Source organism: Pleurodeles waltl, chromosome 10, assembly GCF_031143425.1.
Source record: "Pleurodeles waltl isolate 20211129_DDA chromosome 10, aPleWal1.hap1.20221129, whole genome shotgun sequence".
NCBI lineage: Eukaryota > Metazoa > Chordata > Amphibia > Caudata > Salamandridae > Pleurodeles > Pleurodeles waltl.
The window spans coordinates 772,902,636-773,046,814 of record NC_090449.1 but is presented as its reverse complement, the minus strand read 5'-3'; positions in this window follow the sequence as shown (position 1 = coordinate 773,046,814).

The window sequence follows — 144,179 nt, the reverse complement described above, 5'->3', positions numbered from 1 at the left end:
AATTCCAGCTGGGCTGATTCCATGGGCAGCAGGGTCAAGACTGATTTGCATATGGCTGAGTCGAAACTGGAATGGTGTGACGAGCAAAGAAAATGATGGCTTTAGGCCCAGATCTGTGACTGGGGGTGAATGTTTGACATTGTTCAGCATTGTTCAGCATTCTGTCCATCATCTCTTTTTTGTTGTTGTAATGTTTACTAATCCTACTCCAGTCCTTGCAGCAGTAGGGAACGTACTTCACTTCAAACACATCACATATTTTCATAGCCCTATTAGTTGTCCAGAAATATAAAACTCTTAATAGGAAAATTATATATATAAATATATATATAATTTAAAAAACAATTAATTTATATGATTATTAAAAATGTTAATAATTATGAATTGAAAAATGTTATTAACTTGTTATGTAGGTTCAAATAAATGAGTATAACACAATTAACATATTTAATATTCAATTAGTCATTAATAAATGAATAATTAATTGTTAAATAATTACTGAAATAACTTCCCACCCTCTGCCCCTACAAACACAACAGACCACACCCAATATATAACTTAAAAAACATAATTACACATTGTTAACTAATTAACTTCCCACTCCATGACCTCATAAACCCAACATTCTGCACCTAATAGAATGTAAAAACAAACCTCACAACCAGCTACAACACTATTCATTACTATTAACAATTCAATTAAAAATTATCAATCACTTAAAATTACAAAGTATATTTAAAAATATTGTCAATAAGTATACAAACAATATTTAACATACAAAATTAATATATGAACTAAAACACAAAGAATTAAAAAATTATATTTTTTTACAACTATATTATTGAAAATAATATTAAAACAGATTTTCTTGAAAATGATTACTTACCTTAAAAAAAAATCAATACTCTTGTCAACATTATTCTTGCATCTCAATATTTTTGTATCACAATATCTTTCTTTCCGATATTTCTGTATCTCAACATTTAAAACTCTAGATTTTGTCCGAACACCATACTAAATCCCTAATACTTGATGAAGATCTGGCGTAACGTACTGTAGCCGAGCAGGTCCTGATGGACCTTCAACATAATGCATTTGAGGACGGGGAGCGCGGGGAGTCCTTATAGAAGGTGCAGCGACAGGTTGCGGCCATATGGGGCAGGCTGGATGGTCTGACCAGCTGTGAGTACCGACAGAAACTACATTAGGAGGAGGGAATAAGTCAGTGAGAATGCTAGCCTGGCTACAGAAAAGAGAATGCCCGACCCCGCCCATACACTCACTAAAAAGCCCCGACCGTGAACCTGCAGAGACTCTCCCTCGTGATGCAGGAAACTAGAGGCTCAGAGATGCGGGCTGCTCTAGTAGCCTCAGACATTGAAAAGGCGTTTGACACCCTGTCGTGGGATTATTTATGGGAGGTGATGAAACGAATAGGGATTGGACCGAGGTTCCTGTCATGGGTGTGCCAGCTGTACATGGCACCATGAGCAAGGGTGCGCACTGGTGCGACGGGGTCTGACCGCCTGCAAATAGAGAGGGGTACAACACAGGTTTGCCCATTGTCCCCGCTCCTATTTGTGCTAGCCATGGAGCTGTTGGCGGTGCAGCTAAGGGCAAAGCTCCAAGAGTAGGGTATGAAGGTGGGGGCTAGAGTGCATACTATGGGCCAGATGTAGCAAATAAAAAATTTGCGAGTTGCAAAGTGCGAGTCCATGCGACTCGCAATTTGCAACTCGCAAATTGGTATGCAGTACGGTGTCTCAGACACCGACTGCAACTCGCTATGGGGTCGCAATGACCCACCTCATCAATATTCATGAGGTGGGTCGCAAATTACGGCCCCATAGCGAGTATAGGCACTCGCAAACATGGAGGCCTGCTGTCGTCAGCAGACCTTCATGTTCGTGACTGCTTTCAATAAAGCAGTTTTTTTTTTTTTTAAGTGTAGCCCGTTTTCCTTAAAGGAAAACGAGCTGCACTTTAAAAAAAAAACGAAACCTTTCGTTACGTTTTTTTTTCAGGGCAGGTAGTGGTCCCTTGGACCACTACCTACCCTGAAAAAATATTTTTGGGTCCATTCACAAAGTGGAAGGGGTCCCATGGGGACCCCTTCCTATTTGCGAGTGGGTTACCATCCACTTGAAATGGATGGTAACTGCGACACCATTTGCGACCGCGTACGCGGTCGCAAATGGTATTGCATACCACTCAGACTCGCAAATAGGAAGGGAACACCCCTTCCTATTTGCGATTCTGAAATGCATATTGCGAGTCGGTACCGACTCGCAATATGCATTTCTGCATTGGGAAACGCGTTTAGCGACTCGCAAACGGCAATTTTTGCCGTTTGCGAGTCGCTAAACGTTTCCTACATCTGGCCCTATATCCTTTATGCAGAGGATGCTATGGTGTATGTAATGCATCCAGAGCGCTCAGTCCCTCTTCTATTGAGCCTTATGGACGACTTTGGAGCGGTTTCGGGCCTCTGTGTCAACAGGCTTAAGACAGTACTCTAACTGATGGCATCTCTAGTTGACCTAGTGGTGCTGGAACTCCTGCATGTGGGTCTGGCATGGGAGACAGATACATTTCAATATCTAGGTATGCGGGTGACACACTCTCCTCGGCTGCAATATAGTTTGAACATAGGCAGAGTGATGGATGGACTCCGCACCTCTGTTTAATTCTGGACCACACTCCCATTGTCAGTCATGGGTAGGGTCGCTCTTCATAAAATGGTATTCTTCTCTTGCTGCCTATATGTTATGCAGAATTCTTTTGTGAGCTGCCGCTGGCACTGTTTCACCAAATAGATAGGTTGCTGGTGTCCCTCATCTGGGCAGGTAAGAGGTGCAAGGTCCGTCTCAAGGTACTGAAACTAGATCTGCTGGACGGTGGGCTGGGAGTGTCGGATCTCCATTTATATAATATGGCAGGTTTGTTACAATATGAGGCCCTCTGGTGCGACGACGGACCTAATTGGGAGAAAACCCTACTTGTCGGGGCAGTGGGTATAGCGGAGCTCCCGACACTTCTTATGAGTGGTACTGTGCTCCATTTGTGGTCTTGCAGGTGACCCGATATGGGAGCGGGTGGTCACCTGGGTGATTCGACGAGCGTCTTGTGCATGCCTGCTTCCAATTTGGTGGCTGCTCCCTTTTGTGTGCATCACAGATGCAATGGACTTCATGAGCTGGCGAATAGGTTGCTGCAACAATGCAGGGGATTCATATCGAAATGGCACTTTTGTCTCCTTGGAGGAGGCAGTGACACACTTCGGAGTTGGACAGGGACATCGAGTACAGCTCGAGAGATTTGGAACTCCTTTCCGGACAAACCCTCAGAGTCCCATTAAATGAAGACGTTGCTAGATCCGGGGTCTGCTCGAGGTCTCCTCTCCCGAGTGCATACAGCCCTAAAAGAGATAGACAAATAGATATGTTGGCGGTGCATGTGATGTGGGATGCAGATCTGGAGCTACTGCTGGAGAATGGGGAATGGAACAGGGTAAACGCACTGGTGCAGTAAGGGTCCAGCAATGCCAGACTTAAACTGTCGCAATTCTATTATTTGAATAGGGTGTATTTGGCGCCGCAGAATTTGCATAGAATATTCCCAGTGCGCACTGACCACTGTGTGCGCTGCAGTGCCTCCCCTGCCACTTTTGGACATGTCACACAGCTCTGCAGGTCATTGCAATCGTTTTGGTGTGAGATAATGAGAGTGCTAAAAGTTATCACAACATTTAAAATAGAGATGACGATGCAGCACTGTTTGCTGGGATTATTGTCTCTCCCCAAAAAGGTTGCAAAATGACATGCCGGTTTGCGCAACTGGGGCTGATACTGGCGAAGCGGCGCATTGCTATTCACTGGGTCAGCCCAACTTCTCCGAACTGTGACAAATGGATGGTGGATCTAGTGGAATGGGCAACGGCTGAGGGGTACAGACTCTGTAGGGTCTGGACAGATGAACATGCTGAGTGGGATTTGGAAGCTTGGAACAGTATGATTGAGTGTCTGGGAGTTGAGCATGTGGAGGGAGACATTGATTGGCAATCTACTGGGAGCTCGTGTGACTCTGACGATCAGGAAGGGCTGCTGGGTGTTGCAGCACATGGGTCTGAGTGAATGGAATTCTCGGGGAGGATGGTATAAGGGGAGCGATGAGCAGAGTAAGGGGGGGTGGGGCATCCCGGGGTGTGAAGAGGGGCACGGACTAGTGATAGATTGGGGGGATCAGTGGGATGTAGCTGGTGTACATGGACCAGTTGGACCTCCCTCCTGCCTACATGGAAACAAGGTGTTATATGTGGGAGGCTATTGAGCTTATCTTCTGGATGCCCTGGTGCTCTCCTCTCTCTACCCCCCATGATTTTTCCAGTATTTTCTTATTTGCTATTCTGCCTTTAGGTAATTAAGGAATTGAGGGATTCTGGATATCACTCTGAAGATGTGGCTATGTGATGGTGCACTTCTAACCTGCCATGTTGTTGATATTGTTTACTGTATTACGCAACGCTGCTGTGCTGTTTTTCTGTAAAAGCTGAATAAATACATTTAAAAAAAAAAAAAGAAGCCCCGACCATGTGGTGGTGGTCACACAGGCCGGCATTAATTCATTTTTGAGAAACCACCTGGCCACTGTTTACAGTGTGGGCCCTAGGTGCCCCTCTGGAGGACGGGCTGTCCTTCCACGCCTCAAGGAGGTGCAGAGGCAAGGTATTGAGGAGGACCTTCGGGTTGAAGAGTTACAAGAAGCAGTCAGCGCCATAGTGCGCTGTAGGGCCTCAGGCCTGGATGGACTCCTGATTGATAATTATCAGACGTTCGAAAGACTGTTGCTGCCCCACCTGTTGGAGACCCTTTGGGAGTCTAGACTCAAGGGTTTCCTGCCTCAATCCATGCGGGAGGCCCCGACTGTCATACTCCTAAAGCCTATTAAAACCGGTTGAACCCCAGCTCCTACAGCCCCCTGTCCATGCTGGGGGTTGACACAAAGATTTTAGCCAAAACCCTGGCAAAGTGTTTGAGCAGGGTGGTAACCCATTTAGTGAACAAGGAGCAGTGCGATGTTACCCGGGAGGGGGATACAGATGAACCTGCGGAGGCTGTCTCATGTCGTCCATTCGGTGGCAGCCACCAATCATAGAGCTGCAGTGGTGGCATTAGACACTGAAAAAGCCTTTGATACTCCTGGCTGGGATTATCTTTGGGAAGTGCTGCTGGGACTGGAACCAGTGTTTCTCTCGAGGGTGAGGCTCTTTTATGCCCAACCTGTGGCGCGGCTCCTAAATGGGAAGGTGATCTCTGAGTGCTTTTCTATTGAGAGGGGCACAAGGCAGGACTGTCCCCTCTCCTGTTCACCCCGGCGACTGAGCCTCTAGCAGTCCGGCTGCACCACAACATGAACCAATGGGGCGTTGTGGCGAGTGGACACACCCACATCGTTTACCTGTACGCAGATGAAGCGCTAATATATATCACCCTCCAGAGTGCTATGTGACTGCACAGCTGGAGATCATAGATGCATTTGGAGACATCTCCGGATTGTGGGTCAACCACCTAAAGTCAGTGTTTTTCCCCGTGGGCGGATTAGTGGGCGTGGGCCCTGCTGCTCTTCCTGTGACGGGGTTCCACTAGGAATGCGAACACTTCTGATAGCGGGGCATCTAGGTGGCCCATTCTGAGGAAGTCTATTATAGTCTAAACATAGGTAGGGTTCCTGGCCACTTGGAGAATTGCTACCCCTCTCCATTTTGGGAAGAGTGGCTTTAAGTTGAATGGTATCGCTTCCGTGATGGCTCTATGTCCTACAAAACTCCCTTTGCTGTATGCCTCAAACTGCCTTTACCAGGCTGAATAGCCTCCTGGTGTCTCTGGTGTGGTCCGGTAAGGTGAGTACAGTGAAGTAGGAGGTGTTAAAGTTAGAGGTGGAGCTTGGAGAGCTGGGCCTTCTGGAGCTGCGGATGTATTATTTAGCCAATATGCAGTTCAGTGGTGTGCGGAGGGCCCAAATGGAGAAGAGAAGCTGGCGGAGTGGGTCGCTGGGGCTGACGTTCCTGGGTATCTGATAAGGGGCTTGCGATATTCATAGTCCAACAGGTTGCGGAGGTCTGGGAATAGGCGGTCACACTTGTACTGCGGAGACCTCCGTACGCCAGGGTACTGCCTCTTAAATGGTTTCCCTGTTTCAAGCAGATACAATCTGTGATTTATCAAACACAGTGGTTTGATGAAAGATTTACCACAGCCGAGGAATTATATTCCAACGGCACCTTCCTCACTTTTGAGGAGGACCCCTTTCACTTATATCATGGCCAATTTATACAATACTCTAAGGTCTCCTGCACGGTGCAAGAGGTTTTGGCTGGTTTACCCGGCGGAGCCAAAGGATTTGCAAACACTACGGATGTTGATACATCCAAGCTCCTGCACGAGTTTGATCTGTCGCATACATAAAGCACTGAAGGCTGACCATAGAATCGATATGTCAAGAGTCTGTAACTGGTGGTCGGCTGTTCTACCAGAACTCCTCACAGATGGCCAATGGAGACAGGCTTTTACACAGATCAAGGGGGATGCCAGCAATGCCTGCTTCAAACTCACCCAATTCTACTACCTGCACCACATCTAACTGACTCTTCATCAACTACATGATTTGATGCAGCATGACCCCCCGCTGTTCCCAGATGCAGGGTGGTGCCGGTGGCATTCCTCCACATGACAAGGGACTGTGATAAATTGCAGAAGTACTGGAATGAGACAGTGCAGATGCTGTGGGAGGTCACTTGGGTCGCCATAGAGGCTTCGATCAAACACTGCTTACTGGGAGTGCTACCGACCCCCAAGCCAGGCTCGGATGAACAACAGGTGCACCCTTTTGGGGCTGGTTTTGGCTAAGCCACAAATAGCTATCCACTAGACATGCGTTGAACAGTTGGCAGGCAGATCTGCGTGAATGGGGAATTGCAGAGGAACAGCGATTACTTCTGGTGCCCACAGATGAGAATGTGGAGCAGGACCTGGCGCTATGAGTGATATGTTGGAATTCTTGTCTCTGCTGCCGTTGCTGTTGATGTATTCTCTGTTAACTAAATTATGCATTTTGATTATCATTAAGCTGCTTAGGTAAAATATATTTAAAACACAGCGCAGGTACAGTTTTACGAGTTACCCGTCAGATTTGATTTGGGGCTGGGTGGTTGTGTGTAAGTTCTGCAGTGGCTACTGTGGTGGGTCCATGGTCCTCTTATAATTGATTCTTTTTGTTACAATTGATCATAACTAGGGAATGATGTATAGGAAGGCTGTGTCTGACCTATGGGACAACGATCTCTGTATTGTTCATGTGTATTCTGCAACTGCTAAATAAAAACAAGTTAAAAAAACAAAAAACATTTGGGATACAGTTTTTAATAGGAGATGTGTCGGAACGCTGGGTGGTAGGAATTTTATGGACCTCACAGATTCTGAAACTTTCCTTCATAGAATATGAGGAACATCTGTGATTTAGCGGAGGTTTGGTGTTTTCAGGGCATTCTGGGTAAGAAAGATATTAGGATCTACGCAAAACACACCACTCCAGACTACCCAGATACCTTGTTTTCAGAATTGTCTGGGCCTGGCAGGTTTCCCTAGGTGCCGACCATTCCCTGGCCTAAATATCACAGCTACCCCCATTGCCAGAATGGGTCAATTTACAAGGCAAAATCGTGATGTCTCCTTGTGTCTTTGGAGACTTAGTGAGCCTTTCCTTTCACAGGTGACAGCCCAGTCAAAGAAGTGAGGTAGTATTGTTATCAGGAGAAGTATAGGAATGCTGTTTGGTAGGACATCTTGGATCCCCGCAGATTCCATTATTATGGTCTCATTGCACTTTTGTTTTGATGTGTAATATCAGCACCTCCAGAGTGCATGTTGTTACATGATTGTAGGGGACTTCTGCAGTACCAGAAGGCCCCCAGGATGGTAGGGTTCTGGTACTGAGGAACAGTTAAAAGCACAGTAGTCAAAGAAAGGTGGCAGGTGCAGTGAATGGCCATGCACAGCCAAGAAAAAGTTTCAGTTGGCATACATGGTCTATGAAAACGAGGACTAGAAAGAGAATAAAAATATTGAGAAGTGCAGACAAGCTAGAAGAAAAGATTGAGAGAAGAGATTCAAAAAAGAGAGAAAATTAAGAGAAACAAAGGGGAGTAAATAGAAAACATGAGAGAGAGAGAGAGAGAGAGAGAGAGAGAGAGAGAGCAGGAGAGACAGAGGGGGTCATTCTGACCTCGGCGGTAAAAGGCCCTTACCGCCGGTCAGAAGACCGCCATAACACCACCGCGGCCGCGGTTAACTGCCACGGTCATTCTGACCCACAATGGCCAAACCTCCAAAATTCCATCCTCCACTGCAGGCCGCCACATCAGCGGGCAGCGATAAACTGGAGATGACCAAACCTCCACCGTCACGCCAACAGAAATACGCCCATGCCATTACGACCCACGAATCCACACGGCGGTCATTCAAACGCGGTATTCCATTGGCGCTACACACCGCCGCGGTCAGAATACACACACATCACCAAAACACAGCCACATTGGACAATTTGAAATACACACACCTGATACAAATACACACACCACTCCCACACAATCAACCATCTATAAAACACACACCCACATCACCCACAAATCCCTGCGACCATAATTACTGAGAGAAGGAGAGAGAGACACAGCAGACAATCCAAAGCAAGACACACTGAGGCACACTACACCATCACACACACCACATAGTAGCACAAAGCACCACTCACCAACATACTTACCATCACATACACCACCCCACACCTCACCCACACCACCCCATGGCACCCCAAAGGCACCCACGCTTTTCGGACCAAGAACTCCGGGTCATGGTGGAGGAAATCCTAAGAGTGGAACCCCAGCTCTTCGGCTCGCAGGTGCAGCACACCAGTATAGCTAGGAAGGCGGAGCTATGGCAGCCGATCGTGGACAGGGTCAACGCGGTGGGACAGCATCCCAGGAATAGGGAGGACATACGCAAAAGATGGAACGACCTACGGGGGAAGGTCCGATCGATGGTCTCCAGGCACAACATCGCGGTCCAGAAGACTGGCGGCGGACCCCCACCCACCCCTCCCGAATTCACATCGTGGGAGCAAGACGTCTTGAACATCCTGCATCCTCAGGGCCTCGCAGGAGTAGCCGGAGGAATGGACTCTGGTAAGTCCAATCTCAACTACTATATCCCCCCCACCCCACCAGCATGCCAACCCACACCCCCACCCTCACCCCCAACCCCCCAGCACACATCCTCCCTGACAATGTCTCACCAGCACAACCCACCCATCCCAACACCAACTCCTGCATGCCAACACAAATCATGGGCACCCATCACCTAAGCATGACCACTGCACTAACCCCCCCCCCCCCTAACTACCCTCACAACACCTCCCTCAAGGGAATGCCTGCACTGGGGGACAAGGGCACCCATAACACGCACGCTATTGCACACACAGAAACAATAACCAAACTCTCTTACCCCATGCAGGACCCGAACGACAACACACCAGCCAGGAGGGTCCAGAAGTGTCCATCCCACCACCGGAACAGGCCCACACTGAGGATAGCAGCTCTGTCGACAGTGAACCTGATGACCAGCCCGGACCATTGGGGACCTCTGGGCAGTCGGTTCCCCTCAGGCAGCCACAGGCCACACCAGACCCGACCCCCTCTGCCAACACCAGCACAGCTCCCACCCAGCGGGCCCATGCCTCTGTCTCTAGGACAGCTCAATCAGCGGTGTGTCTGCCACTACAGGGCACCCAGGCTAACCCAACACCCCAACACCAACAGGGACCTGGGGGCAGTGGTAGCGGGCACACCGTCCAGGGGACAGAGGCCGGGGGAAACCGGGCAGCTCGGAGGGCTGCTGTGCGACAGGGGGGGGGGAGGAGAGGCCCAGGGAACCCACTCTCCAAGAGGCCCTCACCACCATCATGGGGGCATACCACCACTCCCAAGAAACGATGGCGACGGTACTGGCCAGGTTCACTGAGATCCAGGCACAGCAGGAGGAACGCTACATGGGGTTCAGGGAGGAGCTGAGAATCATCGGGACCGCAATGGGGACCATCGTCCTGGCCCTCAACAGGATAGAGGACGCGTTGCGGGACCATGGTGCACCACACAGGGCCCCTGTCACTAGCCCGGACCAGGAACAGCCTACCACCTCCGCCGGCGCTAGTGGACAGGAGGTCCCAACACCTCGACAGCCCCCCAGAACCCCACCTCCTGCTGAAGAACAACCACCACGTAAGAGGAGCCTGAGACCAAAAAAAAAGACAGAGTAGGATGTCAAGACCCCCGCCAGCAGGACATACCCCCTCAAGTCTTCCCACTGTCCCACATTGCCACCCTGTCCAACCATGAACTGCCTATGCTCCATCCTTCCACAGGCAAAAGGACAATGCACCTGTGAGACTGAGAACTGGACTCTGCCATGGATATTCCTCCACCCCCACCCATCACCCTTAGAATCACATGTACCGATATCTAGCACTGTAAATAAATCAAATTTTGCACACAAATCTGTTTTGAGTCATGCTGTATTATTAACAAATGTATTACATATTACTGTTCAATTTCTGTTCTGTCAATTAGTCATGACAACATACCAATGTCAATACGCTGTATTTCATGGGCGAACGAAGCAGAAGTCAGGTACTGAGTCAGACAGCACTGAGAAGGGAAGGGAAAGGCAAAAATTAATGACAAACATCTGTGGGGAACTACAGAAAGTACAGATGCAGGAGGCTATAAGCAATTGTGAAATGGCGTGGGTGATTCTTACCTGTGTGTTACTGGAAATACTGTTGTATCACTCTGTCCCTATTGTCTGTGTCGTCCTCAGAGTCTTCCTCCTCTTCACTCTCCACAGGCTCCACGGCTTCTACAACACCACCATCTGGACCATCCTCCTGCAGGAAAGGCACCTGGCGTCGCAAAGCCAGGTTGTGGAGCATACAGAATACGATGATATGGCACACCTTCTTTGGTGAGTACATTAGGGATCCACCTGTCATATGCAGGCACCTAAACCTGGCCTTCAGGAGCCCAAAGGTTCGCTCAATCACCCTCCTAGTACGCCCATGGGCCTCATTGTACCGTTCCTCTGCCCTGGTCCTGGGATTCCTCACTGGGGTCAATAGCCACGGCAGGTTGGGGTAACCAGAGTCACCTATTAGCCACACACGTTGTCTCTGTAGCTGTTCCATCACATAGGGAATGCTGCTATTTCGCATAACATACGCGTCATGCACTGACCCTGGGAACTTGGCATTTACATGGGAGATGTACTGGTCAGCCAAACAGACCACCTGGATATTCATTGAATGGTAATTCTTCCTGTTCCTGTACACCTGTTCATCGTCATTTGGGGGGACTAAAGCCACATGGGTCCCATCAATTGCACCAATGATGTTGGGGATGTGTCCAAGGGCATAGAAATCAGCTTTCACTGTAGGCAAATCACCCTCCTCTGGGAAAATGATGTAGCTCCGCATGAGTTTCATCAGGGCAGACAACACTCTGGATAAGATCTTGGAAAACATAGGCTGAGACATCCCAGATGACATGGCCACTGTTGTCTGGAATGAGCCAGTTGCAAAGAAATGGAGGACAGACAGAACCTGCACTATAGGGGGAATTCCTGTGGGTTGGCGGATGGGGGACATCAGGGCTGGCTCCAGCTGGGCACACAGTTCATGGACGGAGGCTTGGTCAAGTCGGTATCGTAGTATTATGTTGCGTTCTTCCATTGTCGACAGGTCCACCAGCGGCCGGTACACGCGAGGATTCCTCCTTCTCATCGCTAGTCCCAGCGGACGGTGCCTAGGAAGGAGAATATGGAGTACAGAGTCAATCCACTCACAGGTACGTACAACACAGCTTGCACAAGACAGGTAAATGTATGGTTTGATATGTTTGTATGTGTGCCATTGCAAGGCCTAGGCCTGTGTGATGCATTAGAAATTAAGCCATGTGGGCCCTTGAAATGGCCGATGCCTGACCTGTGAAGTGGGACAATGGGATGTGAGGTCACTGCGCTGGCGGGGCACACCGTGGCGGTAGGCGGTCGAAGACCGCTGTGCGAAGACGCATTGGTTAACATTGAAGCCTATGGGTTTCAGGAGCCAATGACGATGTGCGCCGGCGGTCGCGGGACGCACCGCCGCGGTACGCACCGCCGCGGGCTTGACCGCCATTTTCTATCTGCTCAATCATTCGAGACCTGATCATCCACAGGAGAGGACCTATACTGCAAGTGCTGCTGTGAACTCGGTCTGGAAGTGACAATGGCTGCTGCTACTGGTGAAAGGGCCCCCGCCTTCAGTTCAGAAGAGTTGGAGAAGCTCGTGGATGGGGTCCTCCCCCAGTATGCGCAACTCTACGGTCCTGCAGACCAACAGGTGAGTACACTCAGTGCACATTGAATGGGTTATGCCTGTGTGGAGGGGGGGGGATGTAAGTTGGTGGGGTGTGGAGGGAATGGGGAGTGCAACGCACGACAGATGAGAGAATGGGAACCATGAACAGGTTGGGGAGGGGGGGGCATGTACTCCAAACATGCAGATATGTGACGGTTTCTCTTTCCCACCCTGTACATGTCAAACAGGTGAGCGCCCACCAGAAAATCGATATTTGGCGTGCCATCGCCGAGGAAGTCTGGAACTTGGGGGTCCACAACAGACAGGGCACCCACTGCCGCAAGAGGTGGGAGGACATCTGCCGCGGAACGAGGAAGACCGCAGAAACACTGCTGGGGATGGCCTCCCGACCTAGGAGGGGTGCCAGTCGCACCATGACCCCCCTGATGTCCCGGATCCTGGCGGTGGCCTACCCTAATTTGGATGGGCGCTTGAGGACAGCACAGCAGACACAAGGGGGTGAGTATCCGCACATTCTCCTATCTGTATGCGCATTGGAGGCGTCTGGGTGGGGGAGGAGGGCTGTGGGTGACATTAGGCCAGGGCGCTCTCTGTAGTGTAGTCCGCTCCCTTAGGCATGGCCCTGTGCCCCCGCCCCCCACCTCTGTAGGGTGCCAAGTGCAGCTACCCATGCTCCAGCATCACACATGTGCGCATGTGTTGTCCCTAGACCTGTTTGCCTAGTCAGAAGTACTGAGTAGTGTACCCCAAGTTCGCGACTTAGTGCACGAGGCACCTGTGTCTGTCCTCTCCGCAAAGGGTATTGCTAAGGCATGCACTCAACTTTGTTTAATTTCTCCCCCCACCCTAAATCTTTGTCTACTTGTGTTTTAGCATCATCAGGCGGAGGAGATTTGGCGTCGGAGCAGGAGGGAGCTGCAGGTCACCAGGCCCCGGTGGGCACTGACACAGACACCGAGGGCACCAGTGATCCGGAGGGCGAGGGGAGCACCACAACGGGGGCCGGTGGAGACACCAGCGACACGGACACGTCCTCGTTTGGGAGCTCCCTAGCGGGGGCGGCACCATCTGTGCCCCCCGCAACAACAGGTACAGCCGCCACCCAGCGCACCAGCACCGCCCTCCCAGCAGCCCCTCAGTCTTCGCTCCGTGGCCGCTCGGCCAGGAAGGCGCGCGTCTCCTTCGCCCCAGGCACCTCAGCCCCTGCCTCTGTTACCCCTGCTTCCCTCAGTGCGGAGCTCATTGACCTGGTGAGGACGGTCATTGTTGGGCAGACTACCCTTCTGAATGCCATCCAGGGGGTGGAAAGGGAGGTGCATCGGAGCAATGCCTACCTGGAGGGCATTCATTCGGGTCAGGCTGCCCATCAACGAGCGTTCACTGCTCTGGCCTCAGCACTGACGGCAGCCATTGTCCCTGTCTCCAGTCTCCCTCTTCTATCTGCCTCCACCCTTTCTCTGTCTCCTGTACCTCAACCTATCCCATCCACACCATCAGACCAGCCTGCACACACCTCAACACCCAAGGCCAGCTCATCCAAACATAAGCACCACAGAAAACACAAGCATTCACCCAAGCAACACACAGATGCAGACATATCAACAGTCACTACCACCTCTGTGTCCCCGTCCTCCTCGTCTCCCTCCTCCCTCCCTGTGACGTCTACACTCACACCTGCATGCACCCCAACATCAGCCAGTTCTTCCACCACCAGCAAACCCTCCACTACAGTCCGCACACCTGCAGTCACCACCCCCACTGGCATTTACACGTCCCCTGTGTCCTCTCCCACTGTGTCTGTCACCCCCTCTTCCAAGACACATAAACGCAGGCAGACACCCAAACAACAGCCAACCACCTCCCCACAGCCTACGTCCCAGTCACCTGCACCCAAGGACAGCACACCTGGCTCTCATACAACCACATCCTCTTCCTCCACTTCTCTCACCACTACTCCTACCCCTTACCTTGGTCCCAAGAAAAATTACCTCTCCAGTTTTGACCTCTTTCCCTCCCCCGACCCACCCCCTCCAACTGGGAAAAGTCCCAAGGGCACCTCAGCCACCACCAGCCCAACTACTACAGTGCAAGTGGTGCATGGCATGTGGAGTCCACCCTTTGGCGGCAGTAACACTTCGGTGAGCAGCAAGGGGACAGCCAGCCCCCCCCCAGGCAAGAGGACCCGGAAATTGAAGGGCCGCCGTGAGCGGACAGAGACGGCTGCCCCCAAGGAGGTGACTCCGGCCACTTCACCGGCCACAGCAGCCAGGGGAGGCAAGGGCCCGAGAGCCCCATCTAAGGAGCGGAAGGACAGCAGGGCGGAGAGGACAACCACCAGGAGCGCGGAGCAGGAGGGCCCCACAAGCCCCATCCCGGCTGCAAGGGACGACACCAAAGGGCCCAGGACTCACTCCCCGAAGGGGCCTGACACAGCACGGTCGGAGGGCGAGTGAGCAGGGTGTCCAGGCCAGGTATGACTCCCTTGACATACTGCAAGAGCACCGCTGAACAGGGCCCCGCCGTGAAGACAGGTACCGCTGAACAGGGCCCCGCCGTGAAGACAGGTACCGCTGAACAGGGCCCCGCCGTGAAGACAGGTACCGCTGAACAGGGCCCCGCCGTGAAGACAGGTACCGCTGAACAGGGCCCCGCCGTGCAGAAGAGCACCGCTGAACAGGGCCCCACCGTGAAGACAGGTACCGCTGAAGAGGGCCCCGCCGTGAAGACAGGTACCGCTGAACAGGGCCCCGCCGTGAAGACAGGTACCGCTGAACAGGGCCCCGCCGTCTCAAGCACCGCTCCGCTGGGCCCTTCCAGTCAAGCACCGCTCCGCTGGGCCCCGCTGTCTCAAGCACCGCTCCGCTGGGCCCCGCCGTCTCAAGCACCGCTCCGCTGGGCCCCGCCGTCTCAAGCCCCGCCGTCTCAAGCACCGCTCCGCTGGGCCCTTCCTGTCAAGCACCGCTCCGCTGGGCCCCGCCGTCTCAAGCACCGCTCCGCTGGGCCCTTCATGTCAAGCACCGCTCCGCTGGGCCCCGCCGTCTCAAGCACCGCTCCGCTGGGCCCCGCCATCTCAAGCACCGCTCCGCTGGGCCCTTCCTGTCAAGCACCGCTCCGCTGGGCCCCGCCGTCTCAAGCACCGCTCCGCTGGGCCCCGCCGTCTCAAGCACCGCTCCGCTGGGCCCTTCCTGTCAAGCACCGCTCCGCTGGACATCGCCATGTCATGCACCGCTGCGCTGGGTCCCGCCGTCTCAGGCACTGTTTATGGTTCCCTGTGCCCACCATGCCTCCTCCTTGACCAGTGGACTCTGTAATCCACCTGAGAGACTGTGGCTTTGCACTCCCCAGGATGGCACAGTGGGCAATCCACCCACTGTAGAGACATTGAGAGACTGTGGCTTTGCACTCCCCAGGATGGTCCAGTGGACAACCCACCCACTGCAGAGACTTGAGAGACTGTGGCTTTGCACTCCCCAGGATGGTACAGTGGGCAACCCACCCACTGTAGAGACATTGAGAGACTGTGGCTTTGCACTCCCCAGGATGGTCCAGTGGGCAGCCCACCCACTGTAGGGACATTGAGAGACTGTGGCTTTGCACTCCCCAGGATGGTACAGTGGGCATGGTGGCTCCTCGTGGATCTGGCGTCGTGGACTCATGTGGCTGTGGTGGCCCCCCCTTCCCTTCCCCCTGAGGTGCCTGTAGTTTTGACATCGGATGCCCCTGCAGTGTTCTCTCCAAAGGACTCAGGTCTCGTGTGTGGGCTTTGCCCTTGTTTCGCAGAACCTTGGCCCACGGACATGTTAGATTCGTAGGATGTGCAGGACTTGTTACTTCAGTGATACACTGATGTGTATATCTTTTTGGTTTTTGTAAATATTTTTCACGGTTGCCTAATTATTTCCAGGGGCTTTTTTTGTACATGAAAATTTATTCCAAATTTGGTTGTGTCATTGTATTTTTAAAGGGTCTTTGTGTGGTGTCACTGTGACTTCCTGCTCTGCATTGGTGTGTACATATTGGGGGGGTGGGGGGGTCGCATATGTGTATGCCCATAACCTTTCTTCCTCCCCCCTCCCGTGTGTCGTAGGTGCAGTACTCACCGTTGACGTCTGCGCCGGAGTTCGTACTCGTGGTAGATGAGCAGGTAGACGAGAGCAGATATGATGTTCAATTCGGGTTCCATGCTGTCCGGATTCCGCGTGGAGTGTCTCGAGGTGAGCGTTTTCCATTGGAAATGTCTGTTTCCGCCGTGTTTTTATCGGCGGTGCTCCCGCCCCGGAAAAGGTGGCGGATTGGTGGGTCGTGATAGGGTGGGCGGTACATTGTCTGCCGCCTGGCTGTTGGCGGTGACCGCCGCGCTGTTTGTTTGTTCCGCCGTGGCGGTCGGAGTGTTAATGCGGCGGGCTGTGTTGGCGGTTCCCGCCAGGGTCAGAATTGCATTTTTTTGACCGCCGGCCTGTTGGCGGGTTGGCCGCCGCTTTATCACCGACCGCCAGGGTCAGAATGACCCCCAGAGTAGCAAACAGAAAGGGGTGGTGGGGAAAATGTTGCGAGAGGCAGTTGGGACAGAGATTTGGGGGTGGGGAGAGAAAACATAAAGTGAGAGAGAGTCTTAAGGAGCAAAATGAGAACTAGATACAGAAGAAAAGGTGATTGGAGATTTTGAGTGGAATTTATAGATTATCATGTTTTGGCCTTTACACTTGGCCCAAGGTGACGTCAATGTATAATTTGTCACTTTATTTTCTGAAAGGTATCTTACTGCAAGATCCAAAAATCATGTTGCATAGTGGTCTTCAAAGTCCAAATACGATCTAACCATTGTTACATGATTCACATTGCATTTTTCAAGTTGCTTTACAATGGCACCACCTTGTTATTTGTGACTATATGCTCTTGGCGAGAAGTGTCCATGCCTTCGTTTTTAATGCATATCAGCCACGTCTACATTTAGTGGTATAGTAGCTGGAAAGTACAATCTACTTGCTGCGAATTTCAAGTTCTATTAAAGAGGTGATTTGGCTTTCTATTACACATTTAATTATGGCAGTAGTATAACTATTTCATAATATGAAGCTTGCATTTAATCTGCACTTGTAGTAATGTTGAACAATCCCACTGCAAGTACATGTTTTCCATTTGTAGTACAGCTGACAGGCCTCCATGCTTCTACAGTCACCACTGTAACTATGAGCGGTGTATGCCAGTGTCGGACCCTGATTCAAGTTCATGCAGGTTTGACTGGTGTTTTTGATCAAATGTAAATAAACTATTCATCTTTTGTCATAGCCTTATAGTGAAATTCATTGTGGGAATTTCGAAACTTCCCCTGTAAAATGACATCTACATTCTATTTTGTTTTCCACATTGTTTCACCCCTAACATATTTAAAATACATTGTTCACCACTAATTTCCCCAAATGTTCTTGATGCATATGCTCCAACCCCTCTGTAGATTTATTTTACGTTAATGGCGAGTTAAATTAAAACTTCACTTACGGAGTTCGGCGGAATTATGAAAGTCCACGCTTTACCGGGCACATGTAGAATCCTAACTTTACGTGAGATAAGGTTTATACCTTTGGGCCTTCCCAGTTGATGAACGCTTGATGCAGAATATCCCAGGTAGAACATCATCCAGCAAACAAATATTGACTGTGGAAGCAGTTCCTTCTCCAAAGTGAGGGAGTGAGAAGTATTTGAGACGGTCCGCCTACCTTCTCAACGTCAAGCAAAATACTCAACAGAATGGAACCCCTTTGTGCTTTTTCTCTCTACGCCCATCCAACAAAACCACTCTAGGGTTTTAATAGGACTGGCTGGACATCCATCATGTGAGGTACAAAGTGTAGAGGAAGAGCTCTGAGTTGAGGCCAACTTATTTTTATTTAAAGAACTTCATAACATTTGCATTACACAATTCTTGAACAGTTTAGAAAATACACAAAGGTGCAGGTCAGCCTACTTAACAATTGTACACCCCTTTGCTTAAAATCCCACTTAACTGATAATATTTAAAGTTGGATTGTGGAAAGTTGACTGAGCTTTTTATATGTACCTTAAAAAACATGTATTCATCACATAGAATCACACGGTGTGCACCCTGAATATCAAAACGAGTGTATCGATGGCACAGAATATTGAATTCAAAATATTGGCTAGGGAAGTAAGTATAGATTTTCTATACCTTGATCCACATTGATATACCTACAAGATATATATATATGTCTTCAAGATATGTAGATGAGGGGTAGGAATAGTAAGTCAGTACCGTCTTCAATATTATGTCCTCGATATTCCTGTACCATGATATTCTGGGAGTGGTCGATATTCAGTAGTACAACCAGTATTTGGAAAGGAATGCACTTATAGAGCCAAGCCTTAATGTTTGGGTGTTTTAGTGTTTGGTCATACCTGAGGGCAATGCCCCCCTAAAAATATACTTCTTGCCAGCAAGCATCCACTTGGACTGAAAAGCTGTTTCTTGTTGCTTCGTTATAGAAATTACCAGGGCAGCAGGCAGAAAAACACCTTGCCTAGTTTTTAGAGAACACTTTATAATAAAAAATCTTTGAATTTTTATTACAAGGCAGGAGGCTTTCATTTATGGTGATGGTCTGTTCTCCGTCATCTAATTCCTTCCGAATGAAAAACCTGCCCACACCTTATGATGCTTCTGTGTCCATTCATTTGCATCTTTACTTGCATAGTGGTATTTATTTAGCCAGAAGGGCAAGTGATCAGGTAGATAACTTGGTCAGAGTTGCGTCTAGTGGGTGTTTTTTAAACAAAACGTGGCTAAATCAAGATAATTTTCCTTTGGTGGTTTTGTCAAATAACATGCACTCCAGTCGCCACAAGGGAAGCGTCTCTGTAGCGGCAGCAGACCCCAAAGTGTGGTGTTAAAGGAGGTGCTCTGTGTCCCTGGTCTACTGTGTATTAAGATGCCTCTTAAACTGCCACTTTTCGTATACAAGAACAAAGGCCTTTCAAATCTGAGATTTGATGACAAAATCGACAGATTTTATTAATGATTTCCTGCATACGGTTAGACGCTGCACTGTTTATTTTGACGCATCCTTCTGTCTTGCTTGTCCCTGTTGTGAGATTCTAAATGGGCCTCCATGTTACTGTGGGCTAGTTTTCTAGCTTTGTCAATAATCTTTTGGTGGTACCGACAATCTTGCCATCTGGTAAACAGCATATCAGCTTGTTTATAAAGTTCTGAGACCATGAACACTTCTGGTGGAGTCGCAGGATCTGTTCAGAGAGTAGGTTTACCCTAAGGTGACAAAGGTGAAAGGGTCAAACAGCAGGAGGCTGTTCTTGTCTGTCTCAAGGTTACCATTACTAAGACAGATATGCGGGGCTGGAAAGCCCAATTCTTAGTTTGAAATAATGTGTGTACATTTCAGGTAATGGTTCTGATTGGTAATTCAAACAAGTAATGCGTGTGGTGCTACTACAGAGTGTGCAGTGTGACCCCAAACAGTTTTGCATGTAGAAACAAAGTATAACTTTATATGTATCTGAAAAAGTATTTAAAGTAATGTGTGTTTGTGCTTACTGGAACTCAAAAATTACTGACAGTGACACGTAAACAACTAGCAATCGCACAGTCCTGATTGAATCCTTATGACTTATAACATCCTGAAGCATGTCTAGATCAGATCAGGATACAATATGTTATTGAGGGGTTTTAGCCAAGGCAACTTTAATCCCATAAAAATCACTCTAGATCCTGCAAAAAAAGTTAACAAAGTTAATGTTAAGGGTTCCCCCAACTGTGGTAGAGCAAATCCTTAAAGTAACAATGTTGTTTGTTATCTGTAGCCATAGGATGAAGCGTGCTACTAAATGTTAGTGAAAGCTGTTCTCTTTAAACAAAAATGATCTTACTTGGTGTATAAAAACATACACTATTTAAAAAAGTTCATAGATTACTATACGGCTGATGTGGTAATTATTTTAAGGGAAGATGTATTAGTAAGTTTCTCCCCTCTCTCCTTCCTCTTCTGTGTGTATGTAAGAGTTAAACTATCTACTTGCTTGTCATCATCTTCATCATGAGGAATGTTTTGAAGGGCCTGGACATAATTTGAATCCAATCTAAACAGAGTCTTCAACCTCTAGTAGTAATGGGTCAAGGTAGTTGCACTGCCAGGGAGTCCTCCCATACCACAGGTTGTGCCTTAGTTAACATGACAGTGGCGGGGCTCTGGCCGGAGTTGGCTCCCCTGGATCTGAAGCTGTCAGAGCGGTATGAACCTATTTATCCTTTGGTGAAGGTGTGGAGGTATGAACTGGCACCAAAACGGGGCCATGCAGAAGTCCAACAAGGTCAGTCAGAACCAGGGCAGGCCTCACTAGTGGAAGTCCAACTGGAATCCTCAGTAAATGCATGAGGCCCTAAGGTGCTCCTAAGGGAGCCAGAATTATGAGAAACAGTTGCAATATGGCCTCCTTGTAGGCCTCTAACTGCTGAGGGTCAATGATAGCCTGAAAATATTGGGGCATGTTCGACCAGCATAGAGATAGTCTCCTAAGCAGACGATGCATGCAGAGTTGGATTCTATGGGTGCTAACTGCATTTCTTCTTCCCAGAGTGGGGTTGGCAGGAGGCAGAATATTCCAACTTGGACTACTTATGCTTATGGTCAGACCTGCCTTTTTACTTTGTCTTCAACTTACCTCAGGGTGGCAACTTGGAGCGGGACCAGGACCCCCACTGGGATTGGCACCAGGACATGAAATGGGCTTGGGCATAGATTGTGACCTGCCTTTCTTCTTGTCCTTGGCTATGTAGAGCTCTCATTGTGGAACACTTGTCGCAAGTCTGAGTAAAGCATGGACCCTAGACAGAACAACCAGATTGTGGGCCTGATTATGACTTCGTCGGAGGGGATTACTCCGTCCCAAATGTGACTGATATCCTGCCCGTCGTATTACGAGTTCCATAGGATATAATGGACTCGTAATTCGGCGGGCAGGATAAACGTCACATTTGGGATGGAGTAATCCCCTCCGCTGAAGTCGTAATCAGGCCCCGTGTGTCTGCACGCTTTTCATCTTGGTGAACAGATCAAGTATATGCCTTGTTGAAATTCTCTCCCACCATATGCTTTCCTGACCCATGTATTCTAGCATCTCTGCCTCACTATTTTTAAACCCCCTGCACTGAATATTGTTACTGCTCATTCTTCATACTTAACCTGCACCACGGGTATGCCACTCCCCTGATCGTAAGGGCTATTCCTTCTTCACCAACCCTTACAATTGCTACAGTCACACATACTTCACCACCAATATTTTGCTGCTCTAACCCCAATCATCCCGTAGCCACCTTCTTTACCTTAACCCATCATACAATTTCTGCCACATCAGTACAATGTACTATACCTAGTATATGTGTCACAAAAACCTTATTTTTCGCATTATATTTTCACTGTTCAGCCACAACAACATCAATGTGTAAAAGCTTTAGATAACCACCAAAATAATACTGTTCCTATAAGGAAACATGAAAGAAGTGACCAGGTTTAGGGAAGGAAAGGGAAATAATACGATGTTTAAAGAAAACCATGAAACTGTTGTAATCAAAAAAGAGTAAAACACCATGAGTTCGGAAACAAATCTCTAACTCCTCATCGAAATGAAGAGATGGGGACAGATTTTAGCAGCAGCTGTGATGTGAAAATTCAAGCAGCAGATGTAATGTGGACTCGTTCAATAGCTGAGTAGCCTAAAACTCCATTGGATTAACATCCCTTCCTCTACACGCCAATAGGCAAAGAAGATCAAACCAAGCACCAAAATATCCAGTTAGCAGTATTAGAAGCTTTTTAAGTTTATAATTTTGGGTGACAATTAATATTGAGAGTTAATGTTTTTTATGATGGGTTCGGTACAGAATGCCGAATTATAATATTTGAGTTCAAACTAGTTTAATATGATTTATAGAAGTATGATTATTAATGTGATTTAGTTGTGCCACTTTTTCACAAAACGCCATAATAGTTAACATGGATGCCGTTCTGATGTTGCTCATTCCACTCCTGCTTATCCCCCTGTCATCTTGTCCCCCTGTGCATCTTTTCTCTCCCCACAGGATCTACAGAGCGAAGACAAGCTGCTGCATAGACATTTTCCTAATCTGCATGTATTGTAAATTAAATTCCCAATGTAACTTATTTTCAAGGTCCACTGTAGTTTATTGCTGGGCTTAGCAATATTCACTTGTGTATCCGTTATTGTTTGTAATGTTTAATAGTACGGTACATATCTCTGGATAGCAATAGCAAAGAAGCTGATTGATGTTTTTCTAAAGTGTGTTGGTGTCATGAGCCTTACAATTACACCTCAAACTCTGATTTGTCCAATACTTGTTACTTTTGATCATGCCACTATGAGACTGTGTTTTCTTCTGATTTGTTATGCAAGAATTATATATAAGAACACCTTGGTTTTGAGAGTGTGCCAGAAGGCTTTCCCATTCCATTTGAGTCTTTCTGATTTCTTACTGATTTGCTGTTCAATTGAGATGTTTATTTTTTGCTTTCTATTAACTTTGCATTAGAGCCTTTATGGCACTTTTATATTTTATTATGTACTGCCAGATTTTAAGATTTTGTAATAAAAACCTTTAACATTTTCCTGATCTAAAACTCACTTATTGAGTGGTCCCAGTTAATTGTTACTCTGCTAAACTAATGTTTGGTCTAATGTTGAGGGGGGTGGGTTTCAGTGCAAGATCAACCCCGGAGCAGAGTCAACTATGGTACATTTTCGGTGAATTTAATTTTGAGGTGTCCTTAATTTTGGAGTTCTGTTCCCGCCGCTGCAAGAGATAACACCACATGAGGAAATGGAAGTATAACATCACAATCATTCGGGAAGCCAGGGCATGCGCAACTAGACACACTGGGCACCACTGAATGAATCCTTGCAACAGAAACTACTGCAGCACCACAGGGCCACAGGCCATCTGTAGAGGTGTCACAAGCCCTAGACAAATCCTGCAGAAAACTAGTTGGCAGTGTAGCAAGGTGGCACTATTATGTGGTATGACCAGGGGTCTTACCATGTAATACTAGCACATTACCTAGAAGTGGAACTCGGATTCAAACTATTAAATCTTAGCTCAGTCCTGGTAGAGTGGCATAGAGCAGCCAGGCTACTTCGATGAACATGTGTTTAGAATTTCACAACATCAACATGGAGGATAAGTAATTGGCACAACTTGAAAGAAATCCTGACTACTTACTTTCAGGCGGCCACACTTCAGGGCCTGGTGGACAGATGCTCAGTGATTGTGGAAGTGCAGTATAGTCCTGCCATCATTAGGGGACTAGTTCCTCTAGTCCTAGGGAGTTCTGGTAAATGGGTTTGATTGCAGTGGGATTCACCTTTTATTTTGGAACCGGTCTCTGGTCTGGGATGAGTCTAAATCCAGCTGTGTGCAGAGTGGCTACCACAGGTGCAGATAATGCACCTCTTCTTTGTGGAGTCCTGCCTTGTCCTGGAGTCGGGTCTCTTCTTGCTTCACAGCAGATCTGAGGTTCCAGTGCCAGGGGTGCCCCTTAAATCCTAGATTTATGGGTGTTTAGGGGTATGTGAGGACAAGTGGCCATTGGGCACCTAGTCCTGCAGCTAACCCGCACTTAGGTGACCACATCCAGTTGGAGTGTGTCACTAAACTACCCAGAACCGACTATCCTTAAGCCTTTTCAAGATGGCATAGGCCGTCTGCCACTGTACACTCCAGCTGGTCCACACTAGAGGTGTGGTCAGCCTTAGGGGAGTGTCAACCTCCTGAAAAGCTAACTTTCCTGCCTGCCTGCCTTACAAGGTGCCTGGGGCAGGGGGAGGCTAGCCCAGGGACTGTCAGAAGGTTCAATCACCCCAAGCTCTATCATCTTCTTGACTTCAGTCTTGATGCACTCCTTGACTTAATCACAGTCTGTATACTTTGTTCTTGACAGGGAGGCTGTCACCGGTGTCCACATCATCGGTACACCAAGTTGTCTAACCAGGGTTCAAAGAAAAGAGTTCTGCAAACTGGCTGAGAACTTGTCTTCAGTCAGCTTGCTGTTGTACAGTGAATGTGTAAGACAGCTCTACACCCTCCACTGTACCATCCTTTGGAGCAGTTGACAGCAGATAAGGGAGAGGTTCACTCTCTTCCTCCTGATCCCCATCTGTCACCATGAACATTTTCATGTCAGCCCTGTCTTGGTGTGGCTTTAGGCAATTTACATTAATCACTCTGCAATAATTCCTGGGAGTGCCTAGGTCAACCAAATAGGTGGATTCCCCTCTCTTTTCCACAATGAGTAGGGCCAGACCACTTGTCTTGGGGAACCCTAGGAGCCACATGCTCCAACACCCACACCAACTGTCCAGGTTGATACTCTGCCAGGGCTGCCTTCTGGTCATACCAGTCCTTGACAATCTTCTGGCTGGCCTGCAAATGTTTGCTTGCTTTCTTCATGTACTCAGCCATGTGTGAGCATAGGCCAAGCACATAGTCTACTATGTTCCGTTTGGGTTGTTTGAGAGGTTTCTCCCAACCTTCCATCATTAGGCTAAGAGGGCCCCTTACAGGGTGTCTAAACAGAAGTTAAAAGGAGCTGAATCCAAACCCCTTCTAAAGAACCTCCCTGTATGCAAACAGGAGGCATGGCAGTAGGACCCATGATCATGCCCTTAATGGTCTTGTTGAAACTCTCCACCAAGCATTAGTCTGGGGGTGATAGTGGGTGGTGAATTTGTAACTAACACCATATTCATCCCACATAGCCTTTAGGTATACTACTGACATGACATTTGTCCCTCTATCAGAGACAACTTACTTAGGAAACCCAACTCTGGTAAAGATACCAATGAGGGGCTTTGATGTTGTAGGAACACTTGTAGTCCTAATAGGGATTGCCAATGGATACCTAGGAGCACGGTCCACTACTACGAGGATAAATCTGTTTGCAGATGCAGTGGGTCGGTCAAGAGGACCAGCCATGTCGATCCCTACCCTCTCAAAGAGAGTAGCAACCACAAGAAGCGGGATTAAAGGAGCCTTTGATTGGTAACCTGTCTTGCCACTGGCCTGACAAGTTGTACAGGAGAGACAAAACTCCTTTACCTTCTCAGACATCTCGAGCCAATAGAAATGGGCCACCAAACAGTCCCAAGTCTTTGACCCAAATGTCCAGCAAGGGGAATGTGATAGGCTAAAGTTATGTTTAACTCTCTGTATGCTTGGGGGACGACCACTCTCCTGGCTGCCCCTGGTTTGGGGTCCCTGGCTTCAGAATACAGCAAGCCATCTTCCCAACGGACCCTGTGAGCGCCACTGACATCACCAACCTTCTTGCTTGGCAGCTTGCTGCCTAAGGCTCTCAAGAATTGGGCACCTTCTTTGCTCTTGCCAAAGCTCCTCTCTGGAGGGTCCCCCTGCACCGAGAAGCTCTACAAGATCAGGCCAGGACTCTCTAGTTGCCGCTCCCTCCTCATGTATCAGGGCCCCACCCTGGGATGAGTTCTACCCCTGGTCCTGTTTTGGCGCAGAAGCTGGGTCAGCATATTTCTTGCCCTTCCTCTTGCTCTTGACATGCTTGGCTGTAGTTTCAGGCTCTAGCTCTTTACCTTTCCCCTGTTGTGCAGCCTGTGTGCTAGTTGTCACACACACCCACACAGGGAGACTCAGCTTTTCTGCATGAGCCTTTCTTTCTACTTCTGCCCATGTAGACGTCTCTAGATCATTGTCTAGCAGACACTCTACTGGTATGGCAGGAGACACAACCACATTCTTCGGGCCAGTAACTCCTCTACACTCTAAGTTCACCAAAGCCATTGGTTGAAGCTTAGCCTCATTATCAGCATTGGTAATCAGGTGACTGGCATCAGGGATCATTTGGTCTAGGGAAAACAGTTTTGCTGTCACCATAGTGACACCAGCTCCTGTATATCTCAGAGCCTCTACTTCAGTCCTATTGATTCTTGGCCTTTGTCTGTACTTCTCTGGGCTTGGAGGTAAGACTGCCAAGCCTTGAATGTCCACCCCTCCTAGGAAACCAAAGTGGTTTCAGTGGGAACTCTAGCCTCTCCAGAGTACACTTCTACTTCCATCCCAACACTAACAAGAAACTTGCATTGTCCCTCTGTGGGGGACATCTTGGTGCAAACTGCTACAACTCTCTTGTGCCTTGCCTGCTGACAGTCAAACAAATCCCAGCCTTCTTGTGATCCCATTTTTTACTCTGATACCCCTATCCTGTGGACTGGGAAGAGTCTTGGGCCCACCCTCCTTAGAAGTCTTTTAGGGGCCTGAAGAGGACTCTGTTTTTTTACTGTTGTTAGTGCTACCCCCTTTTCCCTGCTGGGAAGTATGAGCATCCTTCTTGGAGTCACCTACACTATGGGTCTTCTTCTGGGTAACCCTGGATCTGATCTATTTGCTATCATCCCCAGCTCTCTGGGAGAGGACAACTCTGAATCTAAAAGATCCTATCACAATTTCTCTGTGGAACAATTTGTCAGAATGTGCTCTTTCATCAATAGATTCAACATTATTGCCCTTTATCCAGCCTTCCAGTGTCTTGACTGAGGAGTCAACAAAGTCTAACCAAGTGTGGGTTTGGCCTTTATGGGTATCCCTAAACTTGACTTTGTACTTCTTTGTGGTGAGTCCAAACCCTTCTATGAGAGTTTCTTTCATGTGCTGGTAGGAGTCAGCCACATCCTCGTTAAGGTTCAGAAATCTATCTCTGCCCTTCACTGAGAATAACTCCCAAAGTAGGGACCCCTTATGTTGGAGACCTATCTTCCTAATTGTGCAGGCCCTCTCAAAGGCTGCAAGCCATTTATCAATGTGATCACCATCACTGTACTTGAGGACCCAAAACACTCCTCTCGTGTCCTATTTACATTGCTGCCTTGCTGCCACCATCTTTGGGAACGAGTCCCAATCTAAACCTTCTCTCCTTCAGGGCTAGTCTCTTCCCTTCAAGTTCAAGTTTCCTAGCTTCCTCTTCTCAAGGGAGATTTGCTGCAGCTTGGCCTCAAGAGTCTTAGCCACCCTGCCAGCAGGGGGCTACTAGAGTGACTCCTGTCACTTCCCATTGTTGAAGGGGCCTGGGGAAGGGGTGAGTATCATGGGCCTCACCTACTTCCCCCTCAATGTTTGGGGCAAGGTACATTCTTCTACCTTTATAGGTTCTCCTTCTAAGGAAGAAGCCTCTTCCCTATGCTTGCTTTCCTCAAATGAGGGACAGCCTTTTAAAGGTCCTCTCTTGTAGCAGTAGCTCTGCAGCTAATGCCTCAAGCTTTGCACAGGACTCTAAGGTCACTCATCCTTTAAGCTGGCAGGATGAACAAATCGAGGATCTGTCCATTCTCCAATGTGCTTGTTTTATCTGAGAATTTGGGTACTTTTTAACTTTTTTAAATACTTTTAACTTAACCTCCTAGATACTTTTAACCACTTTTTGACTTTTGACAACTATTGGAATAGGGATGTAACATAAGGCCCTAGCAATTCCAATTAAACTCCATTAAAACAAAAAATCTGAAAAATAATTTTGTGCCTAAAACAATTGAGGATTTCTTGTGTACCAAAAAAAAATACTTATGTTCAGTGGTGAAGTGAAACAAAAGTTCAAGATTCCACAGCTGAAACACCAATGTTGCAAGGTGGCTGTATTATGTGGTATGATTTCAGGTCTTACCATGCAGTACTAGCACATTACCCAGAAGTGGACCTTAGATTCACACCAGAAAACCTTAGCTCAGTGATGGTACCGTGGCAAAGAGCAGTCAGGCTACTTAGAGGAACATGTGCTCACAACACCAACATGGACGATAAGTAATTGACACGACTCAAAAGAAATCCAACACCAATTTTAAAAATAAAGCACATTTTAATTTTAATTTAGACACCAAAATGAAGTCGATACGTTGCGGGTCAGCCTGACTACTTCCTACTTTACTCAGCGCTCCTGGCCCAAGGAACCATCGTCACCAGGTAACCACCCACCTCAGCAGCTCCATTCTCCTGTCTTTGCATCTCCTTTCAGCTCGCGCTGGCATGCCTAGTAAAGCCAGCACCTACGGATCCTGTTCATCACTCCAGATAGTCAGGAGCACTTCTGGATCCAAGTCACCCAAGTATCATGGAACTGCTCTGCCTGGTGATTCCTGATCTGAGGCCAAGTCCCAACTCAGAACCAAAGGGGTTCACTGAACTGGACCTGCAGGACACCTTTTGCTAAGGTGTCACTCGTAGGACCACGACTCCCATTCAGCACCAGGGACAGCCAACACCGCTCTGCATCCCATCCCCCAAGCCAGGTAAAATTGTACTGACTGTCGTTGCTTGGTTTGTGGGCCCACAAGACCTTAACCCCAGGTGGGCTCCACGGAACTCACTCCACAAGTGACTGATTGCATACTGTGTTTTCTCCCATTTACCGCAATGATAGAGTTTGACAGCTTTACGAAGTACTGATTTATTTAATACTCTTAAATCGGTAACTCTGGTTATCTGCAGCGTATCGACTTGGTTTTGGTGTCAGATATAATATAAAAATGAGCTTTATTTTTATAAATTGGTGTCGGATGTCTTTCGAGTTGTGTCAATTACTTATCGTCCATGTTGGTGTTGTGAAATGCTTAACACATGTTCCTCTAAGTAGCTTGACTGCTCTTTGCCACTCTGCCAGGACTGAGCTAAAATGTACTAGTGTGAGTCCAAGGTCCACTTCTGGGTTACGTGCTAGTATTACATGGTAAAACCCCCAGTCATACAATAAAATACTGCCACCGTGCTACAGGCGGATTAGGGAAGACCGGAAACGAATGGGCTTCAGTGTCCATTGCTATAATAATAAAGTATCACAGCTGAATGCGAGTCAGAAAGGCTTTCAGGCAGTTTTTCACTTTTCATCAAGCTTACATACAAGCATGCCAGGTTGCCACCCCATCACCCACTCCTCGCTGTCACATTTGCTACATGTCATACTGACTGCACACCACACAACGGTGACATGAGGTGAAGCACCCTTAACAAAATGTTTGGACAATCCTTACGATACCATCAGTCTGCTAATACCTATCATATTAATATTTTTCTACTAGAATATTAATTCTACTATCCTCTGTCATTGATGGGAGGAAGGACAGCATATTTTCTATAAAGTTGAAACTTTAGAAAACAGATGATGGTGTTAGTTAGCAAATTTAAGGTTTCTTACTTAGATAAACTAATTAGCTCGGATCATTTTTCTTTAAAAACAATTCACATTTATTGGTGGAGAGAGAAGTATAAACTTAATGATTATAAACTGATGTAAATAAGTACCACTTGGAAGATCAGTAGTAAACACTAAAATGACTAAACTGCATTAACACCAAAGTTCTGTGATGTCTACATAGACTGGAGGAAAAAAGTAATTTGAAAAGTATCTATGCCATACATAACAAAATGCATACATATTCTCTGTATAAAATTAGCAAGAAACAGGATAATATTGCAAAATTATGATAAAATGCATTGGTTTATGTTCCAAAACAATGTTATTTACCACCTTTTTGTGAACTGTTTCAAGATCACGCACTGTGTCGTTCATTCTCAAATAGAGGTGCAAACCCTGTTCTTTGATTTCTTCTTCATAGTATCCTTGAAGTGCAGTTTTGTGAAAAAGCATATCTCTCTTAAGTAGGTCAATCGACTAGAAATAAAAAATATGAGAACATCATAACAGGCCCGAAAGCAAGTTACAATTCTTCAAGTTTCGGTGCCCAGTAGACATATTTTGATTTTCATTTTCATTCAGGACGGTGAATTTAGTAATGGACTCAATTAACAAAAGTTATTCAATTCTTTAAACTAGTGTCTTGTGTGGTTGTAAGCACATCTTGTGAGAAGATACTTAGCAAAAATCATACCTCAAATGGAATGGAGAATATTAAATCAAGGGAAACCTAAAGAGCCAGGAGTTTGGCTTTATACAATTGCACAGATCACTGTAAATGTCTCTTATTTATTGACAGTCATTCGTGTACGTGGTTGCATAAATGTGTGGAAAGTGGATTGCTGCACATTTAACACAAGTTTTCTATTTCAAGGTATATTATATCATTGCTTATGAAATGTCATTATTACCCCAAAATTCTGGTGCTAAACTCATAAATTTAAATGTCGAAACTTGTGGAAATAGTTTACACATGCTGTTCACAAATTAAAACTAAATTCACAGTAATACATTGAATGCAAGACAGATTGCTGATTTGTAGTATTACCAGATTTGTTTTGGCCATCTCAAAATTAGGGCCTATGTGTAATACTTGGAGTAACAAAATGGTTTACGGAAAATTATTAACAATCAGACACAATGAGGATTTTTTTTGCACAGGGCACACTATGTACAATTTCTATAATCAAGAAGGTTTAGATAAGTGAGGTACCTCTTTTATCAGGAGAAACGTAGAAAAATTGGCTGGTAGCAATTCTGTGGAGCCCTGTATCTTCCAGAAGTTTGCCTCCTACAAGTGCAAGGAATATGTGCAATTTTAGACAAAGTTTGAGGTTTGCATAGTATTCTGGGTAAGAAGAAATAGTTGGATCCACGCAGTCCAGCACCCTGGATTTTTCTGTGTCTCTAGGTTTCAGAAAGGCCAGGTTGCAGGTTTCCCTGGATGGCGCTGAACCCAGACCAAAATATCGCAACTATTTACGTTGCCAAAAAGGGTAATTTCTCATGTCAACTATTTGATCTCTCAACTTCACGAGTTCAGCCATAGTTTGAGGATTGTAGGGTATTGTGGCCAAGATGGGATCCACGTAAGTCAGACTACCATTGACTCCCACAGGCAGCTAGTTCACACAAATATCTCGTTCTGGTAGGGTTCCCTGAGTGGCGGCTGAGCCATGGCCCAAATTCTGCAGCTACCCACATTGCCAAAAAGGACAGTTGTCGATGCCAAAAATCGGATGTTTCCATGTCACATTTAGGGTATTTCTTTTCACAAGTGCTAGACCCAGCCACACAAACAGGGCACTGTCTTGACAGGGAGAGGTGTGGGAACAATGGGTGGTAAGAGCTTTATCAGTCCCTCAGATTCCAATACCTTTCCTCAAATAAATGAGAGTAAAATGTGTTATTTGAGCCTAAGTTTGAGGTCAAGTCATACCACCCGGGGCTCCCCTGGGTGTCTAGTTTTCAGAAATGTCTTAGTTTGGTAGGCTTTCCTGGGTGGTGGCCCAGCATCTTCCTCTCAACTGTGATAGGAGAACCCACACAAGAGGGGTGATGTTTTTATCAATAAAAGGGTGTGAATATCGCACTGAAGTAAAAAGGTAAAGTTCGCACTTAAGTATGCCTTATACTTATTTGATTACTGTAACTTACCAGTGTTCGTGTGCAGGAAATGGCCTATGTGTCCTTTGTTCAATTGCAAAAATCAATAAAAATTGGTTATAAAAAAAGTGTGTGAAAAAAGAATAGTAGACCATTTGTTCTTACCAACTGGATTTGTCTCCATTTGTGCCTTCCAAATGTAAGCTAATGTGCTAGAAAGAACTCATTTAGCAAAATGCCCACTGAACTACAGGATAGTATGGGTAACTCCAAATTCAAAGGGGTACAAATACCCACTATTCCTAAAGTCAGTATTGTGTGCACATTTCAAAAACACATAGATTTTCTTCATATCAATTTTTCATTCTTTTAATTTTACCATATGGACTGCTACATCTGCTGTAAACAATGAAAAATCATTATCAGCTGCAGCTCAATTGGGAGCCCTGGGGATTGTGTTTTCGGACAAATGCTACATATTCCCAGAAGTGTCTTATAAATGTAACAGTATTTCACTTATGTAAGCTGGATATTGGGGCAATAAAAATTAAAGATGTAAACAGCACTAATTGTTTGTTAGGGTTTCTTCTAGCATGCTAAACACTGAAGGGGCCTTAGGAAAAGTATCATGGATGGTTTGCAGAGCTTCACACAGCTGGTAGTAGGTAAGGGTGTCCAGAAGCAAGATTGCAGGACCCTGAAGTGCCTGCTGCGGGGTGACAAGTGTTCCCTCTGGGTACACCGCCCCAAAGGACATAGTAGTCGGAGATGCCTGCTGTGGGTGCCTGCATCTATAGTTATGGGTATTGATGGGTGGGCAACAATCGGCACCAACAGTGCAAATATATAACCCAGTCCCACCTTCCGTCTCAGTTCGCCCCACCCAACACCGTGCACGCCACTGTGTCTACCTGATCCGCGAGCACCTATGCAGGAGATATAGGGCCGTCTCAGCAGGCAAGAAGCAGCATGGTCATGTTCAGGAGCTGTATGTGGCTGAAACTGCGTAGGGTAGAGCCAGTAATGGGTAAACTGCACCGGCACACTGAAAAAGTGTAATTCCATATTTGGGGCTCCCAGTTCACCCTGCTACTTCAAAGGGAATTCGGACTCAAAACACTGGGTCGCTGCCATTAGGGGGAATATAATAGATTTAACCCAATTTTAGCCCAATTGATGTTCATCCCACCGAAAAGAGCAAACTCCCTAACAAGCAGATTCAGATTGTCCTGGGGTATTTAATGTACAAAGTAACATCATTGGCATACATGGAAACCATAACTTTACAGGGAGTAAACTCTAACCAACGGTGAGAGTGATGCTGCTGCAGTCTAGCTGCTAGCGGTTCCATCAAGATCTCAAATAGTATCAACTATAGAAGGCAACCCTACAAGGTACCCCTTGATATCATGAATGGGTGGGGGGTGATCGTTCCATTGACCTGCAGTCTAGCAATTCACTGGGCACAGAGTAGGCCAATCAGTCTTGTGAAATTGGCTCCCACACCAAGACGTACCAGTAGCTTGAACAGGTAGGGCCATTCGAGCGAGTCAAACCCTTTCAAAGCGTCTAACAACACTGCAACTGGGCTAAGGGTAGGGCAGATCATGTGCAAGAGAGCAAAGAAAGTGCACAGGTTGTGGGCCTTGGATCGGCTGGGTACAAATCCAGACTGGCCGGGGTGGACTTTGGTTAGAAGCAGCGGGAGGAGCTGTGAGGCGATCAATTTTGCCCATATTTTATTATCTGTGTTTATCATGGACAGGGTCAGTAGGATTCACATCTCTGGGGATCCTTACTTGGTTTTGATATAGTGACAATATGGGCCTCCCAGAAGGAAGGGTAGGTGAGTACACCATTTGGTAAGGATTCCTCATACATAACAAGGAAATGTGGGGCAAGAATCTGGGCATACTCCTTATAAAAGGTGAACATGAGTCCATCTAGGCCTTATCTCTGGGTAAATCAGTAATAACCTGGACTATTTCCTCCACTGTGAAAGGTTCTTCAAAGAAGCGCCTTTGGCCCTCTTCCAGCCAAAGTAGCTGCAGGGAGTCCAAGTATGACACAAGGTTGGGGGCGGTGTTACAAGGGCTGAGACAACATACATAAGTCAGAGAGGAAGGAAGCCATCTCACGCTGTATGAAGTCCAACTATATAATCACTTGCCCAGGATTTTCACAGCATGACAACCAATTCTTATCCACTCCATTTCCCTCTTCATATCGCTGTGCTTCGGCCTCCTCTCCAGATAATGCTCATCTCTGTGAGCTGCTTCCTTAAACTCAGAGTTTGCTGCAGAGGTACACCAAGTTGGATTTGCTACATGTGTCAAAGTATTGAAGTTCAAACAAGCTGATTTCTGTCTCTAGTCTTGTCAGCTCCCCCTGTAGCACCCTTAATACTCCGGCTTGCTTAGCTATACAGACCCCATGGAATAACTACCTTTAAGGCCTCCTAAATGATGGACAGGGAGGAGACACTGCTCATTGTGGTCACAATACTCAAGAATGGCCGCCTGCACCTCGCTTCAGCACACCTGGTCCTGGAGGGCACCCGCTGGTAATCGCCATGAAAAAGCATGCAATGTGCAGTCAGAGGGGGGCCATTTCAATCAGAACTAGGGCATGACCTGACAGGCGCCATGGAAGGTGGGAAACATTGAATACCCAGCCAGTAGTTGATTCTGGACCTTCTGTTATGTGAGGAGGCAATACATGTGCCCTCTGTGCTGCCAGCTTGCTGGGCTCTCCAGATGTCAGTGAGGTAATTGCCTACCATTATGATTCGCAATTGTGCAGCAGTGTTCGGGTGTGGGTGTCGGGAGTCACTCAATCTGTTGGCTACTGCATCAAGGACCACACTGAAATCTTCACCCCATAGAATATTCTCTGAGCCCACCATCCCAGCTAATCTCCAAAACTATGCAAAGAAGAGGGAGTCATTATCTTTGGGGCCATACACTCATATAATTAGCATGGGATGACCTTGTAATGTGCCCGCTAGTATAATATATGAAACCTGCTTGTCGTATAGCGTGTGACACGTGTGCCATGGAATGTCCCTAAATATCAACACTGCAACCCCTGCACATACTTAGAGTAATATGCCACATGTCGCTCCGGGATCCAGCTTGCTCGTAGGCGTATCTGGGTCACATCCATCAACTGCAGCTCCTGCAGCAAGCAGATATCCACATTACATCCCTGCAAATACACCAGCACATTTCTCGCCTTACGCCTGTTGTTGAGCCCTCTTACGTTCCAAGTCACACATTTAACTGACGACATCTAGGGATTAGGGAGGAGGTGAGACATCCCAATAATCGGGCAGTGGCACCCAGTATGAAGGGTAAAAAACACAAATCTGAGAGGCTGCAATAGAAGAATTCAAACAATAACCAAGCATCAACAACAGTGACCCTGAATCCAACCCTCCTCTCACTTTGACACTACCCATCATTAGGCCAAATAGCACCCTCCGCCCACCTAACCAAATTCCACAGTCAGCCAAAGAAATCAGGAAGGGAATAATCACAGGGGCATCCAGGAAACCCAGCACACTCCGAACCGGCGGAAAGCCATTGGCCAAGGAGGAAACATCATGGGGGCGGCCAGTATTCCACTAGATGTCATCCTAGCCATACCATAGTGAAGAAAGTAGGATCAAGAGGAGAGTCACCAGCGACCTAAACCAGAACCTCTTGCTGGTTACGTCTTGCCAGGTAGTTTCACCGGGCCAACAATCCTGCCTTCCAATACCTCGAAGTGTCAGTCCCATGCAGCAGTCCATCAATCATTGTCACTGAAGCAGTCACGGGATTTGGTATCAGCTGCGTGGAGTCCTCTGGCAAACTTCACAGCACCCTTGGGACCGGTGAAATTATGAGTTTTACCTGAGGGGAAATACGAAGCTTAGCTGGGTAAAGCAATGAATCCCTGGCACTAGATTTCTGTAGTGTGCTCTTCATCAGGAGGAATTCTCGTCAGGCTGCCTGAACGGTCAGTGTGAAGTCAGGGAAGAAGGAGATCTCATTGCCCTGTTACTAAAGGGGCCGACGATCCCTGGCCAGGTGCAATGCTGTGTACCCATCACAGTAGTTTATTAGACTAGCAATGATCGGGCGTGCAGGGGGCCCAGGGGCAGCGGCTGTCCCAGAGACCTTTGGACCCTCTCTACTATCAACATGGGTGATAGTTCTACTCCGAATAGTGTCCGGAGCATCGCCTCTACAAAGTCTTCCATGCGTTCCATTGCCGTCAACTTGGTGACCTCTATGATTTGCAGATTATTGCATCTTGAAAGCGCTTCCAGTTCCTCATTCTTGTTTCATATGACCTCCAATACTTTTTCCATCTGAAGCAGACGCTTCCAGCTGAGGAGTATGCATCTTCTACTTCTGATGTCCGATGTTCTTATAGGTCAATGCGTTTGTCGTGCTTTTCAACCTTCTCCTTCAAGCGATCAAACCTACCGGTGAGCAGATCTATTTTTGTATCTATCACGTTAAGGCTGCGTTGAAATTCCAAGAACATGGAGCGGATGTCTGCCTGTGGTGCGGTTTCCCCTCAGATCTGGGGGCCCGGGTTCTAGTCCACCATGCTTGGCTCAGTAGTGCATGTAACCCTGTGTGTCTCAAACGGGAGCTTGGTCTGCTTACTGTTAGATGCCTCCATAGTGATCAGTGGGGGTGTGGTCCAGACCCAGTGGGGGCCCACTGCTCTCAACAGGCCTCCCCAAATGCAAGGAGAGAGACACCAGCTCAAACCAGATTCAACCGCTCCCCCTTGTCTCCAGCCGGGCGAGAAGAGCCATGAGCAATGAGCAGACCCAGCAGGCCTGTCCCACTCAGGAACTCATAAGCAAAAAGGAGCTCACAGCAAAAGCCAGAGCTGCAGTGCCAACGGGTGCTTGGGTGTTGATCCTCACTCCAACCGCCCCAGCCCCTGCCTCATCCCTAGGTCCAGGCACAGGGGGCACAAGCAGACCCAGGGGCCCACAGTAGGTTCAGTCACCCAGGGTCTGCGCGCCAGGTGTAGGCTGAAGATTCCACAGGCTCTCTAGTGCCCCAAGTTATGAAGGCTTAAGTGGCCAAACATCAATTGAACAGCTCAGCACTGGGGTAGGAAAAGGGTCAGCAGCTAAGGTGATTAATTAAAAAGATACATATTTAATATAAATAACATCACAGAAAACAGAAACAGATCAGCAGCTTAAAAATTATAAGGCAAAGACAACATACCTTTTGTGAGCAATAAGAAAAGTTATGAATGTTTATGGTAAACCAGGAAAATTCTGAAAAATGTAAACGTTTCTTCACTGAAACCTAACCAAGAACTAGGGATCCTGTAAAGATGTCCTAAGCGCACCCTTTGTAAGATACAATGAGGTGACTCAATTTAAAGAAGTAATACTACGACTACCTGGATGAAACTGAAGACTATGGGGGTTATTACAACTTTGGAGGAGGTGTTACTCCGTCCCAAAAGTGACGGTAAAGTGACGGATATACCACCAGCCGTATTACGAGTCCATTATATCCTATGGAACTCGTAATACGGCTGGTGGTATATCCGTCACATTTGGGACGGATTAACACCTCCTCCAAAGTTGTAATAACCCCCTATATCTAATTTGGGCTTTAGTATACTGGATACACTGAGCCAGAGCCGTTGGTAACCAGGCATTTAGCATAAAAACCTCCAAATAAGACCAATAGAATTCCAATGGCCATAACGTGATTTGAGGACACTGGGTGCAAGATAAACCTTAATTGGTTTTCTTTTGTTGCTATTTTCCTGGAGCTTGATTTGAGAAAATGGGTCAAGCTTCTGGACACGATCTGCCAATATTAACTTGAAGCTGCATACCTTTCATTTGATGCTGCACTAAGTGGCCTTTGAGGGGTTCAAGTAGCTCAGAGCAGGAAAATATAGACAACGTTGCACCTTGTTCCAAAAGAAGCTCCTGGTTGCTCTCAGTCTTCTGAAACCCACATAGAATGTTCTCTTATCCCACAGAAAGGTAAAATTCCAGCAAAATAGATACAGAGCAGTTTCCTGGGGTAGCTTTTTTCAGAAATGGTTGCAGTGGATCAATTTATTTTGGAAAAGGATAAGGTGACCTCATCTCGCAAATGAAACAGATCTTCACAAGTCTTCAAATGGAAAGTCCCCAACTGGTCAGTGGTTGCATTTGGTATGAACTTTTAGCTGGGGCTATACTAGGCCTCAGGGAACAAGTTCCCCACAAACAAGCAAGATGTACATTGGGGACTTACGGCCTGATAGTGTAGTCCATTGCGTAAGTGGTTCACTGGTGCAGGTGACTCCTATGCTGGCTAACAGTACTCAGTAGCTGTCAGGGTGGTCGGATTGCGCCGCCGATATGTAGATTTGATTGTTGTGCTGGCACTGTTCTAGTGGTGGATTCCTGACAGCAGGAGTCTGATGCGGGACCAGGTCAACATTGTACTATTACCCTCATTACAAGTTTGGTGGTCCGAGGACCGCGCGGTGGAGGTGGCGGTTGCACCGTCGCGGGCCTGTCGGAGAAGACCACCATGCCAGCATTGCGACTGGAACACAGCCAATTCATCGCCAGTACCGCCAGTGGGCTGGACCACCACAGCCGAAGGTAGGCATCTCCAGGCTGGCAGGGAGTTTGTTTCACCCACTATATGATGACCCAGCACTCTGCCACGATTTCCGGGGAGGTCTCAATGCCACAATAACCCTGGCAGAAACAAGCAGCATAAAAAGGGTGCATTCACCTTCAGGAACACACCCACATCCGCAGCCACCATGGAACTCGAACTGGAATTCATCCCAATGCTCCTGCTGGCCATACAACTCGAGGACCAGCGGAGGTGGCGACGAAGACAACACGTGTAAGTACAGCCGCTTAGCACACACTGAAGGGAAGGACATTAGAACACACCCACACACAACCCCGCCACTGCTAGCCATGCCCATACAAGAACAGTAACAAACACCCCTACCAACACACATACACACACAAGCCACACACAACAAATCGCACAATCACAACACACATATGTGAAATGAAACCTAGGACAAGTATGTAACCATCAGCACCAATGGAGAAGTGGTGCAGGTGTATTAATGGGAAATATAAGTGCAGTTAAACATATTTTCAAAATGGGCCTAATGGCCAGTCCACATGAAATCACTGCCCCAGGCACACGGGGCAATGACCAAAGCCCCAACTTGACTCCTGACTGCAAAGTGGCCTCCACATGGCAGGGGCATGCAGGCACCTCAGGGGTAGGGGTTGAAGGGGGGAACCGAGGTGGGGTTTGGGTTTAGAAGAGGGGTCCTGGGTTTTGAGGGGAGGGGTCCTTTGGTTTGGGTGGTTACCTCTTGACTTGGTTTTTGGGGGAGGATGAACCTTGGCCTTGGTGGGGGTAGAAGCCCTACGTGGGGGAGCGGCATGGCTCTTCCCAGGGGGACCATGAGAGGTGGAAGGCTGGGGTCTGGGGAGGGTAACAGGGTGCTTGGGGGGACAGGGACAGGATCAGTGGGAGGGAAAAGGAAAAAAACTCTTTAAGGAAACTTTTTTTAAGGGCGCAAGGTTGGCCATGGGATACACGTTTGGGACTGGAGGGGGAGGCAATAGTTGAGAGGTGTGTATGCTGAGGTGCCATTGGTGCAGGCGCAGTCCTGAAACGTCCGTATCGCAGCGTGGGATTTACCCCAGGACTCAGTTTTTCTTTTTGACCCTTTCGCCTATGAATGGTCTGAATACAATGATCTACCAATAAGTGTTCCTAAGTATTGAAGTTACTATGCTAACATCTACTAGTCTTGAAAAAGCCCCAGGTGGACCCTCCATAGGGGGCGAAACACATGTGGGGTCTTAGTCTTTTCATCTTAAACATCTACAACCTTTGTTTGTAATGAACATTAATAAATCATTTTGGACCTTCAGACCTTTGGATCATATGTTCAAAGAACCATATTTGAACTGAAATAACTTGAATACACTCAGTGGGTTTTCAAACCTTCATAACTTCAAGACTCATGATGTCGTGACTGCAGGGATGAATGGTGTTGTGTCTGTGAGGGGGAAATGGTGGGGGAGTCCGTGTAGGGAGTGGATGTTGTTGTGTCTGCATTTGTCTGTTGTGTGTGTGCATGGCGGTGGTGGCGTTTGTGATGCTTGTGTTTCTCCATGTGAACCGTGTCTGTAGATGTGGATGCATGTTGGTAGGAGGGTGTGCCCTGGATGGGTGAGGGGATAGGGCTGTGGACTGGGAACAGGTAGTTGGAGGGGGGACAGAAGAAATAGTAGGAACACTGGCTGCTGGCAGGGCAGCCAGGGCACTGTGAATGTCTTCCAGGTAGATATTGGACTGTTGTATCTGGGATGCCAGTCCCTGTATGGCATTCATGATGGTTGACTGCCCCACAGAGAGGGAACTCAGGAGTTCAATAGCTTCCTCACTGAGGGCAGCAGGGATGACTGGGCAGGGGCAGAGGTGCCTGCGGCGAAGGAGATGCCCACCCTCCTGGGTGAGTGGGCACCGGCAACTGGGTTGGGAGCTACAGGGAGGGAGGTGCTGGCAAGGAGGGTGGCGTACAAGGATGGTGCTGGTATGGTCCTAGATGGGTCCACCAGGGAGTGTCCATCGGAGGAGGGAGCTGAAGATGTGGTCGTTGATCCTGTCTCCCCCGTGACACTCCCCTCGCCCTCTGTTCTACTGGTACCCTCAGCTCCGCTGGTATCAGCCTCCTGGGTCGCGTGGACTGCAGCATCCCCACTCACCAATGCCCCTTCTCCTTCGCCTGATCATGCTGATGCACACAAAGACAGAGGAGGAAAGGGAGAGAAGGTGGCAGAGAAAGACAGGGTGCAATGGGTCAATACCAACCCAACATTCACACAGAGTAACAATATCATTACCTGCTTCTATGCCATGGCAGGCCATGCCCTCACCTATACATGCGACAACAGCAGAACACCATGGGGGACATTACAGCAATGCAGATGCACACTGCTGATGGTGGTACAATAGCACCCATATACGTGATGAGGGTCATACTAGTCACACTTGCCCAGTGCTTGGCACATTATCATAGTCATTGATGGAAACATGTCCTGTACTCCTGACTCAACAGAATCCTGCATGGGTAAGCAGCATGCCCACTACACCATGGACAAATAGTAGTGTGACATCTGGGTCCACTGTGCCTACCTACACATACCGTAGACGACAGCTGATTGAGGACCCACTACTTAGCCCTACCACAGTGGTAGGCTGATACTGATGGCAGCATCCTGACACCTCAGGAGTAATGATGCTGATGGCAGGAGCTGGACTCCCAAACTATGATGAGGGCAACCACACAAATCCCAAATTGGAAGTAATTGCCTTCAAAAGTCACCGTATGCATGGTATGGCCACACATCACGGATACCAAACCTGCCAGGGTGGCACATAGCCATAGTCGATGTGCACCTACTAATGACCTAAGCTACATCTCCCACTAGTAGTCAACCCAATGCCATAAATACATTACAATATTGAGGTGTGAGTGTGTACTTACACCCTTGTGACTGCTGTGATGCCCTCAAGTGCCGATCCACCTCAAGATAGGCCATCACCAAAATTTGGGCCATTGGGGGGTCAGGGTCCGACAAACACCCCTCCCTCGTTGGGAGGACGTCCCCAGCTGGGCCTCTGCGATCTTACATGCCCAGCATCTCAGGTCCTCCCACCGCTTTCTGAAGTTGGTGCTCTGCCGGGTATGGACCCCTAGGGCACGCACTTGTTTGGTGATGACACGCCAAATCCCCTTCTTCTGATGGGCGCTGACCTGCATGTGTGACACAAAAAGTCAGAGAAAGTCATGTAGAGTGGCAACACACGTCAGACACTATCATTACTACACTCAAGTATCTGCACGCCACTAACGTTCAGACCCCTGACCCATCTCCATTCATCCACTCCGTCTGCCTCGGAACAACACCTTTCAACCTCCCACACATCCCTTTGAGACAAGACAGTTACATGAGACTCACCTGCTGCTCCGGTGCCCTATACAACTGTTCATACGGGGGTAGGACCCCAACCTCAAGCTTCTCCAGTTCTTCCTTGGTGAAGGCTGGGGCCCTAGCTCCTGCAGGACATGGCATCTTGGCTACCAGAGTCAGAACACAGCAGTACACGCAGTGCAGGTCTTGCTTGCACGAGTGTCAGGAGTCAAGTGAGCTATGCCACAGTAAATGGCACTCATGGCCGCCGCGCACATGACCTTCACCACCGGCAGTGATCACCATTGGCCCCAGTCTCCCATAGGCAACAATGTTATCCAATGAGGAGTTGCACAGCACCTGAGCCTGCCTCCCGCCATGACGATTAACACTGGTCACTTCCAACTGTTCTGTGCATGCAGGACAGGCGACTGCCATTTACATCTGAATGGTGACAGTACATGATTTGTAGGTGCGTCATGGATTAAATATGATTGCTCCATCGATTGACTATGTCCACACATTCAACACATGTACTATTGACTTCTCCACCCTCTTATTCCCAGATAAGGTGCCATGGTGAGGATGAGACATGCTCCTGTGTACCGGGCTCCTAGTCGACCTTGCTACAAGGAAGAGAGACACGTCATTCCGACATTTCGTCTGAACCGCCAGACCGTCATGGAGCTGGTGACCCAGTTGGAGCCGGATCTGAAGCCTGCCATCCATAATCCCTAGGTTCCATCCCATGCCACAGTACAGGTGTTATCAATTCTCTACTACCGTGGCTCATGGTCATTCCAGGGGACAGTAGGCTTGGCAGAAGGAATGTCACAGCCGATGTTCAATAATGTGCTGAAGGATGTACTGTATGCTTTGCACAAACATCTGTCCTGCTACAGCAGGTTCGCCCAACATGCTGATTTGCCCATAGTTAAAGCTGCCTTCTACGATTTAGCACATGTCCCTCATGTGATAGGGGCCATAGGTGGCACCCACGTTGCCTTGGTTCCACCAAGGAGAATGGAACAAGTGTTCAGGAACTGCAAAAACTTCCATTCTATAAAGGTCCAGGTGGTGTATCTTGCTGACCCAGGGCCAAATTCCCTGGGTCTGAGCATGACTCCTTCATTCTGCGGAACAGCAACATCCCACACATGATTGCACAAATACAGAGGGAGCGGGCCTGGCTCATCGGTATTTAACCAATAGTTTGTGTGCCCCTGTAATCTCACATCTCTTCACTATCTGCCTTGTGTCTCTACCGGTATTGAAATAGTTCCTACCTTTGTGCCCACAGGTGACTCTGGCTATCCCAACCTACCGTACCTACTGACACCTGTGAGATATCCCACTACAAATGGTGAAAACCATTAAATAAAGCCCACGGCAGGACGAGGGCGTGTGATCGAGAGGACCTTTGGCCTCCTGAAGGTTAGATTATGGTGTCTACATATCTCCGGAGGTGCCCTACTCTACAAACCACTGAAAGTCTGCCAGATCATTGTTGCCTGCTCATGCTACACAATCTGGCCCTGAGGTGTCACATCCCATTGCTGGATGAAGAGGAGGTAGCAGCTGGACCAGTGGCTGATGAAGGGGACATAGAGAGTGATAAGGAGGAAGATGATGAAGATGCAGCTGACTCAAGAACACAGGTGGTTCAACAATACTTCCAATGATTAACAGGTATGTGTTAACTGTTTTGTATGTGCCCTGTACTCCTGCCTGCCTCGTGACATAGATGCTCTTGGAGTCTGTTCTCATAGTAGGTGTTGGGTACAGGCCTCCCTCTGGGTGGTTTTGGGGTTGTCACATTAGCCTATCAGAGGAAGTGTGACAGTTCATATGTCAGTACTATTTTTACTCTGCTGTTTTGCTTTACTCATGCTATTGTAGTCGCCATGTTCTTACCTGCCTATACAGCTATTTCAACTGCAATGGTTGTGCCTAACATAGTGGTGTCATCAGTATTGCTACTAAGCCAGCTGGGAGGGAAGGACCACTGGGTATGTCTGTCTACAGCATGTGGACATGACATAGGCATCTGGTATGAGATTCGACTTGCCAATTAACACTAGAGAGATAGACTTTGTACTGCATGTGTGTTGGGAAGGCAACATTGACTCATATTGTGACAGTTGTCCCTCTCGTGTTCGATTTGCAGGGAATTCTTTTGGTGCAACTCTGGTTCCTACCTTGCCTCGTGTCTCCCTTGACTAATGAATCCAGCATATGTGTGCTCAACAATCACCCTTGCAGCATATTGCTCCTCATTCTGTCATTCTCACAGACCTTTGCAGGACAATGGGTTGACTGTAATGACATGTTATACAACAGTAAATCGTACTGATAATAATGAAGACACGTAGGCAGTAGTTGTGCTCAATGGTGTTTACTGTGAATTACAAGTGCAATGGGTGATGAGTAGGGTCATGGTGGGTGAAATCAGCCCAGCTGTTGGCAGTCCAGGTCCCGTTTGGAAGGGGCCATGGGAAAACGGAGAGATAACAGTGGACAGACAACAGGGTGTCTCAGAGGCACACAAGGGAGAATGTTCAGGAGAGAGTCACTTCCTGGCAGTGGTCTTGGCATCAGGTCTTGCAGGATGTCTGGTTGGTCGGCCTCGCTTGTGTGGGGGTTTCTACAGGGGGAGAGGGGCTGGTGGTCTGCGGGTCCTCTGGCAGGGCCTCCATTCCACTAGCTGCCGCAGGAGTTGAGGGCTCTGTTGGGATGTGGCTAGTGGAAAGGGCGTGCTGGTGGGCGGGGGACTCACGCAGGATGCTGGTAAGTTCCTTCAGCAGCCCTGCTATGGAGGCCACGGTGGCTTTGGGGGTCTGCCACTGCTGCATGGCCTCCTGTTGGTGTTCCCGCTGCAGCCTCCGATGCACCTGCATGGTAGCGAGGATCTGGCCCATCTTGTCCTGAGATTGGTGGTATGCTTCCAGTACTTGGGAGATGGCATCCTGGCCAGTCGTTACCCTTGCGGGCCCCATCCATTTCCCCACAGGTGCCATCCCACTGTCCCTGACCCTCTGTGCCTGTGCCCCTGGCATGGTGTGCCCACTCCTAGTTGCACCAGGACCTTCAACGTCTTGGGTTTGTGGCCCTGACTCTGGTCCCTGTACTGTGGGGCACACGTCTGATTGTCCTGCCCTTGGGACACTGGTTTGGGGCCAGAGGATTGGCTCAGGTGTACTTGCCACATTGGTGGGGGACTCCGCTGTGTCCAGGTTGGGGCTGCTGGGAGTGGACTGACAAGTCGTACCAGATGGGCCGGAGTAGTTGTCAATTTCCAGACATCCAATGGTGCTGTCATCCTGGGGAGGGCTGTCTGTCTCTGGCATCCTCTGCTGGGTGGCAGTGGCAGCGGGACCTGTGGATGGAAAGGGAGAGAGATACATTGTGGAGATGTACTTGTTGGTATCATCACGTAATGCTTGAAGTAACTTGACTAGCTTCCCAGTGATGGCAATGACAGATGCAGCACTGCAAACATTGTTTATCGGTGACGGTATGTGCCACTGTATGCATGTGCCATTGAGGCTTGTGGATAGTGGTTAGCATTGCTGTCATTGCCATGTGTTGGGACCCAGGTGAAGCATCGAGTTGGTGTGGCACGTGCTCTTGTTTTCTGTGCAGGTGTTCCAGTGTGAAGTGGGACTGTGCTCTATTGATGTGCAGGGAGTGATGCACTGTGGGAGCTGTGATTCTTAGCAATGTGATTGGTATCCGTGCATTGGGACGGACTGTGTGACAGTGGCATTGGGGTGGGGTGGCATGCAGGGGAGAGTTGTGAGGAGAGTTGGGGATGCAGACATGCAAGATGGGGTGGTTGGGGTGTGATGGGTGGAGGGGACGTATGCATCTTCTGGAGGCCCGGAGGCCCGGTGGTGAATCTCCCAGCGCCCCTTACAATGTTTTCCCTGGGAGGAGAAGGTTTTGCAGATCCTACAACCTGAAGACTTGACAGGAATCCCTGGTAGAGTGGAGACTCGTAAGTTACAATTTTGAATGACTCACTAAACATAAATGTAGTTTTACCTCAAAGTTAGTTGTTGATAATGTATTTGCACCTTTTGTAAAACATAAACCCAATTATAATTTTTGAAAATCTATAGTTATCATCAAATTAGTGGCATTATGGTACTATCTCTCATTTTAGTACTGGACAATATGTGTTGTCAATACGTATGTTGTTTTTCATTGATCATTTTTTGCATTTGCTTGATTGTCTGTTTGTTTAAATGTATTTTGTTGTACTTAAGATAATAGGTTAGAAACTCCATCTATTATACCATGAAGGTATGGTGCTTGCAAGTGTTCTATCACCTATTACCATATTTCACATATGTAAATATTTAGTAAATGTGTGTACATCTTCACTATATATATATTGTACTAGGAATGTTCAACTTGCAATTTTGCAAGTGCTGTTATTGTTAAATTGAAATGACTACAACTCCCATGATGCCTTTTTTTCTAGCTGGAAAATAATCTTGCAATGTAATGTTGGTCACTCTCTCTTTTCGTTCATAAGCTCACATACGTTACAGTGTTATTCATTTGTCATTCTCCACTTAATGGTATGTTTTAAAATGTCATTATTTTATTTTGTATGTTTGTATGTTGTCACTTTCATGTTATTTCATTGACTTGATGTAATTGGTTTCGGAAATCAAAGTATGTTGACAAAGAATTCCATCTATGTTATGCTTTATGCTGAATATAAGTTGTAATGATAATAAATGTACTTAGCAATGTTTGTATGATGACTAATGCTATACTTTCTACAAAGTTGTATAATAGTCTGACTCTTTTCCTTTTCAAGACATCTCGTCACTTGTTTTTTTTAAAGTTTGCATGTGTGTAATTTAAAATGTTTGTGCAATTACCAAGAAACCACTGAAAGGGCTAATCATACAATTTATTATCGGTTTACTCTTAGGTTGCTTCATATGTAGCTCAAACCTCATATGATGTATAATCCAGACTTTTACATTTTGGTTTTCATGCAACCCATATTAAGTCCAACACCCAGAGTACGTGGCCAACCATCTGCCACTGAGGATACCTCCACTCCAGGCCAGGATCAAGCCTTCACCAACAACTCCACTCCTACAAGCCCAGATAATGAGGAGCTGCCTGGTCCAACTGGTCTGTCTAGGAAGACAGCTCAAGACAGTTCCACTCAGCCAACACCTACACCTCATACACCAGCTGTTACCACTCCTCAGCCTATGGATACCGCCACTTCCTGGGTCAAAAGGAACATCAGTCGAATCTTGTGCCCCCCAGTCCTGGCTGCTTTTGAGCCAACGCCACCACTACCTCCAGTTCAGCCAGATCCCAATGGGATGAGGCACACTGGCTCAAGGGCACAGGGAAGTGGGGGTAGGGTTTGTTGGAGGGAATCTGTGGGCCAGCAAAGTGAGGCCACTGGGTTCACTGTCACCCAGGCCACCATTGACCAGTCTTGGGATCCTTACATCAGTCCCAAGACATGATGAACCAGGTCCTTACAGAACTCTGGGATATGAAGCAGGTACAGAGGAAGCACACTGTAGAGATGTAGAATCTATACTCTAATTCGAGCTCCCTGATTGGGGTGCTGTATGACATTTACTACCATACGTGCAGGTCTTTCTCAGCAATATCTACCCATTTCTGTAGGCCCTACAACATCTGGGCCCATTACACCTACCTCAGCTACAGAAAGGGAGGTCTTGCCACAAGGATAAACACCTGCAACCAACTCAGTGCCTGCAAATGTGGAGTCCCCTCCCCTCAGGAGGGGACATTCATCCACACCACCAGAACAGGAAGGGAACCTATTTTCCTCCAGTGTGTGTGACTACCATTCACCCTGTGAAAACATTTCTGGAAACATTTACCTTTATTTGATGTTAGTTGTATTTTGCACCTTGGATTTTAAACAACTCTGCCTCTACAATAATAGTTTGATTAACCATGACTGACTGTTTTCTTTGTTTTTTTTTTCTTTGATTATTTTGTTATCATCCTGTTGTTCAGTTTGTGTCTGTAGAATAATTTCAAAACCAACAAAATCAAAGACTGGTGTATTTCCCCTTTACTAATTTTCTACTTTTTTCCTTCAATCATCAATTTTTAAAGGCAAATAATAAAAAAGATTATTTTGAAAATAACAATATTCCATGTAGGTAATGTTTCTCACATTTTCAAAAATGTAAAAGTATAACAAACACAACAAATCTAAAAGTCACATTTTAAAAAAATTACAACCCATGCATAACCCAAATGCCATTTTTATTTTTACAGTTCCAGACCTTGACACCATAGAAGAACGGGATCTAATCCCAGAAATCAGAATGTAGAAAGAACGTTTTGTGGCACACCACTGAAAATTGGTTGTGATATTCCACCAGATACTGCCCAGTGCATCTGAATGATCATGCAGCCACAAAATGAAGTACTGCCTTGATTTTCATTATTGGTGTTATTGCTGTTGGATTCCATTGTGGGGCAGAAGATCTGGCTCAAGCTGATGACATAAATCAAGAATAGTTTGCCTATTTAATCTGAAATTTTTGGTGATATCCATTCTTCAATGGTGGCAAGGCCTGAAAATGGTCTTCAAACTTGAGGCTGTCGTCTTCTACCTCTCCCTGGGTTCATTTGTCTGCATTTAAGAAAAATAAATATTTCTCTGAATGTGCAAACACTTCTTTGATATTCAACACGAATCTCATGGGTTTGTAAAATTCTATATGTTTTTGTAACATATCTGTATACAGCATTTTTAGTGATACTGTAAATGAAAATAATTGTTTACATGACTGATAATTTGTAAAAAATAATGTGTAAATAGTACTTTTTAAAGGCATTATTTTCACATTAAAAAGAATTATAGAATTCCGTCAACAGAAGTATGAACAAAATCGCCCCACTAATGCATTTAACCACAGTAAAGCACTACATGATACTGTTTTAATTTTACAAAAATGAATAACGTTCACATTTTGTATATGTAAACAAAATAGCCACCATTTTGAGAGATGGTGATGCACTTAACCTTCACAACTACACTGTTTCACAATCTAAAATGGTGGTCACCTGACACTGCCATCAGGACATTTGCAAACATACGAACGTTGGTGGATGTTGACCCCGTAGTTGGTGTAAACTCTGCAACAGACACAGCCATAGGCTAACGAGTGTGACAACAATGTATGTCAGCCAATGGAAGTGTCCGTCTCCGTTGACAATCTTGTATGTCGTGTACATGTACAGGGCACTTGTAAAAAAGCTCACTTTCCTCCTAACACTGTAGCCAACAATACCTCCTCAACTTTTGCTGCTGCTTCTGGACTCTGGAAGCCACAATGCCAGATTCTCATCCCCACCCTCCCTCTTGCTCCTCCTCAGTTGGCCAAACCCACTCCCCTAAAAGGGCTATGGTCTCCTTTGCTGCAGGCACCCCCTCTTTGCCCCTACCCCCCTGGCTGCGCTCAGTGAAGAGACTATTGACCTCTTAAACAGCATCTTTGTAGGCCAGACTGCGATTGAGAATGGCATCCAGGGCTTTAATTGCAAAATCCAACAAATGATTGCATTTCCAAATGCCATTCATAGTTCAATGTCTGGCATGCAGAGATCACTTGAAAAAATAACCTCTGCACTGACTGCAGCCCCCCAACCAGCCCAACTGTTTGCCCTGAACTGCCCCTTCCACATCCCAAATTCCACCCCAATCCCAAACACAAACTTCTTTGCATGCACCCACTCCAACAAACACAGACTCAAGCAACACACCCACACATAAACACAAACACACAAAGAAACACCCATCCAACATACATACACTGCTGACACTACACCCCCAGGTACCACAACCACCACTACAACAACCACCACCACACCCACAAGCACCACCACCACACCCACAACCACAACACCCACCACCAGACACAAGCACCACCACCACCACACAAAAAACACCAGCACACCCACAACCACTACAATGACCTGCACACCCACAACTACCAAAACAGCCAGATCTACCTCAATAGCACACTCATCCAAACAGACTCACACAAATGTACACTTACACACAAAACTGCAACCACCAAACCCAAATGCACACTCACTCGAACACCAAACACCTGCTAAACCATCCACATACAAGCATACAATAGACACATATGCATCTGCAAAACATGTACACACACACACCCAGCCACATCAACAGCACACTCATCCAGATACAGTCCCACAAAAGCACACACACCATCAAAATAGAGCACACACACTCACCCGAACACCAAACACCTTCCAAGAAACACACACCAAACATACACCACATACACCAGACCCACATGCACCTACCAGACACATTTCACCCACTCCAGCTCCCTCTCGTTCCAAACAAAATCTTCTCCCATCCATACTCTTACACCAGAATTAATATCATATTCGTCCCTGACCCGTGTGAAGCCCAAACCCACCCCTCCCAAAAATAATCTGTGAAGTGCTGGTTCTGTGCACACTAAATGCCCCTTCCTGAGGAGGTTGTCCTTTGGCAGTGTAATTAGGAGGGAGATTCTTGGTCAAAAACCCAACACTTGATGCTGTGCATCCTTTTATTGGGCATTTATGATTTATTCAGTAATAAAGTGATTGAGAGATGGATCTCATGTCAAAATAAAAATGTTCTTTTTACAAAGCTTGTCCTGACTTTATTTGTTCTTAACAAACCATCATTTAATAACAATGTTAAATATGAAAATGTGAGTGACAAAAATAATTTCATTTATGACAGTGAACAATAAAGATTTTTAATTACATATTTGTACAGTGCATACATTACTGATGCAAATTTGTAGTGGGCATGGTAATTTTGGTGCAAACATTCATCATGATATTTGACACTTACACCAAAATTAAACATGTTTAAATGTTTTAAATCTGTTAATACAGTTTTGTTTATTTTAAAATGATAAGCTTGTCCTGACTTTATTTGTTCTTTACAACCATTATTTAATAACAATGGTAAATATGAAAATGTGAGTGACAAAAATAATTTTATTTATGATAGTGAACAAAAAAAATGTTTAATTGCATATTTGTACAGTGCATACATTACTGATGCACATTTGTAATGGGCATGGTAATGTTGGTGCAAACATTCATCATGATAATGGACACTTACACCAAAATTAAACATGTTTAAAAGTTTTAAATGTGTTAATACAGGTGTGTTTATTTTAAAATGATAAGCCTGTCCTGACTTTTTATGTTCTTTACAAGCCATTATTTAATAACAATGTTAAATATGAAAATGTGAGTGACAAAAATAATTTCATTTATGACAGCGAAGAAAAAAGATTTTAATGACATATTTGTATCGTGCATATGTTACTGATGCACATTTTTAATGGGCATGGTAGTTTTGTTGCAAACATTCATCATGATAATGGACATTTACACCAAAATTAAACATGTTTAAATGTTTTAAATTTGCTAACACAAGTGTGTTTATTTAAAAATGATAAGGGTTAATAATGAACACATATGCATTACACATTTTAAAAAAACAGAATTAAATTTAATTTAATAATGTACAGAAAATGCAGTAGGCAAGGGGACGTGACACTGATAAATGTATGGGATGTTTGAAGTTTAGAAGTAACACTGATTGTGCATTTCTTGTAAACCAACTAATTGCCTTGTCTAGTGCAGTTTCTACATTTTGTTAAATGTATAACGCTCCAAAAATGTGTAATGCATTTGTATCTGATTTGATAGCGAAGGGCAAATTATTAAAAACACCAGTATGGACATATTTTGAGGTTGAGATTAATGTAACTTTTTGTATAGGTGCCCGATAGCATGAAGGTAGCTTGGACCAAAATTGTAAATGTAAATAAATATACAGGTGTGTTTCCTTAAATGTCTTAAACTATAACATTACACACATAAGCATTGGACATTATTATACTGTTGCTTGTAAGTATGGATTGAAAATGCACAAGTCCACAGCTAATGTAAACAGATAATTCCGATGGTAACAGATAAATAAAGACACTTACCTTTGATTACAGCAACAATGGTGTTTGATCTGCGTCGTGGTCAAGTAGCAGCAGCAAAGTAAGAACTTGTACGATAGGGTCCATGACGGAAGGGGAAGTGAAAAGAAGAAAAAAGGTATGTTTCAACCTTATATGCCTTCCAATCTGCCGATTTAGGTGTGAAGGTTTAGCCACCTCAGCGGGAAGGCACATCGTGATTGACCCAGCAGAAAGACTAGCCTGGTCTGGCCACCAGCCGCTTTTTGCCTGGGGCACCGTCAACACGGGTGTAAAATTCTAGTGAAGAAGGCGAGGTGATAACGGACTTTCGTCTACTGGGCCTGCCAGCATCTAAATTAGGTGGACAGACCCCCCTAATAGGCAGACAGAGTATCAGAAGGAAAAACGACAGCGGGACCAATTCCGCTAAGATCTAAATCAGGCCCTTAAACTCCAAAGTTCTGGGCTCTCTCCAGGAAAACTGTCCCTCAGAGTACTGAATGAATTCATGAATAAGTGAAACTTTTGCTGAATAATGTTGTTATCTCTGCATAGTTATGTTTTTGGATGTTGTGAATTTGATTTGTACTGTGAAGGTAAGGAAAGTGTGCTGTGCAGCTAAGTGTGTGAGGCCATGTGCAGTGCAGCTAAGTGTGTGAGGCCATGTGCCCCACTGATGTCTGCATTTGTAAAAGCATTAGCTGAAAGGTTATGGTCCAACAATAACAAAGGCATAATTCAACACATATTAGGCATACGTGGTAGTAGATATTGATTCTTGATAGTAATATCATTTGCTTCATAGTCATTGACACGCACCAACAGTTCACAGTTATTTGGTAATTATAAGAGATTTTCAATCTCAGACTATGGCCTTTGCATAGAACAGCAGGAATGAATAGTTTCTTACCTGTAATTCAGGCTCCCAGAGCACTTGGTCAAAGAACATATATTTCTTTGCATTCACCTTTCTTTAGAAAAGGTCATAGCTTCATGTTTGAAATAACTTAGCAAATAATTTAGCAGCCTAAAAACAGCCTATATAGGCCAAGTAAATTTACTTACTTAAAAAAATCAAATCTTAATACAAAAATATACAATTGTTACCAGGGATGTAAGTCACATAGAAAACAGCCCTCGTTCACAAACCTTTTTTTAAGTAAATGAAGGGAAGAAAACAAGAACAATGTTTCTATATAAGCTGCAGCCATGCAGAGCTGAAAACCGAATGCTGCTTTAAGAGCTGCCAGCCCTTCTGTTTCCCTTAATGATATCTAGGTAGGTGCGCCAATTCAGGCTTCTCAGAGGGGTGGCTCATGAGATACTGGTAGCTCTCCTGTTACCTGTAAATAGCTCATCTGTGTGCACCCTGGCCTAGTAAATTAGAAGCTTTTGCTAGGCTGAATGAATCCATTTACAATATAATAGAAAGAGTGAATTCAAGAGGAAAATGTGTGCATTTTCAGAACTCATGAGCTGACATTGGGAGAAAAATGGCTTAGATTCCAAAAGCTGACATTTGACTGATAAATCACGTGGCATTGAACAGACCTGTTTTGCAATACCATAACCTTGGTGTCACAGGCACTGGTTTATGTATAACCCATGTAGAGGCATTTGGAATCGACGAAACATTTTTACATACTGCTGAAAACTCTGCCTGATGCACTGAGGTGATCTCTGCTAGTAACCATGCATATGGTGGCCACTAATTTAATCTTGTCGGGTGTAGTCACCATATTAATAGCTCTAGATTATTTTCATTGAGCACGCGTAGCTCCTGTTGCAGAAAAGGTTGCAGTCTTTGGATTCAAAGGATGCTAATATGGAATATTACCTTGCTTTATCGCTTCCACAGGGAGGTGGATGGGTTGCTTATGATTTCAATTGAGATTCCCCTGAAAGAGAACCATAATTATATGTAAGCAATCATGCCATCTTCTTCAAGAAATCTCCACTGATCATAATAAGTACTGAATAGAGTAGCAAGCCAATTTCTAATACAAGTGGGGAAAGAGAAAAAATAGTTAATGGTTTGATAATGGTTTGACTTGGATTACTTAATCCAGATGGAGTTTTAGCTGAGTCCTTTAGTCTAATTTTGAGAAAATGCCATTCTTCTCCTAGAACATAGATTTTTGGTAGAACTACTTTGTTTGCCACTTCACCCAAGGGCACCACCTAGGGAGAAGTACAAAGTCAGCCCTTGGAAAATCATAACAATGTTACCAGACCTGCAGGTCTAGTGATGTAACTAATATACTTGACCTGTGGACAGGCCTCAAATTGTGTGATCTGAGGTAAATAGTTTATTTTACAAAGCCACCTTTTTTCAAATATACAAGTTCAGCATTTCTGCTGTACAAAACTCCTTTCTATGATTTAATAGACTAAGGCCCTCATTACAACATTGGCAGTATTGACCGCCTACCGCCACGGTGACGTCAGCCAACATACCGACACTGTGGCTACCAGCCGCCCACCTGCATTATGACCGTAGACCGAATTCCACCAGAAGTTTGTAGGAATACCATCAACGGTCATGGTGGCGGATGGCGGTAAGGTGGCGTTGCTGTCAGCTGCAGCGCCACGCCAGCAAAACACCGCCAACTGTATCATGAGCAATGTTCTCCGACAGGAGAGGTGGGTGGTGTGTGCGTGTGTGGGGGTGTTGTGTATGTGTGGGTGTGTGTGTGTCTGTTTTTGTATGCATGCATGCAGGTGTGAGTCGCGTTGAATGAGTGCGTGAATGTCTGAATGTGAGTGTATATGTATGTTGTGTGTTGTGAATGCATGTGTGCGACAGTGTGGGTTGCGGTGTGTGGGTATTTATGTGTGCATGCGTGGGTGGATGTGGGTATGCATGTGTGTATGAGTGTGTATGTGTGTGCGTGTGGGTGTGTAAATGTGCGGGGGACAGGAGAGGGAGGGGTAGGGTGGGGGGAGGACTCTGGGGAGGGGGAGCGGGGCGGGGGAGACCCCTATCAGTGCCAGTGAAGGAATTTTGTACTTAAATGTTGTGTTTTAGAAAAAAAACTGACATCCTACAGCCTTTAATTTCAGACCCTTTGTACAGCACCTTTGTCAGACAGTTCACTTTACAAAATCCTCTAACTTTGCAGTCAGATGAAAAAAAGTAAACACCAACCACCAGGATAAAATAAGCAGCATACTGTAAGACAAAATAAGATGACATTTCACCTCTGTCTCTGGCAGAGAAAATGTGACTAGATAAAAACAAGATGTAAAAACATCTTTATTGCCCATTCACGTTCTGACACCAGAACATCTGTTCTTTGTCAGTTTGCCAGAACGGGTCAGTAGGCCCTAAAAATATCTCACCCTGATTAAATCTGGCTCGCCATAGCGAGTAGATTTCTCGAGGCCTGATATCAACTCAAAATCAAATGAACTTCAGTACTAGGAGATAAAGAAAATTGAACCAGTCTGGATTATGAAGTGGATCCCAGTGCAGCTAACAGATACTTTTGCCAGTTTGAACCAAGCAATGTGCACAAGTCGAGTGAAGGCAATCCCTTGTGCCAAAAAGACTTGAGATCACCTCCATGTTTAGACTTTGGGCCATATTAACAGGTTGACATTCAGAATACTCCGTCGAAAACGTGGCCAACATCGTTTCTACCAAATATGTAGTGTCTGTGCTGGATTAGGAGTCAGGGGAACTTCCATGTTTCTGACAACAAAGCTTACAGTGGGTCTATCCGTAAAATTCTTTGACCAACTACTTTCGACGATTTACACACTCTAATTAAGGCCGACTTTGGATGTAATATTTTCCTGTTTGGGACCGCCACTCAGTCCTGAAGACAAAACCAAAAAACGACAGTCCTGAGAGAAACTTATAGTCTGCCAGTGACTTTTCTTTTTTATTTATCAATAACAAACTTCCACTTTGGGAGTTTGTTTTTGAACAACAAAAATCCCTGCTGAATGAGTGCATTAAATATTGTGCCCACTAAGTAAAATATCTATGCAGTCTGTTATTCAGGCAGCAGAGAACATCCCTGCCTTTCAGAGGATGATGGATCTTCATAGAATCCCTTCAACTCTAGCTCCCTTCAGATGGACTTCAATGCTTTAAAATTAAATTTATTTTAAGTTACAACCAGTGCGGGGATGCAACAACTTCATCTGATATTCTCATTTCGCAACTCAATTGAAGGAGCTTCGATATGTACAACACCAGTGTTGTCCGGCATCTGCCTGCGTCAGCCCTAGAGCTTCATCCCACTGTAATTTGCATACAAATATTTTGTCATTTTATGGTTCAAATTTCTTTATTGAGTTTCAAAAGCCAATGTAAACATGAGCAGAAATATGCCCTCCAAAAAGTAAAAAAACTATTGGGGGAAACTACCCTGGATCCTTAAACTCCCACCCCAACCCCTCCCTTGCACCCTCTCCCCCCAAGGTGCCACAGGGACCCCCCAAATGTGGGAGCGTGTGTATGGTTCAGAGAAGATGTCCCACTATCTCTCATTGCTCTGGGGACTGCCACCCTCTGAAAGACCAAGGAGTCCTTGGTATTTATGGCAAGTCAGCTCTCAAAATTCCCCCGCTAGTAGAGTAAAAAATGGGTGCCACAGATACCTGTAGGATTAGTCCTGTGCCTGTAGGGCGAGCAAAATCCGTTCCATCCCCAGATTCTGCCACATCCGATGCAGCCAGCTCAGCTGAGTAGGAACCTAGGGGGGAGCCCCAGTGTGACAAAATGTTCTGAAGTGCAGCACCAAGTGCGAGGCTAATATGGCGACCTTTTAGTGATTTGAGTGGAAATGTCAAGGGGTTTGGGAGGCCCAGAATGATGTAAGCTGGAAATCGCAGGAGCTGAGTGGACATGTGGTGGTCGATATCTTCCAGGATGCCCCCCAGTATGTAGTCAGCTTCGGACAGTCCCAGAGAATATATGTCAGTGTACCCGGCCTCCCGCAATCCTGCCAGCACAGAGACAAATGCGAGCGATCACACCTATGAAGTCAGGCCGGAGTGAGGTACCAATACGTGGCTATTTTCACAGCAGTCTCATTGGCTGCCATACTGCGCGCCGTGTGTCTGGCCCTATAGTAGATTGCCTCCAATTCCTCAGGTGTGAAGTTCCTCCCCAGTTCAGTCTCCCACCTCTGCTGGCTAGGGATTCTAGGCTGTGTACCTGCTGTTTAAATCAGGGCATACAGCTCTGAGATGACGCGCTTATCTGATGTCTTGGTCAGTAGCCATCGCTCAAACTTCAGGAGGGGACGGGATGCTGCCTCACTCGTCATGGGGTTCTTCACCCAGTGCCGTATCTGTAGATATTGCATTCTTTCTGTCACCGGCAAAGAATGCGCCTTCTTTAACCTGTCAAAAGATAGTATGCCCTCTCTGTCGAATAGGTGTCCTACGGTGCGACAGTTTGGGGTAGACCAGAGCTTGTAACACCCTTGGCTCAAGCCCGGCATAAAATCCGGGTTCCCCACTATGGGGGGTTAGGGAAGACAGAAAGGTAGTGAGCTCTTTAGTGCAGGCCACTTGGTCCCATTCCTTTATTGTTGCCCCGATGACAGGGGAAGAGTAAAGACCCCAAAGTTTGTGACCGGACTGAATAAAAAGGATCGTCCACAGGGCAGTCCCTGCGACAGCACTATCCATGAAGAGCCATCGCTTGTCGGATTCCGACCTGGCCCCACTCTAGAAGGTATAGGAGCTGGGCAACTCTATAGTATTGCTGCATGTCAGGAACACCCAAGCCGCCCTCTTGCAGGTGTTGGCAGGATAAGTGCCGAGTCATTCTGGGTCGCCCCCCCCGGCCCAAATAAAATGGCTATTGGCTTTCTGTAGCATCTGGAGGGCACCCGGTGGGGGCTCCGCTGGGAGTGTCTGGAAGAGGAATAGGGCCCTGGCAGTATCAACATTTATATGGCCGCTATTCTGCCTAAGCAAGAGATGGGTTGTGCTCTCCACAGTTTCAGGTCTGACACTTTGGAGAAGGAGCTGATAATTCATATGGGAAGTCACCGCTACAGTCTTAGCTATCTGCAGGCCCAGATATGGGATAGGCTGCGGTTGCCATTGAAATGGGAACCGCCTAGCCAACAGCTACACCGCATCCTTCGGTAGTGTAAGGCTAAGGGCCTGTAATTTTGAGAGGTTTATGTTAAACCCGGAGAATTCCCTGAAAGTCTCAACCTCCTTCAGGAAAGCCAGCAGGGCCCTCAGTTGGTTTTCCAACGCCACCACCACGTCATCCGCATATAGTGGTATGACTTGTTCTTCCCTGACAAAAATAGCCCCTGTGATCTCTGGATTGTCCCTAACGCACTGCCTGAAGGGCTCCATATAGAAAGCGAACAGTAGCAGGGAGAGAGTGGGCACCCGTCCCGGGTCCCTCGGCCCACCAGGAATGAGGTAGATGTTGTCCCATTGACCCTGACTGTGGCCTTTGGATGGCTATACACACTAGTAATCCATGCACAGAACCTGGGTCCAAACCCAAAATGCTCCAAGGCTGCCTGTAGACGGGGCCATTGGACCCTATCAAATGCCTTTTCTGTATCAATGCTAAGCAGCATCTGTTCTCTACCTGAACGCTGCGCTTTATCTATGATGTGCTTAATCCGTTTGGTATTGTCCCTGCAATGGCGGAGTGGGATAAAGCCGGGAGGCCAAGATGCCCATGAGCAGTTTGATGTCTACATTAAGTAATGAAATGGGCTTATAAGACCCGCACAGTGCAGGGTCCTTCCCTGGCTTTGCGAGGACCACAATGGATGAGTCCAGCATGGTTGGTGGAATTGTATCCGGACCAGAGATGGCATTGAAAAGGCGGGTCAGTAGCAGGGCAAGCTCACCACAAAAGGTTTTATAGAAATACCCCGGGAAGCTGTCGGTTCCCAGAGACTTACGGGTGTCCAACCGGGCTATTGCCGAAACAACCTCCTCTATTCTTATAGGAGCCTCAAGCGACGCTGACTCATCGGCCAAAGAGTCGCGCTGTGCTGGCACTATTGAGGTATTGCCAAGTGGCCTCTAAATTGGACCCCATGGGGGAATACAGGGCCCTGTAAAAGTCTTGGAATGACGCAGCTATCTGTGTGTCATCCTCTGCCCCTTCCATCCCCAGACCGCACCCTCTCCACCAGCGCAGATTGCCTCTGTGCATGGAGTCTGATGGCCAAGAGGCACCCACACCTATTCCCCCCACATAAAAGGAATGGTGCAGTCGAAGTGCTGCATATTCTGCCCTGTCGATGTCTTGGCTTGCTAACTGCACCTTGGCTACACTCAACTTCCTCCAAACCCTCGGGCCCTGGTACTTTGGTGTATCCTCTGTAGTTTCACCACCTCCTGTTGTAACTAGGCCCTCTTTTCCCTTCAAGCTTTGTTATCCACAGCAGAGATAGCAATGAATTTGCCCCTCACGACCATCTTCATTGTTTCCCACAGAAGAGAAACCGAGGTGTCCGGCGTGTCATTAAAGTCTAGAAAATTTGCGATAGATGACGTGTCTGGGCCACCACTTCAGGCCTCGACAATATAGTAGTCCTAAGCCTCCAAGGCCGATAGGTTCTGTGACGGTCTGGAAGAGTCAGTGCTAGGGAAACAGTTGCGTGGTCCAACAGGGCGCAAGGCTCTATGTCTATCTCCTTCAGACTCTGTTGGATGTCTCTAGTGCCTAAGAAAAGGTTAATTCAAGTATAGGTGTTATGAGTATGGGAGTAGAAGGTGTAGTCCCTGGATGAGGGGTGTCTATGTCTCCAAAGATCGCACAGGCCCAACTCCTCCAATGTCTGTAGTCCTCTAGGTGTCAAAGCCCCACACCCCCCGTATCTAGAGGCCGATCTGTCCCAGTTGTTGTTGAGGACTAAGTTAAAGTCGATCCCGATGATGACCTGTCTGTCCTGCCTGGTCAATACCTCTCTCAAAGCTCGGAGTATGAACCCTTACTGTTTCTCATTAGGTGCATAAAAGGAGGCCACTAGAACCTGAGAGTCACCTATTGTACCCTGAAGGCCAGTAACCAGCCCGGTATGTCCACAACCTTGCCAGCCACCTTCCCCCGGAGGGATCAGAACACCAAAAGTGCCACCTCAGCCACCTTGTTCCCCTATGAGGAAAAGTGTTGTATCAGGAATGACCTACATCGCAATCTGTGATGGTCTACTGGGCGTAGGTGGGTCTCCTGTAATAAATACAGGTCCGTTCTGGTATTCTCCAGATAGGAAAGAATAGCCTGAAGCTTGATTGTGTTATTCAGCCCTTTAACATTGAGGGCGTCATTCTGACCCCGGCCGGCGGTGGAAGCTGCCGGCCTGGCTGGAACCTCCAGAATACCGTTGCGCGGTCAAAAGACCGCCGCGGGTATTCTGGGTTTCCCGCTGGGCGGGCGGGCGACTGCCAGAAGGTCGCCCGCCCAGCGGGAAACACCCTTCCATGAGGATGCCAGCTCCGAATGGAGCCGGCGGAGTGGAAGGGGTGCGACGGGTGCAGTTGCACCCGTCGCGATTTTCAGTGTCTGCATGGCAGACAATGAAAATCTTGGTGGGGCCCTGTTACGGGGACCCCTGCAGTGCCCATGCCGTTGGCATGGGCACTGCAGGGGCCCCACGACACCCTTTAGCGCCATCCTGTTCCTGGCGGCCACGACCGCCAGGAACAGGATGGTGGTAATGGGGGTCGGAATCCCCATGGCGGCGCAGCAAGCTGCGCCGCCATGGAGGATTCCCCAGGGCAGCGGGAAACCGGCGGTACACCGCTGGTTTTCCGTTTCTGACCGCGGCTGTGCCGCCGTGGTCAGAATGCCCATGGGAGCACCACCAGCCTGTTGGCGGTGCTCCCGCGGTCGTTGGCCCTGGCGGATTTTACCGCCAGGGTCAGGATGACCCCCTGAGTGTGATTACCTTGAATGTGTATGGTGTTGTGCTCTCTCTAAGTCATGGGCCTGCCAACCGCCACCTCCTCTCCGTGGCTTTCTCCCCTATTGTGACCAAGGCGTTAGAAGACCCCCACTTCCCCGTCAAGCTTTATGCGTCTCTGTGTACATCCCCAAAACAGCAACCCTCAGATAACAACAACAGTCTTACCAACCCCAGATTGGGGACTCCAGGCATAGTCATCACTCATCTGAAAGAAAACACCCTGGTTACCATTCCCCTACAGGTGTCTCCCCACTCCCCGCCACCCTGATCTATGTCCAAATGACCACAGGCCCCTCACTCGCCCCCCCTTTAGATATCGCCATGTCTCCGGCGAGAGTCTCCAGGACCGCCCTTCGCTCTGATGCCATTGTCTCTGGGTCTGGCCTGCCGTTCCGCAGCAGGACCGTCTGCCATCGGTTATGCCTCCGACGCTCGCGGTCAGTTCTCGATGACTGGAGGTGCTCCTCCGTGGGTGGCACCACCTGCAGCAGGCTTCTTGCAGTGAGCGCAGTTGGTGGAGCTTGCCCTCCCAGCAGAAGATAAACCAGAACGGATGGCCCGAAGAATAGCCAACTCCCTTGTCCCTGAGGTATGAGGTGATCGGCCTAAAGTCCTTCCACTTCTGTAGTGTGATCACTGCCAGGTCCTGGTAGAGGAGCAGCGAGTGGCCCCGAAATTTCAGCAGGTGTTGCTCCCTGGCTAGGCAGAGGATGTGCTCCTTAAGAGGAAAGTCGGGAACACAAATCAGGATGTCCATGGGAGGGTCATGAGCCGGTCTCGGGGGGCCTACTCGGTGAACTCTGTACATTTGCACCTCCTTGTCCATATACTCCCCTAAGATCTGGAGAAAGAGTGAGCCAACGTACTGGCCGATGTCACCCTCTTCTATCCCTGTGGGGGCCCCGCCGGAGGCTTCACAGGACCTCAGGCGTTATCCTCTCAGCCACTGCTGCTGCTGCCACGCTGCCGTTCCTCCACCGGTGCCGCGGGGCCAGCAGGCTCTCGCCTCACCGCCCACCGGCCTCCACAGTCGCTCCCCGTGCCGTTCTCCACCTCGCAGGTCCCACTGCCGCTCTCCTCCTTCATGCTGAACCCGCGGGGCCCTCTTGGGCTACCTCTTCCTCTTTCGTGGAGCCCCCTGGGATGGTGCGTCAATTCACAGGGGCCCCAGCGGGAGCCCCCACCACAGAGCTGTGTGCCCACAAGGCCCCCCGGCTCTCTCCTTCCCTTGGCATCTGCACGTCACTCACTGGGCCACTGCCGGATCACGGTCCTCCCCGCCTCGTTGCTGCCGTAGGGGCCAGGGGCCGTGCCACTCCTGTCCTGGGACCCCAAAGGCGGCAGGGTTCACAGACGGCGAGGCACTAATCCCGGTCCCACCCGCCCGCCATTTTACAGAGGCGTCCACAGGCCTCCTGGCCCGATCACCGTCCCCCGCTGGCCCGAAATATGCGACCCAGTCCGTCACTGGGTCCCAGTCCTCCCTACTACTCTGGGGGCCGGGGCCATGCTTTCCCTGCTCAGAGGGGCTCACGGGTTGCGGGGGCCACAGGCGGCGGGCGGAGATACACCAAACTCCGTCTCACCCGTCCGCCATCTTAGGGGCGTGTCCGATTTAGTCATTTTATGAGAAATGTTTACGCCATCCTTTTATTTTGGTAGTCATCTAGACTAAACCTTTGCCTAAAGTCAGTAATTCTTATTTTCCAAAGGTAGATTGTTTAGCTTGTTCCTGCTTATATTTTGCTCATTTTGATAAGAGTGGTGTTTCATGAAAAATATTACTATATTTACTATTTCCATTACCCATACGTTACATTATCGTTCAGGTGTTTGAATTATGCCGTGCTAAGGGTTCCACCCTATCACCTCCTGTAGGGTCCAAGGCAGCGGCGGCTGCCGCAAATCTCAAGGGGGTAGCGGGTGGAGGGAGGGATGGGGGAATAAAATGTTTTAAAAAACGTACCTTTTAATCATCACTGCCACATTACCCCTCTTCCTTTCCTCAATGTGGTGTACCAGTATTCACTGGGACACCAGCACTGGCTCCCCAGCAATCCCGGTGCTGCTTTGATGCAAAAACTAGCATGAAAGCAACGTCAGGACTGGTGTGAGCAGCTTGGACTGCCGCTCAGACACAATCCTGGGGTCTGTGCTGTTTCTCCAGCCCAGCTGTTCAACACACCCAGAATGGAGAAACCTAAGTACGCATGTGTGTTTGGCCAGCCTGAGATGGCCGGCCAAACACATATATGGACTTAGGCACACTCTCGCCTCATCCCACCTCCCATGGCCCAGCCCGCCCCTCCCTTCAAATGCTGTTGGCTGAGCCAGCCAGAGGGGTGACGCTCCTGCCCAGGCCAAAAGCTGATATCAAGAACAAAACCAACCTGATACCATGAAAGAATTGTATTTCCTATGGGGAATTCGGTACCCAACACCACTACAGCTCTAAGAGTGAGGTTGATAATGTTTTGGTCTTTTAACCGGCCCTTTACTTCCACTCTTAGTTGTAGGCTAGTAATTTACTTACAAAAAAAAATATTGCCGTACTAGAGAACTTAAGCACATCAGACAACTGATGGCCTGCATGTGTATCAGGGATGTCTAACATAGATATAGGAGGGCCGGATCCGAGACAGATTTTGAAGATATTCAGCTAAAATGAATCTGTATAATGTATACCTGAATAAGACTCATTGATTTAGTTAGTGGTTTATCTGAAATGTTGCATGTATATGGCCTTCTTGCGCCTACAATGTACTATCTCTCTCTCGCTATATATATATATATATATATATGCTAATAATGACAGCAAAGGTAATACGATCCTAATATCATTTTAACAAATGATATTTGGAATATCAACAGCTTAAATATTATTAATACATTGTGTAAATTAAAATTTCCGTACAAGTCAACATCAATTCAAGGTAGGATAGTTACTTTCAAAGTCGAAATTGAGCTTTTTGAGGTTTTAAGCAGTGCCTATTGTAGTGCGATAGCGCTGTGTTTCTTTGACTATGCAATTTGTGTGTTTCCAACACAAACTTAACCTTAATTCAGATTTTCAGTCAATAAAATATTGACTAAAAATAATTGTAAAATAAAAGTTATGTTTTATTTACTGTAGGAAGTTGGCCCTGTAAATACTATTTCAAAGTAAGGAATAGTGTGCACAGAGTCCAAGGGTTCCCCTTAGAGGTAAGATAGTGGCAAAAAGAGATAATTCTAATGCTCTATTTTGTGGTAGTGTGGTCGAGCAGTAGGCTTATCAGAGGGTAGTGTTAAGCACTCAGGGGGGTCAACTCCGGCTACTCACGGGCTCTCAGTCGCCGGGGAGTCCTCCCTGAGGTGTTTGTTTTCCGCAGGTCGAGCCGGGGGCATCCGGTGCAGAGTAGAAAGTCTCACGCTTCCGGCGGGAAATGTGAAGTCCTTGAACTTGTTTCTTAGTTGCAAGAAAGTTGCAGATGGTTGAACAGAGCCGCTGTTCATGGGAGTTTCTTGGTCCTTGGATGCAGGGCAGTCCTCTGAGGCTTCAGAGGTCGCTGGTCCCTGTTGGATGCGTCGCTGTTGCAGTTTTCTTCGAAGTTGGGAGACAGGCCGGTAGGGCTGGGGCCAAAGCAGTTGTTGTCTCCGTCTTCACTGCAGGGCTTCAGGTCAGCAGTCCTTCTTCTTCTTCAGGTTGCAGGAATCTAGTTTCCTAGGTTCTGGGGGGCCCTAAATACTGAATTTAGGGGTGTGTTTAGGTCTGGGGGGGCAGTAGCCAATGGCTACTGTCCTTGAGGGTGGCTACACCCTCTTTGCGCCTCCTCCCTGTGGGGAGGGGGGCACATCCCTAATCCTATTTAGAGAATCCTCCATCCACAAGATGGAGGATTTCTAAAAGTAAGAGTCACCTCAGCTCAGGACACCTTAGGGGCTGTCCTGACTGGGGGGTGACTCCTCCTTGTTTTTCTCATTATCTCCTCCAGCCTTGCCGCCAAAAGTGGGGGCAGTGGCCGGAGGGGCGGGCATCTCCACTAGCTGGGGTGCCCTGGGGTGCTGTAAGAAAAGGGGTGACCCTTTGAGGCTCACCGCCAGGTGTTACAGTTCCTGCAGGGGGAGGTGAGAAGCACCTCCACCCAGTACAGGCTTTGTTCCTGGCCACAGAGTGACAAAGGCACTCTCCCCATGTGGCCAGCAACATGTCTGGTGTGTGGCAGGCTGGCAAAAACTAGTCAGCCCACACTGGAAGTCGGGCATGTTTTCAGGGGGCATCTCTAAGATGCCCTCTGGGTGTATTTTACAATAAAGTGCACACTGGCATCAGTGTGCATTTATTGTGCTGAGAAGTTTGATACCAAACTTCCCAGTTTTCAGTGTAGCCATTATGGTGCGGTGGAGTTCGTGTTTGACAGACTCCAAGACCATATACTCTTATGGCTACCCTGCACTTACAATGTCTAAGGTTTTGCTTAGACACTGTAGGGGCATAGTGCTCATGCACATATGCCCTCACCTGTGGTATAGTGCACCCTGCCTTAGGGCTGTAAGGCCTGCTAGAGGGGTGACTTACCTATGCCACAGGCAGTGTGGGGCTGGCATGGCACTCTGAGGGGAGTGCCATGTCGACTTGGTCATTTTCTCCCCACCAGCACACAAAAGCTCTGAAGCAGTGTGTATGTGCTGAGTGAGGGGTCCCTAGGGTGGCATAAGACATGCTGCAGCCCTTAGAGACCTTCCCTGGCATCAGGGCCCTTGGTACCAGAGGTACCAATTATAAGGGACTCACCTGAGTGCCAGGGTTGTGCCAATTGTGGAGACAAAGGTACAGTTTAGAGAAAGAACACTGGTGCTGGGGCCTGGTTAGCAGGGTCCCAGCACACTTTCAAATCATAACTTAGCATCAGCAAAGGCAAAAAGTCTGGGGGTAACCATGCCAAGGAGGCATTTCCTTACACAACCCCCACAAACGAAAGAGGATGAGACTAACCTTTCCCAAGAGAGTCTTCATTTTCTAAGTGGAAGAACCTGGAAAGGCCATCTGCACTGGCATGGGCAGTCCCAGGTCTGTGTTCCACTATAAAGTCCATTCCCTGTAGGGATATGGACCACCTCAACAGTTAAGGATTTTCACCTTTCATTTGCATTAGCCATCTGAGAGGTCTGTGGTCAGTCTGAACTACAAACTGAGTACCAAAGAGATATGGTCTCAGCTTCTTCAGGGACCAGACCACAGCAAAGGCCTCTCTCTCAATGGCACTCCAACGCTGCTCCCTGGGGAGTAACCTCCTGCTAATGAAAGCAACAGGCTGGTCAAGGCCATCATCATTTGTTTGGGACAGAACTGCCCCTATCCCATGTTCAGAGGCATCAGCCTGCACAATGAACTGCTTGGAGTAATCTGGAGCTTTGAGAACTGGTGCTGTGCACATAGCTTGCTTCAGGGTGTCAAAGGCCTGTTGGCATTCTACAGTTCAGTTTACCTTCTTGGGCATTTTATTAGAGGTAAGTTCTGTGAGGGGTGTCACTATGGATCCATATCCCTTCGCAAACCTCCTATACTGTAGTAACCAGTCAAGCCAAGGAATGCCCTGACTTGAGTCTGGGTTTTTGGAGCTACCCAGTCCAGAATAGTCTGGATCTTGGGTTGGAGTGGCTCAACTTGGCCTCCACCTACAAGGTGCCCCAAGTAAACCACAGTGCCCTGCCCTATCTGACATTTAGATGCCTTGATAGAGAGGCCTGCTGCTTGCAGGGCCTGCAAAACCTTCTTCAGGTGGACCAGGTGATCCTGCCAGCTGGAGCTAAAGACAGCAATATCATCAAGATAAGCTGCACTAAATGACTACAAGCCAGCAAGGACTTGATTCACCAAAATTTGGAAGGTGGCAGGGGCATTCTTTAAGCCAAACAGCATCACAGTAAACTGATAGTGCCCATCAGGTGTAGAGAATGCTGTTTTCTCTTTTGCTACTGGTGCCATTTTGATTTGCCAGTACCCTGCTGTTAAGTCAAAGGTACTTAAGTATCTGGCAGCACCCAATTTGTCAATTAACTCATCTGCCCCTGGAATGGGATGAGCATCTGTCTTGGTGACAGAATTAAGCCTTCTGTAGTCTACACAGAACCTCATCTCTCTCTTGCCATCTTTTGTGTGAGCTTTGGGGACTAAGACCACTGGGCTAGCACAGGGGCTGTCAGAGTGCCCAATGACTCACAATTCCAGCATCTTGTGGACTTCCACTTTGATGCTTTCCTTAACTTAGTCAGACTGTCTAAAGATTTTGTTTTTGACAGGCATGCTGTCTCCTGTGTCCACATCATGGGTACACAGGTGTGTCTGACCAGGGGTTAGGGAAAAGAGCTCAGCAAACTGTTGTAGGACTTTCCTACAGTCAGCTTGCTGTTGGCCAGAGAGGGTGTCTGAGTAGACCACTCCATCTACTGAGCCATCTTTAGGGTCAGAAGAGAGGAGATCAGGGAGAGGTTAACTCTCAGCTTCCTGGTCCTCATCTGTAACCATTAACATGTTTACATCTGCCCTGTTATGAAAGAGTTTGAGGCGGTTCACATGGATCACCCTTTTGGGGGTCCTGCTAGTGCCTAGGTCTACCAGGTCAGTCACCTGACTCTTTCCCTCTAGCACTGGGTAAGGGCCACTCCATCTGTCCGGAAGTGCCCTGGGAGCCACAGGCTCCAGAACCCAGACTTTCTGCCCTGGCTGAAACTCAAACATAGCAGCCTTTTGGTCATACCACATCTTCTGGAGTTGTTGGCTGGCCTCAAGGTTTTTACTTGCCTTTTTCGTGTACTATGCCACCCTGGAACGTAGGCCTAGTACATAGTCCACTATATCTTGCTTAGGCTCATGAAGAGGTCCCTCCCAGCCTTCTTTCACAAGAGCTAATGGTCCCCTAACAGGATGGCCAAACAGAAGTTCAAAGGGGGAAAACCCTACTCCCTTCTGATGCATCTCTGTGTAGGCGAAAAGCAGACATGGCAAGAGGACATCCCATCTCCTTTTGAGCTTTTCAGGGAGCCCCATGATCATGCCCTTCAATGTCTTGTTAAACCTTTCAACAAGACCACTGGTTTGTGGATGGTATGGTGTGGTGAATTTGTAAGTCACCCCACACTCATTCCACATATGTTTCAGGTAAGCTGGCATGGCGATGGTACCTCTGCAGGGGCAGTAGTGGACCTAAGGGGAATTGCTTCAGGGTACCTAGTAGCATGATCCACTACTACTAGGATATATTGATTCCCTGAGGCTGTGGGAGGTTCAAGTGGACCCACTATGTCCACTCCCACTCTTTCAAAGGGGACCCACACCACTGGAAGTGGAATGAGGGGGGCCTTTGGATGGTCACCTGTCTTACCACTGGCTTGACAGGTGGCACAGGAGGCACAAAACTCCTTGACTTTCTGGGGCATGTTGGGCCAATAGAAATGGTTGACTAACCTCTCCCATGTCTTGGTTTGTCCCAAATGCCCAGCAAGTGGAATGTCATGGGCTAAGGTTAGAATGAACTCCCTAAACTCCTGAGGCACTACCACTCTCCTAGTGGCACCGTGTTTGGGATCTCTTGCCTCAATGTAAAGGAGTCCATCTTCCCAATAGACCCTGTGGGTTCCACTGACTTTTCCTTTTCCTTAGCTTGCTGCCTAAGACCTTCAAGAGAGGGACAGGTGTCTTGCCCCTTACACAGCTGTTCCCTTGTGGGTCCCCCTGGGCCTAAGAGTTCAACCTGATAAGGTTCCAACTCCATAGGCTCAGTTCCCTCAGAGGGTAGAACTTCTTCCTGAGAAGAGAGGTTCTTTTCCTTTTGCTGTGTTGAAGCTGGTTCCCCAGTCTTCTTTCCTTTTCTCTTGGAGACTCCAACACCTCTTTTTCACCCTGAACCTTGCACTGTGCGCTTGTCTTGACACACACCAGTTCAGGGATACCCAGCATGGCTGCATGGGTTTTTAGTTCTACCTCAGCCCATGCTGAGGACTCCAGGTCATTTCAAAGCAAACAGTCTACTGGGATAGCAGATGAGACTACCACCTGTTTCAGGCCAGTGACCCCTCCCAATTCTAAAGTTACCATAGCCATGGGATGTACTTTAGTCTGATTGTCAGCGTTGGTGACTGGATAAGTTTGTCCAGTCAGGTATTGTCCTGGGGAAACCAGTTTGTCTGTCACCATTGTGACACTGGCACCTGTATCCTTTAGGGCTTCTACACTAGTCCCAATAATAAAGAGTTGCTACCTGTATTTTTGCATATTAGGGGGCCAGGCAGCTAGTGTGGCTAAGTCCACCCCACCCTCAGAGACTAATGTAGCTTCAGTGTGGACCCTGATTTGCTGTGGGCACACTGTTGATCCCACCTGGAGACTGGCTATTCCAGTGCTAACTGGAGTACTAGTAGAAGTGGAACCTTTCTTGGAACAGGCCTTGTCTCCAGTTTGGTGTCCCTGCTGATTACAGCTACGACACCAGGCCTTCTTGGGATCAAAGTTTTTACCCTTGTACCCAAATGAGGGTTGTGAAGAGGCTTTGGACCCTCCCTCCTGAGCAGGTTTTTGGGGCCCTGTAGAAGACTCTTTACTTTTTCCCTTGGATGTCTCAACACTCTTCCCCTGGGGAGTCTTTGTGACCCCTTTCTTTTGGTCACCCCCTGTGGAAGTCTTGGTCACCCTAGTCTTGACCCAATGGTCTGCCTTCTTTCCCAATTCTTGGGGAGAAATTGGACCTAGGACTACCAGATGCTGATGCAGTTTATCATTGAAACAATTACTTAAAAGGTGTTCTTTCATAAACAGGTTGTACAGCCCTTCATAATCATTTACACCACGCCATTAATACAACCATCCAGTGTTTTGACTGATAAGTCAACACAATCAACCCAGGTCTAGCTCGAGGATTTTTGAGCCCCCCTGAACCTAATCCTGTACTCCTCAGTTGAGAATCCAAAGCCCTCAATCAGGGTAGCCTTCATGAGGTCATAGGATTCTGCATCTTTTCCAGAGAGTGTGAGGAGCCTATCCCTACACTTTCCAGTGAACATTTCCCAAAGGAGAGCTCCCCAGTGAGATCTGTTTACTTTTCTGGTTGCACAAGCCCTCTCAAAAGCTGTAAACCATTTGGTGATGTCATCACCATCTTCATATTTTGTTACAATGCCTTTGAGGTTTTTTAGCATGTCAGTAGTATCTCTGACCCTATTTAAGTTTCTGCCACCATTGATGGGAGCTAAGCCCATCACTTGTCTTTGCCTTTCTGTGGCTAGGAGCTGTTTCTCCAAAGCCAATCTTTTGGCCATACTGGCTAACAGGAGGTCATCTTCATTGAGGCTGCCCTCAATGCTTCCAGAGCTGTTGGACTCCCCTGTGGGAGAAGCAGCACCTCTGACTATCACTTGTGGAGGAACCCTGGTCTCCCTAACTAGGAGTGGAGGGGGGAAATTGTCATCTACTTCACTAGTTTCCTCCTTTGTAAGGTTATCTTCAGAGGGGTTGTCTCTAGCAAACTCTGCCAAGAGCTCCTGGAGCTGTACTTTGGTAGGGTATGATCCAGTTTTTATCTTTTTGATTTTGCAGAGAGTCCTTAACTGTGACATTCTAAGATGCAGGTAAGGGGTGAGGTTGAGCTCCACCACCATCTCTTCTGTAGTAGACATTATTTCTCTAAAAGTTGGGATACTTTTTAAGAATCTAAAACTATCTCTAGAACTTAATCCAAACTTTTACAAAACTTTTAAACTCTCAAAGAAATGCTAACAGGGACTAACACAAGGCCCTAGCCGGACTTTTACAAATTTAGACAAATAGCTCAAATGTCAAAAATCTGTTTCTAATGAAATGTTTTGGAATTTAGTCATGTGATCAGTTATTGGCTGAGTAGTCCAGCAAATGCAAAGTCTTGTACCCCACCGCTGATCCATCAATGTAGGAAGTTAGCTCTGTATGTACTATTTCAAAGTAAGAAATAGTGTGCACAGAGTCCAAGGGTTCCCCTTAGAGGTAAGATAGTGGCAAAAAGAGATAATTCTAATGCTCTATTTTGTGGTAGTGTGGTCGAGCAGTAGGCTTATCAGAGGGTAGTGTTAAGCATTTGTTGTACACACACAGGCAATAAATGAGGAACACACACTCAAAGACTTACTCTAGGCCAATAGGTTATTATATAGAAAAATATATTTTCTTAGTTTATTTTAAGAACTACAGGTTCAAGATATACAAGTAATACTTCAAATGAAAGGTATTTCACTCAGGTATTCTAGGAACTTTGAATAATCACAATAGCATGTACAGTTGTGACATAAATGGCAATAAGCTATTGTAAAAGTGGACACAGTGCAAAAATCAACAGTTCCTGGGGGAGGCAAGTAATTGTTAAGTTCACATGTAAGTAAAACACTTACAGGGTTCAAAGTTGGGTCCAAGTTAGCCCACCGTAGGGGGTTCATGGCAACCCCAAAGTTACCACACCAGCAGCTCAGGGCCGGTCAGGTGCAGAGGTCAAAGAGGTGCCCAGAACACATGGGCTTCAATGGAAACAGGGGTGCCCCGGTTCCAGTCTGCCAGCAGGTAAGTACCCGCGACTTCGGAGGGCAGACCAGGGGGGTTTTGTAGGGCACCGGGGTGGACACAAGCAGGCACAGAAAGTACACCCTCAGCGGCACAGGGGCGGCCGGGTGCAGAGTGCAAACAGGCGTCGGGTTTTGTATTGAAAGTAATGGGGAGACCCGGGGGACTCTTCAACGATGCAGGCAGGCACAGGGGGGGCTCCTCGGGGTAGCCAACACCTGGGCTAGGCAGAGGGTCGCCTGGGGGTAACTCCTGCACTGGAGTTCGGTTCCTTCAGGTCCTGGGGGCTGCGGGAAAATGCTAGGTGGTAGGAATGTTGTGGATTCCTGCAGATTCCGGAAGGTTCCATCACAAAAATGTGTGATTTCCAGAAAAGTTGGAAGTTTGCAGGGCATTGTGGGTAAGAAAATGGTGTGGGGTGCATGTGAAGCACACCACCATGGACTCACCCAGATGTTTCGTTTTCAGATGTGTTTAGACCGTGTGGATTTTTCTACATGGCAGTGTCCCAAAGTCCAAAAAGTGCAGCCTTCACCATTCCAAGTTGGACGATTTTGAGAGTTAGACAAGCTCTCATGGCCCAAATGTAGAACCAAAACCCAAAATAATCGAATGTCATCTTGCTTGCTGTAGGATAAGATGTTTTTAGTGTGCGGGAAAGAGCTGAAAGACTGTTACCCCATTCAGTTGGGGTAGGGGCATAACCATGCCCAGACTGGTTGGTAGCCACCACCCCACTATTTTTTTTTTTTTAATTCCTGACATCTAGTAGGCTTTCTATCTCCCCCCCCCCCCGCCGTTCCCCCCGGGAGTGGATCGGGAGTAATTGCACCATCTGCCCACCGGTGGCCAGAACAACTTTGGCCCCATGGGGTGGGGGTATGGCCATAGATATAGAGGTCAATAAAGGTCTCCGTCCATGCTGCTTAACCTTCACATTTTCAATATTCTGGGCTGTGACGTTCTCACCCTTTGGCTCTCATAGGAGCCATTTGTTGTTTTGTTGTGTGCAGTGGCCCTCTTTCTCATGGACCTTCTTCTAACCACTGAGCCAATTGTCAAGTGTTTGTTATGCCCCACATCTGGTTAATTAACAGTATGGAAGCAAACTGTGTCACGCTGAAGTGCACTTCCCTTTGCCCTCCTGGCTGGCTAGCTTTTCCCTTTTCGTTGATGTTGCTCCACCGTTGCCATATGCCAAGGTTTACCACCTGCCCCTGTGCTATGTTTCTTTCTAGGGCTGTACTTCCCCTATTTAGCTACCTTGGTTTATTACACACCAACATTTCAGAAATTTTAAGTGCCTAGAGGCTGTGTGCAAGCTCTGTTGCATGTCAGATTTTACCAGTTCCCAGAGGCGAGCTGGCATAGTAGCAGCACACTGGCCTCCTGAAAAGACTCTCAACTCTTATTTCATAAAGTAATTATCAAGCCTATCTCCTCCACTTGTAAACTGGCAGCAAAGTAAGATGGTGTGGGGCTTGCAATACCACCATAAAATGTTTGTATGTTGTCCAAATCAGTCTGAATGAGTCACAGGAGCAGAAGCCACTGTTCCTCCAACACACTGAGTGAGAGGTGGGGCAGGCAGGCGACCATGGGCATGACACATCGTCGTGTCTTCCAGCTAGTCTCCAACTACTCTCAAACACAAATATGGAAGAAAGCGTCTCCCAAATGGCTTCGCTTGCTTCTTATGTTGCAACCTAAAATTGGCCCAATTCAGTTAGCATCAAACAGACTGTACAAATGTTATCCTACTGTTACTTTATTTGGATTTGGAGACCCTGGTAGATCATGGTATTACTCACCCTGAACCTCAATTTCAGGACTTTATTTTGAAGACAGATGTCTTTCACACCTTAAATAATTTACACACTGAGGGGGCCATTACGAGTTTGGCGGTCTCAGGACTGCCATGCTGGCGGTGGTGGTCGTACCACCAATAGGATGGCGGAGAAGACCTTCCAAATTATGACCATGGTGGTATTCCCAACAGAATACAGCCACTGCACCACCAGAACCGTCAGTGCGGTCACTCTGCCAGCTTCGACGGTAGCCTCCTGCATGCCGGAGGAGACCATGTTTCTGTCAAACATATTACAGGGCTGCACACCACCAAAGTTTTTGCTGCGGTCGCACCACCACGAAAATCCTGGCAGAAACCAGCTGTATAAAAAGAGACACTTACCTTCAGGAAGACTTACCAGTCCAGAGCCGCCATGGAACCAGAAATACACGCCTTCCCGCTGCTCGTGCTCGCCAACTACTCCGGAACCAGCGACAACAATGACAACAACCGTGAGTACAAACACTTACCTGTCACTGTTGCAAAAAGCCAAATTACCTACGCACACACAACATACACATTGGGAACGGGTGGCGAGGGCGAAATACACACATATCCTCATATTGACAAATGCACACACACACACAGCCACATACACACACAAGCACATACATAGTACTCACACTACGGCCATCACACACACAGCTGAACACACACCAAACGCCAGATACACAGCACCAACACAGTCACACACAACACACAATACCACCAAACAACACAACTACACTACAACCGCAACACTACAAAAGCACCGTTAAACACTCACAATACACACTTCCACTTAACAAATCATACATACAACACAACGTAACACCACCAGTAGACGAATACACAAAGGTCCCAAATCCTAACAACGAGGCATACCTCATACCCCGCAAACACACATCACAACGGATCTGACATACTAATCCCCACTCACACTCATGCACACAGTACAACCACACAAAGGCAGACTACATTGCAAATAGTAAATAAATGAAAATACACTGTTCCAAAAAAGCTGTCAAACTAGGAGACCAATAGTCTCAGGAGCAAGGGCCCTCAAGCATCACAATGGATGACTAGCATCATCATCGGGAATTGCTCCTCACCAGGCCGGCACTGCAATGCCTGGTGGGCACCCCGATGTGGGGGCTCTGAACCGAACTCTTCTGATAGTGACTGGTAGATTCAACTATACAGACTACGATGCTTAGGATTCAGCACCAGTACACAATAAAGAAGAAAAAATAGGCCCAGATATATAAAAAGTATTAAATAAAAATATATACAAAAATATGTACAAAAATAAAGGCCATAGGCCAGTTCAAACATATATGTGAAACACGCATTTGGCACATGCAAATGCCCCAACTTGACTCCTGACTGCCATGTAACCTCCACAGGTAGGGGCATCAAGGGGGCAGGCAGGCACCTCAGTAATTGGGGGCCTCAGGTTTGGAAGGGGGATCTATGTGCTTGGGTTTCGGAGGGGAGGCTTACGTCGAGGCTTAGGGGAGGGCTGAGAACTATTCGGAGGGGTCGACTTCTTGGTGGGGGAGAGGGCATGGGTGCTTGCATGGGGGCTGGGGAGGTCGTGGAGGTGGATGGGTTGGACTTGGGGAGGGGAACAGAGCGTTTGGGGGTAACACTGGGTGGGAGAGGAGTGGGGAAAATGTTCAACTCCGAGAGGAAAGATTTCTTAAACACACGGGGTCGGTCATGGCAAAAGGGTTGGGTGTGGAGGGAGAGAGAGTGGTTGTCTGAGGTGGTTTGGTGGATGTCTTGGGTGCATGTGTGAGCAAGGTATGCTTGTGAGTGTTGGGTACCTGTTGGGTGGGTGAGTGTGGGCATTTATGTGTCTTGGGAGGAAGGGGAGTGGAGGTGCTAGGAGATGTTGTGGTGGATGGGTGACTGTTTGTCGTGGTGGTGACTGCAGGCAAGGTGGATGTGCTGCATGTAGGCCTATCTGTGGTGCTGCGGTTGTGGTGACTGGGGTGGATGTCTGAAGGTCTGCTATTGTGCTGATTGTGGGTAGGATAGGTGGTGTGCCTGTATCGGTGAATGTTGGTATGGTGACTGCAAGTGTGTCAGCTGTTGTGTATGTGATGCTGGGGTGGTGGGGGTGTCAGTGCAGGTAGTGACTGTTAGTGTGTCTGCAGGTGGATGCTGTTTGTGTGCATACCGGTGGTGTGTCCTGTGGTACTTGTGTTTGTCAGCGCTACCCTTGGATGTTGAGGTGGATGCATGCTTTTCTGTTTGGCTGGGTCGGGGAAGAGGGGTTTGAGATTGGGAAGAGGAAGGTGTAGGGGGGACGGAAGACAAAGGGTGACTGGTTGCCATCAGGGTGGAGATCAGAGCCTGAAAGAATCTCTGTGGGCCAGCCAGAGCACTGTGAATACCCTTCAGGAATGCATTAGTCTGCTGGACTTTAGTTGCCAGTCCTTGGATGGCATTCACGATGGTCGACTGACCCACAGAGATCGACCTCAGGAGGTCAATAGCCTCCTCACTGAGGGCAGCAGGGCTGACTGGGGCAAAGGTGCCTGTGGCGAAGGAGATGCCCACCTTCTTGGGTGAGCGGGCACGGACAACTGGGTGGGGAGCTACAGGGAGGATGGTGGTAGTAAGGGGGTGGTGGACAAAGATGGTGCTGGGGTGGTCCCAGAAGGGTCTGCCACCACCAGGGAGTGTCCACTGGAGAAGGATTCCTAAGATGATGAAGCGGAATATCCAGTCTCCCCGTGGCACTCCCCTCGCCCTCCGTGCCCCTGGGTCCCTCGCTGTCAGTGGTATCAGCACTCAAGGTCCCTTGGCCAGCAGCCTCCTCGCTCACCTGTGCCCCATCTCCTTTGCTTGCTGTTACACAGAGAGAGAGAGAGAGAGAGAGAGAGAGAGAGAGAGGGGGAGGGAGAGATAGAGAGGAAGAGAGAGGGTCATCACATTCTTCACATACACACATTACAGCATGCACAACTGTAGGTATACATCTCCTGGCTGGAGCTTTCCATCAGTTCACCTGTAAACATATGTCAGTATGCTCATCATGCCATGGGTAAAGCGGATATTCCATCCTAATCCTGGTCATATCTCTCCATATTACTATTAGCTTTAGAAGCAGCAGTTGACAGATAACACCATATAATGCACATTCTGATTCAAAACCTGATTATTCCATGTCCATAAGTAATGTTCCATGCAAGTAAAGAAAACTCTATTCACAAACGACACAGCTCCTGCCATTTCAGTCACATTCCTAGCTTAACCCTGTGTACATATATTACACAATGGGCACAATCCCTGATGAAGACACAACATGTAGCAGTCCCATACAGGTGCCATCTGATTCTTAGAATCCATGTCTGGAGAACAGCTATGTCACTACATGTACCAAATCTTAGAGGAATAGCTGCAGTCACAAAACACAGATACTCAACATCACACCATACATGCATGTATAGCAACAGTGGCCTTCTTAGCCCACATGAGACATCCACTGATAATCACAGAGAGCAGTGTAACAACAACTAAACAAAGGACAGCCAACTAAATCTTAACCAGGCACATTACATTCCACCTGACATGCAGATACAGAGCCACAACAAGACAACATGAGTAAACCAACATCACTCACACCAATCCTGACGTGATTACCTGTATCTAAGTCAAGACAACATAAATATCCCACTGAAAATACATGAAAATACATGTACACATGATGTACACATGGACCTACACGACTCCCACTGCACTTACAACATATTCCACAACAATACCTGTATGACAAATAGTAGAACAGCCAAACCATGACATCTCGAAGTATGGAGTGACCCAATGTCAGTCCAACCTGTCCACATCAGCTAGGCTAAGGGAAGCAATGATTGCCCCTCTCAACAAGATCTGCCCCCAAGTTACCAGTGTGACATGATGTAGGCGGCTAATACCATATGTTGCACAAGTATTGGTAGGCGATTGGCACATATTGCATGGACATTGCACATTCCCAAAGGGTAGGAGAGCCTAATCATTTACCTCCTTTACAACAAAGACATTGGCATTTCAATGGCATGGAAATGCATGAGAAGGCCAAATTGACAATGTCAGACACCCATAGTTGGATGTCCTTCTCTTACAACCTTCACATTCCCCATAATATGCATATGAAGGGACAATGGGGACACCTCCTCAAACCCATATGTACAGTCCGATACTGCCCATATCTGTTGACTGATTGAGATGCTAGACTCAAATGGATTCAATATCTGTACCAGGACAAAAGCTAACTAGGCCCTGTACCAAATATGTCATGCACTCTGTAGCAAATACAGCTGATCTACAAAGATAGGGGTCTGACCCCTAGAGCTACATATTAAACTATTCTGAATCATAGACCTGGAAATACTAGATAGTAGGATGTTACAGCAGCTTACATACATATATATGGCTGGGTAGAGTCACACATGTGGCACTGTCAATTGTCCATCTCCACATACAGTCATAGATCACCTTGATACAGGTGATCTAAATCTACACATGCGCAGGCCTTGGGCCAGATCACCATCTCTTAGGCAAAATAAGTACTATGTATTTCCAGTAGTCAACATACATGTAGCATCTACTACATTGTTACAGCTGCTAAAGTGTGACAGCAAAGACCTAACTAACAGAGGAAAGTACGTAGAGTCAGTCAGTACTTACCCCTTTGTGGCTACTGTGCTGCCTCAAATGCCCATCCACCTCAGGGTAGGCAACTGCCAAAATGCAGGCCATTAGGAGGATCCTGGGTCCAACAGGCACCCCTCCCTCATTGGAGGGACATCCCCAGCTAGGCCTCAGCAGTCTTCCGAAGCCCTGAGTCTCAGGTCCTCCCAATGCTTTCTGCAATGGGTGCTCCGCCGAATGTGGACCCCCAGGGTCTGCCCTTGCCTGGCTATGGCATGCCAAAGCTCCTTCTTCCAATGGGCGTTGACCTGCAGGGATGACACAGACAAAGGAGAATGTCATGTACACATGCACCATATCAATTGGAGTGATCAGTGCACATCAGTCACAGCAAGTAGGCACACATACCTATCCCCTCGGCACACACGTCTTCATAATAAGCCATCTGCATGCATCTACAGCCTCACAAGTTCACATGTCCAAGGCAACCTCACACACAACACCTATCACACATGGGTAGGCCATTGGACTCACCTGCTCCTCTACTGCCGCATATAGCTGTCCATACAGGGGTAGGACCTCCTCCATCAGCCTTTCAATATCTTCTGTAGTGAAGGTAGGGGCCCTATCACCTGCAGGACATGGCATGATGGCTGCCAGAGGCAATACACAGCAGGTCACGTCGTGGAAGTCTTGCTGGCAACAGTTTCAGGAGTCAAATGAGCAATACTTCTGAAAATGGTGGTCACAGCCGCCACGTACAGGACCGTCACCGCTGGCAGTCATCGCCATTGGGCCAAGTCCGCCAAAGGCAGCAATGTTAACACGGCGGTTGCGGCCGCTTACCGCCATGAAGAATTCCGATGGCAGACTTAGGTCACTTTTAACTGTCCTCTACAGTAGGTAAGGCGCCTGTCATTTTGGGCAAATTTCATCGATACATGTGTTTACCAATCTGCGTCATTCACTTACTCCCCCAAAATGCTGTATATCCGTATGTCGTGCCACCATGCTTGCGCAACATATTGTACAAAACATTACAAAGTGACGTGTTGAGTGAGTATTTATGGTGAGTATATATGGTTGCTAGCCAACAGGTAGATATTGTTCAATTCCAAAACATATGTGTGAATGGTGCAGGGCAGTTAAGTCTTACACACATATACACTAACATTAGTTTCATATGTACAATCCCATTTACATGGTTGCCAATGTGCCGCAATAAGGGTGAATTCAGAGCATATCTATGGGCTGTACTGTATATGTCTAAAGTGCTAGGCATCCTCTACAGATGTTCGGTGTGAGGTAATATACAAAGTGTTCATGATGTGTGCATACTGCAAACCTCATTGGTTTTTCACGTCTCTCACCATAGTTATCCTGCCATGAGGAGGGTAAGACAACCACCAGTGTACCGTCCACTAATAGACCTAGACACCATGGAGGAAAGGAATGTCATCCAGACATATCGTCTGAATTGTCAGACCATCATGGATCTTTGTACTCAGTTGGAGCCAGATCTGATGCCTGCAATTTGCAACCCATATGGCATACCTCTCATCGTTCAAGACTTGTCAGTGCTATACTTCCTGGCCACAGGCTCCTTTCAGAATACAGTCGCCTTGACAGCAGGGATGTCTCAGCCCATGTTCAGTCTGTTTTTGAAGGATGTACTGTGTGCATTGTTGAAACACCTTGACAGCTACATCAGGTTTCCCAAACGTGCGGATTTGGCCTACATTAAGGCAGACTTTTATGAGATGGGACACATTCCTCATGTGGTAGGAACCATTGATGGCAGCCATGTAGCCTGGTTCCTCCCAGTGCCAATGAACAGGAGTATAGGAACAGGAAGAACTACCACTCAATCAACGTACAGGTGGTGTGTCTGACGGACCAGTACATATCACAAGTCACAGCCAAGTATCCAGGATCTGTGCACAATTCTGTTTTGCTTCATTAATGACCGAGCTGAAACACTCATGCACTGACAAAAATCTCTGGAATGCGCTCCTTAGTCTAAAGAAGACATTTATTATTTCACTTCGCAAGGTTCGTAAAACGAGATTAGCATACTGAAAGTACACGTTTAAAAATGGTCACAGCAATTAAATGAGAACATGTACAAATGATTCTCCACTGCAATATACACAGCAAATAAATGTATCTATATTACAATGCAAAGCAAATTCAGAATTAAAAAATATGCATCACCATGAGGCAAGGGCACGTTTGCTTCTTCTCCCTCCTATCAGCATCAGATCGTCAGATCCCAGAATCGATCGAGGAGAGAGAGAGATCAATTATCATCACGGGAAGGATGACACACCCCAGCGTCCTGGCATGTGTGAGATCTGAAATCACTCTCGGTCTCCAGTCCATCTGGTCTCGGCCTCTTATACTTTAAACAAACAAGAGAGGAAAATTCTAGAACCTCCGTCTCACTGCAGAAGTTTATTATTAAAAAAAATGCTGGTTACTTTAGGCCAGCTTTGAAAAGAACACGTCAGGACTTGGCCACAATTCCAAGGTGCCTCTGCAAAACAAGACCGTTCCCTGCCGTCTTAGTACACTCTTATCAGCCTAAGCCCTTGGTGGGAAAGAATATGAAAAATAAAAACATGACCACATTGTACAACATGGAAAATTACTTACAGCTTTTAACGTGGCAGTGGCTAATGCAAAAATAAAGTCAATAGGCAAAATTTATCTGGTGGTCATTAATGTGACGGTGTGCTGCTAGGCTAAGTGCAACGAGGAGTCAGTGGTCAAAACATAAATATCATTACACTCTACCCTTTTGACCAATGACTAATATACCCTATAGTCCTAAAATCAACTTCTATTTTTCTTTTCTTTTAAAACATTAGAAGCAAATAAGGGATGCATTGAACACAGCAACATAATGAATTGACAAGAGCAATCAATTTAAAGCAATGGAAGTGTGATTAACTTATTTATCATTCAGATATTATAAACAGCTAAACCAGGCACACTTACAATAGAAAGACTTAATCTTATATATTCTGATTGGGATAATAATTGAACTTCAGTCTTCATTTAATTGAATAATGTCTCTAGTATAATGAGTTCGTATAGAGTTAGATGGAAACTCATGAGTCCTAATCATGTAAAGGTACACGGTCCACCTGTAATGTTTGCTGGAATGTAAGTAAAAGTGAGGTTCCCATACGAGAATAGTCAGCCAACTGGCAACTTAAACATGCTTAATGTGACTGGAAGCAGTCACCAGGTGATAACAAGCCATGTTGTTCATTCCATTGGAATTGCAATAAAACAGGTTGATAGGACACCCATGGTACTCTGTATTATTCCCATGCAGAACTTTGATCTGTGAATCACAACTTGTACCACATGGATCCATAGGTATTGCCCTTCAAAAGCAGAAGGGGTGTTGCGCAACGTGATTGATCACTCAGGTTCAGGTTGGGGGTGATGTCCCTTCCGACCGCACACGCACACTCCCAAAGGGAGACCACACAGCGCACTCATTGTCAGAGGCAAGTCTTAGTATGATCTGTAAAAGAAACAAGTATGATCTTTCTTGCAAATAACATTTGTCAGCTGTTGCGTGTTCCCATTTTCCTTTCCTTGTTTTATGATCAGGATAACATTATTAGGGCCCTTTGCTATAATTTCTGCAGATTCTAGAGAGTCATTTGGGGATTCCACCCATACCTTAGCACCAGGGTTTTTGTCAGCTGAACTAGAACCTCCTTTTCCTTGTACTGCCAGAAGGGTTGGGGCAGTCCCCTTCCTCACAAATCCTCCCTACACTGGACTTATGACAAGTAAGGCAATTTTGCAAGCATGTAGGTCAAGACCTGCAGCTTCTGGTGTGGCTCTGTAAGGAGCTGAAGCTCTAGGTTTTATTTCCCAGTACACAATGGTGTTGATGGCCAAATGTGGTTGTATCAGGGAAGTTTCAACATTTTGTAATGGTCTGTTGTTCAGAATCTGGAGGGCTTCAGTTAAATGCTCTCTCCAGTTTTTCAGAGTCACGTCAGATATTTTTTTAATCCACCCAGGGACACTCCTGTTCTTCTCTGCTTTTGCCACCTGCTCAAATCTACATATTGTCCCTGGATAGTTACATGCAACACAATGCCTCCTTCCTGCACTGTCCACAAGTATAAAGTTTGTTGAATTATTTCTTTTGCCAAATCAAAAGCACACTGCTGCTCTTCAGCCCATTCAAACTCATGTTTTTCTTGTCACTTTGTACCAAAGGGTTAAGATTTTATTCAGATGAGGGTCATGCTGTCTCCAAAAATCAAACAATCCCATGAATCGCTGTGTCTCTTGCTTAGTGCAAGGAGTAGCAAACTCCAAAATATTTTGTTTTACATGTAGCAATATCTCTCTATGTCCTGGCCACATTTTACTCTGCAAAAGCTCTGTGAATATATCTTTAACATCTGTAACTTCTTGCTGGGTGTAATCTTTTAAAGAATGCATTTCGGGCTACTCTGTATTTTTCATCGAAATATTGGCTGAGCACAAACTAGGCTCTGCTCATGTAGCTCACACTGGCCCCCACCTTTTTTAACCTCCTCATTACTGGAATGTGAAAAATCAGCTTTCACTGTGAAGGCTTGGTAGATATCCGCCTTATCTTGTAATAACTTATTCTGACAAGACAGCATAGTTACAGTATTTTTTGTGTCAACAAGCTGTTTCTGTAATTTCTTATTTTCATATTCTGTTTACATTTCTCATGCATGTTTTTGTAAGCAGACAAAAATATCCAAACCCCCTTGTCAAGAACAAAATGGACATCATTCTGTTCAAAAAGCACCTTTTTTAAACATATAAGCACAGTTATTAATTCTGTTTTATCCAAGCACACATCCCAAAATTTAGAAAGTCCTGATAAACAAGAAAACAGATTTGCCAAGACATCGTAAGGCATTTTAATTTCACATGCATTTTCAGAAAAGGTTTGCAGTGCTTCCTTTAACTCAAATAAAAAATAAAAACATATTTTCAGTTTTAAATCGTACACTTTCAACTTCCAACCTCCCTTTAGACTGTCCAACTATCGGCAAAATATTTTGTTTCACTAGTGACTGAGCTGAAACATTCATGCACTGACAAAAATCTCTGGAATGCGCTCCTTAGTCTACAGAAGAAATGTATTATTTCACTTTGCAAGGTTCGTAAAAGGAGATTAGGATGCTGAAAGTACACATTTAAAAATGGTCACAGCAATGGAATGAAAACATGTACAAATGATTCTCCAGTGCAATATGCACAGCAAATATATGTATTTATAGTACAATGCAGAGCAAATAATGAATTTAAAAATATGCATCACCATGAGGCAAGGGCAAATCTGATTCATCTCTCTCCTATCACCATCAGATCGCCAGATCTCAAGGGAAGGATGACACCCCAGCGTCCTGGGCATGTCTGAGATCTGAATCACTCTCGGTCCCCGGTCCATCTGGTCCCGGATTCTTATACTTTGAACAAACAAGAGAGGAAAATTCTAGAACCTCCGTCTCACTGCAGAAGTTTATTATTTAAAAAAATGCAGATTCATTTAGGCCAGCTTTGAGAAGAACACGTCGGGTCTTGGCCACAATCCCAAGGTGCCTCTGCAAAACAAGACAGTTCCCTGCCATCTTATTACATTCTTATCAGCCTAAGCCCTTGGTGGGAAAGAACACGAAAAATAAAAACATGAGCACATTGTACAACGTGGAAAATTACTTACAGCTTCTAACGTGCGGAGGCTAATGCCAAAATAAAGTCAATAGGCAAAATGAATCTGGTGGTCACTAATGTGATGTTTGCTGCTAGGCTAAGTGCAACGTGGAGTCAGTGGTCAAACCATAAATATCATTACAGATACCTACATTATGCAGAACAGCAATGTCTCATATCTAATGGCACGACTACAAAGGGAGCGGGCCTGGCTGATTGGCGAGTTTCCATTGTAGTTTGTGTTTGTGTGTTATGTCTCCTGTCATCACAATCTAGCCAGGCCCAGATACAAAATTTGAGATGCTTAACCATTATGTTCACAGGTGTCTCAGGCTATCCTAATCATCCTTGGCTGTTGACATCAGAGAGGTACCTAGCCATGGCAGGAGAACTCCATTACAAATGAGGCACACAGGGTGACAAGGTGTGTAATAGAGAGAATATTTGGGCTCCTGAAGGCACAATTCAAGTACCTGGACCTATCTGGTGGAACCCTTCTCTACTCGTCCCACAAGGTATGCCAAATAATCGTTGCCTGCTGCATGCTCCACAATCTAGCCCTGAGACGTCAGATAACATTGATAGCAGATGAGGGGGAGGCACCTGGACCAGTTTCTGGAAATGCTGAAATGCCAAGTGATGAATAGCCAGGGGATGAAGGAGCAGGTGACTCTAGGGCTGATCTCAGCAATCAGTACTTCAACTGACATACAGATACGTGAAGTGGACCTTTTGATGTGATGAATGTGCACAACTTGAAGTAGATGGCTGTGATTACACCTCCTTACTTGCTTCATCAGTGGGGGTGTCATGAGCTCCAATGCCTATGTGTGAGTTGTGTTTGCAGAGTAATAGGTTGTAATGTGTACAGTACAGTATCTTCTGCTATTTCATGTATTGTTACTTCAGACACTTACATACACTTCTGTTATGGACTTCTCAGAATTGAGATATATTTCCTGCTCATATCCACTTTTCCTTCCACTCATTGAATTTGCTATTTCCTGTTTGGCTCTGCAACCTAGGCTTGAAGTATTCATTGTCAGTAGCAAATGGCAATTGTTGTCAGACATGAGAGGTGTACCTGACAGATTCCTGGTTATATGGATTTAGTTTCACTGAGATGGTACCTTGTTAGTACATCCTCCATACAGGTGAGGTTCTAAGTGCTTAGTCCTTTCTTATTGTCAGTGGAGTTGGGAGATGTAAAATAGTGTATTATGTGCCTGGTGATGTTAGTGGCCCAGGTGTGATGATTGGATCATGGCCTCTGGCTTGACAATGAGTAGAGTACTTTGAGATGGCCATGGGACCCAGCTGTGTTTGTGTTCTGACTTTCCTGTCCAAGGTGGAGGTAACTGTGTACTGACATAGATGAGTGAGAATTCTACAGGTATGGGCGATTGTTAGTGTATGATTGAAGAACAGGGTTCCTCTGTGATGTTCTTTGTGTGTTCCATGGGATATGTGAATATGTAGCTATAGTATGAGTATGTGGAGAACCTGTACCTGGTGATATATAAGTCCAATCTAGGTGCCCCTGCTTTGTAGATAGTATACAATGAGCCTGACTTATATTACCTGTATATTTGCATTGTATGACACCATGGCTGACATCATGATGGTACTCTCTGTCATGCTCTATTTGTAGATTAGAATACTGACTATACTATTGTGTAGACCTGGATGTCTACCTCAGTGACATCTGTCCTGTGACATTTCTGTTGTAATGTGTCTCCTGCTGAGGGAGCCTCCGTCTGATGACCATTACACTAGATGTTCGATTCAGGGGGGCATGACCAGACTACAGTTTGCAAGCATGACTATTGATGATGTAGGATAAAAGACCCAATATACAGTAGTTGTGTTTAATTAAGGTGATGACTGAAGTCATGGTAGATGGATTCATCAGAGTAGCTGCTACACCAGTTGGTTACACAGGTCCAGTGTCCTTGTACCATAGGAAAATGGAGTTATGTTTCAGTACAGTTAACAGGGTGTCTCAGTGGCACACAAGGGTGACAAATCAGAAGAGGTTCACTTCCTGGCAGTGCGTTTGGTCTTGGCATCTGATCCAGCTGGATGTCTGGGTGGATGTCCACGTTTGCAGGAGGTTCTTCAGCTACAGGTGGAGGGGTGCCTGAGGCATGTGGTTCCCCTGGCAGGGCTTCTATTCCACTAGCTGCCACAGATGTAGATGGGGCAGATGTAAAGTTGCTAGTGAAAGGGGCCTGATGTGAGGCGAAGGTCATCAGGGTGGTATTGGTGTCCCTCAGCACCCGTGCAATGGTATCCATGTGGGTATTTTGTGCCTGCCACTGCTGCATGACTGCCTGGTGGTGTTCCCTCCTCAGCCTTTGATTTTCCCCCAACATGGTGATTATTTGGCCCATCCTGTCCTGGGAACTTTGGCATGCTCCCAAGACTTGGGAGGTGGTTTTCTGGTCAGTGGAGTCCCTTTGATGCCCCACCCTCTGGCCCACAGCATCCCTCCCACGCATCGTAATCCCACAAGCCTGTGCCCCTGGCACAGTGTGCCCACTGCTAGTGGTTGCAGGCCCATCATTGTCAGGGGTGTCAAGGTTCGTCTCAGGCCCCTGTATTGTGGGGCACCCTATTGATTGAACAGTTCTTGGGACACAGGTTTGGGGGCGAATGGATGCCTTTGATGTGGATGCACCAGGAGTGGGTGGGGTTGATGTGGGCAGGGTGAGGCTGGGAGTTGTTGACTGACCAGGCGTCCCAGATGGACCAGGTTGTTCGTCAGTGTCCAGACATCCAGGTGTGTTGTCCTCACTGGGGCGTTCATCCTGAGGGGTACTGGCAGTCTCCAGTATCCTCTCCATGGTGGCACTGACAGAGTTACCTGAGGAGGGAGTGAGACACAGAGTTCAGGTTAGAATGTGTGTTTGGCTAACTCTTTGTGAGATGTAGACAGTGGCTTTACATGATTCCCTCCAATGACAATGACAGATGCTGCACAGCATGCCTTAGTTGTACATACAACTCAGTGACTTGTTTTCCTCACTCCGTGTTGGGTGCTGTTGTGCTAAATGGATATAGTTTTTTGTGCTGTTGGAATGTGATATTGTCTAATGATTGACATGACTGTTTATCCCTGTTACCTAGTGAATAGTCAGGCTTGCTAGGTGTCTCACATTGGAGCTGCACAAAGCACCATGGTGTCCTAGTGGGTACACTGTATGTGAGTCTGCAGGGGAAATTGTCCTGTAACTAGATCTTGTGCATGTGCATTTAGTCTGCCATTTTCCTTTCTGTTAGAAATGGGATCTCTGGTTGGCAGTCAGTTTGTACTCTGTCCAAGCAGGGCCCATCACTCTAGTCAGGGCAATGGAGATACACACTTGGATAACCCCTGCTCACCGCCATGGTAGCTTGGCACAAGCAGTCAGGCTTATCTCAAAGGCAATATGTAAAGTATTTGTACCAAAACGCACAGTAGCACAGTGAAACCACTATAAAATGGGCACTACACCAGTTCAGAAAAATAGGCAATATTTATCTAAATCAAGACCAGAATGACAAAAATCCAGCATATCCAAGTCAAGTTATGAATTTTCAAAGTAAAAGAGTCTTACTCCATAGAAAACAATGAAAGCGTTGTTTTCACACAAAGTACCTGGGTTGCGTCAAAAATAAAGCTGCATACGCAAGCGTGCATCGGAAAAGTCAGCAATGTGTTGATTCCTTACTCGCAAGTGAGGCCGTGCGTAGTTTCTTCTCCAGTTAGGTAGGTGATGCGTTGTTTTTCTCCCCCACAAGAGAGCGATGTGTCGATTTCCGGAAAGGTCACCTCGGCTCCACGCAGGTTCACAATGACTTTGACGCCCAGTGACGAAGCATGAGAAATCCGGCCGCACGGTGATGGAAAACCACGCTGTGTGGGGTTTGCGTCATTTTCAGCAGCCGCAAGCGGGTGTTGCTTCGTTTCTCCAGCTGCGTTGCCGGTGGTGCATTGAAATTTTCCCTGCACGGCTTCCTATGTGTGGATTTCAGTCCTTGTTTTACCAGCTTCACATTTCAAGGGCTCAGGGACTGGCTAGGGCACCTCTTGGCAGGGCAGGAGTTTCAGCAGAGAATCCAAGTGCGAACAGAGGAAGTCTTTAATGGCCATGAGACTTCAAAACAGGAGGCAAGCTCATTCCAAGCCCTTTGAGATTTTTTGCAAGCAGGAATATACCACAAAGTCCAGTCTTTGCCCTCTTCCTCAGGCAGAAGCAGCAACTGCAGGATAGCCCAACAAAACACAGTCACAGGCAGGGGCAGCACTTCTCCTCAGCTCTTCAGCTCTTCTCCTTGGCAGAGGTTCCTCTTGGTTCCAGAAGTAAATCTAAAAATCTGGGGTTTTGGGTCCACTACTTATACCCCTTTCTGCCTTTGAAGCACGCAAACATCAAAGGAAAGTCTCTATTGTTCACAAGATCCTGCCTTGCCCAGGCCTACCCCAGACGCACACCATGGGGTTGGAGACTGCATTGTGTGAGGGCAGGCACAGCCCATTCAGGTTTAAGTGACCACTCCTCCCTCCACTCTAGCCCGCATAGCTCATCAGGATATGCAGGCTACACCCTAGCTCCCTTTGTGTCACTGTCTAGAGGGATTCACAAACAGTCCAACTGTCAGTCTGACCCAGACAGTGAATATACAAGCAGGCAGACTCACAGAATGGTTTAAGCAAGAAAATGCCCACTTTCTAAAAGGGGCATTTTCAAACAGACAATTTAAAAACCAACTTTACCAAAAGACGTATTTTTAGATTGTGAGTTCAGAGATCCCATACTCCTAGTCTCTATCTGCTCTCAAAGGGAAACTGCACTTTAAGGTTATTTAAAGGCAGCCCCATGTTAACCTATGAGAGAGATAGGCCTTGCAACAGTGAAAAACAAATTTGCCAGTATTTAACTGTTAGGACATGTAAAACACATCAGTACATGTCCCACCTTCAACATACACCGCACCCTGCCCATTGGGCTATCTAGGGCCTACCTTAGGGGTGCCTTACATGTATAAAAAGGGAAGGTTTGTGCCTGGCAAGTGGGTACACTTTCCAGGTCGAATTGGCAGTTTAAATCTGTACACACAGAAGCTACTCATGTGGGTGGCACAATCAGTGCTGCAGGCCCTCTAGTAGCATTTGATTAACAGGCCCTGGGCACCTCTAGTGCACTTTACTAGGGACTTACTAGTAAATCAAATATGCCAATCATGGATAAACCAATCACCAATACAAGTTACACAGAGAGCATATGCACTTTAGCACTGGTTAGCAGTGGTAAAGTGCCCAGAGTCCTAAAGCCAACAAAAAACAGTAGGAGGAAGGAGGCAAAACGTTTGGGGATGACCATGCAAAAAGGGCCAGGTCCAACACTTTCCAACCCAGTTCTGTTTTTTCTGGTTTGTGATCTTTGATCTGTGGTCATTGGGAATGGTCCCTGGGCTGTAACAATCTTTTTCTTGGGTTGGTGTTGTGTGTATGCCATTGCATTGCTGTCATTGCCATGTATTGGTCCTCAGTGGAACAATCTAGTTGGTGTAGTTAGTACATTAGTCATACATGCATGACATGTGATGTGATGTGAACAATCCAGGTTTTCACCCTGATGGGTTAGTGCATCCTGGGAGCCATAATGATCTGGTCAGCCTGTGGTTACCATGCAATTTCCAAGGGCTGCTAGGGCAGTTGGGCTGAGTGGGGTGGTGGCATGCAAGAGAGGGGCATTAGGTGATTAGGTGAGAGGTGTAGTGGCACATTTAGTTACTTAGGGAGGATTTTGGTGGTGAGGCAGCATGCAGTGCTAGTCAATTGTGTGACATAACTGTTGTGGGTACTTACCAGACTCCAGTCCCCCAGATATTCCATTCAGGCCCTCCGGATGCAGTATGTCCAAGACCTTCTCCTCCCATGATGTGAACTGTGGAGGAGGAGGTGGGGGCCCACTGCCAGTCATTTGCACAGCTATCTGGTGTCTGGATGCCATGGAACGCACCTTCCCCCATAGGCCTTCTTGATGTCCTCTCTTGTGCGTGAATGACTGCCTTCAGAATGGACCCTGTTGACTATCTTTTGGCACAACTCCATTTTCTGACAATCTATGTTTGTTGAACTTGTGCTCCAAACAGTTGTGGCTCTACCCTGATAATTTCATCCACCATGAACCTCAACTCTTCCATCAGTGAAACATGGCTGTTTTTGTGGGGACATGGTTGTGGTTGTGTAGAGGATGTGTGGGGGTGTTGTGAGTTTAAGGGTGCAGTGCTGGGTAATTGGTGTGGTGTGGGTGGTCCGTTGTGAGGGGGTGACGGTTGTTGTTGACTGTTTGTGATAGTGTTGTGTGTATTGTGTTAGATGTGCTAATGCAGGGTGCGTGCTGAGTGAGATGTTTATGTGTGCCTATGGTGTAAAAGTGCTACATCTATCTTATTGGCTTCTCTGAGTATGTGTATGGTGTTCTGTTTGCAAAGGATTGGGGTTTGTGTAGGGGTGTGTTATATAGTGCAGTGAGTAGGTGTGTTTGGTGTGTGTATGTGTGTCAGGAGTGGGGTATTCAAAATATCCATTGTGGTGTGGTGTTCTGACTGATGTGGGTTCTGACCGCGGCGGGTCGGCCTGCCGATGGTTTTCCACCAAGGAAGAATCGTTGTGGTGATCTGTGGCTCGTAATCTGGTGGGAGGTATTTTGTCAGGCTGGGAGTGCTGGTCGTGGGACCGCCTCTTTTCCGTCCTCCAGTGCCTTCACATTGTGAGTCGTAATACGGCAGTTGGATTACCGTCGATATGGTGGTCTTTTGGCGGCCGCCACCGCAGCGGTCTTGCTGTCAGACAGCCAAACTCGTAATAAGGCCCTGAGTTTGCATTTCTTCAATCCCAAGTTTTTGTTGCTAATTCTATTTCCTGTCTCCAAAACAAGTTTATATTCCTTATTGATATTTATCAGAAGCATGTAGACTTTGAATGCCACCCTTTTAATACAACAGTGGCATAACTAGTTCTCAATGATTTACCTTTGTTTTAAAATTAATATCTAGGAATGCACCATCACATATTTATTAGAGTAGCAAAGCTTGAGCTCGCTAGCTTTCAGGCTTAGCACCTTAGCACTTAGGTGGCAAATTAATGTATTTAATGTTTTGCTTCTACTAACCCTGTTGGTAATGTATGTTTTATGAAGGTTTGGAAGCACGCTGGCCTCTTCATGAAGTAAGTTGTGAGTACCCTCAAGGGTGGATTGATCAGCTTTTGGTTACTGCACGTCAAGTGCAATGCTAAGATTGAGACATTGATAACTGCACTCATTGTGGCACTCATAACGCTCTAAGATGTTGCTATTTGGCACGCTTGGTGCTGGTTTAAAATTGTGAGGCGTGCACTCCATCCCTAACTTTGGAGCAGAGGCACTTAAATCACGCTCAGTAGTAAGCAGACTCTGGCATATATTATATTAAGAGCTGTGGCATGAATCTAGTGTTTAGGCGATATTACCTCACGGAGGACAACACTGCCACCAATGATAGAAGGGCACACTATGGTGAATTTGTCAGGTACTCCCACTACCACCAACTATTTTGGCAACTTTACCCCCTCACCCAGACAGTAATTCTTGATTAAATATGTAATATTGGAACTGTAACTGAGGGTGCTACATATATGAGTGTGTCACCATGGGCGTGCCTTTTGTTATCAACCCTATATGTTCCAATCAGCCATGCTCTCTCCTCATCAATAAGGAGGGTATCACCCCAAGCAGAGTCAGTTATGACTCCCTTTACGAATATATAAGAACAAGGTCTTTCATGTAGAACATTAACAAGGTTTTTTCCGTCAGACTGAGCTGAGGGGGCCATTGGTCCTGTGTATGATAGAATCCACTCCTGTACCCTCCTGACCCTCCTTGTTCTCTTTATTGTACTAGTGTGTAACTACAGAGGACATCGTCCCCTCCCAGACCAGGGAGCTGCTATCCGCCACATATTAGGATAAGGAATAGACCAATAGTGCTAAAAAATATATATATATTTTTAAATATGCATGTGAGCTGTCTTTCTGCATGCGCGTTTGCCCACTTATCATGTGTGTCTAAGAGTGGCGTGTTGTGCAGTGTCACTTGTGTTCCCATAATAAGAAAACGCTGTCTCTGCATTCTAGCCTCAGACACTCCAATAGGGATTTTAATAACTTTTTTTCTATATCATTTTTACTTTTATAGGTGCAATGTACCTATGTCCAAGTAGGATTCACCTGAACTTTTGGTTTCACCAAGTTTTGGATTCTGTGATAAGGCCAGTCCAATAGGGTTTTCCTGGCCCTGAAGAATGCCCAAGACTTATAAAGGCTAACGATAGGGAAAGAATCATGTTGGCTTAGGGAGGTAGTCTGAGACATTGATCTCACTTGTTATCTCACTGATGTTTTTAGATATACCCGAGGTCCCCAATATTAAAGGTGATAAACCCCCAAGGTATTCTTAACTTATCTGGATCCGGCCATTTGTCCAGTAGATCTTTATTTGAGAACTCCCCCCTTGGCTCTAGGCTATCAGGTGGTTGAGTCCACCCTGGTGGCACTGTCCTACCAGGTGGAGAGAGGTTGCCGATGATGAATCATGACACAAACTGTGTCATGCTTCCAAAATATTGTTTTTCCCGTGTAATCTGATCGAATTCCTGTGGTGTCCAAATAGGGCCAGGACTTGAAGTCCTAAATAACAGAAAAAGTTTTTTTTTTTCTTGAGCTACCATACTCTTTTGTATTGTAGGGTAATATATGACCCTCACTAGAATAAATCTGCATGCGCATTCCGGATTTGAAATTGTGTGCACAAAGATGTGGCGCTCTGTTATGTTATGTGTACTTGTAAAGCACACTATCACCCCACAAGGGTGTCTTGGCGCTATTTAAATAACAACCTCATCTTGTTAAAGACACCACATGATGTGTTTATAGGCAGGAGGGGTTATCCTGTTCTTTTAGTCAGAAAATAGCCCCCCCTCATATGTGTTTAGTCTATGGTTTTGGTTCCCTAATGAATCTCGGAGGCAGGTCTCTATTCATGAGTGAGAATTAATGAAATCACTTGAATCCATTCAATCAGGTCATTCAAGCCTGTTGTCGGTCTTATCCTTATAAATCCATCTGGTTTCCTCATGGCAGAGGATTTTATCAGCACTATGTTTCTTTGAATTGATGCACTACAAGATAGTGCAATCATAATCAGCAGTCCTGTGATTTTTATCATTAAAGTGTAATACCTGTTCTGTTGGCAATTTCAAGTTTTTGACAGTGCTCATATGCTCCTGAATACATATCTTGATTTTTCTTGTCATTTGTCCTATGTAGTATTGGCCACATTTGAATTTAAGTCTGTGGATGGCATAATATGTCTTGCAACTAATAAAGGCCTTCTGTGTCCACAGTTGCCCAACCCTTAGCTAAATATGTTTGGTTGCACTTGTGATATGCAAACATTGCATAGGATGTAGTAAGAGTCCTATTGTTGAATCACCTTACTTTGGGTATGCTGTTCACCATTAGTGCTGTTCTTAGAGTATTCCGTATCCTTTTATAAGCTTGACTTTTCCGTTGTTTGGCATATGCCAGTTGTAGTTGTTGTTTTTCAAGGTCTCCAACTTGTTCAATATAATTTGCTATAATGTAACAGTTGCATCAATATCAGATCATAGGTCCTACAGGTAAGTAGTCCCCAAATGCTCTCGGTGGAGAGATTTATAGTATAGCAGTTAAGTTCAATCTGTTGGTTTTTGATGACCCACCATGGTTAATTTGATACCATCCACAGTGATGTTAATATCCAGGTAGGTAATTCTGCTCTAGCTTGCTGTCCAGGTGAAATGCAAATGTGAATCTAACTGTTTAATCCAAATCACAAATTGTTTCAGTTCTTGTTTTGTATCTGTTCTTATACATAGGACATTGCCTATGTATTTCTTCCAAAGCGTCACCTTGTTTTGGTATGTGTTCGATTTGGGGTATATGTAGCCACTTTCAAACATACCTACATAACACAAGCCAGACTGATAGCAAACATATCTCTAATAGATGCACTTGATACATATAAATAAAGGTTATCTTCAAACTGAAGAAGTTCCCAGTGAGCACCAACTCTGCAGTGTAGGACAAAGCTTTATGGAGTGTCACAAAACAACTCTTCACTGCAAAATGATCTACGCCTAGAGCTACCAGAGATGATTTGTACCAACAAGTCAGATTTCTTGTAATGTCTGAAGGATATCTGAAGAACATTTGACATATGCTAGATGCTCTATAATGCTTGCTCTAACGAAGGAGTCTGCAAATTGGGATTGCTTCCAACACAGTCAATCCACAAGACTATTGGTCTACTTGGTGGTAGGGCCTGTGATGTGCATATTTTGGCAATATATAGAAGTCCAATGTACTTGGATTGGTATTGAATTAAAAAAAAAACATTTTTTGTGATCCAATAGTTTCTCTCTACCTCCTGTGTCATAATTGTTCTGGACACACAAACAGAACTAATTCTTGTCCCCCTCCGTCCACCTTGACTGCTGCTGAATGCTCCTGTATCTGTTGTAGACCCTAAAATAAAGAAAGACAGAAGCTATCAAATTTAACACATAAATGTTTATTCCACACCAATCATGGCAGACAAGGTCACCACTCCAGTAATTTTAAACCATCAGAGTGGATGTGGCACCTGCCATGATGTATTTAATAACTGACACTTCAACTACCACTCGCCAGATAAGAAATGTTACCAGAAGGCTGCTAGGCTGCTAAGAACAGAGACACAATGCTGCCGCTGCTCATAGCAGCAACTCACTATAAAAGCCAAAAGCTATCAATGAGACCCACTGACTGGTATGCTATCCCTCTAGTGTGTCATGGTTTTTGGTGACAGTAAATTAAAGTTGGTCCTCAGGCACTGATGAACCTGCCAAACATCATGGCAATGAAGCATGCTGGACAGTGACCCCAGTACCTCATAGAAAATATACACCGTATATAGGGGACTGCAGTTTAAATATGTGAATACTTATCCCTTTAGGAAAGAAACCCTAAGGGACATAACCCCTGCAGAGCAATTGGCTGGCGTAGATAGAGGGAGCAATTTCGGATACATTAATATGGCTCACAGGCCTCCTTACTTGGTTGGATAAACAAGAGTTGCAATTTTGACAAAGATTAACCCTAGAATTCCACCCTTTTATATCTTGCTCAAGATTCACCAAAACAAGTCACATCCACCTGGCCATCCAATTATTTTATTATGAGATCTGTGCTTGATTGTATGCCAAAACATGTATATTTCTTTTTGCATAAATTAGCATTTCTAATTCTATGTGAGGGATAGTACTGATATTCTTACTTTCTTTGAAAAAAGTAGAATTTGGTCACACTTAAAACATAGTGGTAGCATGTGATATCGAAGCACTGTACACCAACATCTGTTGAACTGTCCTTATCTAGATGAGAGTTCTTTTATGACAACGCCAACATTTTTGTTACAATGCACTGAATTCACTCTTACGCCGAGCTATTTCAATTTCAAAGAACAGCTCTTTTGGGATATATCAGAAACGCCAATGGGAGCAGCAGCAGACACAAGTCAGCAAATACTTATGTTAATTAATTTGAGGGGAGGTTCAGTACTCTAACAATAACACGCTAAAAGAAAATAGAAACATCTGGAGACGGTTTGTCTATGAAGTGATGAGTATTTGGCAAGGTGTCTGATCTCTTTTGGATGGTTTTCTGAAATTACTGGTGTCTCGGGACACGTCACCTCTTCTGCAGTTGGCCTATCAGCAGGGAACGTGTCACATTCCTAAATCTTAGCATTGAAACCCCTAGTATTGATTTAAAAACAAATGCAGAGAATAAGGCAACAGACAAATTCCCTTCTTCACTTATCAGTACTACCATCCGATAACGCTCTGAGATAACTTCCATGTGGGACAGTTCTGTTTTAGATAGAACAGTAGAGATACAATAGACATTACTCTACAGTCTGGTAAATTGGAATACCAACTAGTGAACCTAGCTGCATGATTAAGCAAGCATTCAAATGGGATTTGAATCCACCAGAGATACCGCACTAGAAATCACCCGCAAAGTAAATCATGACAGAATAAAAGTAGTTACTAATTTATGATCCATTGCCCAATCAGATATGCAATGAATACGTAAACACTTCAAGATTCTCGAAACCTGTACAGGTAAAATCTTGGCCCTCCATTTTGCCTTCAAGACAACCTCCAATATAGGTGATAAGTAGATTTATACCAAATCCTAAGCTGACTCACGAACCAATAAACACTTTGCAGGGCATCTCCATCACACAATTATATAACTGTGGTTCCTTTAACATGTGTGCTTAAACCCAACAGAATAGACAATTCATTTTGCACAATGGCTCCTCTACCGAATAAAAATATTAATTGCAATACCATCTAAGCAGTATTCCCTCTGACATGTACCTATCAACTAATACATATACAGTGATGACTTGCAGGAAAGTTAAGATAATAATGGAAAAGTGTCAAAAAATAAAAAGAGGAAACACACAACTAAGCTGATTAACTCCTTCATTGAGACACAGAACACCCCAAATACTTTCCACTGGACCGCACCTGAACATACAACAGCCTGATACAAGATGCAGAAAGTATACTGCTCCATAAAGAACAGGGGCAGATATCCTTAAAATGTAAGAAAATACTAACTGGCATAGAGTTTTCTTTAAATATGCACTGCCTAGTTCTGCAATTCTTATGGCTTGGATCGCCTTACTCTGTGAAACTGGTGCTTAACGTAACTAGTTCCTCAGCTCCATTACCAAAAGCTGATTCTGGATCCCTGTTTGAATAACATCCCTGTGAAATGCTATACTCCTGCTGACCTTACAAGCTTACTGTAATCAGTCCTGGTATGCTTTTATGGTCATTGTTGCCTCGTTGTAGCATATGTTTGGTGATTCATATGCATTTTTGAGTTACCTTCTAGACATGACATGACTCCCTGTTCTTTCAATATATTACAAATTACTACAAGCTTTTTTTCTTTTTTTACTTTCAAGATGGACCTTAACTAACACTCCCAATTTGGTGCCTGATATCCACTTTGTTTGCTATGTTGTTTAAAGTTCCCCCACCACTATCGACGTCATATTGGGGATTGGCTTGAAATAGAATCTTTTGAACATGGAGTCCAAGGACCAATCCGCAGCACTAAGGATGTCCTCCAGAGGAGCTCCAAGGCAAAACGCTTTGGATGTCATTGCTTCTCTGACCGGGTGAGGACCAAAAATACTGGTATTAATACCGGCCTTCTGCATCGCTCAACAAACTGATCTAGTGATGGTGAGGGAGGACACTGCCCAAAAGGTTTTTTTTAGAGTGATCAGTAGTTGAGACTCCCCATGTGAGCGGATCTTGTCCGTCATAACTTCATAGGCTTTGATATAACGTACCACACATAATTTCGGAGACTCTGGAAAGGAAGAGTAGGAAACCACACATGAATTACATTTCCTTCTTCTACGAATGTGAAACATAACCCCTTCTGGAATAAATACTCTACCTGTAATGTCCAGCTCACAAACGTCCAAGACTCGTCTGCAAGACACTAGGCATAGCAGTGTAGCCAGTTTGGCCAACAATTCCTTTCTAGACAGGTTATCTGTTGGCCTGCCATGACAAAAACAAGCTTAGAATCTTTTTGACATCCCACAAAGCCGAGTACCTGGTTTCTGGTGGGAAGAATAGATGAACACCTCTCATCAGTTTCAACACCAGGGGGTGTTCCACCACTGGGTGTTCTCAGATTGCTCCATGGACCGCCGAAATGGCAGATCTGAAGGTATTTACTGATCGATAAGCTAGGTACCCTTCAGCGAAAGAAGCCAAACATTCAGGATGTGGACATTGGTCCTCACTGGATCCACGTGTCTCCTGTGACACAAGCACAGCCATTGCGACCAAGCTGATCGATATTGTTTGACAGTGCTGCCTGCCCATGCCTTAGAGAGAAGCGAGGCAGCCTGTTTCGAAATTCCCAGGACTTTCCATCATTCCCGGTAAATATCCAAGTCATAAGCGAAAGAGCCCCCATCATAACTAGAGTTTGAGGGCTCCCTTCAGGATCCCAAAGGAGATCCGGACCAAGGGGTATAGGGATTGGAAAATCCCAAGAAAGTTCCAGTAGTACCGGATACCAAGCTTGCAATTTCCAGATCGGCGTCACCAGCACCAAGTCTGCATCCTGTCTCCGAACCTGTGCTGACAGGCGCGTGATCATTATAATGGGAGAAACGCGTATCCCTGTTCCCAATTCCAGTCGTGCAAGAATGCATCTGTGGCGATCACCCCCGGCTCCAGCCTCCAACTGCAATACCTGGGAAGTTGATGATTGAGATGCAAGGCAAAGAGGTCCAATGAGAAAGGACCCCACCAGTTTTGAAATGCCTGAAACAGGCAAGGGTTCAAGTGCCACAGACTTGCATCCCTAAGGTGCCTGGAGTCGGTCACCTGACTGTAACTGGAGGTATTCTGCTGTCAACGAAATCTGGTGCTACAGATAGTATTCCCAAAAGAACCTAGCCAAATCTGACAAGCCGTGGAGCGACTGCGATTCATATACCGCACAGCTGTTAAGTTGTCCATCTTCAAGAGGGCACAATACTTCACCCGGTCATTGGTCCAACATCTGACCACGAATGAGCCAGCCAGAAGTTTGAGGCAATTGATGTGCCTTGCCATTTCTTGAGATGACCATAGTCCTCCAGTAGAAAAGGGCCCACAGGTTGCTCCCCAACCCAAGCCGCTGGCGTCGGATTCGATAACTAAGTCTGGGGAGGACCTGAAGATCCCCCAGCCATTCCAGGCCTCCATATGGGAGAGCCACCATTGAATCTCTTCGACTGCTTCCTGCGAGAGAGCGTCCCTTTGGGAGTGTTAAAGCCCCTTCCTGAGATGGGCTGCTTTGAAGCACGGCAGAGCTCAATAATGCAGTGGGCCTGGAAAAATGGCCTGAATCGATGAGGCCTACAGGTTCACGGCCATGGCTCTTTGCCAGAGGGAAGTAGAAGGTTTGGCCGTCATTCTGCACAGCTCGTGTCTGATCTTGTTGAACTTCCGCAAGGGAAGGCTGAAGATGGCACGAACCGAGTCCACCACAAATCCGAGGAACACCAAGGACTGAGAATGGATTTTTCCTCGTTGATGATGATTCCGTGGTGATTCCAAGAGGGGAATCACAAAACTCAGTTGGGAGCCTAGAAGTTGGGGACACTGGCCTGTCAAAAGGAGGTCATCCAGGGGAATGATGAGTCAGACGCCCCAGGCTCTGAGAAATTCCACCACCAGTCACATCACCTTGGTGAAGCTCCAGGGCACGGAGGATAGGCCAAATGGAAGAGAAGTGAATTCAACCAGTCTCCCAAATGGAACTGCAGGAACTTTGGGTGCACGTCTGTCAGGTCCAGAAGCACCCTCCAATCGTTGGGCTGATGGATATCCCTGATGAGTTGGATGCCCTCCATCTTGAAGTGGCATTAGACCAGCCACTCATTGAACTTTTTCAAGTTAATTACCGGATGTTGACCGCCGTCGCATTTTTCCACCAGAAAGATATTGCTGGTAAAGCCCCTGGGGTGCAGAGTTGTCTCCACTATTGCACCTTTGAGCAGAAGGTCTGCAACCTCCTCGTCAACCGGAGCCATATCTCTGTCCAAAAACACTAAAGGAGAGGGGGCCTGCAATTGGTAGGTGGGCCAGAAAACTCTACGTGGAACCCCTGCACTCTTTGGAGCACCCTGGCATCAGAAGAGTTTTCCAATTTGAATGAAACCTCCCCAGCCTGCCCCCCAACCTGTGGTGGAACTTCAATAGGACACAACTTCACAGTTGGAGGCACCCCCTCCTCTGCATCCACTCCGAGCTCTTCTGTGCCCAGGGCAGGGCCTGACTGGGTAGAAGGCCTTGATACTGGAATAGTCCTAGTATTGTCCTCTTTTCAAGGCAGCACCCCTGCCAAGGCTTTGTGGTAGTGAACAGGTGATCAATCGCCCCCTGCCATAGGCCAGCCCCGGGAAAAACCCAGGGGTTGAAAATCCATTTGCCCGAGGTCTGGGCATTGTCAAGAGATGTAAAAGTTTGTACGAACTTCCCTAGTTCACATACGAAGGGGTCGCCAAATAGACTTTCTTGGGCAAGAGGCCCGTCTTCGGATGCAGCAAGGTCTCCCAATTTGAGATCTATTTTTATGAGCAGCGACCTACGCCTCTCCATGGAGATGGCCAAGCTGGCGTTGCCTAGAAAAATAAGGTCTCTATGGGCCCAGCCAGACAGGACACCTGGAGGAATAATAGAGCCAGAGGCCTTGACGTCCTCCGCCCTGTCCAAGATGTGGGTCAGAGGATCAGAGACATCCAAGAGTTTGTCCTGGCAGGCCTTCCTAGGAACTGTCTATCCCTTTCTTTGAGTCACGGAAGAATCTGCCCAAAAAGGTGGCCGTGTGTTCATCTATGTCAGGGGTTATAGCCACCTTGTCTGCTAGGGAAGGGCGAGGGCACTCCATCTGCAGGAGGTCACAGATCTCTTTGTCCAGAGGTTTGCGCAACCTTCCGATGACTACTTTGTCCGCTGGGTCCACGTGGCTGAGAGGGGGTGAAGGAGGAGGTCCAGGTCCAACATGTCAGAAGACCTTGGCGATCCACCTGTGACTCGTGGGACTGGGTGGAGGGGCGCCTGGGACGTGATCCCATGACGTGGCCCCTGTCTGAGGATGGGGAGTCCATGTCCGGATGGGGTGATGGTGTAATCTAGAATTGACATGGGAGGGGTGTGCGTCCCCTAAGGTGTGGGGATTGAGTTGTTCAGTCCCTTAAAGAGGGAGTGTGCCATAAAGGCCTTCTTTAGCCTATCAAAAGCATCCGTGTTGATGCCGGACTGAGTGGCCCTCTTGCGTTTGGGGTTAGGCAGTGTCAGAGGGGTAGATGTCCCCAGAGGTAAGAGGGGTGCAGGCCCCGAGGTATCTTCCCCTCCGAGGGGGGGGTGATCTGGCGCAGTTTTCTGTGAACTGCAACATTTTCTTCTCCGGGGGGCCATCGCCTGCTTCACCGACGCACAAATTGAGACAACCATGATTCTACAGAAGACACCGTCTATGGGGAGGTAAGTGACTTGTTCTTCCTCCATGTAGGTGTCATCTCCGCCACACATGTTGTGACCTATGTGCATGATGTATCAGAGGACTGGTGTAGTGTAAGTGGAAAGTGGGCCCGGGCCACTAAGGAGTATGTAAATGGTATCTAGGGGTGGGCGGGTCCCATAGATATTCTCTGCCTCACAGGGCAGCTGCCAAGGGGGAAAAGCCCTTGTAGCACCTTACATGCCCATTATGTTCTCGGGCCAACCCCTGCCTGGGCCGGTGCTTCACTGATGCAAGAACGAGTCTAATAAAACAATACAGTTACGGACCCGAGATAGGGACGACACGCTCCAGGCGGGTCAGGCACATTACCGCAATGAGAATGCAGGAAAACGGGAGCTCTGTCTGTCGCGCTGCTGATCTTACGTTCAGGAACATTCAAAAGCAGCGGTCAACGCAGCTGGCAGCGGAGTGCGTGTCGCGCTTGACTGGTTGTGCCCTCCTGAGGTCGGAGGACCTCACCACCATGCCCCGAACGTGCCGAAGAATGAGTAAACACTAGCATTTGCAGAGGAGAGACTAGTGTTCCCACGACTAAAGGCAACCCTAGAAGGAAGCGTTTTCACGTTAGGCAAACCACAAAAGAACCCAAAATAGTCAACAATACATAAATGAGAAGAGGGAAGAAAGGCCCGGGCTCGGCTGTGGGAGCAGCGAAGAAAGAGGGGGAGGCAACAGCAACGAGGGACTTTGTTATTATGAAGAACTGTTGATTGGTTGTTTATGTTCATGAATATGTTATTGATTTCCCATTTGGTGATGGGAAATAAGGTTTTATGTGAACTTTGCTTGGCTGCTGTGGAATAAAGTGGGAAAAGAACAGCGTAATCCTCGCCTCTGGTCCTGACATAGAATTCTGAGGTTTCTGTTACTGCCGCTTTCTCTTGTGCAAAACAAGTATTCTACTAACTAGATTGACCCTTCTTTTTCTAAGTTCTGCCACTGAGTATTATTATTACATTATTGTTAATTACTGTGTTGAGGATTTTGCGGTGAACTATGTGTTTGGTTAGAGGAGGAACCAATGCATCCTGCTTCTTCCTAATGCTCAAGGCTTTTAGGATGTCTTCGGAGGTGGTGTGTATACAGTCCCTTGTGATGTGTAAGGCCCTTTTCTCGTAGTTAGGAACTGAAAATGGGGATGAGATGGGTGTAGACAACTGAGTAATTGAACTCCATTTTGTGTTCCTCTGTGCATCTCCCCTGTGTCCTGATACAGCCCAGTGTTCAAGGATTGCAAAAAGACCTAGGTAAGGAGCCCAAAGATATTTCTGGTTAAATAGTATTAATTGTTCCAAAAGTGTTTGTTTTACTGTGGACTCTCTGTGTTTCAGGCAGCCTGGCCTCTTTTAAAGTGGTGTTTGTTTAAAAATCGTTTTTGCCGTGACTGTGTGAATTCCCTTGCTAGTTTGTGGCACCCCCCCTTCCCCCCTCTGCCCCCCTTTTTTTCACCCCTATTCTTAGTAAAAAGGCTACATACATCTTTCAGAGTGTGGTTTTAGGAGACTGTTTTAATCTGTTTGTGTGATTTAAATTGTGCTTAAAAGCTTTCTGCCCCCCTGTATTTTTGCCTTAAAAAAGCCCGATTTTAGAGTGTGCGCCCAGCACTATTGCAGTGTTTGTCTCTTAAACAATCTCCCCCTTACCTGGAAAGTAGACTCTGCTAGCTTGGAAGTGTGGATTCAGCCTGTCTGTATCCAAGGAGATACTGAATAGAGCAGCAGTTGCCTTCCCCCTGGCCACAGGGACTGGAGTTTAGTTAACTTGCTCCTTATATAGGTTCCTCGTGGTTGTTGCATATGCTGTTGTGATTGGTTGTTGGGAGATGGTGTTTTATTGGTTGCTAGCTCCAGGGATGCAGTTATGATTGGTGGATAGAGCTGGGATTCTGATTGGCTGTTGGTTCTAGGGCTGTGATTGGTGGTTAGGGCTGGGATTCTGATTGGCTGTTGGTTCTAGGGCTGTGATTGGTGGTTAGGGCTGGGATTCTGATTGGCTGTTGGTTTCTAGGGCTGAGGCTGTGATTGGTGGTCAGGAATAGGGCTGTGACTGGTGAATAGGGCTGGGTCTTCCATTAGTTGGCTAAATCAGGGTTTAAAATAGGATTGGCTAGGGTTAGGACCAGCTTCTTATTGGCCAGTAGGGCTATAAAAGGGGCGGAGAGGACAAGGGCAGCTGTCTGTTTGGGCCTGTTCGGGACAGGTAGGGACTAAGGACTAGGGCCAGAAATGCTGCCAAATTCATATCTCACCAGGAATGGTTTCTACCCCAACACATCCCTCAACATGCAAACGCATTATCTGCCAAGATATCCAACTCATTCATCAGAAACTGACCACAGACATATTGCATTGCCCCACCACCCAACACAATACCCTACATACAACACATATACACATACCCCCCATAACTACTACAGTCAAACACCTTCATTCTCACAGCAAACACTACTCTGTCCCCTCCAACTAACACTACCTGCCACCACCCACACAATACAAAACAACAACATACAATTCTCTCAGTTTCAGTCTCCCAGATACACACTCTCTGCTCATACTAACCAAAAACACTATCCGCTGTTCGCTCCACACAGACCGCCTGTCTTCATAACAATGCCCAAACCCTGCCTTCAAACACATCATCTACAAACACTCTTCCCCTCTCCTCACCAATTACACACAACCATACAATCCCCACATTTCACTCCACCACATATACTACCCCTTTCGGTCATCTCAACTAATACTTATTTCTCTGACACACACCCATCACCTCTTACACACCTCATACATTCATCTCCAAAACACATCAACACCCCAACAAACACTCAAATTCCACTTAGCAGCACTAACTCACATACAAATCCCTCACCAAAAACAACGACACCAATAGCCCCTCTCATTCCACAAAAACAATACCGACCACAAACATCAGCACATCAAAGCAACACAAACTTACATTACACTCATCATCATACCCACTCCCACCCCCAGGACTACACAAAGGATACAAATTCCATCCTATCTCCACCCCTACCCCGCCACTCTTCACAAACACCTACCACAAGCACCCCATCCCAGCAACCTTCATTCACTCGCCTCTCCTCCATTGCACAATTTAGAGCCTTACATCATGATCCACATGCTCCTCCACCACCCCTAACCCATACTCCATCCACACTAAACAAACGCAAACAAAATAAAAAAACATGCCACTCATAGCAACCTCGCATCCCCTTGTTTGTTACATAATAAAACTACCCTACAAAAAACACTAGACTCCTCATGGCTCTCTCAGCCACCAAGTCCACCACCCACACACACAGACCCAACAAAATGCCTCCTTAACCTGCTGGAAGAGGAACACTATGTTGAAAAGCAAGACTATTGTGAGCCTCAAACAGTTATCACAACTAGCAACACTCCTGCTTCAAGCTCACATTATACTACTTACCCTTCTACTAAACAAAACAACACTACCACTAACACACCTTATCTAAACTGCCAGCTCATAAATGCTCGATCACTCTCAAAAAACAAGCACCACATCTACGACCTGCTCACAGACACACAACCTGACTTACTATTCATTACGGAATCCTGGTTGGGAGATGACATGGCACCAGTGTTGCACGAAGCCCTTCCTCCGGGCTATCAAACCATCACACAAAACCGTATAGGCAAGAGAGGAGGTGGACTAGCTATTATATTCAAACAGGCAATAAACCTCAGTAAAACAGACAACATCTCCATACAAGGTTGTGAAGCCCTCCTTACCAGATGCCACCTACTCCAACTTCCTCCTGTAACTTTCTCCTCCTTTACAGACCTCCACCTAACAACTCCACTTTCCCAGATGCTTTTCTTGACACGGTCTCAAACCTTATTACACTATACTCCAATCTATGCATTCTTGGGGATCTAAACATTTGGTTTGACAAACCCAATATGCCCCATCCAAAAGCTATCACCACTGGCCTACTCGCATTGAACCTACATCAGATTGTACACAATCCCACACACATCGCTGGTCACATCCTAGATGTCATTTTTGCTAAGCCTGAACTCGTTACTATTCATAGCATCACACCAACCACCTGGTCAGACCACCATCTGACAACTTTCCGACAGACAACTCCACAAATCAACACACCCCACAACCACTTACATACATACACCTATCGACCATGGAGCAAACTCAATTTGGATCACTTAGAAACACAACTAACAACAAACACAGATCTAGATACAATCAATTCTGTACCAAAACTTTATGAGTGGTTACAGGAAGCTTTTGATGTCCTAATACCACTCAGAAAAACTAAACATGACAAAAGAAAACCAACACCTTGGAGAAACACAGAACTTAAAAAGATAAAGCAACAAATCAGAAAGTTGCAGCGGAATTGGCTCAAAACAAACAACAGTCAAGACAAACTGCAACTACACAAACTTAACAGGATATACAAATCATCAATCAAAAAAGCTAAAAAAAGATACTACCCAGACAGAATTCTAAATGCTCAATCTACAACCAAGGAATTTTATAAAATTCTCAATGAATTTCGAAAACCTACATGCATGGAAGGAAGTCATCCCACCACTCAAGATTTCACAAACAAATTGGCAACTCACTACACAACCAAGGCAGACACATTGGACTCCTATTTAAAACAGAAGAAAACCATCAGCACCAACCCCTTTACTAAAATACCCTTTAAGAATAAACCATCCCAACCTCTACAGTCCTTCAAACAAATATCCCAGGATGAATTTATGGATTTGGTCAAAGCAAGCAGACCTTCTGGTTGCCCTTCTGACCCTTGCCCACCACAAATCTTCAAGAACATCCTGCTATCTACTTCTGCTGCCACACCTGTAAGAAGAATCATCAACAACTCTTTAACTTCAGGAACTTTTCCTACAGACCTGAAAAAGGCATACATACGACCATTATTAAAGAAAACAAACCTAGACCCGCAAGACCCCAACAACTACAGACCTATCACAAATGGACCTTTCCTGGGCAAATTGATAGAAAGAGCAGCATTCTCCCAGATGTCACAATTCATTGAAGACAATTCTATACTTTCAGACTTCCAAACTGGATTCCGCCCAGGAAGAAGCACTGAATCGGCACTCGTGGCAATCTGGGACGATCTTAAAAACACAGTCGACCGAAATGGAGTTGCTGCACTACTTCTCTTGGACCTCTCAGCTGCCTTTGATACGGTTGACCATGACACCCTAACTCAAAGACTCCATGAAGCCGGCATACAAGGGATTGCTCTCGACTGGATTACTTCCTATCTCCAAAAAAGAGCGAATATCATCCACTCACCCCCCTTCTCATCCGAACCCTACCTCACAAAAACAGGGGTTCCCCAAGGGTCAATCATCTCACCTTTGCTTTTTAACATCTACATGATATCTTTACCAGAACTGATCAATGATTTCCATCTCACATGCTACAACTATGCAGATGACACACAAATACTACTTCAATTAGAAGACCCCAAAAACATTGAAAACTCACAAATCTTCAGTTGCCTCAGAGCCGTTGATCAGTGGATGACCTGGAGCCATCTCAAACTAAATACCTCCAAAACAGAAATACTCATATGTGGTGACTGGAAAAATTATGACCCTCTGTGCGTCTGGCCTGACGATCTCGTACCACCTCCTCAATTATCCAAGGAAGTTAAAAACCTAGGAATCACAATGGATTCCAAGCTAACTATGAATACCCAAGTAGACAAATTAGCACGCACAAGCTTCATCACCTTAAAGACTTTACAACGCATCTTCCCCCACCTCGGATTTCCACACAAGGTGCAAGCTACTATCTCACTTGTATTATCCAAACTGGATTATGCCAATAGCCTCTACCATGGATCATCTCTATCTGTTATGAAAAAACTACAACATATCCAGAATTCCGCAGCCAGGCTACTACTACATATAAAGCCGCAAGCCCACATCTCCCCTGCCTTGAGAGCACTACACTGGTTACCCGTTGCCAGAAGATGCACTTTCAAGCTGCTTTGTATCACCCACAAAGCTATACATGGAACAGGACCGCTTTTTATCAGAAAGAAAATTACCAAATACATCCAACAAAGAACCCTCCGCTCAAGACTGGCACCCCGCCTTAGAACACCACCATACAAGAAAAAGACTGTAGGTGGTACATCCTTCTCCGTCCAAGCAGCCAAACTATGGAATTAATTACCCCCAACTATAAGAGCCACAGATAACTTTCTTGTTTTCAGAAAACTACTCAAGAGTTGGCTCTTTCCTTCATAACCACCTTTTTCAAACAACTATGAACTGCATATGCCTATGTGGATAAATATTTTTTTCAGATTATATGTATATTTCTGTTTATTTATAGTTTCTTTGGAAAATATGTATTGCTACTGTCATAACAATAAAATACACACAGACTCTTTTAAACCTGTCTAAGTATTTTTTACCCATGATTCTAATTATGTATTGTATGTGCATATGTGTGTGTATTCATGTGTGTGTGTGTAGAAATATATATATATATATATATATATATATATATATATATATATATATATATATATATATGTGTGTATGTATGTGTATATGTTGTTTCTGTGCTTGGCATGTTTGTGGATCATTGCAGGGCTCCTGGTTTTTGGGTTGTTATACTAGATATCTATGAATTTCTGCTCTCATTTTATCACACTTATCTACTCATCTCTCTTATGTCATGTCTCTATCAAACTATCCTCCATTCTCACTCTGACTCATCCCAAATCCCTTCGACCACTTTCATCTCCTAAATATCTCTGCCTAAGCTCTTCCCTCTACCTCCACATCTAACTCACCAAACCTAACTCTACCTCTGTGACCTCCCACACAACCCTACTAAATTCTCCTGCATTCATCTCACCCTGCTACTATGCTCTCCCTAACCCTTCCACATACTCTTCCCCCTCCACCCCCCTTTATTCATCCCAAGCCTTTGGGTTGAGTAAATGAAGGATATACTCCCAATTAACACTTCTGGATTTCTTTCCTCCTCCACCCCTCCATTACTCCAGTCAATCTAACTAACAAACTCTCACATCCGCGGCTCAAATTAACTCATAATAATACTAAAACTGTACTCATTATTAAATGATACTAATCCATCACTAATTCTTGTTGGGTTCCGGAGTAGCGTGCTACTCATCGAAAAGCACTTCGACGCCTCGTCAGGGGTAGTAAGCGCTATATAAATACGATTACAATACAATACAATACAATTCAGTACTGCTAGCTTACATACCAAAGTATAACAACAGTAATAAGGAAGGTCAATATGAAAAACAAAAATTAAGTTTATGTGTGGATTTTTGTTTAAAAGTTTTTTTTCTATGGTTGGCCGTTCATTGGCCACAGTTGCGGTCCATTTTACATTTTCAGCTCTGTGGGTCTTAGGTTTGGAAAACAGCGAACATGTGCCTTGCCCTGTAGCCTACAGCTTTCTAAATGCTATTAACAGATCTTAGAAAACTGAAAAACAGAAGGAACTGCTTTAAGTTTAAAAAAAAAACAGAACAGAGCAACGCAATCAAAGTCCACACCAAACCCTTTCAAATGTGATGTATAGGTGGAACACTGTTGTTTGCATAAGTGAGTTATCATGTAGTATTGTTCTAGAAAGGCAAAATAATGGTGAGGGAGTGTGTGGATATGGATAAGCCTCATCAGAGGTTTTGGATTGAATTCCAGTGTTGTTGTGACCCTCCACAAGGGCCACGCAGATTATCAATAATGAAATGTAATCGTTCGGCTGTAAGGTTTCTTCATGAATCTGTGTTGGTCAGAGGATCTATGTAGCTTAGGGCCCTCTCGTAGTTTATGACTTTGCTTCCCAGAGTCGTGATTCATGATTTGGAGGTTATGCTATTATATATTTGCTTTTAGATCTAAAATGTATCCGTTTTTGTAGATGAGACAAGGCATGATGTTCAATAGTAAGAGCAAGCACATTTAACAGCCTAACCGCATATTATAGGCTTAGGGTACTTCAGTTTCACAGTTATCACCCCATAACCATTAATTCTTTGGCTGCCTCTTTCCTTTCCACAAATTGCCAACATTTACATGCAGATTTGATTAGAATACTTTTATGTTGCTCAAAACAGACCAGTTTTCCATGCTTTCTAGTACTTACTGGGGATTTTCATGGAGCCCATCTTCTTCTGCTTTCACTTCCATACCGTTTACAGAACCACTATCCACTCTCACCTTTCGGAGTTTCTTTGACTTTTATTTTTTTCTGCAGCGGACAATTAGTTGCCTAACTAGATGGCTAGATGTTTTGATTCTCTATGGGCATTCTTTAGACCCAACTTATAGTAGTAAAGGCCCACAGGCTGTGGCATAAACTGGACAACTCAAGAACTTCTGCCCACTTCAATGCAGCATCCAGTATTTAGTCACTGACAAAATGCCATATTGAAATAAATATGGACTCTTCTCTTAGCCTGACTGAGACATGTTAAATAGAAAATAGAAAATACATTAATACTGAAAGGCATGTTTTCGCACTGAATAGTTGTTGTGAGAGATGTTTGTCTTCTCTTTGCTGCAGATGTTGCCATTTTAGAAGCTATTGTTTGTTAGCTCTTGAATAGACACTTGTTTTGTATTAGGCAACTGACAGTAAGGTTCTCACGGCAAAAGATGTAGACACCTGGAAGGATGAATCATGGGAAGATATTTTTGGAAACAAGAAAGATGTGCTGAAACATTCAAGGGCTTATGCCAGAAAGAAGATTGGACTCTGGTGATATGGGAAGTAAACCTGTTCCCAGGAGTGAAATGAAATTCTATTGTTCATCACGAGGAAGAAAGAGAATAATGTTGCAAAATAGAATTTGTGTATTTACATAAGTGTGTTGTATAGCCATTTTAGACACAGCTCCATACACGTTATTTTAACACACTGGGCCATGCCGCTGTGCACTCTAACCTGTATATATTTTATTCAGCCTTATTTTATTATTGCTACAATAGCCACTTTTACAGTCTTGTTTTATTTTCTGTTTAACTGTTTTGCCTAGGCCAGCACTCTGTTCTCAAGCAAGACATTCTTGCTCAATCTGTGCTTCTTCCAAGGCTACAGCAAGATAGGTTGCCGATGAATGTGGTATAAGTTTAGTCTCCAATATTCGTAGAAAACACGAATCTTCACGCAGGGGCGTTTTCTTAGAACATCAGCTGTTTTATTATAAAAACTCTTCCTTGTCCCTTACACGTTAGAGGGAGATTCCAGCCAGAGCACCACAACTGTATGCTGATTGCCGAATGGTTCGCTACAGAAGTTTTGCAGACTCAGGCCTTTGCTCAGGTATGGGGGATGATGTCTTCCCAGGAGAACCTGGAGGGCAGAATTAGAGCTTAACACGCTGTGCTCTATCATAGCCTAGGTAGGAATTAGTGAGTATATTGACTGTAGTGACAATATGGCAGCGTTATTCTTATGCTTCACGCTTCTTGTCACAATGTTAATACTGTCGTGCTGTGTCGTCGTGGTTATTGCAGCTCACGCTTTACTATCTAGGATGCAGTTGGTTCATTAAAATCATTATTGAAACATATACTGCCTCCGTTTGTCATTGTATATATGAGACTAATGTAATTGAGAGAAACGGAGGAGACCTGAGTGACCACGGCTTCCCTGAGAAACCAATAATGTAATTCCCTCGGCGGCCCAGTCATCCCTTCCCTCGGGTAGAGGTGAGGGACTGCTAGTTAGCCGGAGCAAAACCCGGATTGGAGCGACAGGTGTCCCCTGAAGTGGGTAAGACTTAGTCTCCCACACCTCGAGCGATTCTGCCGCTCAAAATCCAGTAGACTCATTAGAATAATGAGCCTAAGCGAAAAGTGCATGTGCTTAGATGAGAGAGACAGGCTGTCAGACCTCAGACTTGGACCCCGAAACAGATCTTTTCCTTTCTCGATTCTCGTAGAGGAGACTCTTTATGAGTTGCTTAGACTTCACTTTATGGGCCATCTTAGCTTATTTCTTGGTCTGCTGTTATTTTAGCCGAGAATAATTTCCAGCTTATTATGCTAAAGATTCAGCATGGGAAACTGAACTGACACCTTTTCTGTCTTACATTTAATCCTGATCACATTTAGAATAGAGGGTTTCTTTATGGAACATGCCTGTTGCATTATTATTGTAATGACTGCATTACTGACTAATATATTGATTTACATTATCATATATCAATTGATGGGTTACAGTAACTTTTAATGGTGCTACTTGGAGAATAATACTTTAAAAAAAGATGAATAACTAAAAGATTTTAAAGTAAAACCCTTTAACTCATACTAACTCTCTTCATTGACTGAACAAAAAGATATAATAATTGATAATGCTTTGATGTTGGCTACGGCTCCTTACTAATCTATTGACATCTGAGATTCATTCACTTGTAAGTGGGGTTTGATTAATGACTATACTAGATGATTGAGGTAGACAGTAACCCCGCGCTCCAGCACTAGCATGTGAAAGTGTGTTAATGGGAAGATTAGTGAAAACTCTGGAGAATAGTTATCACCTCTACAAAGGAGAATGTCAATAGCAAGCTGAGCTGTCTAATGGAGCCATGTCGCAAAGACATTCCGTAGTAGTAAATTATAGCTCGAGTGAGGATCCAGTGCCTTACTGCAATCAGTGATTTAGGGCCTGATTTAGATCTTGACGGTATTACTGCCGTCCCGCCGTGGCAGCAGACCCAAGTACTCCATCAAGTCGATGGAACTCCGCGAACCGTATATAGGTGTATTGCAGCTGAGCCGCAGACTTCCTCAAAGGCGTGCACCCCTGGCCTGTCAGGTTGGCGAGTTCCTGCCAACCATTTTTAGATGTTACAGTTCTACAGGCATTGTACTGGCAGAGGATTGCTGACAGAAGGAGCATGTCACAGGAGCCAATGTACATTATACAATGACACTGTTCATGGTAAAACATGCATGTAACACACCCCCTCCGTACAGTGTCCACCTGCATAATACACTGCAGAACACACTACGTGCACTCTATGATCCATTGCCATTACACCACTACACAACACGTCATGCAGAAAATACGCCATGCCACACATCCCACACACAATATACACACACGACTGATATCACACCCACATAGCCAACAACCACACCAACACAGACACTCATCTACACAAACACATTCACACAAAAGCACAACTACGCACATCATAACAACACTCACCTGAATGGTGCACACAGAAACACAGCAGACAACCAAACATCAGATCCACAAGTGGCACACATACAGACACAACCACATCACCCACTCCAGCTCTGGCTACCTCAACCAGCCAATCCACTCACATCCCTCCTAAGTAAAAGCAGTGAGGTGTCTGATATATGCTAAATAGATGTCCATTCATGAGAAGGACACCCCTGAACTATAGGCAGGAAACAAGTGAAGGACACCACAGCCAGGGGCAGTGATACCATCTAAACATTTGTCACTGTCACGAGTCACACTGCCAAAACAATATACATGCGAGTAGGAGTACATGTATAATGACATAACTCCAACATGCACACAGTGTGTCCCACATTGTGTATTGCTGGACAAATCACTGTGTCATTGGAATGGAATTGTTGTTTCTGTGACATAAATGCACCGACTCACATACACAACTGGAAGCACTATCTTACACTTACAGGTCCCACTGTAAAGTGCGCACATGGACATAGTTTACAAATGTGATGTTATTTTTATTTTGGTGCAATCATTCATTTGGTAATGAATACTTACACCAAAAGAAAAAGTGTGTATGCCATCAATCTGTGTAATATTCATGTGTGTCCCGATTAATGTCTGACACAGAAGTGTTACAGAAATATGCATGTCACAAGTTGTTGTTTTAAATATTACTGTAGATCAAAAATAGAGGGGCAGGGAGAAATTGTACGCTCTCCCTGATGAGATGCACTTAACAATAAAGTATACACTGTTCCAAAGAAAATAGTAGGAGGGAGGAGTCCTAATTATAGGAGCAAGAAACCTCACACACCCGAATGGGTGTCATGCTTCATCATCGGAATAGCTCCTCGTCAGGCTGGCGCTGCAATGCCTGACGGGCACTTCCCGAAGGGGGGCTCTTTGCCGGAGATCTTTACTCGATAATGCCAAGGCCCCAATGGTGAACTTGGAGGTGAGGAGAAAGGAAGGAAAGTGAAAATCGTGGATAAAATTGGCTCAAAACCCTCCACCTGGGGATAACAGTTTTATTCAACCACGGAGGGTCACGCGCAAGACTACAACAAATGGGGAGAGTGGAGTGAGTGTAATGATCGGACCACTCTCAACAACATATCATGGAGAAAGGAACGTGTGAAATTACCAAACCGTCCCTGAAACAAGGGTCAACATGTTTCGCGTCTTTAATGGTCCAGATGGATCCAGCGACGCTTCATCAGGACCAGAATGGGGATATACTTCTCCTTCTCTATAACTATAAACACTCCTATACAGTAAGACTATCAGTAGACTATACTCGGTCACTTACACCAATTGTGTGTAGCTAAAACGTCCTATTCCTAACTGTCGCCCCCCCTGCTAGAGGAACGAGCTTCATGGGACAGAGGCGGCCCAATGGCCGGGCGTGAACTTATTTGTGACGCTCCGTTGCCAAGAAGAGGCACCTACCCCGAGCCGCGCTCCTGTATGAATGACCCTTCGGGGGGTGCCCGTCAGGCATTGCAGCCCTAGCCTGACGAGGAGCTATTCCGATGATGAAGCATGACACCCATTCGATTGTGTGAGGTTTTTTGCTCCTATAATTAGGACTCCTTCCTCCTACTATTTTCTTTGGAACAGTGTGTACTTTATTGTTAAATATTACTGTGACATGTATATTACTGCAGTGGTACTGAGCTAATGTGAAGTGACCTAACAACGTACACAAGTAATCTGGATTGCTTACCTTTGAGTCCGGCGACAAGGCGGTCATGTGTCCTCCGTGGTCCAGTGGCAGCAGCAAAAGCAGGTCTCGTCCTGTCAGGTGCAGTCGAAAACGGAAATGGAAATGGGAGTTTTCACCTAATTTACCTTCCAATCCGCCAACTCAGGTGTGGGTGTAACACTGCCTCAGTTGGCTTGGCAGGAAGGCACATCTAGGTTGGCTTGGCGGGAACAGGGCTGGAGTCCCGCTGCCAGCCACTATTTACAATGGAGCCTTTGACACAGGTGTAGATTCCTGGCGGAGTCAGCAGGACTCGGGCAGTGATTCGTCTATGGTCCCGCCAACATATAAACAGGGCGGGCAGCCCGCGAAGGCAGTGAACAGGTTTTCCAACAGAAAAACTATGGCGGGATCGTTATTGCCAAGATCTAAATCAGACCGTTAGTCCCTTTTCCCTCCTGGTGTCCCTTATCTGTTTTTCCAAAGCCACTCTTTTGGTAATTTGCCATTAAGACAACTAACAAATTGAACAGTATTTTCTTCCCAAAAGCTTTCAATTTATGGCTCAGAAGACATTTGAGCATTATATTTTTTCTAAACACTCTCTATTTAATTTTTGTTGCTTACTGCCTGATTCTTGTACAGCTTCCAGAAATGAGGGCTCACGTGGCACTCCTGATTGACACACGCTTCATGATAAGCAATCTTTTAAATCTAGTGACCAGGTGGATGTGCAACAGATGAGCTGGCTTACCACCATTCAGAGAATGGAAGGGGGCTTTGTGATTGAATAAAAAATGTGTGTCTACATAATTCAGGGAAAATCTATGTATTAACTGTTATGAATAATCAAACTAAGGACTTACAACTTCACTGAATGAGGTTTCTTCATCTTTCCCCTCTTTTGATAATTCCAACTGCCCTAAAACCTGAGAGTGCAACTTGAATCTGCAATCCTTTCTCTCGTGTTCTTGTGCCTGTTGTTATCGAAATTCAGAGAACCATCAGTCGACCTCAGTTTATTTCTTTACAGTCTTTCACAGCGCTGACCTGCAATCCATCTCATGGGCAATCCTGAAAGCCACGGCGCCAAACCATCTACTTTCCCCTTATTACCAGCTCATTGAGTTTATGTTCAGAGGAGGAATGTAGATTTATATGAAATTGCTGAAGATCAGTACAGGGATAAAGGAAGGGTTAGAAACACTATTATTTGAGGGCATATCCACAATTAAATCAAATAATTGTATTTCAAGCAATAACGCAGGAAAGGGTGCCTGTCATTCCAACTCAAGATCTACTGCCAGTGAGTATATTCAAAAGCAAGTAAGAAGCAGAAGGAAAAACATCTTGACTGAAGGATTTAGTAGTGTTAGCTACGGACTCCCATGATGTTAGAATTAGATCCCTCATGAATGCAAACAAAACTTTGCAAGACAGAAAGTTCCCAACATTTTTAAATTAGAAGGATGCTTTAAATCAGCTGTCCCGAATTTCTAAATACACCTTGAATACTTTTAGTAGTGTTGTTCAAATATGGTGTTTAGCCCAGTAAGAAATTAATAAAGTAACACTTAAAACTAACTTACCTTAGTCAACGTTTGTGTCACACTGGCCAGTTCCTTTAATTTCAGTATTTCACTAGCATCTGTTTGGGTAGCATTATCAGCATGATAGAAACCAATCCTTAACTGATCAGAAATGGAAAGTCTAAAACAATTTAAACGGGATTTGTGAGTACAGCAATCAAAGTAACGTGCAATTCATTCACAACATACTATATATATATATAAGAGTGAACGTCTTTTACAGTGATGGTTTTTCTAAGATGTCCATGCTAGATATAAATAAAAAGAAGCAGTGAAAATGCCAAGAGTTCACTTTTTATTAATATTTCACAGAAGGTGGGGCAAAGTACATAGGAAGGAATAAACAAGCAGCTATTTCTAAAGAACGTTTTTCATTGGATCAGGCATCGTGCGTTAACCCTTTTATGGCCATTGCCCCTCTTTTTCTTTGTTTATAAATTTAAATGGCTGCATTCCTAATTTTACAATGTTTCTTGGACACCGTTTCTGTGACTTTTGGAAATTGGTCTCAGAGAAGTGAATTAGCATTTCTTCATAAGGGTAAATATATTAAAACTCTTCACTATTGTCCACTGGACCTTCCTTCTTGATTTGTTTTCCAAGTCTAACTAAAAGTAACCTCTACCATATTCAGTCAATTTTATTACTGGTACATTTGAATTCATTGTTTAAAACTATGTTTGCTCAAAAACTTCAGTTCACTAGATCTTGATTTAAGGTTTTGTGATAATGTAAAATCCACTTATTCCCAGTCAATTCCATTTGTTTGAAGGATATGAACACAATTTGTATCTGAGGGTCTGTGAGAAAGCACTCCAATGACTGTCTAACACCTCACAGCCTTTGAGGGTAAAAAAAGATAATTTATTGTGATCCATGATTTTCTACATTACCTACAAAAGTAAAGGAATAAATCAGTAGTAGTTGGGTGAAACAGTGCCTCCGCGATAATCTTCTTGAATTTCTTTTTTTATCCTTGGCAGAACACTTTAGATTGAATTGAGTCTGACATTGAAACCTCAGAAGGCAGCCTTTTAAATGTTATAAAGTTCAAAGGTCAATTTATCTTGACATTCTCATAGATTATCCACAGGCTAATTTAGTGGCATTTGAAACACACCTTCATTTCAACATTTGTTTCAATTCTTGTGAAATAATCTCTTACCAGCTGAACACAGCTCCTAAACCAATGGAGATTCTCATTGTGCAATATCCTTTTCAAAGTGAGAAATATCAAACACGATTTCCTTGATATTTATGGAAAAGCAATAGAACTAATAAAAATACAGGTTGTGAATAAATACATTTGGATCATCTATAAAGTGTATTAGAAAGGAACAATTTGGTTCTCTTTTTCCAACCTTATTTTTCCCAAATCTGCCTGACAAAGCCTAACATGTATCTGTTGTGGTGCAAAAGTTTAGCTTCATGTATTTATTTTAGAAGCTGTTCTATTCAACGTTACACTATATATCAGTGGTTCCCAGCCTGTGGTCTGCGGACCCCTGGGGGTCCCCGAAGCCTCCTCAGGGGGTCCGTGACTGATCAGAAAATTAAATAATATTAACAGATTAGGCCCCCAGCTTTCAGTAATGACACAGTGGGGGGCCCACGCATTCCAATAATGATTCAGTGGGGGTCCGTGGGTTCCAGTAATGATAAAGTGGGGGTCCACAGAAGTCAAAAGGTTGGGAATCACTGCCATATATTGTTTGTTTTCTTTAGGCCCAATCTACAAGTCAGTCTGAACACTTGCCACCATCTCTTTATACCTCGCTGCTCAATGATGGTCTGGTTATTCTTATTTATATCAATTTCAAGTAGTGAGGTAAGGAATGCGGAGTCTGAGAAGAACGGTGATGGCTGCAAGGTTCAGTCACTCCAGATTACATTACAGAGCCCTGCACACACAACATTTAATAGCGCTTGGTAGGCCTTTTGTGACATCTAGGAGATCAATGTTTGTTAAGATTAGGATCCAATATCTCGCTTTAGACCCAAACCGTTCCTCCTTATTTATGCACAAGGACCAAAACTGATTTACATATAGCTGGCCTTCTTCGTAATGGAACACTGAGCAAACAAATAAGAGAGTTAAATGCTACCCAGAGCAACACCAGTAGTTATGATTACCTCAAGTACTCAACCGATCAAATTTGTTTTGCGTGGGGGAATCCAAGTCTATCCAGATCCATTCCTATACACTGTCACCATCAAAACTTTTTTAGATGTATATGGAGCCACCAACGGATTAGAGAGAGCAAATCTGAGGTGTGAGGGTTAATCATTTTCTTAAACCGATAAAATCTAACATGAAGTTCTTGCTTTTCTAAACACAGCTGCAAATTTTCAATTCAGTGGCATCATGACCTCTTAGCAAACGCCTCAGTGTACCTTAAATTCACTCCTCTATCCAGATACAAAAATAGTCATATTTCTCACACTGTCCATTGTTTGATTGATTACCTTTTCAGTGCAGAGGGTTTCAAACTCACATCTTCCCACTAAATGAAGGAAGTCTCTCTGGTACTCATAAAAGAAGAATTCACTTTTTACATTCTCACATCAGGTTGCAAGGGCAGAACTTCTCTTGCAGCCTGAAGTTTATTTCTTTTCAGTTCCAGTAACACACAGCATGTCATGCACCCTGATGTCACTAAAACTGAAAGCACCCGGAGCAGACTGCTTTCAGTGTGATCAATGCCCAGGGGCATGCCCAGGAGCACCAATAACAAGAGAGGTTCTGCTGGAAAGGATAGATGAACAAGTTACTTACCTTCGGTAACACATTATCTGGTAGAGACTCTATTTAGCTGCAGATTCCCTACCTTTGAATTCCTGTCAGCTTCGAATCCAGAATTTTTTGCTGAGCAATATCCTGTGCGCGCTGGTGTGGCTTTGTTCGGATCTGCATGCGTTGTTCAGCTCTGCGTGGCATCGTGAGCGTCATTGGAGCCGTCTGTGACGTCACCCCGGCGTGCATATGTCAGTTCTTTTACCCACGAACTTCCACGCCAGAAGCGCAGAGTCATGGATAGAACCAACAGTTTGTCTGTGCAAAACTAGGGCCCTAAAAGAGATAAACCCTACTAGACATATCCACAGAGCAGGAAGGCATGGGTGTGTGTAAGGAATCTGCAGCTAGATAGAGTCTCTACCAGATATGCGTTACCGAAAGCAAGTAACTTGTTCATCTGATAAAGACTTCTAGCTACAGATTCCTTATGTTTGAATAGATACCCAAGCCATAACCTCCTGGCGGTGGGCAGCAGATGAATCTCCTTCACACTATAAAGTCCTGTAGGACCAAACGGGCAAAGGGTCGATTGTCCAGGCAGTAATGTTTTGCAAATATGTGCAAGGATGCCCACGTTGCTGCCTCACAGATATCCAGGAATTGTATGCCACAAGCTAGCGCAGTGGCAGAAGTTTTGCCCCTGGAAGAATGAGCCCTCAGGCCCTCAGGAGGCTGCTTCCTGGCTAGTGCGTAGCAAATCCTAATGCAGAGAACGACCCAGCGCAAAATGGTTCGTTTCTGCACTGCTTGACCCTTCTTTGCTCCCAGGCACCCCACAAAGAGTTGGTTATCCACCTGGAAATCTTTTGTGCGGTCAAGGAAGAACGACAACGCTCTTTTTGGGTCCAGCCGGTGGAGTCGCTCCTCTTCTTTAGAGGGATGCGGTGGAGCAAAGAAGGTGGTCAGGGTGATGTTCTGACCCAGATGAAATGGGGTCACCACCTTGGGGAGGAAAGAGGCACGAGTTGCGAGAACCACCTTGTCTGGAAACATGGTGAGATACAGTGGTTTGGATGAAAAAGCCTGCATCTCACTCACCCTCCTGGCAGATGTTGTTGCCACTAACAAAGGCTGTTTTGATGGTAAGCAGCCGGAGGGGGTAATCGCGTAAGGGCTCCAAAGGAGCACACATAAGAAATGTGAGGAACAGATTTAAGTCCCATTGGGGCATAACAAAGGGCATAAGGGAAACATATGTACAAGCCCTTTGTGGCATCTAAATACAATGGGAGATTTGAAAAGTGAAGGCTGATCAGGCAGCCGAAGGAATGCTGATAATGCAGAAAGATAGCCCTTGAGAGTACCCAAGAAAGAACGCTGCTGGGCAAGAGATAGTATAAAGAGAAGGATATCAGAAAGAGAAGCAGAAAGAGGATCAATAGATCTTTCTGTACAATAATATACAAAGCGTTTGAACAGATCTAACCAAGGCTCTCCCCACTGCTGAAAGAGTCCTTGTGCCACCTCCGGGTGGAGATACCATTCATGGTCCATTAGGCACCGACTGCTGAGTTTGTCCACCCTGGTGTTCAGAGAATCTGCCAGGTGTTGAACCACCAGGGATATGCCCTGCTCTTCCAGCCATGTCCAGAGATGCAGAGCCTCTTGAAAAGGGTCCACTACCCCACACCGCCCTGCTTGTTGCACTACCACACTGCGGTGTTGTCCGTGAAAAGGAAGAAATGCTTTCAATGCCAGACGGATCGCCCGGAGCTCCAGTAAGTTGATATGGAGTCTGGATTCTGCCGGAGACCAGAGACCTATGATCTCCACCTCTGCCAGATGCCTGCCCCATCCCAGAAGTGACACATCACCTTGGGGAACACCCAAGGGGCACTGGTGAGACCGAAGGGGAGCACGGTAAACTGAAAGTGCTCGTGGTCCACCTTGAACCCCAAGTAGCGCTGGTGGGCGGGCAGGATGGGGATGTGTAAATACGCATCCTGCAAGTCCAACGCTACCATCCAGTCTTCTTGGTCTAGGGCAGACAAGTCCTGAGCAAGAGTGAGCATCTTGAATTTCTCCTTTTTGAGGAACAGATTGACGTCCCACAAATCCAAAGTGGGGCGAAGGCCCTTCTTTTTTTTGTGAATCAGAAAGTAGCGGGAATAACAACCACTGCCTATTTCTGACATTAGGCCCTTTCTATATAGCTTCCTTAGCCAAGAGAGCCATAACTTCTTTGTGGAGCAAAAATAAGTGATCCTCCATCAGCCATTTTTTTAATGGAGGCATAAAGTGAAGGAAAGACTGGAAGGGGAGGAAATAGCCCTTCTGTATGATCTGCAAGACCCATTTGTCCGATGTTATGGACCGCCAGTGAGGGAGATTAAATTTAATCCTCCTACAACTGGACACATGTGGTCTTGCAGAACCACATTAGGAGGACTTGGGCGCTGCGGAGGAGAGGGGCTGGGTGTTGGCTGACCTCTGGCTATACCCTCTGCGTCTGAAGGGACCACAACCTAGTCCTCGCACTGCATGCTGAAATGACGGTGGCTGATTTGAGGGTGGCGTGGTACCCCACCCCTTCCAAAGGCTCAAAAGTGGCGAAAGGCAGACTGCTAATGAGCTGGCCTGAGAGGCCCAAGGATCTGGCTGTAGCCCAAGGGTCCATGAACAACTCAAGCTCTGAATCTGCCTTTTCTCCAAAAAGGCATGAGCTACCGAAGGGTATGTCCATAAGGTTTGTCTGGACATCCCCTAAGAAGCCAGAAGTATGAAGCCAGACATGGCATCAAAGGGCCACTGTCGAGGAAATAGCCCTTCCCAGCAAGTCGGCCGTGTCCAAACCACACTAAATCGTAAACTTGGCTGCATCTCTCCCATCTTTGACAGCTTGAGTGAGAGTGTCCCGCACGCAAACCGGGACCTGGGACAGTACCTGTGCCTCCGTATCCCATAAAGTATGGGAAAATGGCCCAATAGGCAAGAGGTGTTTACGGACCTCAACGCCAGGCTGGAGGAAGAAAACATCTTCTTACTAAGCTGATCCAGCCTCTTGGATTCTCTATCCGGGGGAGGCAGAAGGGAAGGCACCATGGGAAGTGGAGGTCTGGACCATCAAGCTCTCCGGGGTGGGGTGTTGGGTCAGGAAACTAGGGTCAGTAGGAGCTGGTTGATGGCGGCAGCCGACTGTCCTATTTAGAGGAGACCCTGTGCTGGGTTTGGACCACGTCCCCAGTAGGACATCAGTGAGGGATTCGAGGAAGGGTAACATTGATTCCGATATGGAAATCCCCGAATGAAGCACCTTGTTAGTCCTGACCAGCAGTTTATGCAACTCTAGGTCCAATACCTCGGCTGCTCTACGCACCACCATGACGTATGAAGCTCCCTCCTTCGTAGCCACAGAAGGAGGTGAGAGCATGCCAGTATTTGGAGAAGTATCCAGTCCAATGGCTTCCCCTAGATCCTCATTCCAGTCCTGCTCCAATCCATATTCTAAAGGGTCCTCAGACCCTTCCCATTCATCACCTGTGCCTGGCTGTTCAAAATAAGTCTCAGGCACTGATCTAGGACCTGTTGGTGCCGTTCTGGCTCCGGATCATCCAGAATGAGGATGGAGATTGCATCACCGGTGGGCGCCGGCGTTGGGGGGAGCGTCGACGTCAGAGAAGGCCGACTGTGTAGAACCGGTGTCATTTCGGATCCGATATCGGATCCTCAGGTCCCCAATGGCGCCAAAGCTGGCGGTGTCGAACCCGATGGGGCTCCTGCTGACCCTGAGGGGCCCGAAGGCATACCAGCGGGGAGCCCGCTCAAGCAGAAGGCACATGGCTTTGTAAAATTCTTTAAATTGAGCGGGGGTCGCTCCAGCTCCGGGATTGGGGGGAGGGGAGAAGTCAGCCCTGGCATCGGTTCCGCGGAACCCTGCGTGGAACGTCGATGTTCCCGGGTTGCCTTGTCGGCCAACGGGCATCTCAAAGTTGAAGCCCCCTTGGACTTCTTCTTCTTCTGCCTCTTCCCCGAGGAACTGCAGTGCGAAGAACGACTTGGGGGGCTCCTGGAGCGGTCCCACGACCTCATCCTTGAGCAGGACCGTGACCTCATAGGAGTCGCGGCAACCAACGTCGACTGCCAGGCCGCAATGAGCTTCAGAAACTGCTCACTCAAAGCATTTGGGCCATGGCCAGGCAGTCGGAACACGACTTCGAGTCATACCTGGTGGGGGACCTTCACCAACATGGCACGATGGCATGCACCACATGGCTCGAACCCCATCTTCCTCGAGGACTTCTCACACAGACGAAAAAGACTTTGACAAAAAGGTCAAAAAAGGCCTAACAAAAAAGGCAGAGGATAACTAGATCCCGGACCTGCACTTGACCGGAGCGGAAGGAAAAGAACTGACATACGCACGTTAGGGTGGTGGCTTTATAGATGACCGTGACATCACAGATGGCTCCAATGATGCTCACAACACTATGCGGAGCTGAACGACAGGGTACCGCTCAGCAAAAAAGTCTGGATTCGAAGCTGATGCCAGGGAATTCAAAGGTAAGGAATCTGCATCTAGAAGTCTCAATTAGATACTTTCCTTTCCCAAGGTTCCTCTCCAAAGTGGATTCCTGTTCAGGAATAACTGTTGAAGTTTTTCAATATTTTCAATATTTCTGCGCCCCTTGGAGAGGGTGACAGGAAGGGGATCACGGGGATTATCACCAACCTGCCCACCACAAGGGGGCAGAAAGCCTAGTTGCTACCAGGGATAGCCTATTTGTTTAACCTCTTAGGTGAGGGCGTCGGCCACTGGCCGACGCCCACACACCCTCCCTGGTGCGGGTCACGACCAGTGGCCGACACCAGGAAGGGTATTAATAAATCCTCGGGTGCGTCGCACCCAAGGATTTTTTTTTTTTTTAATCTTCCCCCGGGAGACACGGAAGCTTCCGTGTTTCCCCCCCACCCCCCACCCGCGCTGACGTTTCAAAGGTGTTTTCCCCATCAAAGCAGGAAGCAGCCTTGCGGCCGCTTCCTGCTTTGATGGGGAAAACGGCCTTTCCCACGTTCGGGAAGGCCTCGTAAGAAAGGGGAGTGTCTCCCCTTTCTTACGAGGCCTTCCTGAAAGTGTTTCCTGGCCCGCGATCGCAGCACAGCTGCGATCGGGGGCCAGGAAACACTTTCAGGTTTCCTGGCCCCCCGATCGCAGCACAGCTGCAATTGGGGGGCTAGGAAACACTTTGAAAAGGCCTCGTAAGAAAGGGGAGACTCTCCCCTTTCTTACAAGGCATTCTGAAAGTGTTTCCTGGCCCCCGATCGTAGCTGTGCTGCGATCGGGGGCCAGAAACACTTTCAGAAGGCCTCGTAAGAAAGGGGAGAGTCTCCCCTTTCTTACGAGGCCTTCTGAAAGTGTTTCCTGGCCCCCGATCGCAGCACAGCTACGATCGGGGGCCAGGAAACACCACTAGACGCCAGGGATTTCACTTTGGGGGGGCGGCCCCCTCGGAAAACGGGCCGCCCCCCCTGGCATAATTTTTATAAAAAAATAAAAAGGTAGGTGCCCCCTGGTGGGGGGGGGGGGGGCGTGATCGCAAACCTAAATCCCCCCCCCCCCCCCGCACGGGAATTTTTTTTTTTTCAAAAAACAAAATAAAAATATAAAATAAAATGACAGGGGGTCACCCGTGGGCAGGGTGACCCCCTGTGGGGGCAATATTTTTTTTTAGATGTTGTAGGGTTTCCCTGGGGCCATTTTGGCCCCCAAGGAAACCATACAACAACTAAAAAAAATAGATGTATATATAGATCTATATATATCTATGTAGATAGATATATCTATGTACATGGATATATCTATAGATATATCTATGTAGATAGATATATATATATATATATAGAGGTAGATCCATATCAATCAAAGAGATTTATAAAGCGCGCTACTCACCCGTGAGGGTCTCAAGGCGCTGGGGGGGGGGGGAGGGAAAGGGGCTGGGAGGTTCACTGTTCAAAAAGCCAGGTTTTGAGGCCCTTCCTGAAAAGAAGTAGGTTTTGGGTCTTGCGAAGGTGGGTTGTGAGGGCGTTCCAGGTTTTGGGTGCAAGGTAGGAGAAGGATCTGCCCCCGGTGGTGGTGTGTTTAATGCGGGGGACAGAGGCGAGAGAGAGGTCAGCTGAGCGGACGTTTCGTGTGGGGGTGTGGAAGGTGACTCTCGTTAAGGTAGGCAGGGCCTGTGTTGTGGAGTGATTTGTGTGCGAGGATGAGGATCTTGAAGGTGATCCTTTTGTCAATGGGGAGCCAGTGGAAGGATTTGAGGTGTGGAGAGATGTGTTCGTGTCGGCGGAGGTCGAGGATGAGTCGTGCTGCTGAGTTCTGGATGCGTGTAGGTTGCGCTTGAGTTTTAGAGTGGTGCCGGCGTAGAGGGCGTTTCCGTAATCAAGCCTGCTGCTGATGAGTGCGTGAGTGACAGTTTTTCTGGTCTCTGTGGGGATCCATTTGAATGTTTTTCAGTATACGGAGTGTGTTGAAGCATGAGGAGGTGAGAGCGTTGATTTGTTGGGTCATCGAGAGGGAGGAGTCTAGGATGATGCTGAGGTTGCGTGCGTGGTTGGCGGGGGTGGGTGCAGGGCCTAGCGTGGTGGGCCACCATGATGGGTCTCAGGTGTTTTTGTGTGGGCCAAAGAGGATTATTTCGGTTTTGCTTGAGTTGAGTTTCAGGTGATTGGCTGTCATATATATATCACTTTTGTCAATATGTGTGTGGTTTCCCTGGGGGGAAAAGGGTCCGACTTGTCTAGTGGCAGTTTTAGTGCCATAAAGAAGCGCAGAAGGTTTATATGCCTACTGCAAAGAGCAAATCTGTATTTTATGTAAATAGATGAATACATTAGTAAAGTCAGCCATTACCTGCGCTATAATACCAATGAAATGTATGTGCGGGGTGGAGGGCGGCTATGGAGAGATGAAGGGCACTTTTGCTGGGTGGTAATGAGGGAATCCGAGGAGGAGGGAGTGGGAGCACCAATAATGATTGTTGGACTGGGCGCAGGAGGTGCTAAAGACTGTGACGAATGGTATGTGACAAGGTGTTTTTTGAGTGTCTTGAAAGTACGTGCTGATTGAGAGAAGAAGCGCAGGTAAGGTGGCCTCTACTGTTGCACGTATCTCACACACACCATCGATTTTGTGACTGTCTACGTAGGCTAGTGTTTTAGAGCAACAGTTTAGCCAATAGCAGAGATGGCATCTTGATGGATGACTGCTGCCTGCACTCAGGTTATAGAGGACCGCTCTGACATAGGATCAGAGACTGAGACATCAGATACTGAGACAGCATCTGAGGGATAGGACAATGGCGCAGACTCTGGGAGTGATTTTTCAGCCAGAGGAGTCCCATTCGATAACTCCTCTTCCAGTACATTATGAGGGAGGTGATGAGGACAGTCCTGCTGTCCCTTTGCAAGCTGTTCATGCAACTGGGTAATAGTGGGTTAGGCCAACCCAGAGAGCAGGTGAATGCGGCGGCAAGCAGAGAGAGAGAGTGCTCTCTTGGGAGCTCCCCAATTTAGTTCAGCCCCAAATTCCACCACCCAAATCATATTGTGGAGACATCAAAATTATCTATGGCAAAACAAACTGGTTTTGTAAGGCAGGCACCTGTGTTTTTGGTCCTGGATTCGGCGACCATATAGAGAAACACACTAAACCCAAACATTTCTGGAAACTAGACATTCGGGGGAGTCCACAGAGGTGTGACTTGTGTGGATTCCCCAAAGTTTTCTTACCCATAATACCCTGCAAAGCTGAAATGTTGAAAAAAAACTCTATTTTTCTCGCATTTCTGTCACACAAACTACAGGAATATGCTGGGATCTACAACATTCCTACCACCCAGTGACTCCTCACCTGTCCTGATAAAAACACTACCCCACTTGAGTGCCTACAACTAGTGCCTGTGTCAGGAATGGATCACCCCAGGGTCAACAGCTGCCTCACGTAAGGACCAACATTGACCGTTGTGTGATCTATTCCTGTCGCAGGCACCAGGCCTAACCATACAAGTGAGGTATCATATTTATCGGGAGACTTGGGGGAACGCTGGCAGGAAGGAAATTTGTGGCTCCTCTCAGATTCCAGAACTTTCTGTCACTGAAATGTGAGGAAAACTTGTTTTTTTAGCCACTTTTTGAGGTTTGCAAAGGATTCTGGGTAACAGAACCTGGTCCGAGCCCCGCAAGCCACCTCATCTTGGAGTTCCCTGGGTTTCTAGTTTTCAAAAATGTGCTGGTTTGCTAGGTTCCCCAGGTGGCGGCTGAGCTAGAGGCCAAAATCCACAGGTAGGCACTGTTTTTTATGAAAAAATGTGATGTGTCCACGTTGTGTTTTGGGGCATTTCCTGTCGCGGGCGCTAGGCCTACCCACACAAGTGAGGTATCATTTTTATCGGGAGACTTGGGGGAACGCTGGGTGGAAGGAAATTTGTGGCTCCTCTCAGATTCCAGAACTTTCTGTCACCGAAATGTGAGGAAAACTTGTTTTTTTAGCCACTTTTTGAGGTTTGCAAAGGATTCTGGGTAACAGAACCTGGTCCGAGCCCCGCAAGTCACCCCTCCTTGGATTCCCCTAGGTCTCTAGTTTTCAGAAATACACAGGTTTGGTAGGTTTCCCTAGGTGCCGGCTGAGCTAGAGGCCAAAATCTACAGGTAGGCACTTCACAAAAAACACCTCTGTTTTCTTCAAAAAATTTGGATGTGTCCACGTTGCGCTTTGGGGTGTTTCCTGTCGCGGGCGCTAGGCCTACCCACACAAGTGAGGTATCATTTTTATCGGGAGACTTGGTGGAACGCTGGGTGGAAGGAAATTTGTGGCTCCTCTCAGATTCCAGAACTTTCTGTCACCGAAATGTGAGGAAAACTTGTTTTTTTAGCCACTTTTTGAGGTTTGCAAAGGATTCTGGGTAACAGAACCTGGTCCGAGCCCCGCAAGTCACCCCTCCTTGGATTCCCCTAGGTCTCTAGTTTTCAGAAATGCACAGGTTTGGTAGGTTTCCCTAGGTGCCGGCTGAGCTAGAGGCCAAAATCTACAGGTAGGCACTTCGCAAAAAACACCTCTGTTTTCTTCCAAAAATGTGGATGTGTCCACGTTGCGCTTTGGGGCGTTTCCTGTTGCGGGCGCTAGGCCTACCCACACAAGTGAGGTATCATTTTTATCGGGAGACTTGGGGGAATGCTGGGTGGAAGGAAATTTGTGGCTCCTCTCAGATTCCAGAACTTTCTGTCACCGAAATGTGAGGGAAACTTGTTTTTTTGGCCACTTTTTGAGGTTTGCAAAGGATTCTGGGTAACAAAACCTGGTCCGAGCCCCGCAAGTCACCCCTCCTTGGATTCCCCTAGGTCTCTAGTTTTCAGAAATGCACAGGTTTGGTAGGTTTCCCTAGGTGCCGGCTGAGCTAGAGGCCAAAATCTACAGGTAGGCACTTTGGAAAAAACAGCTGTGTTTCTATAAAAAAATAGGATGTGTCCATGTTGTGTTTTGGGCCATTTCCTGTCGCGGGCACTAGGCCTACCCACACATGTGAGGTATCATTTTTATCAGGAGACTTGGGGGAACATAGAATAGCAAAACAAGTGTTATTGCCCCTTATCTTTCTCTACATTTTTTCCTTCCAAATATAAGAGAGTGTGTAAAAAAGGCGTCTATTTGAGAAATGCCCTGCAATTCACATGCTAGTATGGGCACCTCGGAATTCAGCGATGTGCAAATAACCACTGCTCCTCAAAACCTTATCTTGATCCCATTTTGGAAATGCAAAGGTTTTCTTGATACCTCTTTTTCACTCTTCATATTTCAGCAAATGAATTGCTGTATACCCAGAATAGAATGAAAACCAACTGCAGGGTGCAGCTCATTTATTGTCTCTGGGTACCTAGGGTTCTTGATGAACCTACAAGCCCTTTATATCCCCGCAACCAGAAGAGTCCAGCAGACAAAACTGTATATTGCTTTCAGAAATCTGACATCGCAGGAAAAAGTTACAGAGTAAAACATAAAGAAAAATGGCTGTTGTTTTCAGCTCAATTTCAATATTTTTTTATTTCAGCTGTTATTTTCTGTAGGAAAACCTTGTAGGATCTACACAAATGACCCCTTGCTGAATTCAGAATTTTGTCTAGTTTTCTGAAATGTTTAGCATTCCGGGATCCAGTATTGGTTTCACACCCATTCCTGTCACTAACTGGAAGGAGGCTGAAAGCACCAAATATAGTAAAAATGGGGTATGTCCCAGTAAAATGCCAAATTTGTGTTGAAAAATGTGGTTTTCTGATTCAAGTCTGCCCGTTCCTGAAAGGTGGGAAGATAGTGATTTCAGCACCAGAAACCCTTTGTTGATGGCATTTTCAGGGAAAAAAACACAAGCCTTCTTCGGCAGCCCTTTTTTCCCATTTTTTTTGAAAAAAAAAATGTTTTCACTATATTTTGGCTATTTTCTTGGTCTCCTCCAGGGGAAACCACAAACTCTGGGTACCATTAGAATCCCTAGGATGTTGGAAAAAAAGGACGCAAATTTGGCGTGGTTAGCTTAGGTGGACAAAAAGTTATGAAGCCCTAAGCGCGAACTACCCCAAATAGCCAAAAAAGGGCTCAGCACTGGGGGGGAAAAGGCCCAGCAGCTAAGGGGTTAAAGAATGAGGGAGGGGCCAGACAGTCCTGCCACTGGGACGCATCCACCACCCCTAAGACCTTTAAAGCCTTTCTGCCCACCCCAGAGGGCAGGTTGGCGTAGTTACCCTGTTCTTCCCACCTCAATGAGGCAGAAAGCCTACTAGTTAGAAGGGACAACCTATTTGTTTAAACAAATGGGGTGGGGACTGGCCCATCTTGGGCTCATCACCCACACTAGACCCTAAATGGTATTCATGGCCCCTGGGGAGAGAAGGCTGAAAGGGGAGTTACATCGAATTTGCCCTCTCCAAAGGGCAGAAATCATGCTGGACACTAGGTATTACATTTATATTAAAAAAACAAAAAATAGAATAGGGTGGTGGTTGGCAGTCCAAGCACTCGGTCACATCTCCCACCTTAAAGTTTACATAGTCCATCTGCCCCCAGGTGAAAGGTTGGTGGGTTTACTTCAAATCAGCAATGCCCTGGGGAGGCAAGGGCAGTCTCTGTATGAAATCACAAGGGTCCATAATGCAGAAAGTGTGCACAGGGGCATGATGGGTGCTCGTTCGTGTTATAGAAGCAGGTGCAGATGCTTCTGCATCTATAATATAGAACTGTGCCAGCACACTTCTTGCACCAGCGTGATAACAAGGGGATGCTCTCTCCTTTGCATGGAGCTTAGTCCTATGCATATGAGGAAACACTTTGCCTCTATGCTTGCGCTGTACTACAGACTAAGGCACACAGAAAAAAGCCTTGTCTGGGGATATATAGCCACACAAAGTGTGCCCACAAAGGTGTTCAATGGGAAGGGGGTCCAGAAGTCCCCAAGATTCTCCCTTTACCTTGGTGAAGTAATGGACTGCACTTGCCTGTAGTGGAATACCTTTCTCCCTCTTCAAAGGGAGGGTAGTAAAGCTTTCTTGAAAGATGGAGCTGTGGTTTCAATCCGCGGCCCTAGCTTTTACTAATGTGTCCTTCTCACTGTACGCGCAAACTGTCAGAGTTTGTGCCTAAGCTAAGGGCAGTGTTATGTTTTTGGGAATCAGGTGCATTGTTCAAGTCTGCAATGGGCACACCTATTAAGGGGTGTACCGTGGAACAAACAGATATAGTGCATCAGGTATTTAATTCAGGTCCAGGGTTTCTTTTAAAGAATGTGGTGGGTGCTGGCTCAACCTGGCATCAGGCCACAATTCCCAACTTGTAGAGCCCAGAGTCCTTCAACCTCACCTGGGCCCACAGACAAAATACCATAGCCTTCACCATGGCAAAAGAGAGGTATTTTGGGTCATTTTGGGCACAGTTCAGACATATGGGTTGGCAGAGAGATAGTAACCCACACAATCAACCTGCTCTGGGAGGTTAAAGACCATATGGTATCTGTGTGTGGGACCAAATCCAAGACAGCCTGGTGCCCCAAACCATTCCTGTTTTGGACATCAATCACTGGTGTCTAGTGGGCTTTCTGCCTCCTGGAGCAGGAAGACTGGAGATAAACCCTCAAATCTTCCTCCTTATGGGAGCAGATAGAATGTCTAGTGTTCATGGGTGCGGGCTGTAGCCCACTGCCTGAGCGGGTAAGAAATGGGCTACAATGTGTTTTTCATAATGGTCAGTCTGCCATTCATGTGGTGGACAGAAAGTGTGTGATGACTCCAATCTGCCCACCCATGAGGTCAGAAATCCCACAAGGCCACAAAGTAAAAAAGAGAGTCCTGTTCTGATATCACTTGGCTGCAGACAGTTTTTCTTCCCCTCTTGCAAGGCAGACTAGGGCAATAACCACTAATCTGACCCATAAAGTATGAGGAAAAACAGTGAGAAAAGTGATGCAGTGGGAGGCCGGACCATCTTGGCATTGTGCCTCATCCACGGATAAATGCCTCTGTCCCCTGTAAGAGGCAGAATGCTATGTTGGTTTACAGCTTCCCTATCGATCAATAAAGCAAAACTACATTCAAAGAAGTCTCAAATACATCTCTCTTTCCATGGAGAGTGGTTGCAGTATTCGGATTCTCAGACCAGATGGTATCCAGATAACTCTACCATCAGTGGCTTTTCCTAAAAAAATAAAAACCCAGAGTAACTCAGGTTGGTGCGGCTTATATAGATCCCTGCATGTTTTCGTACCCAGATTACCCCACAAGCATCAAAAACATCCACAGGGGATGGCTGTAACATTTCGGCAAAGGGTCTATTGCAGTGGTTCCCAACCTATGGGCCGGGGACCCCTGGGGGTCCACGAAGCCTCCTCAGGGGGTCCGCGACTGCTTAAAAAATTTAATAGTATTAGGTCCCAGCTATCAGTAATGACTCAGTGGGGGTACCCAGGTTCCAATAATGATTCAGTGGGGGTCCCCGGGCTCCAGTATTGATAAAATAGGGGTCCACAGAAGTCAAAAGGTTGGGAACCACTGGTCTATTGGAATCCATAACCTTGGGAGATTTCTGAAATCTAGAGACCCAGGGGAATCAAGGGTGGTGTGGCTTGTAGATCCCACAAATTATCAGTGTCAAAGTAAGGTTAAAAAGTAACATTTCTACAGTATTTATGTGACACAAATATTGGACACTTCTAGCCAGCGGCAAAAGTCTTCCCAACCTGAAATTCCACATTTTCCCAATAAAAACAGTATGCCTGATTTGAGAGTGGTCTAGCTTACGGTACATTTTCTTACACAGAATGCTCTGTCATTGTCAAAGTATGGGTCAAAACATAAACTATCTGCCCTATTTATGTGACAGAAATATTGGGTAATGCCAGTTAATGGCCAAAGTCTTACCATACTGTATATTGCAATAGTCATAATGCATATGGTACAAATGGCCCAAAACTACAACCATGTAAATTCACACAGTCCAAGTTTTGGCCGGTTCATGTCATGAATGGCAGGCCCACCCACACAACTGAGGCTCCATTTGTATGGAGTGAAGTGTGGGAACACTGGCGGTAAAACTTTTGTCAAACATCACTGATTCCAGAACTTTCCTCTAGAGAAACTGAAATCTAGAGTTTGATGTTTGCAGGGCTTTCTTACTCAGAAAAGATAGTGGCATCTATGCAAGTAACAACATAATGAACTTATTTGAGCATCTAGTTTTCAGAAATATCTGGGTATGGTAGGTGTAGGAAAGTGCCACTGTTGACATGCTTACCCCCCCCCACTTTTTGCCTAGTGTTGATGCCAACTTTGATTGAAAGTGGGGTGGCATCCTGCTAACCAGGGCCCAGCCCCAGTGTTCTCTCCCTAAAACTGTACCTTTGTTTCAACAACTGGCACAACCCTGGCACCCAGTTAAGTCCCTTGTAGAAGATGCCCGTGCTCCCAAGGGCGCTGTGGCCAGGGAATGTCTCTACGGGCTGTAGCATGTATTATGCCAGCCTAAGGGGGCCCTCACCAAGAACATACACACTGCCTGGCAGCTTGTGTGTGCTGGTGAGAAGAAAAAGAGTCCTTGTCCATGCCCACAAATCACTGCCTGTGGCATAGGTAAGTCACCTCTCTAGCAGGCCTTACAGCCCTAAAGCAGAGTGCACTGTACCACAGGTGAGGGCACAGCTGCATAGCTGCATGTGCAATATTCCCCTACAGTGTCTAAGTCCATTCTTAGACATCGTAAGTGCAGTGTAGCCATATTGAGTATATGGGCTGGGAGATTGTCATTACAAACTCCACAGCTCCATAATGGCTCCACTAAATACTGGGAAGTTTGGTATCAAACGTCTCAGCACAATAAATCCACACTGATGCCACGGTGGGAATTATTGAAAAATGCACACAGAGGACGTCTTAGAGATGCCCCCTGTATGTTAGCCAAACTGCTAGTGTAGGACTGATTGGTCTGTGCCAGCCTGCCACTTTCAGACAAGTTTCTGCCTTTGTGCACTCTGTGGCCCGAAGCAAAGCCTGTCCTGGGTGGGGGTGCTTCACACCTCCCCCCTATAGGAACTGTAACACCTGGCGGTGAGCCTTAAATGCTTAAACCTCGGGTTACAGTGGCCCAGGGCACTCCAGCTAGTGGAGATGTCCGCCCACCCGACAAAGCCCCACTTTTGGCAGCAAGTCCGGCAGGGAAAATTAGGTAAAATTGGGAGTAGTGAACACCTGAACCAGGACCACCCCTAAGGTGTCCAGAGCAGAGGTGACCCCCTCCTTGCAGAATCCTCCATCTTTGTTTGGAGGACAGGGACCAATAGGATTAGGTTTGGATCCCCCTCCCCAAAGTGAGTGGGCACATGGAAGGTGTAGCCACCCTCTGGGACAATAGCCATTGACTACTGCCCTCTGACCCCTAAAAGGCCCCTAAATGTAGTATTTAAGAGACTCCCTGAACCCAGCTCATCAGATCCCTGGTGACCTACAAGAAGAACGACTGCTTCGCTGAAACCCCCAGGAGAGAAGAAGGAAGATGACAACTGCTTCGGCCCCAGCCCTACCGCCCTGTCTCCTTGCTTCAAAGAACCTGCAAAAGACCAGCGACGCATCCAGAGGAACCAGCGACCTCTGCCAACTCCAGAGGCCTGCCCTGCACCCAAAAGGACCAAGAACTCCGGAGGACAGCGGCTCTGTCTAAGAAAACCTACAACCAAGGACTCTCTCATCATTCCGGATACGAGAGTCTAGACCCCTGTGCACCCGACACCTAAGGCCCGTGTCCAGGTGGTCCATCCAGCAAGAGAGGCGATTGCGAGCAAGTGCCCACGTTGGGTTCACCTCTCCATCCCTCCACAATGACACCTGCAGAGGGAATTCTGAGGACCCCCTCCTGACCGCGAAGCTCTGGACGAAGATATCCGATGCCTAGGAACACACTGCACCAGCAGCCCCCAGGCCTTGGAGAAACCGATCCAGATGCCTCATCGTCCAGCAGGCGGCCCTCCTCCCTGTCCGACCAATGGTTTGCCCAAGACACCCCCCTGGACTTAGCCTGAAGCCTCTGAGTGACCAGCATTGAAAACCTGATGTCCTGTTTGCACTCTGCACCCGTCCGCCCCTGTGCCGCTGAGGGTGTGTGTTTGGTGCCTACTTGTGGCCCCTTCAGTGCTCTTCTAATCCTGCCTGGTCTGCCCTCTGAGCCACAGATACCTACCTGCAGGCAGACCTGATTCCGAGTACCCCCTGTCTGCATAGAAGCCCATGTTAAAATTGCTCATCTTTGACCTCTGCACCCAGCTGGCCCCTTGTTGCTGGTGGTGGGTGTTTGGGGTTAACTTGAACCCCAACCGGTGGACTTCCTAAATCCTGGAGACTGAAACTGTAAGTGTTGTACTTACCTGTAAAATGATCTAACATTTCTTCCCCCTAGGAACTGTTCTGAAAATTGTAAACAGATTGTTGCCAAAAAATCAAAAACTGTATTACTAATCTATTTCAAATAAAGTACTGTTGATACCTGTGTGAAAAAACAAAACTTTTGAGGTACTTATCTGCAACTTGAATCTTGTTGTTCTACAAATAAATTAAGAAAATATATTTTTGTTATATAAAAACCATTGGTCTGGAGTTGTTATTGAGTGTGTGCTTCCTTTATTGTCTGTGTGTGTACAACAAATGCTTTGCACTACCCTCTGATAAGCCTAACTGCACGACCACACTACCACAGAAGAGACCATTAGTATTATCCACTTTAGTCTCTGTTAAGCCTATGGGGAACTCCTGGACTCTGTGCACACTATACCTCACTTTGATATAGTATATACAGAGCCAGCTTCTTACAGTAGGTTTACCTGGGTGCCTGTGGACCCTGGGCCCTAATACAGCAGTTACCCAGATCCACAGAACAAATGAAATTCCAAGGAAAAATCTTGATGTCTTCATGTTGGATTTTGCAGCTTTTTCTTTTGTGGATCATAAGCTCACCCATACAAGTGGGGTACCGTTTTTGTCAGGAGAGGTGTAGGGACACAGAATAAAAGAACATTTATTATTATCAATTGAATTTTATCTCTGTGTTTGGATTCCAACTATGAATCAATGCACGAAATAGAACACATCTTGCAAGACATCCCTGAGGCACACGATATGACAAGTAACTCCAAATTCGAAGTTGTACGAATAACCACTATTTCTAAACGTAACCTGATTTGTATGTTAAAAAATGCACAGCTTTTTGTCGGCAATTGGGTTATAAGTTGTTAAGGAAATGAGTCCTGCACAGGTAATAAGTCCACAATTCTCTTTTTACCAGGATCTAAGGGCCAGATGTAGGTAAGTTTGGGCTTGCAAATCGCAAATTGCGAGTCGCAAACCCATATGCAAGATGGTGTCCCTGACACCATCTGCGAATCGCAAGGGGGTCGCAAAGACCCACCTCCTTAATATTAATGAGGTGGGTCACAATTTGCAACCCCCTTGCGATTCGCTGCACTTACAGGGATGGTGGCCTGCTGGAGACAGCACACCACCATATCTGTGACTGCTTTTTAATAAAGCAGTTTTTTATTTGTATTGCAGCCCGTTTTCCTTAAAGGAAAACGAGTTGCAAAACACCTGAGAGTGTGAGTCCTATGGACCTATGGACCACTGCCTGCTCTGAAAAAATATTTTCAGAGCCATTCACAAAGGGGAAGGGGTCCCATAGGGACCCCTTCCCTTTTGCAAATGGGTTAGCACCCATTTGTAATGGGTGCTAACTGCGAATTGCTTTGCGACCGCGTTCGCGGTCACAAAGCAATTCTGCATCGTGATGCGAATCGCAAATAGGAAGGGGAACACCCCTTCATATTTGCGAGTTGCGTTCCCATTTTGCAAGTCGGTAACCAGGTTACCGACTCGCAAAATGGGAATGAGCATCACAATGGTTGTTTTGCATGGCGCAAACAGCGAATTTCGCTGTTTGCACCATGCAAAACGCTTTGTACATCTGGCCCCTAAGTACCGCATTGTAGCACTTGACTCTCTCAGGATAGCGAAGCAAAGCAAAGCCTCCATAGGAGAGATGATGTGGACTAGTAATCTCATTTCGCTGGCATGCAGCACTCAATCAATTATTGTCCAGTGAGTGTAAAAGGAAAAGTACACCTGTAGTGCATGCTGAACCCCATAATAACAATACCTACCCCAATACCAGAGGCAGTATCACAATGTAAGGGGGTGTCATTTTTTTTGCCTACCAGCTTGGTCAAGGTGTCACCCCCTTAATATTAATAACCATGTGTTATGCTTTACTAAGGCAACATATTTATAAGTGGTGTGAGTATATATAAGCACACTTTGTCAAGACATCACGACATTAACAGAATAAGCCACATTTCATTGTTGGACCTTGTGCTGCAGCACTCCAATATTTTGGTTGTTTCCCAAGGATATGAGTTTCCCTTGGACAAAGGGCCTGGCAGTGTTTTTTCTTTCATTGTTGCAACTGCCCCCAGGGAGATGGGACCCCGGGGAGGAGACCCCTGAACGTCACCTCCCCCACTAAGACAAAGTATCTGTTGTACTGACCCCGAGGCCCTAGACCCCCCCTGGCAGATGTTCAGAGCATTCGATGGAGCGCCATGCACTCATTTTTCTCCTTTAAGGATTACATCTTTTAAACAGACATATCTCTGGCCACACTCGACAAATTGGCACTATATGTGGCCCCTTTTCTTTCCTGGTCATCAGGCCTAGTCACCAGGATGACTCCTAGCCTCTAAAGGACTGCATTGTGTGGTAAGCTGGGTTTTGTGGCTCCCTGCACCAGCCTTCTACTTTGCCTGTCTCCTGGTTCTTCTGTCCTTCTGGTGGAGGTATCTTGCTCAGCCTGTGTGCTACTAGCCAACAGAACAGACTTGTGTCCACACTCCCTTGTCCTCAAAGTCTCCTGGCTGTCCTGAAGGGCACACAAGAGTCAGTGGAGATCAGCTTCTTTCCCCTAACTAGTCCTCAGGGGCCATAAGGGAGCCAACACCACTAGCACTGGAGAGACTCATCCTAGTCGGTTGGGGGACGGGAGGTCAGCTAGTCAATTTTTCCAGAGAAACAATGGCTTCTCTTTCTAGTTGGGCATCCTTTTAGCCTGCCGTCACCTCCCAGGCCTTTAGAACTACTTCTACCTTGCACCAGGGTATTTAAGTGGGGTTAAATAACTCTAGATGGCAGGCACTCCTGGCCAACTGTAGGATGTCACATCAACCCTCCAACTCTTTTACAAACATCCAGCAATGCAGTCTGAGACAATCTAATATGGCAATTTTAACTTTTCTCTGAAAAGAGCTCCTCCAAGGGCCTCAGCTCCATTCGTTAGCTGACATCACTGCCTGACACATTCCCACCAAAACTTTAAAGATAAGCCCCAACTGTGTTGGCTCCAGATGTCCGGGCCTTCCCCTTTGTTCTATTGGACCTGGGTGATTCCAGCCCAGATGCAGTGTGAAAAGGTAATTATTAGATGCAATATTTCCTTAAACAGTTGTTCCGTTTGTGTGGGGAGGCCTCTGTTCCCTCTGCTGGGGAGCAGAGTAAATAACCTGGCCAGTGGAGGTGACCAAGGCCTGGAATCTGATTATGAGCTGAGACAAAGAAATATGACAATTCCTGCAGTCCCATAACATGTGGATGGATTGTGTGGGGGCTTGTACGCTGAAACTACGCATGCATGTTTTTCCCCCGTTTGACTCTAGGACTTTGTGAAAATTATAATTAGGGGTTGTGAAATTATGTCTGTAAGCCATTTACCGCGTCTACATGGATGGTGCAAAATGTGCCATTACAATGTGATTGTTGGCGTTTTGTACTTAGATAAAAAAAAAACATGTTATTTCCTTCACATGACTCACTGCGTGCTGCTGCAAGTCCTAATGAGGGCTCATTTGAAGCTTCAAGCACAGTCATGACGGCAGGAAAGTCTATCCATTCTCTTGAATAACCCTCACTGTCACTCGATGTGCACGGATTACAAGACTGGGAAGTGCTCTGAAGGTCCTCAGGTGAAGGCACCCAGGACCTGGGGTCTGTGCACCAGCCCAATGTTTTGCAAAATGCCCAGACTAGGGTCCTACAGGCCAGGGTAGTGCTCCCATGCTTGCGTGGGTGAAAAAGCTCTGACCGAGCACCAGGTCAGAGCTCTGAATGGCACAGGGGTAGAAGCACCTGTAATGGGCTCCATTCTCAAGGCTGCCATGTCACAAAGTGTACAGCTTGTGAAGACCCTCAGACAATACCCAAGGTCAGAGTTCTGGTTGGCTTGGGAGTGGAAGATCAGGCCTTGACTCCATGCTACCGCCGGCAAGTCTCAAAGTGCCCGAGATGGGGCTTTGCAGGCCTTGGGAGGTCTCCCCTGCTTGACTGGGTTAATAAGGTCTGACCAGGCCCCTGCTCAGAGCTCTGCCTGGCCCTACTGGAAAGCCCTTGGCCTTATGCTTAGTTCCCCGGGCCACTGTGTTGCAAATTGCAGAGGATGGGGTCCTGCAGGTCTGGGGAGGTCTCCACTGCTTGGATAGGTGAAGACACACTGACCGGGCCTAGGTCAGAGCTCCAGTTGGCTGTAGGGTAAAAGCCCACATCTTGGGGTATACTATCTGTCCCACTGTGCCGCAAAGTGCCCGGGATAGGGTCCCACAGGCCTGGGAGGTCTTCCCTGCTTGGCCGGGTTTAGAAGCTCAGACTGAGCCCTGGGCCAGAGCTCTGTTTGGCCTCGGGGAGAAGCCCCCTGCCCTGGACTCCCTTAGAACAATGGAGGCAATAAAAATTCACTATCTAGAGGAAGTAAGACATAAAATGGTATCAACCTACAGAAGGATCATTAATGGCAGAGTGGCCCAAAAAGACTATTAAATTGCCTATCTAGAGGAAATAAACATTGTAACAAGCTTTCTGGAGGAAAACCTGTGGAACAGTCATTAATGGCAGAGTGGCCCGAGCTACTGACAGCGGCAGCCTGAACCCTCAGCTGCCTCTCAGATGGCACCCTGAGACAGGTTCCGGCCCACCCCTTGTGCAGCAGCTGGCAGAGTGTTCAATGGGCACAGATGCTTAGACGAGGGAGGACCCAACCGACATGCGAAGAACCGGGGTGGCAACCCTGAGTCCTGCAGCAGGGCAGGATGCAACAGACAACGCTCCGAGATGGAACCTATGCTCATCCAGCACAAATGCTTGGGAACTGAATCACTGCAACTCCTTGGGCTAGAAAAAACTGAAAATCCTGCTGCATGGGCCGTCCTGTGCCCAGTCTTGGCCTGCCAGGGTTTTGAACAACTAAGGAGCAGCCCATCTCAGAAGGCAGGGCAGCCTGGATGAGAAGGAAAAGGGGTCACAAGTCAACCTCAGCTCCTCTTGGTAGAGACGCTGTGCATCTCGAACCAGTGCAAAGTGCTTCAAGGGGCGGGATAGGAAGCCACCACCAGCCACTCGAATTTCTACATGTGCGCACTCAGCTGGCAGCGGGTGAGCTACCTTGAAGGCGTGGGGGGGCAATATGGCTCCCTTCAGTCCCTACCATCAAGGTGGTGAAGGCACAGCCCAAAGACATGGCTTGGAGTTGCCGCTTAAGCTGGGGACTCTCGATGCGCAGGGGTCCAGCCCTGGTTCTCGCCAGCCCTGGTTGGTAGCAGAGGACTGACATGGAGATGGGGGCGAGCCTCCCTCATTGCTGAGTCCCTGGGCTGGGGTTTGAAGACTCGTATGGTCCTGCCTGGATGTCCAGGAGGGCTGGCGGTGGACTTCTAGCCTCCACTGTGGTGGGAGTTGCTTCTTGCCTACGTGCGATAGGGCAGGGGTTCCCTGAACGAGTGCCTCTAAACACTGTTTAAATAGCAGAGGCTGGCCTCCCGAAGGGAAAGCATGATGGAGTGCTGGGCTATCTCACCAGGTGGGAGGTGGATAGGCAGTGTTGCCTTCCTCCCTCCTCTTCTGTACTGACGGGTGGAAGAAAGGAGTAAAACTTGCCTGTGATTCGTGCAGCTTGCACGTCGATGAATATGAAAGCTAGCTGAGACAATCAGTGTGAACTGCAAGACACATTTATCATTGACACTTCAAACGCACCTTGCAGCTGTGGATTCTTTGCAGGGCTTCCCCTGTCTGAGGGTCATTTTGAACATCAGTCGCCCTTGGGCTCCCTCATGACACAGCTGGGGCTGTCCCAGGGGGCTCCTCTCCCTTCATCCTCCCAATATAAAACCCTGATTGTTTGTCCTAGGACATCATCTGGGCCTGGTGATTAATTGAAGAATTCAATCCATCACCCTGTTGATGCAGTTGCCAACCTAAGTGCAACGGGTATGCCCAAATGTGGGTCCAATGCTCACTGTGCCACTGGAATCAAGCAATACCTAGCTGATGAGCTCATAATAAGGGTGAAAACAGTCTAGGGCTGCTTGTTTTCTGGTTAAGGGAGGATCTGGCTTGGAAGTTCATGCTGAACAACTGTTCTGACTGGAGCAAGGTCAAGAATGGTTTGCATATGACTGGGTCCAAACTGTGTCCAAATTGAGGGCAGCATGGTGGGCAAATAACGATGGTTTGGGATGCAGTCCAGAGCAATTGCCAGAGGCTGAGATTAATTCAAGCATTCCATCCATCACCTTTTTGCTGTAGTCTAATAATTGAAACCATTTGTGCCACGTGAAGTATGTCATGATATTATCTTAGTCTTAGCAGCAATGATTTTTTAATGAGTTAAAGCATTAAAATTTGAATTGTACCCATGCAAAGCATAATTGCTACTGGGTGTAATGTTAAGACCACTGAATCATCGCATATAATTTAATTTTTGTTTTAAAAATAGGCCAAATTGTGATCCACTGTTGTAAATGTTGGGACATAAAGGTGCAGCCAGTGGCTCCATTTAAAAAAAAGAGAAGAAAAAGCTAACAGTAGGAAAAGTGGGCATCGCTGTCTTGTACCACATCTGATTCAGAAATGTTTTTTTCACCACAATAACTGATGGATGCCCCCAGCTGCCCGAATAGACTGCCTACAAGTGTGGTCTGTATAAACAGAGGGACAATTCTGCTGACCGAACATATGAGATCTGTTTAAAGGAGTAGTGACTCTGCTGTGTGTATCCTGCTCTCCCTTGTCTGTATCCCTTAACAGGCACTGTAAGACCTGGGTCACCTGACGGCTAATTGTGATGTCTAAGGATCTGCTTATAAATATCTGTATTACTTGTGAGATAGATTTGATGATGAAGGCTGCTAGCTAAGGTAAGAGTTTGGTTATAATGATGTAGAGCACTCGTCTGTGCAACTTAAGAGGTACCTCTGGAGGCATATCTGTTCTGTACGCTGCTTGATATATGTGATGTGTATAACACAAGTGATGGTTCTGCTCGCAGCCCACTACCTACTATATGCATAATATAAAGAAAAGGTCTGCTGCACACTGTCTGCTATCTGTGATGTGTATAGCTTGAGGGAAAAACTCTGCTTTTAGCCTTCTGTTCACTGCAGGAAGCACTGGAACTGGCTCCACGGAGGAGTGGCCATAATATTAGAACAATAAAATAGGATATCTTAGAATCTGGGCTCTGAATCAGCAAATAGGGGCAGACAGAGGGCTAGCCTTGCTTAGAAACAGAGACTGCAGTACCACCCTTTCCCCTACCACCTAACAGATATCAGAACCCTGGAAGAAACGATTTAGCACCCTGCTTGCTAACAAAGTTAATGGAATTACTGACTGGTGTCATACATCTTCCTCACACCATTATCTGGGTCTCCGTGCTCCAGGCCTACGAATGCAGGCAACACCCTTCCACTTAATGGAGAAGATATGCAGCCAAGTGTACAGCACCTTAAAACCTCATCAATGGTAGTAATTGCTACATCAGTAGCATTACAATACAATATATAAGCCTTCTGGCTACACTAATTTAATATTATAATAAATATTTAGTGGCCAGGCAGTCAATTATAGTCCATGCAGGCTGCATAATTATTGCCTTATAATCCCTGACTCTCTTACAATCAGATAAGACAAAACTGTTATGGATCAGGTCTACTGACTGGTAGTATACCTTTCCAGAGCATTAAATCACCTATCACCAACTGAACAGCCATGAAAATACCTGAAGAGATCTGCCACATGTAGCTGACCAACAGGAGATCTTTTTTAGTCCACTGCTGGTCCTCACAAGCTGCATACTATAATCAATTTTTGACATCTCACAATTACAATCAGAAATGGGACGTTATTAATAAAGGCTATACCTACAGCTCTCTCTTTCTTATTTCTCCCTTCAACCTATCCCTGCTTAGGACTATACATTTAAAAAAGTATATTTCAGAATAGACAACTCAATGAAGTTATGAGCTAAGTGGCTTATGATCATACAAAATACCATAAAGGGACCTGCAGAACTGTTCAATGTTGCCAGCTTACAGAAAAGTATAAACTGCACATCTGTTATGTTATTTGAGTATTGACCACTGATGTCATGTCACACTGCTTTGCACCTGGCTTAGCTGCCTATTGTCACTTTAGTGGTCACTGGTAATAGACTCCATTTTGTATTCAGCCTAGACTCCATTTTGTGTTCAGCTTAGCTTTACTGCCACGTTAAACTATTTTTCCGTGCAAACATATTATGCAATGTGTTTTCTACTTCTACGTGTTTTTCTTCTCACCAAAGAGCTAGGGCTGGTACACGATATGTAGGAAGTGAGCAGTTAGTACAATAAGGCCGTAACAAGCTAGTGTTTATCATAGGCAAGAGAACAGTTTGACTTTGGGAGGCGTGCCTTGGGACGATGGCCACCTCCTGACGCATTCCTTTCCACGCACTAAAGGACCCTTCTCCTGCAAAGCCTGCAATTTCACCTGCAACCTAACCTCCAAACTCCAAATCAAAACAGACAACTGCATAAGATGCATCCTACTTAACACCCGCTCCGTCCACAAACATGCAATTGAACTCTGGGACCTCCTGACCACATACTCGCCCGACGTCGCATTCCTCACCGAAACCTGGATGAATTCAGCCTCGGAACCAGATGTAGCCATAGCCATACCAGAAAACTACAAGATCACCAGAAAAGACCGAATCAACAGACCAGGAGGAGGAATCGCCATAGTCCACAAAAACACCATAAGAGTCTCCACCAACTCCCAAGACACTATCAACTCCGCTGAGCACCTCCACTTCAAAATCCATATCAACGCCAACAACACACTCAGAGGAACACTGGTCTACAGAACCCCTGGACCCAGACCGCAGTTCCGCGACGACATCGCCGACACCATCAGCTCCCAAGCCCTCGCCTCACCAGACTACATCCTCCTCGGTGACCTAAACTTCCACCTAGAAAATAATAACGATATCAACATGACCAACCTAATCGACAACCTCGGCAACTTCGACCTCAAGCAACTCGTCACTTCACCTATCCACTCTGCAGGCCACACACTCGACCCCATCTTCTCAGCCTGCAACCACATCTCTTTCAGCCACACCACCGAACTCAGCTGGACAGACCACCGCTGCATCCACTTCTCCTACCAGAAACCAGTCACTCACCACCACCGCACACAACCCCCCGACGCAACTGGAGCAAAATATCAACAGATCAACTGATCTCCACTCTAGCCTGGGCCTCAGCCCCTGGGACCCCAGACCCCATCACAGCCACCACCAACTTGCATCGCTGGATAGAAGATTGCACCAACACCCTCGCACCGTTCAAAAAAAACCCAAACACCTCCCACAGAATCAAGGCCAGCTGGTTCACCCCAGAACTACAGGAATCCAAACGGCTATGTCGCAGAATGGAGAAAAAAACTGCCACCTTGACCCTACCAACTCCAAATACGTCGCTTTCAAGGATGCCCTACGCAAACATCACCAACTGATCCGCACCACCAAAAGGACCCACTTCAAAAACTGCATCGATGCCAACGCTCACAACAGTAAAGAGCTCTTCGGCATCATGAATGAGCTCTCCACCCCCAGGACCTGCTCCAACGAACCCCCGCCATCACAGGAGTTCTGCAACTCACTGGCAAACCACTTCCATCGAAAGATAGAAGAAATCCACAATAGCTTCAAACCCCAGACCCACCCTCCAAACAAAACAGACCTCCTCCACCATGGCCTCCATCCACTCCGGATCACCATCGGACCCCTGCCCACACCATATCTTCAATAAAGCAAACATCATCATCGCCCCCACCTCTGCAAAACCATCAACAGCTCCTTCGAGTCAGCCACCTTCCCAGAAAGATGGAAGCACGCAGAAATCAACGCCTTGCTGAAGAAACCAAAGGCAGACCCAGACCACCCCAAGAACTACCGGACGAACTCCCTCCTCCACTTCCCAGCCACGGTCATCGAAAAAATCGTAAACAGCCAACTATCCCGGTTCCTGGAAGACAGCAAGGTACTCTACACCTCCCAATCCGGATTCCGCAGAAACCACAGCACAGAGACTGCACTCATTGCTGCCACAGACGACATTAGGGCCATGCTCAACGAAGGAGAAACAGCAGCACTCATCCTCCTGGACC